General features: G+C 35.9%; 2 protein-coding genes and 1 pseudogene across 3 annotated transcripts; all 3 read left to right on the plus strand.

The window, feature by feature from the left end:
• Positions 1 to 20,566: 20,566 nt before the first annotated feature.
• LOC135154585 (uncharacterized) lies at positions 20,567 to 37,991 on the plus strand. The gene is made up of 3 exons (XM_064101321.1): positions 20,567 to 20,652; positions 28,738 to 29,262; positions 33,039 to 37,991. Exons 2-3 carry the CDS (start codon positions 28,743 to 28,745, stop codon positions 34,616 to 34,618), a joined length of 2,100 nt encoding a protein of 699 aa, XP_063957391.1. The 5' UTR covers positions 20,567 to 20,652; positions 28,738 to 28,742; the 3' UTR covers positions 34,619 to 37,991.
• An 8,656-nt stretch (positions 37,992 to 46,647) lies between these two features.
• LOC129263631 (peptide chain release factor 1-like, mitochondrial) lies at positions 46,648 to 67,656 on the plus strand. 2 transcript variants are annotated; one of them, XM_064101323.1, is made up of 7 exons: positions 46,648 to 47,264; positions 52,020 to 52,645; positions 53,208 to 53,343; positions 55,184 to 55,367; positions 56,228 to 56,391; positions 64,157 to 64,274; positions 66,851 to 67,656. In XM_064101323.1, exons 3-7 carry the CDS (start codon positions 53,320 to 53,322, stop codon positions 67,210 to 67,212), a joined length of 852 nt encoding a protein of 283 aa, XP_063957393.1. In that variant the 5' UTR covers positions 46,648 to 47,264; positions 52,020 to 52,645; positions 53,208 to 53,319; the 3' UTR covers positions 67,213 to 67,656. The 2 variants fall into 2 exon arrangements, with proteins under 2 accessions (XP_063957393.1, XP_063957392.1); XM_064101322.1 differs by lacking the exons at positions 46,648 to 47,264; positions 52,020 to 52,645 and having other exon boundaries at positions 53,234 to 53,343; positions 64,157 to 64,298.
• A 76-nt stretch (positions 67,657 to 67,732) lies between these two features.
• On the plus strand, positions 67,733 to 78,964 carry LOC135154586 (uncharacterized; annotated as a pseudogene).
• The last annotated feature ends 65,215 nt before the right edge of the window (positions 78,965 to 144,179 follow it).

The raw sequence follows: 144,179 nt of genomic DNA on the forward strand, positions 1-144,179 counted from the left end.
TGACAATGAAAGGAAAATTAGAATATTTCATATAATAAAATACAAAAAAAGTAGTAAGTTGATGACATCATCAGTTTCCTCATTTGCATACCGACCAGTATGTACGTATAACTGTTTTGTGAAATTAAGCAAAATTTTGAAATGCCATAACTTTCTTATTTTACATCCGATTTTCATGAAATCTTTAGTGTTATGCTTGTTGGATTTTTCTCATTTTATTCAAATCAGCTTTTTGTTGGGTTGGACTTGTCCTTTTAGTTATTAGATGAAACATATTCCTCTACTATCTGAAGACATGTTTGCATGATAAATATATTACACATTTAATCAGTAGTCAATTCATGTTTTCCGTTCTTGGTGGACGAAATTTGACGAAATATAATTTTCCATAAAATAAAATAAAAAAGAATAAGTGCGGATTAGACTGCAGACACAGACCCTAATTGGAACTTCGATCAACCAGTGTGCCTCCACGCAAAGACTAGCACATACAACACTTGCTGTTCCAGCCTTCAGTACACAAGGCATAAGTAGGCTGCACATTGAGACACTAATCTCGAGTGAAGGGTTTGCCCAGCAGACTAATTGCGGATAGACATCGTCAACTTGTTCATTGCATATTCATGAAGACATGCAGAGAACTTTCTCATTAGAACAATGCACGTGCCTAAAATATCACAAATCTATCATTTCTTATCCGGTTTTAATGACATTGTCAGTATTTTATTTGTCAAATTTTACCTTTTCTGTTCAAATCATATCATATCCAAGCCTGGAGTACCCCCTTTAAGCTTCCTTTCTAAATCACGTCAGCCCACATGAAACAATAATATTTGTTGGCAACGAAACTATGTGATTTTTATCATATCATCTCTGCCTTCCAGAAGGTGTATGTTGTTCATTGAATCCAATGGATCCTTTTTGATTTATACAGATTTTTCAATATCTATATAATACACTTAAATATGGACGAAGTATAATGCTTGATACTTAAATCTTAATGAATTAAGCTTGGTTATTCAAAATCACACTACAGAGATCATATAGTAAACAGTGTTGTAAAAAATGGAGCAGCATTTGAACTGAGTGAAATCAGTTTAATGATTCGACGATTAGTACCACTGACTCTCATTTTTTTACAAGATACCTAATAGATGTGATTTGATTATATTCGAAGATGAATTTCATTTTGTTTTTAAAGGGCAATATGATGCCATATATCGATTGCATAACAGAGAAATAACATTTACTCTAGCAGAGAATGTAAACAAAAGAAAAAAAGAAGGAAAATTAAATGGATAATATCAATCAGCAATATTGCCCCTTTCCTGGTCAAACGACGGTGTAATATTTAGAACTATCGCCCTCATGAACATTTTATATTTCCATATTATACCAACATGATGAGAATTACCGTGTAAAAACACACTCATGTACTGTAATGTTAAAATAATTTTGTAAATAATATTGTGTTATGTTTCCTGTTGCACCATCTTTGTGTTCCTATACACTGCAAAAACTGCGGTGTTAATTTAACACCAGTCCGGAATTTGTATATGACCACACCAAAGAAGAGTTGTAACAACTCCGTCGGGTTTTAGAATGTATACGATGCATGTTTTTGCAGTAGACATAGTGTTGTGCATATGGACGCACATCACTAATGGGATCCGGCAATTTCGGGAATCCCCTTTTGACCCCTACCGAAAACGACGTAATGGTTAGAAAAAAAATATTCATATAAAATCAACGGTGCGTATCTGAACAATTTTTTTCACATGGGCATAGAGATGGATTACTACTGGATCTGTTCAGTCCCATGGGAGAGCAGTAATTTGTCAATTCTGGATTTTATGGGAACAGGCTGTGGAATTCCCCGTGTTTTTCAATACACACTGCACGTCTAACTCATATCATAGAGCTATTACGGTTATACCAATGTATCATGTAGCGTTAGCATACCGTCACACGGTAAACTGATAGTGTAAGCTGAAAGAGAGTGTGCAAGCCTATAACTGGATTTATCGGTAAGTTTTGATAATTAGGAATGCCCTAAATCCGTATTTTGATTTTATTATTCAGCATTGATAAACTAGCTGGAGTACATGTAAGCTAATAATACTTGATAATCCTAGATCAGTTGGTTTACTGACGGTTGGTCTATCACTTGGTCTAATAATCAGATGGGCTAACAACGTTCGGGCTACATCCACTTAGTCCGATTCTCTTTTGGTCTAATGACAACTTGGTCTAATAGCCAATTACTCTAATGACAACTTGGTCTAATAGCCAATTACTCTAATGACAATTTGGTCTAATAGTCAATCACTCTAATGACAACTTGGTCTAATAGTCAATTACTCTAATGACAACTTGGTATAATAGTCAATTACTCTAATGACAACTTGGTCTAATAGTCAATTACTCTAATGACAACTTGGTCTAATAGTCAATTACTCTAATGACAACTTGGTCTAATAGTCAATTACTCTAATGACAAATTGGTATAATAGTCAATTACTCTAATGACAACTTGGTCTAATAGTCAATTACTCTAATGACAACTTGGTCTAATAGCCAATTACTCTAATGACAACTTGGTCTAACAGTCAATTACTCTAATGACAACTTGGTCTAATAGTCAATTACTCTAATGACAACTTGGTCTAATAGCCAATTACTCTAATGACAACTTGGTTTAATAGCCAATTACTCTAATGACAACTTGGTCTAATAGTCAATAACTCTAATGACAACTTGGTCTAATAGTCAATAACTCTAATGACAACTTGGTCTAATAGTCAATTACTCTAATGACAACTTGGTCTAATAACCAATTACTCTAATGACAACTTGGTCTAATAGTCAATTACTCTAATGACAACTTGGTCCAATAGCCAATTACTCTAATGACAACTTGGTCTAATAGCCAATTACTCTAATGACAACTTGGTCTAATAGTCAATTACTCTAATGACAACTTGGTCTAATAGTCAATTACTCTAATGACAACTTGGTATAATAGTCAATTACTCTAATGACAACTTGGTCTAATAGTCAATTACTCTAATGACAACTTGGTCTAATAACCAATTACTCTAATGACAACTTGGTCTAATAGTCAATTACTCTAATGACAACTTGGTCTAATAGCCAATTACTCTAATGACAACTTGGTCTAATAGCCAATTACTCTAATGACAACTTGGTATAATAGTCAATTACTCTAATGACAACTTGGTATAATAGTCAATTACTCTAATGACAACTTGGTCTAATAGCCAATTACTCTAATGACAACTTGGTATAATAGTCAATTACTCTAATGACAACTTGGTCTAATAACCAATTACTCTAATGACAACTTGGTCTAATAGTCAATTACTCTAATGACAACTTGGTCTAATAGTCAATTACTCTAATGACAACTTGGTCTAATAGCCAATTACTCTAATGACAACTTGGTATAATAGTCAATTACTCTAATGACAACTTGGTCTAATAGTCAATTACTCTAATGACAACTTGGTATAATAGTCAATTACTCTAATGACAACTTGGTCTAATAGTCAATTACTCTAATGACAACTTGGTCTAATAACCAATTACTCTAATGACAACTTGGTCTAATAGTCAATTACTCTAATGACAACTTGGTCCAATAGCCAATTACTCTAATGACAACTTGGTCTAATAGCCAATTACTCTAATGACAACTTGGTCTAATAGTCAATTACTCTAATGACAACTTGGTCTAATAACCAATTACTCTAATGACAACTTGGTCTAATAGTCAATTACTCTAATGACAACTTGGTCTAATAGTCAATAACTCTAATGACAACTTGGTCTAATAGTCAATTACTCTAATGACAACTTGGTCTAATAACCAATTACTCTAATGACAACTTGGTCTAATAGTCAATTACTCTAATGACAACTTGGTCTAATAACCAATTACTCTAACGACAACTTGGTCTAATAGTCAATTACTCTAATGACAACTTGGTCTAATAGTCAATTACTCTAATGACAACTTGGTCTAATAACCAATTACTCTAATGACAACTTGGTCTAATAGTCAATTACTCTAATGACAACTTGGTCTAATAATCAATTACTCTAATGACAACTTGGTCTAATAGTCAATTACTCTAATGACAACTTGGTCTAATAGTCAATTACTCTAATGACAACTTGGTCTAATAACCAATTACTCTAATGACAACTTGGTCTAATAGTCAATTACTCTAATGACAACTTGGTCTAATAGCCAATTACTCTAATAACAACTTGATTTAATAGCCAATTAATGACCACTTGAAATCGTCAAGTATTTCAATGAATGATTTGTAAAAAATATAGACGATATACGTTCCCCACAACATGACTACTTTCATACAAGAAGATTTTAATTTTGTGAATCACCCAGAGTATAAAAATGACTTACTTGTGACATAAACAAAGATCACTGATTACATTGTTTGTGCTGGATTCCCATGTGTTTCCAATCCAACCTTTGGGCTTATTTAATCGTGAGAAGAAAAAAAAAGAAGATTTTGTAATTAAGTGGGAACCTAATCTTGATGGATAATGTGAATGTTCAATAACAAGAATGAAAACCTCATCAATATTGATGTTTAATATAGAATCATGCCACATTGTCTACATGATCAGGATATCTCAAAAAGTCGATTGATTTGATAACATTCGGTAGAAATGATAACATTTGGTAGTAATGATAGCATTCGGTAGAACTGATAACATTCCGTAAAAAATGATTACATTCAGCAAATACGATAATATTCTGTAGAAATGATGACATTGTGTATAAATGTGTTAACATTCCGTAGAAATGACAGCATTCAGTAGAAAAGATATCATTCTGTAGAAATGATAACATTCGCTAGAAGTTATCATTCGGTAGATCATTGGCGCCCTCTACATTCATTTATGTTTACATACATCATTAGTGAGGTCAATTTGATTACATCATCAAATCATTTTCACTATCGGTCAATGGCATCTCAAGTTATGAACCTGCCTTGATGGATATTAAAACCCTTCATATTCAATAACATACACGATGTATATTAACATAATAAGACATGTTCATATTTTCATATTTAAGTCAGAATTCGACATGACAAATAATTTTGCATTTGTGATTCAATAAGAATGTTTTATCATAATATGTATTGTTAGCGATAGTGATGATATTAGTTAATACATTCTTGTTAATTGTGTGCATTCTAAACTCGTGTTTAAGCGAATGACACATGTTATGTTGTTGATAGTTATAATCCTTTTTTCTACAAGACTGATATCACATAGTATTCTATGAACTAGTTGATACTTGTTCCCCACCCCCTCTCATATTTTTATACCAACTCTCTCTTATTTTCATATTTCCCCTTTCTCTCTCTTCAACGTATATATTTTTTGCACGATCACCATATTTTTTCTCTATACGTTTTTTTATGTTGATCAAGTTTGGAGTTATATTTAAATTGCTGATAATGATAATCAAGTTCTCTAGATTCCAATCAGATTTATTGTAACAATCATCAATATCGTATAAATTTTAGCTGTATTTTAGTTCTATGAACTATTGCTCATTATATAGTGTACTCAAGAGCCTTTGCTGAAAATAGAAAACAGAATTGGGTATGTGTCGTATTTCTTCAGTATTTCATATACAGATAATCAAAATTTGCTTCATAAAAATGGACACTACACAAATCCAGTGAATGTATATTTTTAGGTGCGTTATAGCTATAACAATCATTTTATAGTTCATACAATGATGTATTTTAGAAGCGCTTTTAGATTTTTATATAAGTAGAAAAGGTATATACTTTAGTTCTAAAACTCTGTTTCGTTATCTCTTTTATAATCTCTGATTGTATAATATGTGATACAAAAAATGCACTTGCTTGCTAGTAAATATACATGTATATAACGGAGACCTTGTAGATAAAAAAAAAAGAGAGAGACAGTAAGAATGAAGACCGGAAAAGAGAGCGGGAGAAATGGAGAGACAAGGGGAATAAGAGAGAGAGAGAGAGAGAGGGAGGAGAATATTTAAAGAACTACCGAGAGACAAGGAATGGTGAAAAGAGATGGGGGAGGGGACGGGGTGAATTTGTAATTGAATTTGTGTTTGTATTTTCCTTTATCATGAAACAAAGTGATATTACATTACAAAGTTAAATATATAAAAAACCATGTCAATCATAGTAATTCATAACATAATTAAAAAAGGGTGAATTTGAACTACGTAGATAGAACTGGCTTCGTCGAAATTAAGTAAAAGGAAACAACGGAGGGGCTTGCCAAGAAAGATTGAATTTAAGAGATAGAAAAAGGAAGGGAGAGAAAAAAGAACGAGAGAGAGAGAGATAGGAAGAGAACAATCCCAACGCTTCTTATTTTTTGTATAACCAGGAAATAAAGTACGATTACATAATATTAAATTATATTAGTGGCCATTATGCTACTTCAATGTATTCAAAGAACGACACCACTGTCATGACTGTCATATTGAATTTATGTTTTGTTAGTTTATGTTACATGTACATATATAAATCAAACTGAAATGATAATCAAAAGAGGTCATGATGCACGGTTTATACGCAAATAAATGATAGAAATGAGGAGAGGGGTTGGAGGAGTTCCATCCCTCAGTTTTTCTCAAATTTTGATATGCAAGAATGTTTAACTGCATGTATGTTTTGTGCTCTAGACAAAAACATCAGATTATCATTAGCGAAACTTCATAAATTATCTTCTTTATTGTTATTTGATATTTTTATTTAGGAATTCACCCCGAATGAAAAATGAAATTTTAACACAATCCGCCGGTATATTATGTTAAAAATATTCAATTGCGTGTCAACAAACACTATTTTATTACGTTGATAATATTTACTGCATGTCAACAGAGACGGCACCATTATGTAGATAATAATGTCCCGACATCCACTGGAATGGTAACAAAAAAAGCGAAACAATAATACATGAGAAAAAAAAAATCGATTTGATGGGTGTTTTATAAAGCTGTTCGTAATAACGTACGAATGACTTGGATACACTTCGTAATTCCGAAGGTTCGTAATTCCGAAACATGCAAATTGCCTATACCTCGATGTTCGTTAATCCGAAAACGTAAAAGGGTTCTTTAATCCGAACATTTGTGTCGTTATTCCGAAGGTTCGATAATCCGAAAACGAAATAAGGTTCGATGTTCCGAAGGTTCGTTAATCCGAAAACGATATAAGGTTCGTTGTTCCGAAGGTTCGTTAATCCGAAAACGAAATAAGGTTCGTTGTTCCGAAGGTTCGTCAGTCCGAAAACGAAATGAGGTTAGTTAATCATTTAGTTTTCGGACTAACGAACATTCGGAATTTCGAACCTCATTTCTTTTTCGGATTAACGAACCTTCGGAATTACGAACCTCACTTCGTTTTCGGACTAACGAACCTTCGGAATTACGAACCTCATTTTGTTTTCGGACTAACGAACCTTCGGAATTACGAACCTTCGGAAATACGAACCTTCGGAACAACGAACCTTCGGAATAACCGAACCTTCGGAATAACGAAGCTTCGGAATTACGAATGTATGTGGAATGACTTTACGCAAGGCTGGTACATGAATTGAATTGAATTGAATTTATTTGAACTTCACTGGCAATTGCCAATATTTTGTTCAAAACAAAAAGTACACAATAATACAAAACAAATATACATTGCAAGGAATATAAGCAAATAAACAAAAACAAAATAGTATTTCGTAAAAAAAAATAAAAAAGGAGAATCAACTAATATATACAAATATACACAACAAACATAGGAATCATTTGGATAGATAATTGACAATGGATATAGAGAGTGATATCCAAGTGATTCCAAGAAAAGATAGAAACATAACGAAAGTGAGAGATGAAAGGAAAATAAAGAGGAAACAAGTTCGAAAATGGAGAGAGCGGGAAAGAGAGGAAGAATGAGAAGAATGGCATTACATGTAAGCTCATTGTGTAACAAATGTTCTCAGGTGATGAAGTCAGCTACATAGAAAGGTTCAACAGTCACGTTACGTCATTCGTCATAACTCACGGGCAGTTTTATGAAAAACCCAGCCGAGAGATTTTCACATTGACTGCTAACAAAGCATTGCCAAAACCTTTGACTTCCATTATTTAAAGCTATTCGGTTTAAAGTATGTACGTTTACATGTACGGTTTGCGGATGATAACATTCTAACCTCCGTATAGAAAATTATACCACGGCAATTATAGACGATAGTAGAAATAAATAAGTGACACTGATTATGCGCTTTGAGCACTCCACAAAGTGGATTTGGTGGGTTTTTAAACATTAATTTTATTAATGTTATCATCATATATTTATGTATATAATATACGTTGAGAAAATATTAATTTTCAAATGATTCTTAATCGTATGATTAACGTAAAATAGAGCAGAGAGGGTTTGTATGTGACTCATAATGGTAATTTATTCATTACAAAACTACACGACTAAGACCAGACTTTCTTTAAATCTTATTTAGCCGAGTCCGTTAGGTATTATTGATCATTTTCAAGCAAACCATTATTCTTGTATTTCTGCTATTAAATGGATTTTAATTTTTGGCTTGCATGGTCGTAGTAATCATTTTTTAAGAAAAGGCACTTCACTTTAAACAGCATTTGTATAGAAAGTGATAGGAATATAGGATTCTTGACTAAACTTGTAAAGTGTTTTAGTTACTTAAGAAAACTTATTTTATTTGACAGTTTTTATTTATATTTCTTGTGTACTGTAAAAGGCAACTATAAAAAATCTAGCCGCTATGTTCTATTAGGAATCGAATCTTTGACACAATAAACACCATCATGGAGCGACTAATAAAGATTTCAACAATTTTATACTCATTACTTGGAATCAAGAACTATTACTTTACATATATTTAGAAGCCTACAGTAATTTTCTACAGCCTCTTCTATTACATGTAAGTCAGGTTCCCAACGTTTGTTACACACTCTAGTGTACCCTATAACATGTAGTATAAATACCTAATTTGATCTTAGAATGCTATGTTTAAGAACATATTTCTGATATAACCATTGGCCATATCTTATTTATTGTAAAAGTGTAACAAATAAATTCTGATTCAATTCAATACAACCTGTAGTATTTCTTCCGTTCAGTTATTACTAAACCAACCATTACTGTATGTCATTACTATACTGTAAGCCACATTAAACTTGTAGTTGTATAAAATTGGATCGTACTGATATCTAACATTGGGTATTTTATTTGATTTGTGCACTGACCCAGAGAGTTGAAAATCCCCAATATGTTTTGATACACATTGCAGGTCCACTCAGTTGCACACTAAACTCGTATTCATTCACACAGTGTGCAGAGATTGTTTATAGCTGAAAGAGTATACTTGAACTTATCGGTGAGTATGTAGCTTTGGAAATATATTGTTTGTGAAAATAGTAAAGGACATGACTGATAACTTACATTAAATACAGTTGATCTACTTTACTATATCTTGGCTATTGTTTTGGACATGACTGTGCTTAAAAACAAATGTTATACCAAGTCTTTCTGATAAAATCCCTTTTAATGACGTCATCCCTACAACACATGTAGCTCGTCTAATTTCCTATTAGCACTGACAAGGACAAAGGTTGCAAAAAAAGCAAAGATCCCATGATTGGGGGATATTTTTTTTACTGATAATGAATGAAATCTCATATCACACTGTACTTTTTTTCCTTAACCCCGGGAAATCGGTGGGGCTAAGGGGGCGGGGGGGGGGGGGGAGGTCTTAGCCCCACCAATTTCCCGGAGTTAAGCTTAGCCCGCTTAGCCCGCTTCGTTTTCACACTACGTTTTAGCAAAGTTGGCTGGCACGGTAAATAATACGGTACTATCTGGCCCTGCCAAAAAATCAGGGTTAGCCGGTGCTAATTGCGATGCTAAGAGATGCAGTGTGAAACGAAAGTGGGCTAAGGAGGAAAAGTGGGGCTAAGCATTAACCAATCACCAAAATCGAAAATTGCACGTTAATCGCGTTCTTTATGATAAAATCATCAATATTCATGAGCTGTGTGATAGTTCGGGGTTAAAGGAAACCAAAACCCAAGAAGAGAAATAATCTTATTGGAAAGAGTAAAATAAGAGGATGGCTGATTTTGTGGACAACTCTCCATTTTTTTTGTACACAAGTTTTCAGATTTTCCACATTATCTTTCAAATTGCATCTTGCCTCCTTCTGAGCACAACATATGTCATGGGAAAATATAATCCACACCATATATGTCAAGGTCAGGAGGAGATAATGTGAAATGTAAAATAAAGGGGGAAATCTGAAAATATGTGTACAAAACAAATGGAGAGTTGTCCACAAAATCAGCCATTTTGAAGCACGTTTGCCAATTTGAGGATCCACATTGTAAGTACAACAAGACTTTTTAATCGTCCATAACTTGCTTATTTCATAACCGATTTTGATGAAACTTTTTTTTTTATTGTTCCTCTCATTTTACTCTTTCCAATAAGATTGCTTCTCTTCATGGGTTTTGGTTTCCTTTAAGGTGATAACACTGGCTAAGCAAATAGTATGGGGTTAAGAAAGACAGTGTGAATAATAAAAAAAAATATGGGGTTAAGGATAGTACGGGGTTAAAGGAAATGGTTACACTTCGTAATTCCGAAGGTTCGTAATTCCGAAACACGTAAATTGTTCGATGTTCGTTAATCCGAAAAATTAAAAGGGTTCGTTAATCCGAACATTTGTGGCGTTATTCCGAAGGTTCGTTATTCCGACGGTTCGATAATCCGAAAACGAAATAAGGTTCGATGTTATGAAGGTTCGTTAATCCGAAAACGAAATAAGGTTCGTTGTTCCGAAGGTTCGTTAATCCGAAAACGAAATAAGGTTCGTTGTTCCGAAGCTTCGTTAGTCCGAAAACGAAATAAGGTTCGTTAACCATTTCATTTTCGGACTGGAAAGCCAATAAAGTCAACCGTCAAATGACACCAAAAAGCTGGAAAACTATTCATGCTTGAGCGAGCACTACCCACTGAAACACCGGGGGGGGGGGGGCACTCGACCAAAAAAGTGGTGGGGGTGTGCCGCGGGCGAGACAAAAAAATGGGGGCCTTGGAGCGGGCTTATTGTAAAAAGGAGGGTCCTCGGAACGGGCTTCGGAACTACAAATGTTTGTGAAAACGGGGGTCCTTGGAACGGGTCGCCTGCGTGCGAGTGCGTATGCATCCCTTTGGAACGTGCATGCAGCTGGGCTGCGGCACGACTGCCGGGCGCGCTATCGCAGAGGCGATCATGGTCAGACAGCGAGCTGCGGCCGCTTTTCACCAAAATTGCGACCGGAACGGCGTAACGGAAAATATGCGAAGCCCTGGAGCGGATTTTTTCTTTCTTCTTTTTTCTCGAGAAGAAGAAAATGCTATGCTTTGGAGCGGCTTTCTTTGTTCTTTTTCTCAATAAGACAAAAATGCTATGCCTCGGAACGGAAATTTGAGTGTAAAAATGGGGTCCCCTCCGCGGCACATACCCACTATGCATTATATACTGAGTGCCCCCCCCCCCCCCCGGGCAAAGGGTATGAAAATTGTGTAAGATTTTCCCCCCAAAGTGCTACACTTCTTTTTTATTTGGCAGCCATTTCAAAAGTGAATAGTTTTTTTGGGACGCACTGTAGATCCCAACGCCCCTACGCTTTGTGCATAACCAGGGAATGCCAGCACGATTACAAGCTCGTTGGACGACATGAAATTATGTCATTTCTCTACAAAGGTCAATATTGGGGAAACCCCTTTATTATGCTTATCCATTCTACATCAAAAGATGGCGCTCTTCCAAACCTTGATTGAACTTTCATTGAATCACTTGATGAAGATGTGGTTCCGGACATTAAATCATTTGAAATCAGAAACAATGGGAAGTATACATTACCTTCATTTAATAACTTCAATAAGCTAAATACAGACTCCCTCTAAACAAAACACTAGAATCACATTATATTCGGATTCATGATATAATACTGAAATTGAGCATTCTTGCATAGAACAAACATGAATCCGGATGTTTCTTAGGCAAATTTCATGAGTTACTAAATTTCAGTATAATGCACGAGTGAACAGGAATTGTAATATTAGTGTAGCATATTCATCTTGTGGATCTCAGAAGTGTGTTCGTAAGAGTCAGAGTTATGTGATGGTACCTGTTACAAGCAAGAGGGCGAGATATTCTAAGACTTGGTTAAAAGTGCATTCCTCTTCTTTTTGTCCTTTTTACAAATTAAAATTCATAACCCTCCCCTCTCCACCTCCATTTCCCAGCCCCCCCTCTCTCTCTGTCTCACTTCATGGATTGTAGCCTATTCAAAACTTAACTGCCAAGTAACCGGTGGCTGATGCCTAATGGTCAGTTTTTTCATTGAATGATTACCAATAAATTGAATGATTATGATGATTGATGAAGTAATTTATTGAAAAGAAAACTGAATGTTTGATTGATCACATTGCACATTGAATGAGTTTATTTACTGATAAATTGTTGATTACATGATTGATAGGAAAAAAGTTGATGCCCCAATTCAGAATTAATCATTAAATCAACATTCTGCTATGGACTTCACGCGTTCATGACGATAGCCATCAGTCTCTCAACAGGAGGGGAGGGCGGGAAAAGGGAATAGTTTTTTTGGGGACGCACTGTAGATCCCAACGCCCCTATGCTTTGTGCATAACCAGGGAATGCCAGCACGATTACAAGCTCGTTGGACGACATGAAATTATGTAATTTCTTTACAAAGGTCAATACTGGGGAAACCCCTTTATTATGCTTATCCATTCTACATCAAAAGATGGCGCTCTTCCAATCATTGATTACACTCTCATTGAAGCACTTGATGAAGATGTGGTTCCGGACATTAAATCATTTGAAAATAGAAACCATGGGAAGTCTACATTACCTTTATTTGATAACTTCAGTAGGCTAACTACAGACTCCCTTTAAACAAAGCACTAAACTCACATTATATTCGGATTCATGATTAGTATGATATTAAAATTGTGCATCCTTGCATAAAAAAGACATATCTGCCATATGCATGCTACTAACTCTCACGTGCATAATGTGTCAAAACATTGTAAAAGAAGATCAAATGAAATATTTCCAAAAATAATTTCGTCTATCACTATTTTTCAATCGATCATGGCGATTGTGTCCCTGTGTAAATCATTATTTCATTATGGAAATTGGGAAGATATACATCATTTCTACTCTGCACTTTGAATGATGAAAGTATTTTAGTTAGCTATAGACTTTTTTTTTAAATATTTCTAAGCAGTATTTACCCTGTATCAATAAATCTACCGTAGATGGTTGTTATATGTTTTGTATAATGCGGTATATACGTATTGCAATGATGTTAAAACCTCTCTGTAGAAAGTTTAATGTGGTATATATATATATATATCGCCTGATTTGCTAGGATACCCTGTATTGATTTAGATAATCATTGATGTATGATTACTTAACAGCTCTAATGTACATCAATTTACATCTTTAATGTACATTATTTTACATATTTAATGTACATTATGTTACATTTTAATGTACATTATGTTACATATTTGATGTACATTATGTTACATCTTTAATGTACATAAATTTACATATTTAATGCACATTATGTTACATCTTTAATGTACATCAATTTACATTTTTAAAGTACATTAATTTACATATTTAATGTGCATCAATTTGCATGTTTAATGTACATCAATTTACAGAATTAATGTACATTATTTACATCTTCAATGTACATTAATTTACATCTTTAATATAAATCAATTAACATATTCGTGTGGAGGAGCCGTGGTGTAGTGGTTCTGACTCTCGCCTTGTAAACAGAGGGTCGAGTGTTCGAATCCCACCGCGGTCTAGCGTCCTTTGGCAAGGCGTTAATCCACACTTTGCCACTCTCGACCCAGGTGCTAAATGGGTACCCGGTAGGATGTGAAAGTCATTGTAGCTTGTCGAGTACTGTGTGCGCCTCACAGGCGACTGACTTGAATACTCCCCAGGGAGTGGAGGATGTGCATACATTGCGGGATTGACTGATTGAATCCGACGACCGGGGTAATAATATATCTGTAAAGCGCTTAGACACGTCGTTCCGATGGATTAAGCGCTATATAAAAAGCGGTTATTATTATTATTATATTCAATGCATATCAATATACACATCAGTTAAGATCTTTAATGCACATCAATTTACATATTTAATGTGCATCAATTTACATTTTTAATTTACATCAAATTACATCTTTAATGTACATCAATTTACATACTGGATGAACATTATTTTACATCTTTAATGTACATCATTTCAAACTAGATTGCCTACCTTATTTATTTCACCATCTCCTTTTATTTTCCATTAGTCATCACTAAACATCCCCAAACTAAAGTGTTTTAACCAGAATATTTGAATTTATGAGTCAATAATAAACTTCGTTCTATTGACCTGTAATATGTATGCCCCGGGGGGGGGGGGGGGGAGGCACTCGACCAAAAAAGTGGTAGGGGTGTGCCGCGGGCGAGACAAAAAAACGGGGGCCTTGGAGCGGGCTTATCGTAAAAAGGAGGGTCCTCGGAACGGGCTTCGGAACGACAAATGTTTGGAACGGGCATGCGTGCATGATGCAGCTAGCCCTGCGGCACGGCCGCCGAGTTCACTCGCGCAGAGATGATGGTCGGACAGCCTCTCGGCCGTTTTTCACCAAAATTGCAGCTTATTGTAGCAGATCAATGTGACCGGAATGGCGAAACGAAAAATATGCGAAGCTTTGGAGCGGATTTTTTTCTTTCTTTTTCCTCGATAAGAAGAAAATGCTATGCCTTGGAGCGGCTTTCTTTGTTCTTTTTCTCAATAAGACAAAAATGCTATGCCTTGGAACGGAAATTTGAGTGTAAAAATGAGGGTCCCCTCCGCGGCACATACCCACTATGCATTATATACTGAGTGCCCCCCCCCCCCCGGATGTATGCACTGGGTGAGCGTTTCTTTTATTTATTTATTTTTTATTTATTTATTTCATTTCCAGGCAAGAAAACATGACAGCAATAGAAACATTACAAAAGAAATGTAAAATTGAGCACCAGCCAATGCCTGGGGATCACCTAAAAGAATTGAATTCTGTCGAGAGGTTCTCCACATTGGCTGGTGTCTACATGGAATAACACAAAATAGCAATAAATTCAAACATGTAATTACAATACTTCTATAAATTAACCTTCATCGTAACATGAATACAAAAAAACAAGGTTATCAAATTAATACTTTAAGAAAAAATGCAGATTGGGTCAAATCAGGAATTAGTAATTTATCAAATTAGAGACAGAGATGGTAGGTCAATTGGTTGAATTTTGGGAGTCTGAAATGAATTGTTGTATATGACATTTGTCACGGTTATGTGCGGGTTTAAACCTCCCCCCCAAAAAAAAAAAACAACAAAACAAAACAAAACCCAGCAAAGTAAGTATATAACAAAAAAAAATCAAGATTCATACCGAAAGTATATTCAAGGAAACGACTTCTTAGATATCAAATCAATTTAAGCTGCCATGTAAAGAAAAAAAATAATAAATTTATGTGTAACAGAAAAAATTATAAAATATGAAGAATGGGAAAGTATGGCAAAGCATTAGAAAATCAAATAATCAATCATAAACGAAACACACATTCAAAGCATTGGTCTGATGTGACGTGAACTAAGCTGTGAGCTTTACACGAAAAGGGGAATGGTAATTAATTAATTATATGAAGGTGTAATAGAATTTCAGTTGATTGAAAAACACGTATGGCAAATTATTAGAAAACCAAATAATTAATCAAAGTACAAACAAGAGTGTGATATATTCTAAGACATGCTAGGAAGCCTTTAGAAGGGATCACAATTTTGATACTGCGTACGTGAGACTTTAAAAATTAAAAATGGTTCTAGCGTTATTAGGGTATGGGTGCATACAAATTAATATGCTTCTACGAGGGGAGGTAATTCAAAGAGGAAATTTTGTAACACAAGACATTCAGTTAATTTATCGGAACCATTTTCATTCATCTTTACTGCACAATGATAGCAAACGAACTTTATGTAAAGATCTCCAAACTCTGTCTTCTTTTTGTTGGAATAATCTGAGTATTACTTTAGTTTTCACTTTAAGACATCCAAACTTGCCTTTCACCCCCCCCCCCCCTTTACTCATCAATGCAAACCAAGAACAGTCACTAAACTTTATTTTAATAACCCTATTGGTAAGTAAAATTAGTTGTTGTTTGAGTTTCTCTTTTAAATTACATTATCTTTCCCTTCCATTTACCACATTTTTTAATTGTCCCTCTATTTTCTATTTCATCGGAGTTTTATTTAACCTTGACTACCTATTATTAAACTTTTACCCATTTTTTTTTTTAACAAGTATATTGTTATCAGCTTCTTCATTGTTTTGTAATCTTATGCCTCTTTATTCTTGTTTAACTACTTGTAATTTATTTAGTTATTTCAGTTGTTTTTCGTTATTTCACTGATTTAGTTCAATATAAATGCAACATGTTTTTCTTTTTAATGTCAGCTACTGATGGTCTGAAATATAAAGGTCGAAAATTTGAACCTCACGAATCATGATAATGTTTCGATAAATCTATAAAGAATTTACCCCTGTTGAATAGTAAAAATGCCATAATTCGCCTGTTATATTGAAAATATGTCATTGCGTGTCAAGCCACACTGTTCTATTATGTTGATAATATTTCATTGCGTGTCAACACAGACTGTTCTAATATGTTGATAATAATGTACCGGCACCCACTGGAACGGTAACTAATAAGGGGAAAAATAATAGTAAATAGGACAAACTTGATTTGGCAGTTTTTTCATAAAGTTGTCCCCAAGTTACGAATGGCTTTACTCAAGACTGGTACATGTTCTAATCTGATAAAGTCAGCTGCAAAGGGATCCGTTAACCAAAGAAAGGTTCACCAGTCTGTGTAAAGGCATTTGTCATAACTCACGAACAGCTTTATGATACACACAATAGATAGATTTTCACATTCACATTGACTGATAACAAAAGATTACCAAAACCTTTGACTTCCATTTTTGAAAGCAGCAGCTTGGTTTATAGTTCGTGTATGTATTGTTTGAAGGTATTACGGAATGATTGTTAACATGAAAAACGGAGATAATATTCTGACCTCCGTGGATGAGACCCGCTATATAGAAAATTGAGTATCTGAATATAAAAACGGTTAAGTCCAATTGAGTTAGATATGGGAAATTGTTCCTTTTACAATGACTCATCTTATGTATAAATTATAGATCTGAAATCATCTCAGAAATGCCTTAAATAAAGGAGGGGGGGGGGAAGGCTGGTATGAATGTAAGAAAAGCCCTAGTCTATAGGACTTGGACTTTTCTTACATTCACATCATAGCGACCTCTCTCATTACTTTCAAGTCTGTACATACACTAACTGCATTATATGAGTTTTTTATTTGACAGAGATGTGGTTCAAACGTTGTGGCTGGTTAAAAGTATTCACCCGAATCTTTAACTTTATTCAATATTAGATTATTATTATTAGTTTTTTTTTTTTACATGAGGAAAGAGGTATTTTCAATATTGATCACATGTAAAGTGGAATCTTGTATTTTTTTTGGGACCTGGTCTAAAATGTGAAAAAGAAAACAGTAATGAGTTGAAGATCACTTGCAGATGTCTGTGATTCTGTGTTATTTGGATATAATAATACCCTGTGTGTGTGGGAGGGTGTGTGGGGGGTTTTGGCTGGGTGTAAGTAAAAAAGAAAAGTAGCTCCTCAAAAAAGAAAAAAAAATAGGAATTCCTATGCAAATGTCCTTGTGTGGCTGTGGGGCATGCAGGGACGGATTAAGTATTGATGTTTTCTTACAAAACTTACTCACCACACAAACACAGTTTTATTTTTTGGAAAATCCCCCAACCCCTCCCCATTCAATGGCAAGCACTAGGATGGAAAATTCTGTCCATTTACAAAATAATTATACAATAAAATGTCTGGCAAGAATGAAATAAAGGTCCTTGCCAAGGAAAAGTTCTCACTACATTTACACCCCCAACCTGAACTTAAGTGAGGACGCCCTCTGTATTGTTTATTTTTCTATTTAATAAAAAAATAAAAGGGAAGGGCCATACCCACCTCCCCCCTTCATTATATAACTGTTGTTTGTGTGATTAATGGGGTGTTGCAAGAAACTTGCGATCAATCGCAAGTCTATTTTTGGTCCCTAAATCAATCGTATGTCTTGCAGTTAATTGCAAATTAGTGATTGATTGCTAAGAGCCGTGGGAGAGCCGTGGTATAGTGGTTCTGACTCTCGCCTTGTAAACAGAGGGTCGTGTGTTCGAATCCAACCGCGGCCTAGCATCCTTTGGCAAGGCGTTGATCCACACTTTGCCACTCTCGACTCAGGTGCTTAATGGGTGCCCGGTAGGATGCGAAAGATATCGTATGTTTGATTTTGCCAGCGCCATAATGAGGCTGCGATAAATGCAAGGAATGCTCCCAAGGGAGTGGAAATTGTGCACTTTTCGTGCGGGATTGAAATTAATCCAATGACAGGGGTGATAATATGCTGTAACGCGCTTTGAGCCTTTCTGGGAAAAGTGCTTTATAAAAACTGGCTATTATTATTATTATTATTATTAATCTGCTCCTTGAAACAAGAAGTTTGATCTGATTTGCTACAACTAACGCTGATCTATCAGTTGTAAAATTGCAACAAAATATTTGCAATTGATCGCAAATATTTTCTTGCAACACCCCCTAAGACTTCTTGGTGTCATGGATGGAGGAAGAAGGAACTGTAAAACATGAATGACACGTCATTTTTCAAACTCTTTAATTTTTTAAAAGTATTTTGCAACACATACACATGTCTTCACATTCAACACTCACACCCACACACCTAAACCCACTCACTCATTCCAAAACACATCGGCTATGAAAAAATACATTAATTGCCGAAAAAAAAAAATATCCAGTCTTGTTTGATTTTCTCGAAATGACCTCTTATGGACTTGTTTTTTTTTAATATTCATATACTGAATTATATCACGGCAATTACATGTATAAACCATAGTAGAAATGAAGATGAATGTTCAAATAATAGTGACATTGATTATGCCCCTTGACCATTTTACAGAGTGGACTTGGAGCTTCATAAGTCACATTAGATATTATTATCATTATCATTATTATTGTTATTATCATTATTATTGTTATTATCATTATTATTGTTATTATTATTATTATCATCTTCATGTAGATATACATGTACGTTGGGGGAAAATGTCAGTTTTCAAATATGTGTATGATAAAATACATCTTAAGATGTTTTTGATGTGAGAGATAATGGGAAGTTTATTTATTACAAAAACGTATTAAGACTAGATTTACTTTACATTTATTTAAGCGACTCAGTAAGGTATTATCAGTCATTTTCAAGCAAACCATTATTTATTCATAGTTGTTATTAAGGGGATTGGAATTCTCTGCTGCCATGGTCAAATTAATTATTTTTGGAAGAAAAGGCAATTCACTTTAAACAACAGTTGTAAAGAAAGAGACAGGGTGTTTGACGTCGGTTAATAATCAAATTTAGCCACGTGGACAGGTGTACTTCAAATAAATGTTAGATTCTTAACACAACTTGTGATGTGTTTCAGGTTACTAAAGAAAACTAATTTTATCTGCTCATTTTTATTTTTGAATGTATTTATGCATAATAAAGAGACTTAGTACTGAATTTTCTCTTGGAAAACAGAGTTAAATACCTTGACCGGACCCCGAAATGGAAACATATCATAACATTTCCTTAAAACATGACTTGATGAAATCTTCAGCTTTTGACTAGTTTTCTTTTTGCGATATCTAATTACGCCTATTTGGCGCAGCTTTCGAATGCTGCATTAAGATCATGTGTGTCAACTTCTCCTTACAAAACAATTTAGGTCCAATAAGAGACAAATACATGAAATAAGACATCACCAAATTTATCGTTTCACTATTAGTTCCTGTCTGGGTCTTTGAACTTAAATTTGAATATGAATAACGCCTCGAGCATGGGTGCTGATCAGTGTATATGTTTGATGAGTGTTGATAAGTGTTGATAAGGGTAAGTGTGTGTGTGTAAGAGATGGAAATGGTGTGTGGGGGGCGACGGAAAATTTAAAAGATGTCAGATATTTCGTTTTTCCGCAAGGGGACAGAGTTTCAGTTGCTAAGAGTTACTACGTTTTTACTTCGCAAACCATTGGCACATTTGCTGTACTGGAAGCCACATTAGACCTGTAGTTGTATAGTTGTAGAGAGATGTGAAATGTAATATATAATATCCAACATTGAGCATTTTATTTGATTTGTGCACTAATCCATGATGTTGAAAATCCCAAATGTTTCACAATACACACTGTATGTCTACTCAGTTGTACATTGTAAACATTCATTCACACAGTGTATATATATTGTAAGCTGATAGAGGGTGTGTACTTGAACTTATAGGTAAGTACGTAGCTTAAGAATTATATTTTATTTGTGGGAATAGGAAAAAACATGAACTTATTCTATGAATATATTTGAACCATAAACTTGGCTGTTGTTAAGAACATGAGCTTTGAAAATAATGCCCGAATGAATCTTTCTGATAAATTCCTTAACACTATCCCTACAACGCATGAAATATAGCTCGTCTCATTTTCTTGTTTTTGTCTCAAACATTTTTTTTAATACTTTATTAGTTTGCCTCTGCATTTTACCCCATCAAGTTGTGCGTTAACATTGTGTCTATGTTTTACACTAGCTGTTATCATTAAACTGTCAGCTGGTTATATGTCAGTTAGGCAAAATTAGGTTTCATGCATCCCATGATTTTAAAAAATAGTACCATTACACAAAAATATAGTCATTTCCTTTTTCAAATTAAGATGATATGTACATCATATACTTGATACGTAGTTCTCCAGACAATTAGTCAGACCTTACGACTTTTATTGATTTTGATTTGCTGAGAGGCGTTGTTACTATGTTAACTATTCGTCGAAACACCTGAAAATCCAAGCTTTGTTTGATTTGCTCAGTATTATTGCTCTTATACAGCTGATTATAATTCGCTTAATAAACTAGGAAAATTAATGTACATAATACACATCTATATCATGATATAATGTGATGATTTATAATGATCATGATATATTATTTCTAAATGTATATTGGCATATGAGTGAGGAGTATACGTTTAGTTTTTATTATAAAATATATTCATTATACTTTGTTGTGAATTACTGGCACTGTTGAATAGTTAAAAAGGCCAATGTTTTGGGATGTGTAGACTTTAATCAAGACGAAATTATTATCATCTACTTGAGAACTATAATAGTCGTGTAGAAATAAGAAAATAAATATATTTACTATGGGCTGCGGTATTTACATGTAGTACATTTCGAGAAAGGTTTGTTAATCCACAACCAGTTGTATACACATGACTGATCTCAACAACTATTATAAACCGTTCTGAATTTTTTAATCTACATAATTATGTAGGGCAAATAGTAATAGTTGGAAATGATATAGAATTATGTTGACAGAAGAAGGGGGAGGGGGTGGGGAAAGTAGTGGGGAGTGAGAGAGAGAGAGAGAGAGAGAGAGAGAGAGACAAGTAAAATAAAGACGGAGAAAGAGAGAGAGAGAGAAATAAAGAAAGATGAACATTGTATATGGATAAAGAGAGGGATAGAAAAGATGATAGAGAGAGAGAGGGGTGGGGGAAGAAGGGAGAGAAGGGGGTAGACAAACATGGGGAGACAATTCAAATAAATACTGGGAAAGAGAAGGAGAGAGAAAGAAGAGGAGTGAAAGAAATATCGATAGAAAAGGGCGATAAAAGACAATAAAGGTAGAGAGAGAGAGATGGAGTTGGGATTGAATTGTATTTGTATTGAAAGTTCAAGTCCTCCACAGGAAAATGATTCTCTGAATAAATAGAGAGAAATCACACTAACATAACGCTGAAAATTTCATCCAAATCGGATGTTAAATAAGTTTCGCTTATTTTTCAAAAAAAAAAAGAGTGATATGCACAACATTTTTAAACTGCAAATGAGACAGTCGATGATTGTCCCTCACTCACTATTTATTTTGATTTTTATTCATTGAATTATACAATATTTCATTATTTACCAATTTGACAATCTGGACCAACTTGACTGAACCATACAATGATAATGCTAAAACTGTATGTTCAGGGAGAAAGTATTGTAGTTTCAGTTAACGATGAGGGAAAAATTAGAATATTTCATATTTCACATAATGAAATTCAAAGGAAATAGTGAGTGGGTGATGTCGTCAGTCTCCTCATTTGCATAGCGACCAGGATGTTAATTGTAAAACCAAGCGAAACTTTAAAATGTCATAACTTTCTTATTTTACATCCGATTTTGAAAAAGTGGGAGAAGAGAGAAGGATAGTGAAGAGGAGGAAGCGAAAGCAATCAAGAGGGAGGGGGAGAGAGAGGAGGGAAGTAAATTGGCTTTAGGTGTTCCCAGGGATTGTTAACACTATGGCATGTTATATTTCTGATTGGTAAAAAAGATGTTAGGCATGGAATGACGCCTTTTCTCTTTACTAAAATGATGTGGTAAATATTTGGGAAAACCCTTTACGTTCAGTCATTCTACGTCGACAGATGGCACTCTCTAAATCCTCCCTTACACGCACATTGAAGCGCTTGATGAAGATGTGGCTTAGGATATTAATTCAATTAAAGTCAGATGCCATTGGCAGTCTTCATTGAACTAAAAGGAAAAGTTAACCTTATCCTTAATTTCAAATAATCTAAAAATTTACATACTTTTTTATCTTTATTATAATTCTATAGGAGAAAGCGAAGTGTTAGACACAATTTGATCATGAAAGCTGAAAAAAAGATTCATTAAGGTTAATGCCAATTACCAATCAAATGAATCTCTTTACGGTTATCCGATAACATTATGATGAATATTCTAAAAGATTGAAAAAAAACAAATCGGGAATTTCATTCAAACAAGCTTCAAGGATTAGCAGATGATTAGAGCATAATGATAAAAAAAGAAAACAAAATAACCGCCAAAATTATTTCATTTATACTCTCAATAGCCCACTTGCGCCCGCTCTCTCTTATTCCCACAAAGGAAGTGGGGGGGGGGGGGAGTGGCTGGGGAGTCAAATGTATGACTTGCGTGACAAAATTATTTTCAAACGCTCCCTAAAAGAGTTTTATCTGTGCGCAAAATAAAACCTCAAAAAGTTTTTTTTTCGCGGGCTTCATTTACACGCCCCTAAACAAGTTGTCGCCAGAAGAAGCCTCGGGGAAACGCTTGAGAAAAAAAAACGACTTAAATATATATACGTTTGACCCCGCAATTAACCACTGACCGTCTTTCAAAACTACCCTTTTTCTGAAATCGGCGTTTGGATACCCTAAATAAGTACAAACGCGGACCGCGTCCAAAACTGGAAAAACACCCCTTTTACCGCGTTTTTTTTTTTTTTTTTTTTTTTTTTTGGGGGGGGATGGTTACGCATGTGTACAGCAATATACATTAATCGACTCCCCTTGGGTTCATTCTCTTTCCCTTTTAGTATCGTATATCTAAAGGTTTATTTCTACAATTTCACTACCTGACCTGTTTAAAATCTTACTCCCCGCCACAAGCGCCCAATCTATCGCCAGGGGGGGGGGGCACTGCCCCCTCCCAAATAAAAATAACCAAACCAAAAAGGTAATTAATGGGGAAAAGAAAAAGAAGAAAGGAATATAAAATAAATGGGGAAAAGTGGGACATAATATTTCTCAGAATCATGTCAAAGATCTATCGCTGAATTAGAGTTCCATTTAATAAGCTATATATTTTCGCTAGTTCGTTTTGTTCGCACACGATATATTAAGGACTTCCCTATCCGTTGTGATATGCAAATCCGCTAATGATTTTTTTTTCTCACAACGCCACTGCTCACCATCTAAAATTAATTTTCTTTTAACATCTCCCTCTCTTTCGTTTGTTGTGGAAAGATGCACGTACATATTAAATCAATCTAAATAGATATTATATTTACTATCTTGTTGAATCTTCATAAATGAGTCCAACGTTTCACTATGAACAAACAAACCATGCACAACAGTCATTATGGTGATAAAACTGATCTTGTAAATATTAAGTTACTTTACCGTATACTCGCACGTAACAACATTTCCCAGTCACCCAGTCAATGTTCAGAAATAATAAAACACCACATAAATATATCCCTTGCTCAATGATGATCGTTTTAATTGTTCCTCGTTGGTGCGCGACTAGTCATGATAGTCTACTGCTGATACCTCTGGAGCAGACTTCTTCATTTTTATTAAATTAATACGAACAAGGGAACTAAGCAATGAACATAAGTAAAGCAGAAAATAATATGCCTAAAAAAGAACACAATTATAAAACAATAACAACAACAACAAAGTGCCGCTCTTGGAATTAACGCGAACTTGCAAATATTATTTTCTAAAGATAAGCAAATGATCATTCCTAGCACAACATGCACAATGTGCCATTTTATTCATCTTTCTATCCTCTTCTATTTTCTTTTTATTTCAATTTCTCATTCTCTCTTCGCAATCTACCTTATCCCAATCGCTCTATCTTTGTCTGCAATCCAATCGCGTCTCAGTGAGATTTAATTGTATATATTGTGTAATTTTGCATATTTGTTTGTATAAAGCTGAACAGGCTACTCTGCATAAAGATTTGAAATAAATAAAATCTCTTTCTATTATTTCATTTTTCTTTTTACTCTAGATTAACTTTCTCTACTCTCTCTGGAGTACCATCTTACAACATTGAAATCAACCTTTAAAACTACTTATCCAGTACAGCTTATCATATATTTGGATGATATCGTCGCCAATTGAATTCAAAGTGCCACTATTATCGAAATCGTCATAGAATAGATAACACTATAACGATATTGCATAGTCAATAATTTACCATGAATGATAATGCAAACATACATAATCATATTACCTTGTCAGTGCATATACCGTGATTGTATATACCCGTTTGAGTAGTTATACAAAATCACAGATCGTTCAGCTTCATTCGCCTTCAGAGAACAAGAATTTGCAAGTGAGTTCTTTTTCGGTTTATTGAATCTGCTAATGCATGAGACTGAGGGTGGGTGGGTGTCAAGTCAGGAGAGATGCCCCTTATACATGTATCTTTCGGCTCTTCTTTTAAGATCTAGGAACAATTGAAACATTACAATGCACATGATGCAGGCCTACATAGTTTGGATGGCAACCAGGGAGGGAACGGGTGAGCTCCGAGGAATGCCATTGGTTGCCTCTCTTATTACGGGTCTATAGGCCTATATTCAATTCAATAATTGAGCCAGAATGTCAACTATTTTACTCAATATATTACTGAAATGCAACTCTTAATCGTCTTTGCAACTCATTTTTTTTTGACAAATATGCAAAGTTGTCATGGCAGTATGCTAACATCTGGGCTACAGTAAATCCCTGTATACAGACCTTGCTTGGGCGCGTTTTTATAAACTGGTTTAGACTTAAATCATGACATCATAATTCAGGTGCGGATCAAGCTTTTGCTCATAGTGGGGCCCAATTTTTTTGTCAACAATATTTTAATGATCAGCTGCACAATATCGATAGTTGTTTGTTTCGTTGAAGGGGTAGTCCTAACAGTCACTACTGCTTGTTCATTTTAAAACAACATACATAATGACCCCATTTACATGATATAAGCCCTATCTATCTAATAGTGCGGGCGCGAAGCTCGAGCTGCATTTTTTTATTTCATGTAATTTGTCCTAAACATAGTGGGCAATGTTTTCTTATCTTAATTAAAATGCGTATGTAACTAAATAATTTTTGCGAGCGCGAAATCTGGGCAATTGGGTATCTTCCTACACATATAATGCAAGCACGAAGAAAATTTCTGATATTCTGATCTGAAACTTGATATTTTAAGCACGTTTTGAAGATCAAAAAAACAAGCTGCGTATCTCAGTATACATGCTTGCGCGTGCTCTAGCTTTAGACTTAGAATATTGGCATTTTATCTACATTTTCTATCATAAGTATGAATGCGAGCGCGAAGCGCAAGCTGAAAATATATGATATTCCGATCTGTCAGAGAACAAGAGTTGAAAGTGAGAAAGTGAGTTGAAAGTGAGTTGAAAGTGAGTTTTTCTTTAATGTGCTAATGTGTATGTAATAAGAATACTGGGGGAGGGGGGGGGGGGTGTCAACTAGATCTAGGACCTTAGAATATTGAAAAATTACAAAGTATCTTTTTGCTATTGGCAAACGGGGGGGGGGGGGGTGCCCCCTCTTATTTCGTTTCGACTCTAGACCGGCAATCAACTCACTACAGATACATGCTTTCATTTTTCTTTTACTCAGTACTCAGTGATGAAGTAAAATCAAAGGTTAAATCATATGGTGTTTTCTGGCCAAGAATGCATGCACAAATCTAAGTAAGGCAATACCTGGCTTGCTTGTAGTGTACAAGACGCATATAAACTAAAAACTTGATAGCGTGGATCGAAGAGACCGATTCTCTCGTGTAACCCTTCTGCATATTTTAGGGAGAGATTGAGGATTTCGGGCAAATTCTCCGACATTTTTAAATATTTTATTTTCAGTACCTGGGTCGTTAATTTCTTGCTGAAGAATTTATAGGGGGCATCAGGGGGTCGCGTACCCCCCCCCCCCCCCATCCCCCAAACTATACTTTGTAATGCTTGTAATGCTTCAACAATCTAAGCCATGTACGGCCATGCTTAACTCAGGTTGATCTCGCTTGGTTTTCACTGGTTAGTTTTGATTTTTTTTCTTCCCCATGTTTTCCAGATTGAGCTGAAGACATGGAGGATTTCGATGAACTCTAGATCAAAGTTGCTAAGAGTCATACACAGTTTGGGAAAAAAGCTTGGATGTTCAAAGTTACACATCAACTAAATCACAAAACACAAAACATTAATTGGTATGGAACACTTCAAATGCTCCGGGCTCGGCGTAAAATTTAAGAAATTGCTAATAATAATAATAATAATACAGGATATTTATATTGCGCACATATCCACCTTGTTAGGTGCTCAAGGTGTTCCTATATTACCCGGCTAAGCTAGGCGTTCATAGTGCACACAGCTTTTTAAGGAATTACTTCCTACCGGTACCCATTTACCTCACCTGGGTTGAGTGCAGCACATTGTGGATCAGTTTCTTGCTGAAGGAAATTATGCCATGGCTGGGATTCGAACCCACGACCCTCTGTTTCAAAGTCCGAAGACTAATCCACTGGGCCACAACGCTCCACATAGAGAGGAAATTTGAAGACTGCTCTGAAGAAAGCAGGTCAAGTTAATTTTGCTGATGAACTTTTTCCTTCAAGTAAGAAAATAAAGTGGAGAGTCTCATTTTAGTCTAGGGAAAAGCTTCAAAACGATTTTGTATCGCCTGCATAGCAGAGTGAGACTATAAGACGCCGCTTTTCCGGAGGCGGCTGGGGAGTCGCTAACATTTAAAATTTGAAATGTCATCATAATCGACCTACAGTAGTTCATGAAAATGGGACATAAGGGAAATCAAATATCCCTAATCATCCCCTGCGAGTTTCAGGCTACATGAGAGGGGTCCAAGGTCTTTTAGGGTCAATGAACTTTGACCATGTTTTTTTTTTTTTTTTGGGGGGGGGGTTAATTGTTTAATTGCCATCATAATTTTGAAAGTGTCTAGTTCCTGACATGTGGACAAATTGGTAATAATGACAATAATGATGATAATAATAATAATAATGATAATAACAATGGCGATAAATAGATATTCTAATGATGATTATTAAAAACGGGATAGTCTACATACGCAATTAATATAATTTAATTTCAAGCACATTTTGCAAGCATAAATATGACAGCAATATTTCTTACAACATACAACGTGAACGCAAAACGTGAGCTTAAATCTGTTTACCACTAACCTAATAAAATACAGCTTTTAAATTGTATAGTAAGAATGAACATAATATTTATTTATTCATTTCAAACTTCGATATATTGACAAGAAAGAGTTCCGGTATGCCAGGTTTTCTCTTTCCTTGTTTATTTCTTTTTTTCTTCTTTAATTTATTTTCTTTTCTTCGTTATCTTCTTCTTTATTTCAATATTTCTTTCTATTCATGTTGTTTTCTTCTTATTATTATTCTCCTCCCTCTCTTTTTTCTCCTCCTCCTCCTTATTCTTCTTCTCCTCCTCCTTTTTTCCTTTTTCTTCTTCTTCTTCCTCTTCTTATTTTTGCTGTCTTCTTTTTTTCATCCACTCTCTCTCTCCATTCCCTCTTTCACTGCTCAGCCCAAAATAGGTTCTCGTCCAAAGTCAAGTTTATTTTATACGTATTTGAATATACAGTTGATATTGATGTAATATATAGTGTTGGATGATTAGATATTAATAAAACTTTTATTGAAGACGAAAATATGATGATTACCTTATTATAGGCATATATGAAACTGCATGGCATAATTTTGACGTATTGTTGTACTTCAGACACCATGGACCATTCTGGAGTGAGCAGGAAAACGAGCGATGCTGACCCTTCAACGAACACCGCCCTCTCTCGACATGGATTCTACGACATTTATCTCTGGGCATCGTCTAAAAACACAGATCATTTTCGTAAAATGAAAGATTGTATTCATTCAAATGGATGGAAAATGACATCTTGTTTTGATCAGAAACTTGGTGAACTAGAAACACAAAGCATCGAAAATGATCTTTTAAAATGCTCCCACATGGTATGTTTGATCACGAAAGATGACTGTAAAACAAACAACATTAAACAGCTTATGACGATAGAGATGGCGATTCAGTCGCTTCCTAGTACGACAGGAAAAGGACTAGCAGGCCGGGTTATTCCTATTCGATGTGACGTTCCAGAATCTTCTCTTCCTTCTCAACTGAAAGCCTTGACAGGAGCGAGTATTGATGATCGTGATCTTGAAGAAAGACTACGGAAAAGTATTAATACCAACATCCGGAGGGAGAGAGAAGAAAAAGTTAAGAATGTCTCAGGTAATTTGATAGATTTATTTTCCCTATAAAAGGTATATTATGTGGCAGATTGTGGTAACATGAGGGGTGTTACTCTAAATAGTCTACATGTATGCACTGCACTTAACCATCCGTAGCAAAATATACAGCGATGTAAGATAATTCGACCCCGCCCTCCTCAAATCATCACCACCATGATGATAATAAATAAATAGGATTTAGGATATAGGAATTATAAAGTGCATGCCAGAAAAAAAAGAAACCGTTAACTCAGTAGTATATTATCATGATCATCAATTTACTTCATAAAATGTACATGAATGGAAAACATATACTTCATTTTGTTAATTTTGTTTTCATTTGAGACCCATCTCAATACTCATAATACTGAGTTAAAACAATGAAAAGTGGTGGTACCAAATTTTCATTAGCACGTGCAAATTGTGATTTTGGGTGAGTTGTTACTGCTATCTATTCGGAAGACAAATTTTATAACTTGAATATTCATTTTCTCCTTTCTTTCATAATTATGAGACCGTATGCGTAACATATAAATGACGCATAGTCAAGAAATAGTTGCGTTAAAACATGCTTGATTTCTTCCTATTCAATGGATTGTTGAAAAAACCAAGCACTTTCCTTTCCCCAAAGAAAGCAGCAGACACCGATTATCATTATTATTATTTTATTCGGCATTTCAACAAACACAGTTTACAATCAACCTGCAAGAGAATATACAATTACAAAGTGAAAAGGGATGTTTACAGAACAAGTCCAGGTTGCCTGGAAAAGGAAAAAGTTAAATAAATTACTGTATCCCGCAGACTTTCCTCCCCGACATTGACTTGTGTGTTAACACCCCAAGAATAAAAACATATATATAGATTATCATATTAATACAAACAATAATTCATACAGAAAAAGCATATTGAAATCGATATGTATAAGAACGATAAAATATAGTGTGATTAGAAACGTAATCGCAGGACAACTTAAAGAAGGTGTGGTAAATTGGTATTTAGATAAACATTTAAATTGGCCAGGTAAATATAAACTTTAAATGAAGTACATTATATGGAGAAAAGATGTATAAGCAGTAAAAAAAGGGAAACCTAATAAGATTTGGAATTAATAACAAATGAAAATATGAATGTGAGAATCCTATATTCTTGCCAGAAATCATAAAGTATACATGGGCGGGTGTAAAAAACAGGCAAAGTATTTTATTCTTTTTGCATTTTTTGGTATTCTATTTTTTTGACACAAAATTTTTGCTCTTCTCCTCGGAGCGAGGAGACTTTTCCGTCACTACCCGTGTCCCCAAATGCTATTTCTTCAATTTTCAGCAAGTAATTTTTGGCAAAGTATCTGCTCAAAGTGGGAGGCCGTGGTATATGCAAAAATATGTACGATGTTAAATTTTATTCTGTATCGATGTAAATCCATTTCCTGTCTTGTTTTGCGCCATTGATTTGAAATTTGGAATATCACAGAAGTTTTTTGATCAAACAAAAGGAAGCGCCGAATATGAGCAAAATTATACAATGCTTTTTCTTCCAGAATAATTCCATGCTTCATCGCTTTCAAATTTTGAACACGTTTTTTCTTAATCGAGTTTTATATAATCTAAGAAATATCAAAAATTCGAACAGATTAATGATTAATTTCTATAATTCAGAGCTTCAACACCATTCGCCATTGTGTTTTGCGAGTTAATTTGATGTAGATAAAGTTTTTACAATCAAAATTGAAGTGACCAAGGTAGGTATAATAATAACATCTCTCTTTTATAGTTTATGAAATGTTTTAAGCTTCCGCCCTTCGCGCGATGACAGGAATTATTCACATTCTTCAATCTTTTCCCATTTTGTTGTGCTCATAATTTCTCTTTCGAAAAGATTTTTTTTTACCACATTAGGTCAATTGAATTCGAGTTAATAAATGTTCTATAGACGCAAGAGACGCCTACTTATGATTTGAATTTGAACGTTGAAATAAGCTTCAAATAAAAAGGGGAAGTGTATCTTTTCAATGATGTTCATCGCAAGAAGAAAAAATACAATGATGATGGCAAAATTACATTGAATTCCGGCTTCCCTTTTTTCTAGGACGCACTGTATATTGCACATAATTATCCTCATTGTAAGGTGCTCAAGGAGCTTCTGTAGTCGGCTAATTAAAGAACAAGTGCACCCCAACAAAAAGTTGATTTGAATAAAAAGAGAAAAATCAAACAAGCATAATATCGAAAATTTAATCAGAATCGGACGTAAAATAAGAAAGTTATGACATTTGAAAATTTGGCTTAATTAAAAAAAAACAGTTATACAGTGCGTCCCACAAAAAACGAAACCGAGGTTTAGCGATGATTTATCATAACTTAATCATAAAAACAATAGACAAATGACCTACCAACGTAAAGCTTAGAATCTCCTCTTTCATCTGATACTACTTAGATTATTCCTCATTCATGCATGAGTGAGCAAAAACAATTTGAAGAAAGGATGTCAAAAACTCATTTGGCGGGGGGAATCTGAATTTTAAAAAAGAAAGTCACATGACTAAAAAGTTCAATATTTGCTCTTTGATTTGATACCTTAATCACAGAAAATGGTCAAGAAATAAAAAAGTTATGATCCCTCGAAACAATGCTTGTATTTCCATAATTTCATTAAATAAACGTGTTTTCACCGGTTTCCCACAGAAGCTATCGCACGGTAACAAAAGACTTATTGCATGGCTGGTCGTCAACAAAACGGAGTGTCGAGTGAGTTTAGACGCTAGCCTGAAAAACCTCTTCATTTCATGAAATTATTGAAAATCAAGCCTTGTTTCAAATAACCAGAACTTTCTTATTTCTTGACCATTTTCTTTAATTGAGGTATCAAATAAAACAGCAGATATTGAACTTTTTAGGAATGTGATTTTCTTTTTTAAATTCAGATAGGCCCCGCCAAATGACTTTTTTGTATCCCCTCTTCAAATTGTTTTTGCTCACTCATGCGTGACAGAAAAATAATCTAAGTAATTTTAGATGAAAGAGGAGATTCTAAGCTTTACAATGGTAGGTCATTTGTCTATTGTATTTGTGATTAAGTTATGACAAATCATCGATAAATCTCGGTTTCGTTTTTTCTGGGACGCACTGTATGCACATTCTGGTCGGTATGTCAATGAGGAGTCTGATGTCATCCACTCACTGTTTCTTTTGTATTTTATCATATGAAACATGAAATATTTTAATTTTCTCCTCATTGTCCAGTAAAACAACAATTAATTCCTCCATGAACAATTGGAATTAGTATTGTTTAATACTATATTGTTCAGTCAAATTGGTCCTTATCGTCAAATCTGTAAAAATGAAATATTTTATAATTCAAACAATAGAAAACAAAAGAAATAGTGAGGGATTATCGACTGACTCATTCGCTTATCACTGCGTGGTGCATATCACTGTTTTGTGAAAATTAAGCAAAACTTTAAACTGTCATAACTTTCTTATTTTACATATGATTTTGATGAAATTTTCAGCATTAGGCTTGTCTGATTTTCTCTATTTATTCAAATTCACATTTTCGGGGGTGGACTTCACCTTTAAGCTAGACTACCGATTTCGGTGCTCGCACCTTTTTGAAGAATCACTCCCTGCTGATACCCAATTACCTCACCTGGGTTGAGTGCAGCATAGTATGGGTAAAAGGGTCATCATTATTATTATTAACACACATAATACCAAACATCCTTAAGAGATTAAAGCAGTCACAGTTGAATATTTTAAACTATTATTTACGATATAGGTTGCTCAGTTTCTCAACCTGAAAGAGATGAAACAGGAGAGCGACGCAATGTCAAAATGTCTTCTGGTCGCCCGAGCACTATCAAAGACGACGAACAGAAACAGCGTGAGCTTGATGAGATGAGGAAGAAGCTGAAGGAGAAACGGGCCATGTTAGAGGAAACAAAACAAAGACACAAGACAGTTGGATCGAAACTAAATGGCGCTTCAAATTCATCAAATAAACATTTCCAAACGATCAAAGATGATATACAAGATACATTGGAAAATACAAGGCTAAAGTTAAAGGTTAGAGAACGGGAAACTGTTGAATCAATTAATAAGATACACAAGGAGGCAGATGAGAAAATAATAGCCATAAATGATATGCGTAAAGAAAATATAGAAGCTTATGAAGTCGAGATAGAACTCGAACGAAATATAACCAAAGATAAAGAAGCCAAACTGTCATCACGCTTATCAGACACAGATGAAATCAGCAAAATAGTTTTCGAGAAGATAATGGATCTTAATAGTAAGATTCAGAATGCAATAAAGGATATTGAATCAACCATCACACGTATCAAACAACATGATGAAACATTGGTGAATGAAGCTCCTCAAGTACTTAAATCTATTGATGAAAATGTAAGTTTGAATTTTCATCAAGATGTTAGCGACTGTCTTGATCGAATACAGAATGAAGTTGAGAGAGTGAAGTTTGTAGAGGGGGAAGTAGGTGGAGAATACTATGGTAGAATTGATGGGTATATCGGTAATTGGGAACTTGTCAAGTCAATCCACATTCCATCGGTTGTTAATTACCCGTGGGTGCGTGGTTTAGTCAGTGATGATGAGATATGTGTGCGAGACGTAGGTAACAGTGACATGTATATTACAAACATCAACACTCAACACACAGAGAAAGTCATTGATGAAGATGTGTGGATTACATCATGTGCGCCCATAGACAGTAACGTAATAGTATGTGGTAAGGAGAGAGATGATTGCACGGGTGACAGGTTGGATGGATGCATCACTCTCTATGACAGACAATGGAAGGTGATTAGAGACATCAGCATACCAGGGAATGGAGACGATAGTCGTGTGTATGTTGATGTTGACGGGGATGGGATGATCATCGCTGCTCAGTTAGATCAGTCTAATATCTACGTCATCAATCCTGCTGATGATAAGATAGTAAACACTATTACGATGCAGGGTAAGGTGGAGTGGGGTGAGATACAAGCCTTGTCATCAGGTGATATCGTTGTGAGTACAGATGATAATAAATACACTGTCATATCACGATCAGGAGAAGAGAAGGCTGTCATACACTGTGATGAGTGGAACTGGTGGACAGAGTGTCGCGTTGACAAACTGACAGACACACTCTACATCGCGTACTGGGATAGAGCGCGTAATACCATCGCAGTTGATCAGGTGTCACGTGATGGTATCATCCAGGCAAGGAAGATCGTGGAATACGTGAAATCAGATCGCTCTGACTGGGTCAGCCCTTGTCTTGTTACTCCTTCTGGTAACCTTGTAGGATGTGATGGGGACAAACTTCATCTTTACAAGAAGACATTCATTTTGTAAATCATCAAGTATTTCAATGAATGATTAAAAATTAATATAAACGATATACTTATTTTCAAATTTCACTTTCATTTTAATTCACGTCCCCCAACATGAATACATTCATAATGCGCGTGTTGACGGTGTGAATGTTGTATCAATATACAGGTGCAACGTATTGGAGTGTTGTAATAAACTTGCCATCGATTGCAGGTCAATTTTTGTTTTCAAAATTAATTGAAAGTCGTGCATTTCATTGAAAATTTGCAATTGATTGTTGGTCAGCTTATGTTATAAACAAATATGAAATGATTTGCTTTGGTTAAAATTGATCTATCAATTGCTAAATTTGCATATGAAATTTGCAATTGATCGCAAATATTTTCTTGTGTCTTACACAACGCAGTGATTAATATTTAGCCGTCTAGATTTATATTTTTATTGAAATGTATAATTGTACTCGTAATTACATTAAAAAAAAATAAATAAAGAAAAAATGGTTAACCAATTGCCTACTTTAATCCAGGTAGAAGGTCTATGGGAATGGCTGAACCCAGCACATGACGAGTTCATTACTAACTTGTGTTAGCTGAACCCGATCATTTACCAAACGCTATTTCGTACAATGTTATTCCTTTTTAATGCTAACAGTGATCATTTTACCCCGGGATTAAATTTGCTTTTAACTTCATTGGGTCTTTAAATCCAATCTATCCATCAGGTTGATTTCGTTTTATATTCTGTTGCAAAAAAGGTGAAGTAATATAAGATTGTATTAAAAGGAGAGGGGAAAAGTGCTGTGAAGTACAAGTAAGTGTTTGAACCGTGGTATAGTGTTTCTGACTATCACCTTGTAAACGGAGGGTCGTGTGATCGAATCCCAACGAGGCCTGGCGTCCTTTGGCAAGGTGTTAATCCACACTTTGCCACTCTCGACCCAGGTGCTATATGGGTACCCGGTAGGATGTGAAAGTCATTGCAGCTTGTCCAGTACTGTGTGCGCCTCACCGGCAACTGACTGGAATACTCCCCAGGGTGTGGATGATGTGCTCACATTGTGTGCGGGAATGACTGATTGAATGCGATGACCGGGGTAGTAGTATATCTGTAAATTGCTCAGACACACCTTTTCGATGAATTAAGCGTTATATAAAAGCGGATTGTTATCATTATTATAAGTATTAAATGAAATATTCAGTTATGAATCATATTTCAGCTGGCGCTGAGCATTCAGATTATCAGGGAATCGAGGATGCATGAATTTGTGAGCGGGAATGACTGATTAAATCCGGTGACCTGGCGACAGTTTCATGAAACTTGTCAGCATTGACAAGTTGTCTTTTTCGACAATTACCATAGCAACATTTAGAACATGAGCCTCTGAGCCAATCAAAACCAAGGATCTCACTGAAATTGTCAGTGCTTACAAATTAATCCGTGCTGAAAACTTTCATGAAACATCCACTGGGGTAATGATATATCTGCAAAGCGCTTTGACACGTCGTTCAGATGTATTAAGAGCTATATAAAAGCGGACTATTATTATCATCATTATAGTTTTTTAGTGTACATAATCCCTCTCATGAATGTTAACAGAAAATAAGAGAAAAACTCATTTTGTAATAGAATCCTTGCTCAGTCAACATACATATCACAATGGATATGATGAAGATAGACAGAAATGAATATGTTTCCCCCATAATTCTCTTTACACCAATTGAATATTCTCATTCTGTAGAAACAGGTGACGTCCATCTCAAAATGACTCAGCACACTCCATATTTAATATATTCATAAAAGTATTACATCATATCGCTTATTTCAATCAGTTCATTAACTTTCGTCTTTACACCTTCTACTTTATCCTCATATATCGGCTTTATATTTTCAACAAAGATTAATTTAGATTTCTTGTACCACATGTTTAATCTATTATATCATATTACACTTACTACCTGGCTATGGAATCTCAAGTAGCAAGCCTTTGGATTGTTGAAAAAAATTTTAGTTGTTTTTTTGTTAACGACTGTAATGATGTGTTGACGCCCGCTACGTTCAGTAACGTTTATCGACATCGTTAATTGATGTCAAATTAATTTCATCATAAAGATCCCATGGACATATAAACATCTGGTAGTCGAACGTGCCATGCTGTAAATAAATAAAAATAGGGATATGCATGTATTTGTTGTGTAACAGACAGAGTTAGATAATATGACAAATAACTGTACATATCATAGCTTATGTTCGTGGTTTTATATTAAGGAGGCTGTATTATATTAAATTCATTTATATTCTTTATTTTATTTTCATTTAATACTGCGTTAAGTTTGTTAACAGTTTGTACTGTATATGGCATATGTTGCTCCAATGCGTTGTATATAAATCGGTATTGTCTAAGGTGTGTTGTGTTAATGTAGAAATGTGTCATTTATACAAAAGATTCCTACCAAATTTATACAATAATCAACTTTGTACACTTGAGTTTAGGTATATAGGGTTTATGTTTTATCTAAAGTATCAATGCAATAGCTTGTTATTGTCTATATCATTGCTTATTTAAAAAATCGCTCCCAAAGAGAGAGCGGGACAGAGTTCTATAAATGAATTTCTCCTGAAAATTAGCCAGATCTTACGACTTTTATTGATTTTGATTGGCTGAGAAGCGTTGTTACTATGTTAACTATCCGTCGAAACACCTGAAAATCCCAGCTTTGATTGATTTGCTCAGTATTATTGCTCTTATACACCTGATTATAATTCGCTTTATAAAACTAGGAAAACTAATGCACATAATACGCATCTATATCATGATATAATGTGATGATATGTTATTTTCAAGTTTATATTGAAAGATGAGTAGGAAGTTCGTCAGTAGTTTTTAATAATATATATTCATTATACTTTGTTGTGAATTACTGGCACTGTTGAATAGTTTAAAAGGTTAATGTTTTGGGATGTGTAGACTTTAATCAAGACGAAATTATTTTTACCTACTTCCGAGATGAAAATAGTAATGTAGAAATAGAAAGAAAATATATTTACTATGGGTTACGGTATTTAGTGCAGTATATAGTATACAAATTACTGATCAAAACACCAATTACCAACCGATCTGAATATATATATATATCTTCACTATGGGTTATGATAATTTAGTACATTTCAAGAAAGGTTTACCAACCCACAACCAGTTATATGCACATTAATGATAAAAACCCAACTATCAAAAGATCATAATAAATGGTTAATATTTTAAATTGATCGAAATCTGTAAATAGTGTATGTATTTTGAAGTCATCATCATGGTGATGAGGCGGGTGATTTTAATGCACAAACAATCATGTAGTGTTACAATCAAATAATTTTGTCAGCATAAACGAAATTAAATGTTAAAAAAAAAAAACCCGACTCTATATGCAGTTCATATTTGTGATTTACAAATGATTTTATTGGACGTGTATGACTGATGGTACCAGACGAAGGGGGGGGGGGGATGAGAAGATAAAGGGAAAAGAGAGGGGGTGGCAAAGTGGAGGGGAGTGAGAGATTGACGAGGAAAGTAAAGATAGAGAAAAAATATATATATATGAAAATAAAAGGATAAAGAGACGGAAAGGAAAGGGATAGAAAAGATGAGAGAGAGAGAGGGGGGGGGGGGAGAAAGATAGAAGAAGGGGAGAGAAAAGAATGGAGAGACAGTGAGAATAAAGACTGAGAAAGAGCGAGAGAGAGAGAAGTGGAGGAGTGAGAAGGAGAAATGAAGAGACAAGGTGAATACAGATGGAATAAGAGAGAGAGAAAGAGAGAAGAAGAAGATGAACTACCGAGAGACAAGGAATGATAGAGAGAGATGGGGGAAGGGGACGGGGTGAATTTGTAATTAAGTTTGTATTTGTATTTTCTTTTCCTAGGAAACTAAGAAACATTACATTACAAAGTGAAATACATCACAAACCATGTCAATCATAAAAATTCATAATAAAACTGAAGAAAGGATGAATTTGAACTCCGTATAGAAGATAGATCTGGCTTCGTCGAAATTAAGTAAAAGGAAACATAACTGAGGGGCTTGCCAAGAACGAATGAATTTAAGAGATAGAAAAAAAGGTAGGAAGAGAATAAAAGAGAATGAGAGAGAGAGAGAGATAGGAAGAGAACAATCCCAATGCTTCTTACTTTTTGTATAACCAGGAAATAAAGTACGATTACATAATATTCAATTATATTAGTGACCATTATGCTACTTCAATGTATTCAAAGAACTACACCACTGTCATGACTGTCATATTGAATTTATGTTATGTTAATTTATGTTACATGTACATATATAAATCAAACTGAAATGATAATCAAAAGAGGTCATGATGCACGGTTTATAGGCAAATAAATTATAGAAATGAGGAGAGGGGTTGGAGGGGAAAGTTCCATCCCTCAGTTTTTCTCAAATTTTGATATGCAAGAATGTTTAACTGCATGTATGTTTTGTGCTCTAGACAAAAACATCAGATTATCATTAGCGAAACTTCATAAATTATCTTCTTTATTGTTATTTGATAATTTTTTTTAGGAATTCACCCCGAATGAAAAATGAAATTTTAACACAATCCGCCGGTATATTATGTTAATAATATTCCATTGCGTGTCAACAAACACTATTTTATTACGTTGATAATATTTACTGCGTGTCAACAGAGACGGTACCATTATGTCGATAATAATGTCCCGACATCTACTGGAACGGTAACGAAAAAAAGCGAAACAATAATACAAGAGAAAAAATTGATTTGATGGGTGTTTTATAAAGCTGTTCGTAATAAACGTACGAATGACTTTACGCAAGGCTGGTACATGAATTGAATTGAATTGAATTTATTTGAACTTCACTGGCAATTGTCAATATTTTGTTCGAAACAAGAAGTACAAAATGATACAAAACAAATATACATTCAGTGGCGTAACTACGGGGGGCATGGGGGGGCACGTGCCCCCCCAATCGGCTGGCAAAAAAAAAAAAAAAAAAAAAAAACGGGGAAAAAGAGGGAGAAAGGGAGAGATTGAAGCGTAATCGGAAAAGAGAAATCATTGTTCATTTTAATGTTATATTATATTATATTATATTATAATAATGTTATGTATTACATAAAAAACATTTGTTCAGAACTTTATGAAACATAATTTGTTTAGAGCCTATGTTTTCATTGTTCCTGGTGCTCGCATTGTCTGTTTAACGAGATATATAATCCTGTTGTACTAAAACCTCCGTTTTCAAGTCAATATACACCAAATGTATTTCCTCGCACTTCGAATTATTATTGTTTTATGTATATTGACGTATGCTTCTTTATCATGACTGTTTAAAGTGATTGCCCCATTTTAAGGTCTTAATATAAAACATTTCCTGACCGTGCTTACGTTCGCATTAGTGAATTGGTGAGATATGTCTGCTCTTCATGAATTCCTAAAATCAGTCCTTAAAATGTCCCTTTTCTGATCTGAATATCAAAAATTTTCAGCTCGTACTTCGCGCTCGAATCATTTGGTTAGTGAAATACGTATGGTCTTCATGGATTCCTACAAACAAGCCTTAGAATGTCCCTCTTCGGGTCTGAATTTCCTAAATTTTCAGCTCGCGCTTTGCGCTCGCAATATTTGATTAGTGAGATGCGTATGATAATCATTATTACAATGACTACAAACAGTGATTCATGTGTTTAGATATAATTCTGACAAAATCAGCATGCGCTTGGCATTCGCATTAGATGGCTATGGTGAGATATGTATACTCTTAATGGATTCCTTAAAAAATTTCCCTATTTTGGGTCAATATATACAAAAATTTTAGCTCGCGCTTCGCGCTCGCATCATTTGGTTGGTGAAATACGCATGTTAATCATGATTACAATGACTACAAGTGCTTCATGTGTTTAGATGTAATTCTAACAAAATCAGCTATCGCTTAGCACTCGCATAAGATGACTATGGTGAGATATGTGTACTCTTTATGGATTCCTAAAATATAGTCCTTAAAATATCCCTGTTTGGGGTCAATATATACAAAAATTTAAGCTCGCGCTTCGCGCTTGCATTGTTTGTTTAGCGAGAAAGGTACGTATTATGATTACAAAAAAATGCTTATAATGTTCCTTTTTAGGTCTGAATATCGAAAAATTTCAGCTCGCGCTTCGCGCTCGCATTATTTGATCAGTAAGATACATATTCGTTTAATGGCACTGTCCTTAAAATGTCTCTATTCGGTCAGTATACCTGGCAACTGAGTGCGCTTCGCGCGCTCACTAAGTGACTCAATTTTTTTTGCTTGTGCCCCCCCAATGCCATGACTCACGGTACGCCACTGTATACATTGCAATGAATATAAGCAAATAAACAAAAAACAAAATAGTATTTCGTAAAAAAAGAAAAAGGAGAATCAACTTATATATAAAAATATACACAACAAACATAAGAATCATTCGGATAGATAATTTGACAATGGATATAGAGACTGATATCCAAGAAAATATAGAAACATAAAGAAAGTGAGAGTGGAGAGGAAAATAAAGAGGAAAGAAGTTCGAAAATGGAGAAAGCGGGAAAGAGAGGAAGACTGAGAAGAATGGCATTACATGTAAACTCATTGTATAAAAACTGTTCTCAGGTGATGAAGTCAGCTACATAGGTATCCGTTAACCAAAGAAAGGTTCAACAGTCATGTTACGTCATTCGTCATAACTCACGGGCAGCTTTATGAAAAACACAGCCGAGAGATTTTCACATCGACTGCTAAAAAAATATTGGCCAAACATTTGATTTCCATTATTGAAATCAACTCCATTTAAAGTATGTACGTTTACATGTACGGTTTGAAGGTATGACGAAATGATTGTTTACGCGAAAAGAAGGAGATAATATTCTAAACTCTGTTAACGAGAGCCGCTGTAGAAAATCATACCACGGCAATTATAGACGTTAGTAGAAATAAACAAGTGATGACATTGATTATGCGCTTTGAGTTTTAAACATTAATTTTATTAATTTTATCATCATATATTTATGTATATGATATACGTTGAGAAAATATTAATTTTCAAATGTTTCTTAATCGTATGATTAACGTTAAATAGATCAGAGAGTGTTTGTATGTGACAGATAATGGTATTTTATTCATTACAAAACTACACGACTAAGACCAGACTTTCTTTAAATCTTTTTAGCCGAGTCCGTTAGGTATTATTAATCATTTTCAAGCAAACCATTACTCTTGTATTGGTGTTATTAAAGAGATTTGAATTTTTCGCTTGCATGATCGTGGTAATCATTTTGGAAGAAAAGACACTTCACTTTAAACAGCATTTGTATAATAAGTGATAGGAATATAGGATTCTTGACCAAACTTGTAAAGTGTTTTAGTTACTTAAAGTTGAATTAAGAAGGGGGTGAGTTTCCATAAATATAGGTTCTACATACAATATATAGTATATATAAGTTGTTCAAACACATAGCATGTCACAATAATCCTCTGCCTTCTCGATATTTTGCTTTGAAAGTCTATGAAATTAGCCACCTGTCAGAGCCCGAGAGACGAGTGTACAGAAAAGTCACTCGGAGTGTGACGTCACCGGGGGAATTTAGTATAAGAGGTGCCTGAATGTCATACAGAAATGCTATGCAGAGAGAGAAAGATATTTTACAATTTTTTTTCAAAGCAACTCAAATCAAACAAATAGGACTGATATGTACAAATCTTTACTTTCCCTGTATAAAAAACAGTATGAATAACCACCATGAACTCTTCAATCATGATGTAAGATAGCAAACAGTGAGTTATTGAATGATATTTTCACTATTTCTCATTTATTTTATCACGATGTTCAATCAAGTGAGTAGCTGGAAAGTAATTCCGGCGGATAGCTCAGCGCGCGCTGAACGCATAATACTAGTACACACAACACCCAGGCATTGAGTGTACTGTTATGGTCTGGTATGTCGACTTAGTTCATGGCCGTGCAGCGATCCCCTGCCAATCTAGCTCATTCCACAGAACAATCTTGAACCAAACGTATAGTATTCTTTCTCGGCCTTCTGAGTTGTTTTCTATATTTAATTACGCTAGGGGTCACCGTCACACACATGGGTGTCGATCGGTATTCTTGGTTGGGGGGGATGATTGACACAAATATTCTTGTGGATGGGGATCTTTCAATATAACCCCCACTAAAATCACAAAATTCAATTTGTGTTACAAGTAAGCCCAGTGGCGTACCGTGGGTCATGGCATAGGGGGGCACCAGCAAAAATTTTGAGTCAATTAGTTTATTAGGTCAGTATACCTGGCAACTGAGCGCGCTTCGCGCGCTCAGTTGCCAGGTATACTGACCTAATAGACACACTTTAAGGACAGTGCCATATATTAAACAGATATGTATCTCACTGATGAAATAATGTGAGCACGAAGCGCGAGCTTAAAATTTGTGATATTCGGACGTAAAAAGGGACATTAATCAACTTTTTGTAATCATGATACTTACCTGTCTCGCTTAACAATGCGAGCGCGAAGCGCGAGCTGAAATTTTTGTATATATTGACCCCAAAAAGGGAGATTTTAAGGACTATATTTAAGGAATCCACTACATATCTCACCACAGTCATCTATTGCGAGTGCTAAGCGCTTGCTGATTTTGTTAGAATTACACATGAAGCACTTGAAGTCATTGTAATCATGATTATTAACATACGCATCTCAATAATCAAATATTGCGAGCGCGAAGCGCGAGCTGAAAATTTAGAAATTCAGACCTGAAAAGGGGCATTCTAAATCTTGTTTGTAGGAATTCACTAAGACCATACGTATTTCATTAACCAAATGATGCGAGCGCGAAGCGCGATCTGAAAAGTTTTGATATTGAGATCAGAAAAAGGGACATTTTAAGGACTGATTCTAGGAATTCATGGAGAGCAGACATATCTCACTAATGCGAACATAAGCACGGACAAGAAATGTTTTATATTAAGACCTTAAACTGTGGCAATCACTTTAAGTAGTCATTAAAAGAAGCATACTATTGCACATAAAATAGTAATTCGAAGTGCGAGGAAGTATATTGAAAACAGGAGGTTTTAGTCCCACAGGATTATATATCTCGTTAAAGTTAAACAGACAATGTGAGCACCAGGAACAATGAAGACATGGGCCCTAATCAAATTATGATTCATAAAGTTATGAAAAATGCGTCTTATGTAGTATAACAGAATTATAGTATAATCTAACATCATAATGAACAATAATTTCTTCTTTCCCATTACATTCCTTTCCTCTCTCCCTCTTTTTCTCCTTTTCCTCATTTTTGGATGGGCATGTGCCCCTCATGCCCCCCCCCCCGTAGTTACCCCACTGAGTGAGCCTATTCTAAACTCATACGAAAGAAAAAATGACAAAAATTGTCTGGACCATGTACAAAGTGATCTGTTTATTGAGCATGATGTAAACAACATCTCTCTTAAATCTAACCCGACTGGCAATATCTTTTTTCTTCTTAATGCGTGATGATAAAATGCAGATTCGGACAAATTAAGACTAGCACAAATTACAAACTGTGTGGCTTCTCGTGCGCCATCGGGCTTACCGTCAGACGATTTTTACCCTGGATTTTAACACGTTTTAAATATTTTATAAGTGCATGAAACAAAACAAACATAAAAACAATCAAAACTCAACTGTCATGTTATGATATTTCTCCAACATCTTCTTGAATCATCAGTGTGTAATATCAGCTAATATATGTGTTAAAATGAAATTAACATACCGCATGAGTGTGCTCATATAGAATGCAAAACTGTCATCCCTTTCCAAACTCAAAAAAGATTTTTTTTTTGCCAAAATAAGAAAAAATCAACCAAGTTTAGTTATTCAAGTCCATAACAATTACAAGAATAACATGGGGAAAAAAACCCTCCGATGTTCATATCCGAAGATACGCTTTAGAGAGAAATGAATGATTATTCTTTCTGAAACCATTAATTGATTTCACTTATTAAAAAAATGTAAAAATATGATCATATTATATTGAGCTCACTGAACCTCAATATTTTCATGAGAGGTATCTGATGGGGTCACATGATTAAATGTTTAATATTCAAAAGGGTTGTAGATTAAATGGGACAAACATCATGCACTTGCATGTGGGGAGGGGTAAATCTGAGAAAAGTTGTTTTTGTTGTACTTTTTCAAGATCTACCCCTCTAGGATTTACGTCCATGGAGGTTTCCCTGTTTATCTTGCCACCCTTTTATTTTTCCACCCTTTTTAATCAATTGATTTCTTAAAATTAATTTATTCACCACTGGTGGGATGGAACACCCTATCAACAAAAGTTTTTTTTCGGCGGGGTCCTTTTATGTCATGTATTTAAAAAATATCATATACCGGTACATAAACTTTCATTCATAATTTCATTCTTTTTCATCTTGAACCTCCACCCATCTGTTTAAAAGCCCTGGAAAAGAATGTTTTTTTATTTAATAACAATATACACAAATTGCGGGGGAAACAAACTGATTGATGGCATACTATAATCATCACTATATAATCATCATTATCAAACTTTTCATTTTTTCATCATCATTATTACAATTATTGGGGGGGGGGGTGATAATACAGGCCATCCCCCCCACTTGAAATATTGGGGGGGATATATCCCCCCATCCCCCCGTGATCGACACCCATGGTCACACATACAAACGCAATTCGGAAGTGAGTTGAAGACAGAAAGATATATAGTAATTAGTATACATCTCTATGGTTGAAGACAACAAGAACGGTACGGTAGCTCGACAGCTAGCTGCGCCGGAGCGGGCGGCCGGTCGGCACGTAAAGCAATTCCGCAACCAACTGTGTTTTTTTGCAAGAGCCGCGTCACACGCGGATAAATATGTCATAATAACACGTCTGCTACGGTATCGACTGGTGAGAAGATCTCGATCAAATTTCATATTATTCACCTTGAAATTATTCCTTTAGGGTCTATGGTATCATTCTGAGGGAATTCACATATTTGGAATAATAGTACGGCCACAAATATTTTAATCATTTCCTCTTTGCAAGTTCTATGGCTCGCATATACAACTTCAACTGCAGTTATTCCATATGAAGGAGTACGTGCATAGTACACAAAACGGCACTGCCTTGATTACTACACCGGGACCGAATACCCCCCGGTGACGTCACACTCAAAGAACACCCGTCTCGGTAGGCATTGCAGGAGCGAACTCAGGGAAAATGGGTAGGGATAAATCGTTCAAATTCACTATTTTGAAAAAAAGGAAATGGGGGTCGAATCACCTGTTTGGGGGGTTGTAAGGTTGCTATTAATGTAAATATCTCAATATTTGGAATCGTCTTCTTAATTCAACTTTAAGAAAACTTATTTTATTTGACAGTTTTTATTTATATTTCTTGTGTACTGTAAAAGGCAACTTTAAAAAAATATAGCCGCTATGTTCTATTGGGATTCGAACCTTTGACACAATAAACACCATCACGGAGCGACTAATAAAGATTTCAACAATTTTGTACTCATTACTAGGAATCAAGAACTATTACTTTACATATATTTGAAAGCCTACAGTAATTGTCTACAGCCTCTGCTATTACATGTAAGTCAGGTTCCCAACGTTTGTTACACTCTAGTGTACCCTATAACATCAGCTAATTCAAACAACTACACCACTGTCATATTGAATTTATGTTCAATACTTCACCAAAATAATATATCAAAATATGATAACACAACACAAGAAATACATTTAATTATTAAATTATAAAGAATAAAGAAGATTATGACAATGACAATTAATGAAAGTGAAATGTGAAGGAACCTGCATAAAAAGCAGAGCTTTATAATGTCTGCTTGTTCCTAATATGTTATGGATGCTATTATTATGATGGTCAAGTTTATCTCACAAAAGATAATGTATGTACCGACATACACCTTTCTTCTTCTTTAGAACCCCCCCCCCCCATCCCCGTGATGGCTACCATAATGTGACTGTCACTGCAGCAGTATGCAGTGAAGGTTTATAATTTTATATTTACATGTTTTCGATTAATTCAGTTTTTCATTCTTTAAATAATATTAATTCAGTGGTTATCTATAATGATATCTTCTAACTTGCTTTCAGTCTACTGATTTTGATCATGTTTAGATATTGAATTTAGTCTTATTGGTATATATCTAGTAGGCATATATAATATTTTCTTGTACATAAAGCTTGTCATTTAGTATTCAATATGCTTGCATGTAGTAGATATATACTTGTACATATTTCAGTGTTATAAGATCGAGACACCCTGATTAAAGAGAACCATGTTCTCTGTGAAGGTTCTATTCATTCCCAGAGGAGCAATTGTCTGGACCTTCAGACCTTTAGTACACAAACTTGGCCACAGTAATTGTAGAACAATGACCCCCCATTCAGTTTGTGCAGCCCCCTTTTCTATAGTTTCAACTTGTACTGGTAGAGCTTGGCTTGGGTTTTAGCTTTTTGAGAAAGCCAAGTCATTACATTTCGGAAAGCCAGCGAGTTAACATCATATTTTAGACACCTCAAGTATTAAGTTCGATCTTTCGATACCTTCGATTCAGTTTCAACAGTTCAAAGCCTCCAATTGGTAAGAATAGTTTTATACTTCACTATTATAAATATCTCAATATTAATTTCTTTAAAGCAGTAGCAATATAGTAAATTTATATGCATTTTTAGAACTCAGTTTAGGATATTTCTTATTGCAAAGTTGTAGCTTTATTTCGGGATCATCTTTATGATTAATAACTACATTACCTATATTTATCTTCACTTTAAATGTTTTGATTTGCAAATTGTTAACAGTGAGTTTATTAATGTCTTCATTAATTTCTGTGTTGTTTTAACTAGTTTATGAGACATATTTGTTAGTAATACATTCTTGAATATTTTGTAGCATAAATTATATTATATTGAAATTCCATTTAGTTACATTAATTAGTCTGTACCTATGTAATTGATGAACTTATTATCAATTTCTCCTTTTAATGCTAGTTTGTCATATAAGCCAGTTGTTTTATATAGTTTGTTTACTTTATTCATATTTGTTTCACTTGTAGCTGTTAGAATAGTAATTTAGCATACCTTTTCTTGTATATAGTCATAGCATAAAGTCGCATTATTTGTTTCTTTCGTAATATCATTTGTGAATTTGAATACTAAATGTTCGTTCTATTTGTTCTCTTTTTCTCGCAGTATTCTATCTACTTACTACTTACTACATCTACTTAACTTGATGTTACACGAGAGTTTTGCAATTAAAATCGAATCGTCATCGTTAATTCTCTCTGTTCGGAATAAGTTTCTTTTGGAGTGCATTGTTCTTCGAACCCCCTTCGAACTCGACCGAAACTCCTTACTTAGCATCTCGTGTTAAGTGAGGCAGCCACAGTGACAGTGATCTGAAGTCGGTTATCATAATCGGGAACCCCCTCCCCCCCCGTCATGTTTATCCATTATACGTCAAAGGATATCTCTCAAGCCTACATTACACACTCATTGAAGCACTTGATGAACATGTGGTTTCTGACATTAATTAGATCAGTTAAAATCAGAAGTCCCAGCAGTATAACATGAAGCTGGAATGAAACAATTGGTTCCATAGTTTCAATAAGCTAAAGACGCACCCCCTCACTGAAATCACATTATATTTGGATTAAAGAATAGAAATACACGTAGTATGATTTTTGTTTCCTTGCATAGAACAAGCATGCAACTAATTAGCTCATGAAATAGATTAGATGCCACTTTGTTAATTTATTATTAAAAATATGTCATATTCATGTTCTTTTCAAGCGAAACAAGTTTATTTTGTAAGGGAATTTCCGGCATTCCCTTTCCCTTCAATTAACTTCAGGAGATCGAGGAATGCCCCCCCCCCCCCCATTGCCCAATTGACAAGAATACAGCACTGTGTTTTAGAAACATGCATGTCAGGTCAAAATATTTATGTGAAAAGAAGATCAAATGAAATATTTTTAAACTGATAATGTCGTCTTCCATTGCTTATTTTTCACAAAACATTGATATGCACAACTGAGTGACATGCAAATGAGACAGTCGATAATGTCCCTCACTCACTAAGGCTTTGTTTTTTTATTGTTTGAATTATACAATATTTCATTTTTTTTCAGATTTGACAATAAGGACCAACTTGACTGAACTATATAGTATTAAACAATGCTAATTCCACATGTTTAGGGAGAAATTAATTGTTTGTTCACTTGACAATGAAAGGAAAATGAGAATATTTCATATTTCATATAATAAAATACAAAAGAAGTAGTAAGTTGATGACATCATCAGTTTCCTCATTTGCATACCGACCAGTATGTACGTATAACTGTTTTGTGAAATTAAGCAAAATTTTGAAATGCCATAACTTTCTTATTTTACATCCGATTTTCATGAAATCTTTAGTGTTATGCTTGTTGGATTTTTCTCATTTTATTCAAATCAGCTTTTTGTTGGGTTGGACTTGTCCTTTTAGTTATTAGATGAAACATATTCCTCTACTATCTGAAGACATGTTTGCATGATAAATATATTACACATTAAATCAGTAGTCAATTCATGTTTTCCGTTCTTGGTGGACGAAATTTGACGAAATATAATTTTCCATAAAATAAAATAAAAAAGAATAAGTGCGGATTAGACTGCAGACACAGACCCTAATTTGAACTTCGATCAACCAGTGTGCCTCCACGCAAATGTGTATGATATGATTTTATTTACTGAATATATAGCTCAAAAGTAGATTCTCATGAAAAGGTGATTTTTTTCTAGCTCGCTCGCTTCGCTCGCTCGGGACTTATATAAAGCAGCTTTTAGAACATGTGCTATACTGCGCCCTTCGTTTTTTTTACTCTTCACGCTACTGCCGCAAATAATCCTGTTCACAGTGGCGTACAGACCACAAAAAAGGAATCTGAAGAGAGAAAAGTGAAATATATTGTTCTCTGGATATCATGTCAAAATCTATCACAAAATTTGATTTTTGTATTAACTCTTTGCCCGCTACGTACACTATCCACTCTGCGCCACATTAATTTTGGGGTGCCACATGGGGTTTGCGTGCACTGTCTTATTCAACTCGCAATAACTTTTTACTGGTTTGTCGTATTGAAAAAAAATGTGTAAAAAAGTTTTAGAGAAATGAATACTCTTGCCAATGGTATCATTTTTGCTATGTATAAAATCATAGATTTTGAGAATTTCAACTTTACAATCTGTTTCCAATTTTTCGTTTAGGAGGGTATTTTATACCTCTTATATTCAATACTTCCTAATGAAGGTTAAATTTCTAAGTTAGTCCATTGAAAAGATGTGTTCTTTAGCTTTCATTACATACCAAATCCATGTCTTTATGGTCATTATGAGCTAAGCAGTTTAGGATTGAAATGGGGCATTCAAAAAGAGTAAACTGACAATGAACTAAACTCTTATATTGAAATTGTCCCTGACTACTTCTCAATAGACTTCCCGTCCTGGGAGACTTCCCGTCTATTGATACTTTGATCCCGTTATTGTTATAGGGAGGTGGCAATTTGTATCATTCTTTTAATACAAGGAAAGCAGTGCAAGCTATTGAAAGCTCATCGAAATATATCCTAAAGCAGTTAAAAAAACTCAATTTTACTCGAAAAATCTCTATGTAAACAACGTCGGCGAAAGCTACATGTATAACACGAAAGCTAGATTCGTAAACAATGCAATACACGCGTCGCTATTGTATGTGTGTGCACACAATTACAATTAAATGCGTTCCGTATGCATTGTGTGCGAACTGTGACTTGAGTCGTCGTTGGCAGTTCGCTGTATGTGCCGCGAGTTGTCCGTGGCGGGCAAAGAGTTAAAAAGGTCAAAATTTTTGCTCGCTCGCAACTTCTTTTTAAAGATAAATTGTGCCCGATACACAATATCTGGCCTTCTCAAAATAGTCGCCTCATTACACCATTACGCCCGTTCATACCATGATATGACCGGGAATTTTTTTGCTCTTGCCCCCCCCCCCCCCCTGGCCACCGACCTCTGTTACGCCGATGATCTCTCAAGCCTACATTACACACTCATTGAAGCACTTGATGAACATGTGGTTTCTGACATTAATTAGATCAGTTAAAATCAGAAGTCCCAGCAGTATAACATGAAGCTGGAATGAAACGATTGGTTCCATAGTTTCAATAAGCTAAAGACGCACCCCTTCACTGAAATCACATTATATTTTGATTAAAGAATAGAAATACACGTAGTATGATTTTTGTTTCCTTGCATAGAACAAGCATGCAACTAATTAGCTCATGAAATAGATTAGATGCCACTTTGTTAATTTATTATTCAAAATATGTCATATTCATGTTCTTTTCAAGCGAAACAAGTTTATTTTGTGAGGGAATTTCCGACATTCCCTTTCCCTTCAATTAACTTCAGGAGATCTTCAACAGCACGCATTTCCCATTCAGTCGGCAGAAATGTTGGATGTTTTGGAGAGTGCCATATTAGAAAGGGTGTCAAATTTTCCACCGTGGGGAACTCCCGTGGTGGCCATTCCAGTTTTTCTTGCGATAGATTGAACAAGTGCGAGCGCGGCAGCGATATTTCTGGTGGAAATCACTTCCCCCTTATGAGATTGTCTGTCTTGAAAAGAATAAAGATTTACCATCATCTTCATTTTACAGTCACCTTGATCTCCAAAAGAGTGGAGGTATCACCTAAGAGAGAAAGAGAGAGTGATCTCATTGTCAAAAAATTTACAAGCAATTAAGTGTATCATTATCATGTTCGAGATAGATGACACAATATTATTTTAACTCTTTGCCCACCACGAACACCCTCCTGCGCCGCATTAATTTCAAGTGCAACCTTTAGAGGGGTTTAGCATGGACTCTGCTAATACAGCTCACTTAAGCTTTTGTTTGGTTTAGTGTAAAGAAAAACTTTGCGATGCACTCATCACTAATTTGTGTATGAACAATAGACTAATTGCACTTGGTTTGTATTGTAAATTTATTTATTTATTTATTTATTTATTCATTCATGCATGTTCACAATATACAATGTAAAAGAATACACAGATAATGTATAAATATATATATATATGAAAACACAAGTAAATAATGAACATACAAAGGTGTTACAACATAAGCTAAAAGCTTGATTGGTTGAAGCACCTTTAAACTGGTTTTGCATCCAAGAAAACAAAATAAAAATGTAAGAATAAGGAAGAGAGGAAATAGAATGTGGCTTGAATCTAACTTGGCTGTCTGCTCTCTGTGACTAGTTGAACAATGCAGGCAGAGTTAATAATCTTTTTGTTTAATTCTTTCTTCCCACCTTTCCTCAGAAGGATGTGTACCAAAGATTTACTCGAAGGAGTATTGTTTGCAGAAGATGAATAGCATGATTCAAAGAACAACAAGACTTGTTTCATCTTGTCGACTTCAACTACAGGTGTTTGCAGCATGTCACAGTCACTCGCATACAGCAAGGCATAGTGTGTTTCACTTTCCTGACAGTCTAAAAACACATGGAGGAGAGGCTAATGTTTCGTATACTGGCAGAGTTTTTAAACGGAATCTGTCAGCATTATCACAACATAGATCAGAGTCAGACATTTGTAAACTCCAAAGAGCTCTTTGTAGGAATTTTAAACAAAGCTCGTCATTGCTATGTCAGACGAACCAAGTTAATTGCATATGTGTCGGTCCAAGGAGATTCAAGGAAAGTAGACAGATGATGAATAGACCGGTGCACCATCATTTCTCAACAATAGCTTCATATTCTGTACTGAATGTTTGCCGCAAGAGAAGATATAACCAGTCTGCAGTGCAGAGTTGCAGAGTTCAAAGGTATGGATCCAGTGCTGTTGGAAATGAGACCGGTGATCCCCTCTCACCTAAGAGCCCACAGTTCAGATGCTACATGGATCATCTGAGAAATGAGCACCAGGCCATCTCAGATAGACTTCAGGTTAGTTTAAATACCATTCTCTTTCCTGCAGTAGTATTGAGAGGAATCTAACATTTTATTTACCTGTTCAGGGATCTGTTTCATTAAACTTGTTTTAAACAAATCTGCAAAGCTAATGAAATCCTTCAATGTGATTGGCTGGTAGTAAATTTGTTATTGAAATGTTCATTATAATAAGTCTTAATGAAATGGGACAGAGACCCGTTTCCACAAACAGTTGGAAACATTAATGCAACATGCGTACAAACCTTGATTGTGATTGGTTGCTGAGCCATGTTTAAATTCGAATTCAAATTTATTCAACACTCATCATAAAAACACATTACAAAATAATACAAGTATTACACAAAGGGAGATAAATATAAGAAATAGAATGACAAACAGAAGGTAGCACATAATGAGAGTGTCAGAGGTAGCAGAAAGGAGGAGATTCCTTTTATAATTGCTACCCCAACAAAATCCTAAAGTTGAAAGTTGTAGATGTACATGAAAAAATACTACACATGAGATATAAGATATAGCAGTCATATTTTCCCTTTTATTGTTTTGTATGTTTTAAAAGGGAGGGGAGCCGTTGTCAGACTCTAAACAGAAGGAGCTCAGGGGATCCATGATGGAGCTTGGTGAGATCCTTGAGAAATGGAACGAACTGATATCAATGAAAGAAGAGATCGATGAAATTCAGCATCTTATCCAAGGTAGGTAGTGGTCTTGATTTAAATGTGTTTTTAGAAAAATATGAAAAATAAGGATAAATTTGTGATATCAGCTGGCATTCTGATAGCTAAAACTAACAGTGATTTTAGTCAATGCTTCTGTGGAATGCAAGTGTTCATGTCCTCCTGCAGTACACGTATCCATGACAGCTTATTTCCAATCGTCAAATTGCAAACTCGTATACTATCATTTGGTCTACCATCAGTTAGTCCACTCACCAAATGGTCTACTTTCATTTTAATAGTCTAATGCCATTATGTCTAATAACCAGTTGGTCCAATAGCCATATACCATTTGGTCTAATTGGACTAAGTGTTAAATTGTGCAAAGTGAATGAAAGTAATATGGATACTTGACCAACTGGTTATGAGACAAAATGGCCATAGATGAAATGGTGATTAGGTGAAGTGATGATTGGACTATTTTTGTTTAATGGACCAAATGGTTGTTAGACTAAATGTTGATGGATGGAATGGCATTAGACTAAATTAAAGACCATGTGGTGAGTGGACGAGTTGGCAAATACCATAATAGTAACTTTTATGCAATGGGGCACTGCTGTTCTTTGCGACCATTTTCTCCTGACTGATTGGAAGTTTCAATAGGGCCGTCTGCACCAGCCCGAGTTTTCAAATTAGTGCGCGATTTCTGATCCGGTAAATTATCCCGATCTGAAAAATCTCGAAATTATTTGTAATGGAGACGCAATTTCGCTGGATTAATCTCGATATTGCTTTGTTTTGAAGTGAAATTATTGACATGAATGTATTTGGGATGGAAATAGTCCATTAAGATAATTTTTTAGCAATTCGTATGGTCAAATTTACATTTTGCTTCGATATATACAATATGAATTTATTCTGACCTGATTTGGCAGATGCTAATTATCATTTAATATTGTCATACAATTTGAATACTGTTTCAAGGGAGAGGGCCTTCAGTACACAAGGTATTGATAGGCTGCACATTCAGACCCTTATTTACTGGAGTGAAGTGTTTGCACCACAGATGTGGGGCCAGTTTCATAAAGAGTTACAACTGCTGTAACTTTGCCATTATGGCAACTACCATGGTTACCTTGACTTTGATTGGCTGCTGAGCCATGTTATCATGGTAGTTGCCATTATGGTAAAGTTACTGCAGTTGTAACTCTTTATGAAACAGGCCCTAGCATTTAATCTTGTCTGATCCATTAAAAGTGAAAAAAGTGCCCTAGATGCTGTAACGCAAATCTTTCAATTGAACTTGGACCGATTTTCATGCCTTATTGCATATATGTTGTGATCATTATAACAGCAATCAAGCCAGCAAATATATTGTATACTCTGCGCTATGCCATTTGCTATGATGAAAATTGCTCTGCTCTAAATTCCACATACTAATCGATGGACCATCTTCAACCCTGGGTTTAACACTATACCATATCCTAACATACATCCCATTGCAACCATAACCCTATATATGAGATAAAATTAAGCCCAGAGCAATTGTTGCAGGAGCGAATGCTGTGTCACTGCATAATCAAGCCATAAATATGCTCATGATAAATATGATCATGATCATTTGACCAGCGATCAAGCTAGCAAATCTGAGCTCCATTGCATCAAAGTTACCATCATGGTAACATTACTTTCCAATGGTAAATTGCATGTAATCCTTGATTCTGATTGATTGTTGGTCGTTGTTACCATGGTAGTTACCATTGGATGACAAAGAAACGATAATAGTAACTTTTATGCAACGGGGCCCCAGTGTCTGATCACACCATAAGGTTTGTGTGACAGTCAATTCCATCTCATTTCTTTTGTTTTTCCTCTATAGTTGGTTGACCTTCTAATGTCCTCCGAAGAGACTGATGATAATGATGTCATAATGGAGTTTTCAGCAGGAGTGGGAGGTCAAGAAGCTATGCTGTTTGCCTCTGATATGTTTGACATGTATCAACGATATGCAGATTACAGACGTTGGTCCTTTACAATCCTTGAGTACTTTACCTCAGATATAGGTTAGTAAAAGTCGTATTGTTTGGAACTGGAAAAATGTTGATGAAACGCTCCCCTGTGATAAAGGAGTCTTTGTTATGTGTGAGTAGCATGATCATCATGGTATGTTATTTTGTTGACTCTGAGACGATATTTTCCTCAGGTATCATATTGCAAAGCATGTTCAGATCTTTTAAAACCAATTGACTGATTGCAAACAAAATTGCTTAAAATGGACTGACTAATCAAGACCAATGTTACATTTGCATTTTGTTCAAAATACTAACCAGGAACCAATCAGAAGTGTTCTTTTATATTTACAGGTACTTCTTTAGCTTTGATCCCCTTTCTCTTTACATATCTCTTTTGATCCTGGCAATATGCAAATACATGCATGTTCAAATGTAGTTTTGGAAGTTTTAGTTTTACCTAAGATCACAGGGGCCACGGAATGGTTTTCATAGTGGGGGGCTGACCATGCAAAAAATCACAATCGTATGGTCATTTTTATGTTTTTGTACATGATTTTGGAAAAAATAACCCCCCCCCCGGCCCCCCCCCCACTTCCGCGGCCCCTGGATCAATGGTATACAGTATACAGGATATGTTTAAACAATGTACCGTAAAGTGTAATTAGTGAGATGTATACTTGTTTTTGTACCAGTAATTGTTTAATTGACATTCATTTCAGTTTGTTAACTGTGTGGAGAATTTAGATTAATACCATTTATCTACATGTAACTATGTATCTATTTATCTACATGTATCTATGCCTGAACTTTTCTAATCAGTTTTATCTGGATAAAGCAGTTTTTATGTACCGAAGAGACCACACTGCCTAAAATAAGATGAATAAATCAGTTACTTCAATTTTTTTTCCTAGGTGGATTAAGGCATGCTACCGTTAGTATCACCGGTGATCAAGCTTATCGTCTTCTAAGACAGGAGGCTGGCGTCCATCGTGTTCAGAGGGTACCAAAGACAGAGAGACAAGGGCGTATACATACAAGCACCATGTCAATAGCTGTACTACCACAACCTAAAGAGGTATAAACCAAGGGCGTATACATACTAGTACCATGTCAATAGCGGTACTACCACAACCCAAAGAGGTTAAAACCAAGGGCGTATACATACTAATACCATGTCAATAGCGGTAATACCACAACCCAAAGACGTTAAAACCAAGGGTGTATACATAATAATACCATGTCAATAGCGGTACTACCACAACCCAAAGAGGTATAAACCAAGGGCGTATATATACAAGTACCATGTCAATATCGGTACTACCACAACCCATAGAGGTATAAACCAAGGGTGTATACATAATAATACCATGTCGATAGCGGTACTACCACATCCCAAATAGGTATAAACCAAGGGCGTATACATACTAGTACCAAGTCTATAGCGGTACTACCACAACCCAAGGAGGTATAAACCAAGGGCGTATACATACTAGTACCAAGTCAATAGCGGTACTACCACAACCTAAAGAGGTATAAACCAAGGGCGTATACATACAAGCACCATGTCAATAGCGGTACTACCACATCCCAAATAGGTATAAACCAAGGGCGTACACATACTAGTACCAAGTCTATAGCGGTACTACCACAACCCAAGGAGGTATAAACCAAGGGCGTATACATACTAGTACCATGTCAATAGCGGTACTACCACAACCTAAAGAGGTATAAACCAAGGGCGTATACATACTAGTACCAAGTCTATAGCGGTACTACCACAACCCAAGGAGGTATAAACCAAGGGCGTATACATACTAGTACCAAGTCTATAGCGGTACTACCACAACCCAAAGAGGTATAAACCAAGGGCGTATACATACTAGTACCAAGTCTATAGCGGTACTACCACAACCCAAGGAGGTATAAACCAAGGGCGTATACATACTAGTACCAAGTCAATAGCGGTACTACCACAACCTAAAGAGGTATAAACCAAGGGCGTATACATACAAGCACCATGTCAATAGCGGTACTACCACAACCCAAGGAGGTATAAACCAAGGGCGTATACATACTAGTACCATGTCAATAGCGGTACTACCACAACCTAAAGAGGTATAAACCAAGGGCGTATACATACTAGTACCAAGTCTATAGCGGTACTACCACATCCCAAATAGGTATAAACCAAGGGCGTATACATACTAGTACCAAGTCAATAGCGGTACTACCACATCCCAAATAGGTATAAACCAAGGGCGTATACATACTAGTACCAAGTCTATAGCGGTACTACCACAACACAAGGAGGTATAAACCAAGGGCGTATACATACTAGTACCATGTCAATAGCGGTACTACCACAACCTAAAGAGGTATAAACCAAGGGCGTATACATACTAGTACCAAGTCTATAGCGGTACTACCACATCCCAAATAGGTATAAACCAAGGGCGTATACATACTAGTACCAAGTCTATAGCGGTACTACCACATCCCAAATAGGTATAAACCAAGGGCGTATACATACTAGTACCATGTCTATAGCGGTACTACCACAACCCAAAGAGGTATAAACCAAAGGCGTATACATACTAGTACCATGTCTATAGCGGTACTACCACAACCCATAGAGGTATAAACCAAGGGCGTATACATACAAGTACCATGTCAATATCGGTACTACCACAACCTAAAGAGGTATAAACCAAGGGCGTATACATACTAGTACCATGTCTGTAGCGGTACTACCACAACCTAAAGAGGTATAAACCAAGGGCGTATACATACTAGTACCAAGTCTATAGCGGTACTACCACAACCCAAGGAGGTATAAACCAAGGGCGTATACATACTAGTACCAAGTCTATAGCGGTACTACCACAACCCAAGGAGGTATAAACCAAGGGCGTATACATACTAGTACCAAGTCTATAGCGGTACTACCACATCCCAAATAGGTATAAACCAAGGGCGTATACATACTAGTACCAAGTCTATAGCGGTACTACCACAACCCAAGGAGGTATAAACCAAGGGCGTATACATACTAGTACCATGTCAATAGCGGTACTACCACAACCTAAAGAGGTATAAACCAAGGGCGTATACATACTAGTACCAAGTCTATAGCGGTACTACCACATCCCAAAAAGGTATAAACCAAGGGCGTATACATACTAGTACCAAGTCTATAGCGGTACTACCACATCCCAAATAGGTATAAACCAAGGGCGTATACATACTAGTACCATGTCTATAGCGGTACTACCACAACCCATAGAGGTATAAACCAAGGGCGTATACATACAAGTACCATGTCAATATCGGTACTACCACATCCCAAATAGGTATAAACCAAGGGCGTATACATACTAGTACCAAGTCTATAGCGGTACTACCACAACCCAAATAGGTATAAACCAAGGGCGTATACATACTAGTACCAAGTCTATAGCGGTACTACCACATCCCAAATAGGTATAAACCAAGGGCGTATACATACTAGTACCATGTCAATATCGGTACTACCACATCCCAAATAGGTATAAACCAAGGGCGTATACATACTAGTACCATGTCAATATCGGTACTACCACAACCCAAGGAGGTATAAACCAAGGGCGTATACATACTAGTACCATGTCAATATCGGTACTACCACATCCCAAATAGGTATAAACCAAGGGCGTATACATACTAGTACCAAGTCTATAGCGGTACTACCACAACCCAAATAGGTATAAACCAAGGGCGTATACATACTAGTACCAAGTCTATAGCGGTACTACCACATCCCAAATAGGTATAAACCAAGGGCGTATACATACTAGTACCAAGTCTATAGCGGTACTACCACAACCCAAGGAGGTATAAACCAAGGGCGTATACATACTAGTACCAAGTCTATAGCGGTACTACCACAACCCAAATAGGTATAAACCAAGGGCGTATACATACTAGTACCAAGTCTATAGCGGTACTACCACATCCCAAATAGGTATAAACCAAGGGCGTATACATACTAGTACCATGTCAATAGCGGTACTACCACAACCTAAAGAGGTATAAACCAAGGGCGTATACATACTAGTACCAAGTCTATAGCGGTACTACCACATCCCAAAAAGGTATAAACCAAGGGCGTATACATACTAGTACCAAGTCTATAGCGGTACTACCACATCCCAAATAGGTATAAACCAAGGGCGTATACATACTAGTACCATGTCTATAGCGGTACTACCACAACCCATAGAGGTATAAACCAAGGGCGTATACATACAAGTACCATGTCAATATCGGTACTACCACATCCCAAATAGGTATAAACCAAGGGCGTATACATACTAGTACCAAGTCTATAGCGGTACTACCACAACCCAAATAGGTATAAACCAAGGGCGTATACATACTAGTACCAAGTCTATAGCGGTACTACCACATCCCAAATAGGTATAAACCAAGGGCGTATACATACTAGTACCATGTCAATATCGGTACTACCACATCCCAAATAGGTATAAACCAAGGGCGTATACATACTAGTACCATGTCAATATCGGTACTACCACAACCCAAGGAGGTATAAACCAAGGGCGTATACATACTAGTACCATGTCAATATCGGTACTACCACATCCCAAATAGGTATAAACCAAGGGCGTATACATACTAGTACCAAGTCTATAGCGGTACTACCACAACCTAAAGAGGTATAAACCAAGGGCGTATACATACTAGTACCATGTCTGTAGCGGTACTACCACAACCTAAAGAGGTATAAACCAAGGGCGTATACATACTAGTACCAAGTCTATAGCGGTACTACCACAACCCAAGGAGGTATAAACCAAGGGCGTATACATACTAGTACCAAGTCTATAGCGGTACTACCACAACCCAAGGAGGTATAAACCAAGGGCGTATACATACTAGTACCAAGTCTATAGCGGTACTACCACATCCCAAATAGGTATAAACCAAGGGCGTATACATACTAGTACCAAGTCTATAGCGGTACTACCACAACCCAAGGAGGTATAAACCAAGGGCGTATACATACTAGTACCATGTCAATAGCGGTACTACCACAACCTAAAGAGGTATAAACCAAGGGCGTATACATACTAGTACCAAGTCTATAGCGGTACTACCACATCCCAAAAAGGTATAAACCAAGGGCGTATACATACTAGTACCAAGTCTATAGCGGTACTACCACATCCCAAATAGGTATAAACCAAGGGCGTATACATACTAGTACCATGTCTATAGCGGTACTACCACAACCCATAGAGGTATAAACCAAGGGCGTATACATACAAGTACCATGTCAATATCGGTACTACCACATCCCAAATAGGTATAAACCAAGGGCGTATACATACTAGTACCAAGTCTATAGCGGTACTACCACAACCCAAATAGGTATAAACCAAGGGCGTATACATACTAGTACCAAGTCTATAGCGGTACTACCACATCCCAAATAGGTATAAACCAAGGGCGTATACATACTAGTACCATGTCAATATCGGTACTACCACATCCCAAATAGGTATAAACCAAGGGCGTATACATACTAGTACCATGTCAATATCGGTACTACCACAACCCAAGGAGGTATAAACCAAGGGCGTATACATACTAGTACCATGTCAATATCGGTACTACCACATCCCAAATAGGTATAAACCAAGGGCGTATACATACTAGTACCAAGTCTATAGCGGTACTACCACAACCCAAATAGGTATAAACCAAGGGCGTATACATACTAGTACCAAGTCTATAGCGGTACTACCACATCCCAAATAGGTATAAACCAAGGGCGTATACATACTAGTACCAAGTCTATAGCGGTACTACCACAACCCAAGGAGGTATAAACCAAGGGCGTATACATACTAGTACCAAGTCTATAGCGGTACTACCACAACCCAAATAGGTATAAACCAAGGGCGTATACATACTAGTACCAAGTCTATAGCGGTACTACCACATCCCAAATAGGTATAAACCAAGGGCGTATACATACTAGTACCATGTCAATAGCGGTACTACCACAACCTAAAGAGGTATAAACCAAGGGCGTATACATACTAGTACCAAGTCTATAGCGGTACTACCACATCCCAAAAAGGTATAAACCAAGGGCGTATACATACTAGTACCAAGTCTATAGCGGTACTACCACATCCCAAATAGGTATAAACCAAGGGCGTATACATACTAGTACCATGTCTATAGCGGTACTACCACAACCCATAGAGGTATAAACCAAGGGCGTATACATACAAGTACCATGTCAATATCGGTACTACCACATCCCAAATAGGTATAAACCAAGGGCGTATACATACTAGTACCAAGTCTATAGCGGTACTACCACAACCCAAATAGGTATAAACCAAGGGCGTATACATACTAGTACCAAGTCTATAGCGGTACTACCACATCCCAAATAGGTATAAACCAAGGGCGTATACATACTAGTACCATGTCAATATCGGTACTACCACATCCCAAATAGGTATAAACCAAGGGCGTATACATACTAGTACCATGTCAATATCGGTACTACCACAACCCAAGGAGGTATAAACCAAGGGCGTATACATACTAGTACCATGTCAATATCGGTACTACCACATCCCAAATAGGTATAAACCAAGGGCGTATACATACTAGTACCAAGTCTATAGCGGTACTACCACAACCCAAATAGGTATAAACCAAGGGCGTATACATACTAGTACCAAGTCTATAGCGGTACTACCACATCCCAAATAGGTATAAACCAAGGGCGTATACATACTAGTACCAAGTCTATAGCGGTACTACCACAACCCAAGGAGGTATAAACCAAGGGCGTATACATACTAGTACCAAGTCTATAGCGGTACTACCACAACCCAAATAGGTATAAACCAAGGGCGTATACATACTAGTACCAAGTCTATAGCGGTACTACCACATCCCAAATAGGTATAAACCAAGGGCGTATACATACTAGTACCATGTCAATAGCGGTACTACCACAACCCAAGGAGGTATAAACCAAGGGCGTATACATACTAGTACCATGTCTGTAGCGGTACTACCACATCCCAAATAGGTATAAACCAAGGGCGTATACATACTAGTACCAAGTCTATAGCGGCACTACCACATCCCAAATAGATATAAACCAAGGGCGTATACATACTAGTACCATGTCAATAGCGGTACTACCACAACCTAAAGAGGTATAAACCAAGGGCGTATACATACTAGTACCATGTCAATAGCGGTACTACCACAACCCAAGGAGGTATAAACCAAGGGCGTATACATACTAGTACCAAGTCTATAGCGGTACTACCACAACCTAAAGAGGTATAAACCAAAGGTGTATACATACAAGTATTTTATCTATAACATTACTACCAAAATCTAAAGAGATGCAACCTACCATGTCTATAATGGTACTACCACAGCCTAAAGAGGTACAACTTTCCTCAAACAAAAAATAGCTTCAAAATGTTGTAAAGTTTTGAAAACTTTCTAGAACACTCTGGAATCATTTTGTGTTTGCTTAACCCTATCCAGGCCGATTCACGCGATATTTTCGCCACGCGAAATTCTTTGACCGCGCCGCTCGCTGACTTTTTACTTTCAAGTCTTGCGCAACTTTTGAGACCAATTTTGCATCTCCTGGGTACGCGGTTCTGAAATTACGCAACATAATGTAAGTGCATGTCAGACCAAAAATTGCTCAAAAACGTGATTTTGTGTACAAAGTCAATGCATATTGTGTTTTCAACCTCAAATCATAAATATATGATTATTTTTAGTTTTGCTGGTCAAAATTTATTTTTAATGCTGTTTATGATCTCAGAAGAGTCCCCAACAAACTTCAATGAATAAACAATGAAAAACAAAAGATCAAAAAAACAAAGAAATACATAAGAAATTGCAAAAAACAATATAATACATAAGAAATTGATCTGTTATTGCAATTTTTTTCATGTACACTTGCTGAGAACACCACAAAGAGTCTCCAAACCAAAAATTATAACATTTGGAGCTTTATGAAGGGAGCTAGAGGAAAAAGTATGATTTCGCATACTAATTAATGCATAAATTAGCATAATCTCTTAATAGCAATTTGCATGAAATAAATTACTATACAATTTTGTAGATCATGTCCCAGACAACCTGCGTGCCAATGTTCGGCGCGATCGCGCGGCCAACGGCCGTATGAACTCCCAAAATACCCCGGCCTAGATAGGGTTAATAACCACCTCACTATTGTTTGTCTTATTGGTCAAACATTTTAGTTATCTTGCATTTGAAGCTGTAGCATTCTCTAATAAAACAAATCTTCATGAAATTCTAGGAAGTATTGTGGCATCACTGTCATAGCATTAGTTTGCCTCTCCCCTGTTAGCTACAGTATATATCTGTGCAGCTTAGAATAGTTATTGGCTAATTCTATGAAGTAAAAAATACCAGCCATGACTTGAAAATAAAAATAAAACTCTAATACCTCGGTCACATTTGCTCTATGGCAGCCATACGGCAAGTAAAGAACAGCCTTTTTAACATTTTTTTGTACCAGCTACATAGGTGGTGTGAATAAAAATGAATAAAACGGCTGTTTTTGACTCGCCGTACGGCCGCCGTAGAGCAAATCTGACTGAGGTACTAGTATTAGTTTCATATTCCTGTTGCATGGCCCGAATATACATAAAATGGATGTTTGGATTACTATAAATAATAAATTGTTCTAATTTCTGTTTTGGGCATAAAATTTTGTATTCCTTTCATTCTGAATTTTTACTCTTTTAACTTAGATTGATCTGAAACTGGACCCTAAAGATTTGAGGATAGAAACAAAGAAAGCTAGTGGAGCAGGAGGTCAGCATGTGAATACAACGGACAGTGCTGTTAGAACCACTCATATACCAACAGGTATTATATATCTACTACAGACAGGTATTATACATATGGGGGTTTTCTGCCCTAAGACTACGGTGCGTCCCAACAAAAACTATACACTTTTGAAATAGCTGCCAAATAAAAAGTATATAACTTTTGGGGAAATACTTATATATATGGAAAGCCAATAAAGTCATCTTTCAAATGACATCAAAATGTTGGAAAACTATTCATGCTTGAGTGAGCACTAGCCACTTAAACAAAGGGTGGGCAGGAATTAGCCTCTCGGTTTCTTTCAGTTTTTGAGAGGCGAGTCCCTTGGAACTTGCAAACTTGAGGGTGTTGGGATGAATTAATGGTCATTCATTATCAATTTAAATTGTTAGAGCAAATTTCATGAATTATCAAATTGAAATTCCATGCATGAGTGAGCGTGAATTGCAAATCTTTAGTGCAGCATTTTAACTTTACAATGTGGGTCTCAGCAGTGTGTTTATTGGAGTCCGGAGAATGGGGGTAAGAAACGACTTCAATGGGTGAAGTAAGCTGATGCGAAAAGGGTCAACAGAACGTTTAGCCTCCCTCCTACAGGTCCATCCCACCCCTCCTGTTGAGATGGAAGCTGATTGCTATTACATGTACGCATTAAGTGCAGAGTGGACTGTAAATTTGATAATAAATTCTGAAAATTAGGTCATCAACTTTTACCTATCAATCATTGAATCAACAATCTGTTAGTAAATCAACTCAGTCAATGTGATCAATCAAATATTCATCTTTTTCAATTAATTATCAATCAAACATTTAGCTTTTTCAATAAATCTTTTCATAAATCATCATCATTAGTCAAGTTCTTAATAATCATTCAATGGAAAAGAAAGACCCATCAACCATAAGTCACTTGGCATTTAAGTTTTAAATACCATCCAGGAGAAAGAAAGGGGGTGGAGGGCGGGCGTGAGTACACGACATGTAATTTGTAAGAGAACACAAAGAAGAATGCCCCTTTAACCCAGTCTTACCCTATCTCATCCCCTTGCATGTAACAGGTACCATCACATTACTCTGACTCTCACAACCACACTTGCTAAGATCCACATAATAAACTAAAAATGCTACACTAAAATTACAATTCCTGTTTACTCATGCATTACATTTCAATTTAGTAACTCATTAAATTTGCTTAAGAAACCAAAACTGATCTCAATTCATCAGTAATTTAGCATAACACCCTTAACTTTGCAAGTTTCAAAGAACTCACCTCTAAAAAAAAGTGGAAGGCTAATTCCTGCTCACCCTAGCAAATGCTAGCCTCTTAGGAGGGGTGAAAGGGGTAGAGAGGGGGGGGGGGGTTAAGTGTTCTGTTGACCCATATCCCGTCAACCTACTTCCCCCACCTAAGACCCATCCCTATTCTGACTTCCATGAACACATTGCTGAGATCCACTTGAAAAAGTGAAAAATTGTATTTCATGTTCACTCATGCATTAAATTTCAATTTAATAATTCTTGAAATTTGCTCTAAAAAGTAAAAACCTAAACTGATAATGCTTGATCATTGATTTATCAAAACACCCTCAACACTGCAGCACGTTTGGTCACCCTATCCAAAAAACATGTTCATATCACACCCATTCTGAAGTCTCTACATTGGTTAAAGGTCAACGATCGCATCATCTTCAAAATCCTTCTCCTTGTATTCCATGCAATTAACAGCTCTGCTCCACAGTACAATATTAATCTAATCAACAAATACACTCCTGTCAGGTCCCTACATTCATCCAACTCTGGTTCCCTAGTTATTCCCAAATCCGTTAAGACATGGGGGTTCAAGCTTTTGCTCATGCTGGCCCTGTTCTCTGGAATGATCTTCCCCTGGTAATCCGAGAATGCACTTCTATCGACACATTTAAACGTTACCTTAAGACTCGTCTATTCAATGATTCTTACTCTTAATTGTTCCTGAATCTATTACTATTATATTTGTACTTTTTTTCTTTCTTTCACTGCGCCTTGTGCACTCTGCCGAGTGGATTCGGCGCATTACAAATCACATATATTATTATTATTATAAAAGAAAGGTCTGATGAAACACATGACCACCATCCCATGTTATCAATATTTTTTTATCGATACAGTCCTTTATATCAAACGTTAGAAGTTATCTTTATGAATCTTGAATATTTGGTGCATTATACATTATTTTGTCTGGGGTTTGTCAGGTTTGCTTTTATTTTGTTCAATGCTATGTTAATTAGTGTTTTGCATCTTATGTCTTGTTTTAATTTTCAATCTTACTTCTTTTTAAGTTATTTTTTTTTAGGATCAAATGGAAGGACAGGTATATTTTGTAAATATCACTGAAATGGGCTACCCTTCATTGAAAAAATTGTTTTGATTTTCACTTATTTTATTTGTGATTTTAATATGGAAAGTAAAAAAACCAAACAAACAATCAAAAACTAGGTGAGAGAAGTAGATGTGAACAATTGAGCATATAAGCAATCAAATTCAAGTTGCAGCATCTTCAACAAGTCTTTGACAAAAGATATATATTTTACTTCTTTCTTATGCCTATTTAGTTCAATTTTGTTTTGATCTTGAATAAGGTATCTCGGCTGAAAGTCAACAAGAGCGTTCCCAACACAAGAATCGTTCGATTGCCATGACGATGCTACAGACTCGAATCTACAACCGGATCCTTGAAGACCAGACCAACTCTGAAAGATCGATGCGTCGTTCACAGGTGGGCACAAGAGGGCGCTCTGAAAAGATTCGTACTTATAATTACCAGCAAGATAGGATCACGGACCATCGGATCAGTCGTAGTATCCATGGAGTAATGGAGTATCTACTAGGATCTGAACACTTAGATGAAATGATGGTTAGTTGTATGGAAGGCGAGGAGTGTCAGAATATACAAGAAAGAATCCTAGAAGTTTATGATATGAGCAAAGAGAACTCAAGATAGGATCACGGACCATCAGATCACTCATAGTATCAATGGAGTATCTACTAGGATCTGAATTCTTAGGTGAGATGATGGTTAGTTGTATGGAAGGCGAGGAGTTGGAAGGGGGAGGGGTCACTGTTACTAGCAGGTAGACCTAATGGTCGTATACAGACTTCCCCAGAATTTCTCTATTGATTTGCCCATCTTACAGTACCCTAAACAAATATATATTTATTCCCTAAACTAAATGATGTCTCAAATGTTGTATTGTAATGAAAATGTGAAGCTTATACCCTTTCCATGAAATTTTATACCCTTTTTACTGGATGTGCTGATATTGCCTGGCTGTTGAAAACAAGACATTTTACTTGTTATTTTAAATGTGCATTGTGGGCAACTTACTTTTTGTAGTTGTCCTATATTGAACAAATTTACTTGAAATTAAAGCATCTTCAAAATGAATATTCTCTGTAGTTTTTCTTTGATTCCTTGTTTTATACATTATTTTCATCTGTTTCGTCTCAAACATTATTATAATCACAAAATTATTAGATCGATTTTAGAATCAATTATTCTTTTTATTTGTACATGAAATTTCTAGGAATTTTCTTGCGGTACAAAAGAATTGGTCTCTTATGATTTGAAAGAAGGAATTAAAAAAAGAAACCAAACAGATTGTGCGCCAAATGAATCCAGTTGAAACCTGTTTATCATCATTAACCTTCTGTCAGGGAAAAAATTTAATAGATTTAATTCCTTTGATTAGACATATGTTCTGACTTAGCCCTAATAAGACTAGGGGGCCCTTCTTGACATTTTTGGGATAAATCTGCCGCACAAATTTTTTTGACCGCGTCGTTCGCTGAATTTTTTACTTTCAAGTCTCGCGCAACTTTTGACACCAAAATTGCAACCCCCGGGTACGTGGTTCCAAAATTAGGCAACATTTTGTAAGTGCATGCAGACACAAAATTTCTCGAAAACATGAATTTGTGTACAAATCCAATGGAAATAGTATTTTGAGCCAAAATTCATGAATGTATCATTATTTTTCCTTTTACTGCTTAAAATCAATTAATTTCATCTTGTCTATGGTAACAATAAAAAACTAAAAGTCGAAAAACAAAGAAATACATAAGAAATTTAGAATACAATAAAATATATACGAAATAAATGTGATGTTGATTTTTTTACAATAAATTTGATCAGATTCCTATAAAGAGTCTGTGAAACAATATTTAGCATTTTAGGGTCAGTATTTAGTTAATTAGAGCAAACAGTTGATTTTACGCATAAATTAGCCTAATTATTTAGCAATGAGATTTTTCTCAGAATTTGATCTCATAGTTTTATAGATTATGCCACGGGTAACGCGCGTGCCAATTTTCGTTGCGATAGCGTGATTGACGGCCGAGATCATAAGGGGGGCTGAATCAGCCCCCCCCCCCTCAGTCTTCTTAGTCGTCGAAATGGCCCAGTCTTTTTAGGGTTAGAGATAGTTCATGTGTTGGAAATATTTCGACCCCGGTTATGGTTTGTACATGTGTTAGGAATATTAATTAAATCCCAGTCAGGTGGATGCCATATTTTATACAAGTGTTGGAAATATCAGTCTTTAATGCACAAGAAGTTCTCTTTTGTAACAGGAATATTTTACTTCATATGCTTTATGCACTCATCTATTCTTAACATTTTTATGAGTGCTTTCCTAGTTATGATAGATATGGTATAATGGGCAGTTGATTTTAGTTTATCAGGGAGAACCACCTAAAGCTAATACAGACCATAGATCTCCGTTTAGGCAGTAAAGGTTATCTGAGGGAGTCCACGTCGGTGACGAGACTACGAGCCCAGCTGCCGCCCGGTTCTCCATCGACATGCTATTCATGTCAATATCCGGGGCTCGATCTCATCCGTAATCGTCGAAGTCCAATCTGAGGGGCATCGGCATCTGCAGAGCCCAGGGGACCGACTACCGGGGGCCAAGTGGAGCAACGTCAGACGGACAATGATTCTTCTTTATTCTGCCTAAGTTAAGTTATATTTATTTGTGATCATTTCCATATCCATATATATCATGAATGTTTATTTTCTGAAACAAACCGAAATCAGAGAAATGGTGGATGTATCATCATTAACCTTCAAACTATTAAACTTAAACAGTTAAAATGACTTATCTGTTTGGATGGTCTTGAAGACTGCCTAATAAAGGTGGGGGGGGGGGGGTTATGATGCATACACCCCCATGGTGGACGTAGCATACCCCCCCCTCCCCCTCGCTACATATCAGCATCAAAATTTGGCACACCTCTTAGTTCACATTTCTCACGTGAAGTAAAAGACTTTACATAGGCCTATATTGTAAATAAAAATAAACATCAAAAGTTTGTTTCATCCAAATTGAAATAATTGCACATATTTTTTGTTTGAATATCAGCAACTAATTCACTTGTTTGACTTGTTCAAATTAATAATTGTCTTCTTTTCAGTGTCACCAAGTCAACATTAATTCTTGATTGAATCGTGTTATGCAGGGGAGACCTGTCAGGGGGCGTTCCTCTTATTAATTATTTGTACAAAAATGTTTGCTTTTTCAGATCACAGCAGTTCATGCGATGGCAATTTGATTTATCTGTCAGTATTAGCTTTTGATCTTTTATATGATTCATAGCTAATGTAAACATGGTAAAACAGAGATAAGTCATTTTAAGAGGCCTTCACATAATGCAGAGGTTGGACATACATACACTATGGAATATCTCTTTCTTTCTTTCTTTGTTTCTTTGATTCTTTCTTTATTCCTTCCTCCTTCCTTCCTTCCTTCCTTCCTTCCTTCCTCCTCCTTCTTCTTCTTCTTTCTTTCTTTCTTTCTTTCTTTCTTTCTTTCTTTCTTTCTTTCTTTCTTTCTTTCTTTCTTTCTTTCTTTCTTTCTTTCTTTCTTTCTTTCTTTCTTTCTTTCCTTTCCTTCCTTCCTTCTCCTCCTCCTCCCTCTTCTTCTTCTTTTTCTTCTCCTCCTCCTCCTTCTTCTCATCCTCCTCCTTCTTCTGTATTCCATTTCCTTACTCCCCCTTTAATTAATTTATTTCTTTCCCTACCTGAAAATCATAAATATTGAAAAATTACAAGAATAAAATTATATGCAGTTAAATGATAAACCTCTTAGACTAACAGAGAGGAGGAGGAGACTTGCAAAACATGTCTCAAGAATTATTATGTTCTTAAAAATGCAATATCCTGGTAACCTACCGGTAATGGAAGAAGGAAAAGCTCGAGGCTGTCCCAAGCACCCCTGGCGACGGACTTTCTTCAAAGACTTAGAGTTGACCCATATCTTTATACCAATCTCTTGGAGGTTAAAGCGGTCACAGATAATGATAGCTTGTTACCTATAAATGCACTACACAGGAGGGACTAAGTGGTAAGTAAAAAAAATAGGAGTATTTCTGCATCTGATATCCCCTCCCTACCTCCTATTGGTGCCTAATGTGGTCCAAAGTATCACTATTCATATTTAGTAGTTTATTTGATATTCTGATATCATAAAAACAAATATTAAAATTGCTCTGAAACAGATCAGATAATGACAGTTATAATCGCTGTTAAAATTTTCAGATAGAGTCTGTTGACTACATGCATACATCCCCACTGTGGATGTATCATAATTAACCTTCAAACTATTAAATTTAAAACAACTTGGCTGTTTGGATGGTCATGAAGACTGCCCAATGGAAGGGGGGGGGGTTATGATACATACACCCCACGGGATACCCCCCCCCCTTTCACCAAAAAAATTGGCACACCTCTCAGTTCACATATCTTACGTGTAGTAAAAGACTGTACATAGGCCTATATTGTAAATAAAAAATAAAGATCAAAATTGAAATAATTGCACATATTTTTGTCACCAAGTCAACATTAATTCTTGATTGAATCGTGTAATGCAGGGGAGACCTGTCAGGGGGGCGTTCCTCTTGTTAATAATTTGTCAACTTGAGGTTGTTTGTTTTTTCATATCAGATCACATCAGTTCACGCGATGGCGCTTTCATTTATCTGTGAGCATTAGCTTTTGATCTTTAATATGATTCATAGCTTATGTAAACATGGTAAAACAGAGATAACTCATTTCAAGAGGCCTTCACAAAATGAAGAGGTTGGACATACATACACTATGGAATAGCTCTTTTGTTGATTCATCGCTATCATAAATTGAATCTACACCAGGGGGCCGTTTCATAAAGCTGTTTGTAAGTTAAGAGCGACGTTAAGTACAACTGGTGATCCTTTCTTACGCGCTAAACCATCTCCAATGAATATACCATTTACCACAATAAAGGATCACCAGTCGTAGCAAATAAGATATCTTGAGAGGGGTGGGGCAAAATGAGTGACAATTCTTTCTCTTTAAAGGGGAATGAAACCTTTGGAATAAGTAGGCTTGTGTCGAAACAGAAAAATAAGAGAATAAGAACAAAGAAAGTTTGAGAAAAATCGGACAAATAATGAGAAAGTTATGAGCATTTGAATATTGCAATCAATAATGCTATGGAGATCCTCCCATTGGCAATGCGACAAGGATGTGTGATGTCACATGTGAACAACTTTCCCTTTGATGGACTATAAAATACCCTCAAAATGTCTCTTTCTGCTTTTTCTTGTGATGATACAAACTCTTTATCCATGATGTATTCTTTAAAAATCTGTATTACATGCCCTCCTATATAAAAAGAACACATGATCTACTGATAGATGAGATAAAAGAGGCAATTTAAGTGAAATATATACTAAAGTATTGGGGAGAGTTGTTCACAAGTGACATCACACATCTTTGTCGCATTGCCAATTTGAGGATCTCCATAGCATTAGAGATCGCAATATTCAAATGCTCATAACTTTCTCATTATTTGTCCGATTTTTCTCAAACTTTCGTTGATCTGTTTCTTTGATTTGTCTGTTTTCACACAAGCTATCGTGTTCTAAAGATTTCATTCTCCTTTAATGAATAATATATCTATAGAGTCTAAACCTACCTTCTTGTCCGTTTCTTTTTTTCTTTCTTTCTTTCTCTCTCTCTTTATTTATTTCTTTTGTTCTTTCTTTCCTTCCTTCCTTCTCCTCCTCCTCCCTCTTCTTTTTCTTCTCCTCCTCCTTCTCCTTCTGTATTCCATTTCCTTACTCCCCCTTTAATTTCTTTATTTCTTTCCCTACCTGAAAATCATAAATATTGAAAAATTACAAGAATAAAATTATATGCAGTTAAATGATAAACCTCTTAGACTAACAGAGAAGAGGAGGAGACTTGCAAAACATGTCTCAAGAATTATTATGTTCTTAAAAATGCAATATCCTGGTAACCTAATGGAAGAAGGAAAAGCTCGAGGCTGTCCCAAGCATCCGTGGCAACAGACTTTCTTCAAAGACTTAGAGTTGACCCATATCTTTATACCAATCTCTTGGAGGTTAAAGCGGTCACAGATAATGATAGCTTGTTACCTATAAATGCACTACACAGGAGGGACTAAGTGGTAAGTAAAAAAAACAGGAGTAATTCTGCACCTGATATCCCCTCCCTACCTCCTATTGGCGCCTAATGCGGTCCAAAGTATCACTATTCATATTTAGTAGTTTATTTGATATTCTGATACGAATGCTATTTTCTCACCAGCATTATATCATAAAAACAAATATTAAAATTTCTCTGATCAGATAAGGAGAGCTATAAGTGTTGTTAAAATTGTCAGATAGAGTCATATTCTGTTGCTGATAAATTGTGATCTGAATCAAGTCTAGGTTTACACATTCAGATTTTAAATAATTGTGAACAGGTAATGTAACTTCTAAATTTTCAAATGATCCATCTTAAAATAGTAATTTGTAATTATAATGGGATGGGAGATGATTATGTTATGCTGAAACACAAGGTACATTAGCTGAAGTAGTTTTTTTTTCATTATCAAGTTTATCTTTTGCATTAATGTTGACATGTATGAGAAGGTGCATGGGTAAGGTACATAACTTATTTCTTGCCATTGAAGCTTATTTTAATTTCATTTCTTCTGAAGCTTTTAACCTCACATCTCTTACATTTGTCCTTTTTCCAGAGCTAAACAATCATCAGACATCACATCATGGCATCAAGATTTCCAGAAGGAAACCAAGTTCAACTCCGACCAAGAAAAGGTCATGACATGAAATGGTCATGTGACAAGCATGGTGAGCCAATCAAATTTTACTGTAAGAAACACAAAATTCCTATATGTCATCCATGCGCTACCAAAGATCACAGTCAGAAACCATGTGAGCTAGACGACATCGAGGATGTTATCTTCGAAAGGAGGAGACAGCTAGATGAAAAACGGCCAAAAATACAGGAACTTCAGAAACAAATGGAAGCCCTCAACACGAAAATAAAGACTGTGTCAACGTCTGGAAGTACTCATTTTCGGACAATTAACAACAACATTCAAGCTTCATATTACGACAAGATTGAATCTGTTGGAGAGAAGGAGAACAGGATGATTAGGGTTATTAACGAGGATGCAGATGAGGAAATAAGACTAGTAAATGAGAAGAGAGAAAAACGGATCAAAGATTGCAACATCGAGAGAGAAAATGAGCGGCAAATCATCAAAGACAAAGAAGCAAAACTTCTATCACATGCAAAGAAAATCAGCGAAATCGTTTCTAAGAAGATCAAAGATCTTACTATAAAAAAAATCAGCATTTGATAAACACTATTGAGAATATCAAATCAACCATCAAACGTATAAATCAACATGATGAAACATTGGTAAATGAAGCTCCGCAAGTACTTGCATCTATTGATGAAGATTTAAGTTTGAATGTTCATCAAGATGTTAGCGACTGCCTTGACCGAATACAGAGTGAAGTTGAGAGAATGAAGTTTGTAGAGAGGGAAGTAGGTGGAGAATACTATGGTAGAATTGATGGGTATATCGGTAATTGGGAACTTGTCAAGTCAATTCACATTCCATCGGTTGTTAATTACCCGTATGTGCGAGGTTTGGTCAGTGATGGTGAGGTATGTGTTCAGGACGTACACAACAATGACATGTATGTTACAAACATCAACACTCAACACACAGAGAAAGTCATTGATGGAGGTGTGTTGATTACATCATGTGCGCCCATAGACAGTAACGTAATAGTATGTGGTAAGATGAGAGGTGGTTGCACGGGTGACAGGTTGGATGGATGCATCACTCTCTATGACAGACAATGGAGCGTGATTAGAGACATCAGCATACCAAGGAATGGATACGATAGTAGTGTGTATGTTGATGTTGACGGGGATGGGATGATCATCGCTGCTCAGTTAGATCAGTCTAATATCTACGTCATCAATCCTGCTGATGATAAGATAGTAAACACTATTACGATGCAGGGTAAGGTGGTGTGGGGTGAGATACAAGCCTTGTCATCAGGTGATATCGTTGTGAGGACAGATGATAATAAATACACTGTCATCTCACGATCAGGAGAACGGAAGGCTGTCATACACTGTGATGAGTGGGGCTGGTCAGAGTGTCGCGTTGACAAACTGACAGACACACTCTACATCGCGTACTGGGATAGAGCGCGTAATACCATCGCAGTTGATCAGGTGTCACGTGATGGTATCATCCAGGCAAGGAAGATCGTGGAATACGTGAAATCAGATCGCTCTGACTGGGTCAGCCATTGTCTTGTTACTCCTTCTGGTAACCTTGTAGGATGTGATGGGGACAAACTTCATCTTTACAAGAAGACATTCATTTTGTAAATCATCAAGTATTTCAATGAATGATTAAAAATTAATATAAACGATATACTTATTTCAAATTTTACTTTCATTTTAATTCACGTCCCCCAACATGAATACATTCATAATGCGCGTGTTGACGGTGTGAATGTTGTATCAATATACATGTGCAACGTATTGGAGTGTTGTAATAAACTTGCCATCGATTGCAGGTCAATTTTTGTTTTCAAAATTAATTGAAAGTCGTGCATTTCATTGAAAATTTGCAATTGATTGTTGGTCAGCTTATGTTATAAACAAATATGAAATGATTTGCTTTGGTTAGAATTGATCTATCAATTGCTAAATTTGCATATGAAATTTGCAATTGATCGCAAATATTTTCTTGTGTCTTACAAAACGCAGTGATTAATATTTAGCCGTCTAGATTTATATTTTTATTGAAATGTATAATTGTACTCGTAATTAAATTTAAAAAAAAATAAATAAAGAAAAAATGGTTAACCAATTGCCTACTTTAATCCAGGTAGAAGGTCTATGGGAATGGCTGAACCCAGCACATGACGAGTTCATTACTAACTTGTGTTAGCTGAACCCGATCATTTACCAAACGCTATTTCGTTCAATGTTATTCCTTTTCAATGCTAACAGTGATCATTTTACCCCGGGATTAAATTTGCTTTTAACTTCATTGGGTCTTTAAATCCAAACTATCCATCAGGTTGATTTCGTTTTATATTCTGTTGCAAAAAAGGTGAAGTAATATAAGATTGTATTAAAAGGAGAGGGGAAAAGTGCTGTGAAGTACAAGTAAGTGTTTGAACCGTGGTATAGTGTTTCTGACTATCACCTTGTAAACAGAGGGTCGTGTGATCGAATCCCAACGAGGCCTGGCGTCCTTTGGCAAGGTGTTAATCCACACTTTGCCACTCTCGACCCAGGTGCTATATGGGTACCCGGTAGGATGTGAAAGTCATTGCAGCTTGTCCAGTACTGTGTGCGCCTCACCGGCAACTGACTGGAATACTCCCCAGGGTGTGGATGATGTGCTCACATTGTGTGCGGGAATGACTGATTGATGCGATGACCGGGGTAGTAGTATATCTGTAAATTGCTCAGACACACCTTTTCGATGAATTAAGCGTTATATAAAAGCGGATTGTTATCATTATTATAAGTATTAAATGAAATATTCAGTTATGAATCATATTTCAGCTGGCGCTGAGCATTCAGATTATTAGGGAATCGAGGATGCATGAATTTGTGAGCGGGAATGACTGATTAAATCCGGTGACCTGGCGACAGTTTCATGAAACTTGTCAGCATTGACAAGTTGTCTTTTTCGACAATTACCATAGCAACATTTAGAGCCTGAGCCTCTGAGCCAATCAAAACCAAGGATCTCACTGAAATTGTCAGTGCTTACAAATTAATCCGTGCTGAAAACTTTCATGAAACATCCACTGGGGTAATGATATATCTGCAAAGCGCTTTGACACGTCGTTCAGATGTATTAAGAGCTATATAAAAGCGGACTATTATTATTATCATTATAGTTTTTTAGTGTACATAATCCCTCTCATGAATGTTAACAGAAAATAAGAGAAAAACTCATTTTGTAATAGAATCCTTGCTCAGTCAACATACATATCACAATGGATATGATGAAGGTAGACAGAAATGAATATGTTTCCCCCATAATTCTCTTTACACCAATTGAATATTCTCATTCTGTAGAAACAGGTGACGTCCATCTCAAAATGACTCAGCACACTCCATATTTAATATATTCATAAAAGTATTACATCATATCGCTTATTTCAATCAGTTCATTAACTTTCGTCTGTACACCTTTTACTTTATCCTCATATCGGCTTTATATTTTCAACAAAGATTAATTTAGATTTCTTGTACCACATGTTTAATCTATTATATCATATTACACTTACTACCTGGCTATGGAATCTCAAGCAGCAAGCCTTTGGATTGTTGAAAAAAAATTTAGTTGTTTTTTTGTTAACGACTGTAATGATGTGTTGACGCCCGCTACGTTCAGTAACGTTTATCGACATCGTTAATTGATGTCAAATCAATTTCATCATAAAGATCCCATGGACATATAAACATCTGGTAGTCGAACGTGCCATGCTGTAAATAAATAAAAATAGGGATATGCATGTATTTGTTGTGTAACAGACAGAGTTAGATAATATGACAAATAACTGTACATATCATAGCTTATGTTCGTGGTTTTATATTAAGGAGGCTGTATTATATTAAATTAATTTATATTCTTTATTTCATTTTCATTTAATACTGCGTTAAGTTTGTAAACAGTTTGTACTGTATATGGCATATGTTGCTCCAATGCGTTGTATATAAATCGGTATTGTCTAAGGTGTGTTGTGTTAATGTAGAAATGTGTCATTTATACAAAAGAATCCTACCGAATTTATACAATAATCAACTTTGTACAGATTGAGTTTAGGTATATAGGGTTTATAATTTATCTAAAGAATCAATGCAATAGCTTGTTATTGTCTATATCATTGCTTATTAAAAATTCGCTCCCAAAGAGAGAGCGGGACAGAGTTCTATAAATAAATTTCTCCTAAAACCTAGTCAGATCTTACGCATTATGAAAAATACGAGACATTTGGCTTCCTCCTGCTCGTACGCACGGGCGTCCGTCGATATAACACATGGTATTTTTATGAAAATATGCACCCTTTTTCTTAAAAGTTGATGGAGAGGGGGAAAAATTAATCGTATCAAGTCGGGGCGTTCAGTAATGAGGACAGGATAAACTATATTTCACTGATTTTCATGATTCATCCCATTTGATTAACTCATCTATTCGTGTTTTGGGGCTAATCTTTCCCTTACGCATTGCTTTTTGGCAGAAGTTCTATGGAAAATGCACCCTTTTTCACACAAACGTTGATACACTCTGTATTCATTTTCCCCATTGCTCGAGAATGAATGGGCAGTTAACGACGGGGTGAAAGATTTATTGAAGAATGGAATGTATATTTCACCAAAATGAAAGCCATTTCCCCATTGGATGTTAGATCGATTCGTGTTTTTTAGATGAAGTTAGTTGTCGAATCGGCTCTTCTGGCATTTGAGGTCTCTATCGGTGACGTCACTCAGAATCGTCATGCCTGAACCATCGGCCGGGCAGGGGTCGCAATGGTAGTATGATTCACACATAATGCACTGGATATATACAATAATCTTGTCCTCTCGTTCAAATGAATGTGAAACTTATATAATTTTCATCGGAGCATTCAACATGAGTACTGTAGTTAACATTTCTTTGTTATAAGTGAATTCAAGTCCCTCCAGTGAGTTTGATCACCCCTATTGTAAAAATGAATTACTCCCCAAGTTGTAACGCAGTCAGCTGTTTGCACTCAGGGTCACTCCGTGACCTGTGTGTGCGTTGAAGAGATGGACACGATTTTCTGTCTCATTTAGGCAGAAATCTTTCATAATGACTTTTATTGATTTTGATTGGCTGAGAAGCGTTGTTACTGTGTTAACTATCCGTCGAAACACCTGAAAATCCCAGTTTTTATTGATTTGTTCATTAATTTGTTGTTTTCTCTTATACAGTTGATTACATTCGCTTCATAAAACTAGGAAAACTAATGCACATAATACGCATCTATATTATGATATAATGTGATGATATGTTATTTTCAAGTTTATATTGAAAGATGAGTAGGAAGTATTCGTTTAGTTTTTATTATAAAATATGTTCATTATACTTTGTTGTGAATTACTGGCACTGTTGAATAGTTTAAAAGGTTAATGTTTTGGGATGTGTAGACTAACTTATTCTCATCTACTTGAGAACTATAATAGTCGTGTAGAAATAAGAATTTACTATGGGCTGCGGTAAAATCCACAACCAGTTGTATACACATGACTGATCTCAACACCTATTATAAACCGTTCTGAATAAAATATTTTACATTGATTGGAATCTTTGCAGTGTGTATTTTGAGGTCATCATCATGGTGATGAGGAGTGTGTTTTAATGCACAAATAATCATGTAATTTTATAATCAAGTATTTTTGTCAGCGTTAATGAATGAAAACTAAATATAAAACAAAAAAGGCTTTATATGCAGTACATTTTTTTATCTACACAATTATGTAGGGCAAATAGTAATAGTTGGAAATGATATAGAATGATGTTGACAGAAGAAGGGGAGGGGTGTGGAAATTAGTGGGGGGAGGGAGAGAGAGAGAGAGAGAGAGAGAGAGAGAGAGAGAGAAGTAAAATAAAGACGGAGAAAGAGAGAAATAAAGAAAGATGAACATTGTATATGGGGGAGAGAGGGAAAGGAGAGGGATGGAAAAGATGATAGAGGGGGGGGGGGGAGAGAAGGGAGAGAAGGGGGTAGACAAACATGGGGAGACAATGCAAATAAAGAATGGGAAAGAGAAAGAGAGAGAAGCGGAGGAGTGAGAAAGAAATGAACGGAAGAAACGAAACAGAGAGGGGGAGAGAGAAGAGGAGTGAAAGAAATATCAATAGAAAAGGGCGATAAAGACAATAAAGGTAGAGAGAGATGGAGGATTGAATTGTATTTGTATTGAAAGGTCAAGTCCTCCACAGGAAAATGTTTCTCTGAATAAATAGAGAGAAATCACACTAACATAACGCTGAAAATTTCATCCAAATCGGATGTAAAATACGAAAGTTATGACACTTTAAAGTTTCGCTTATTTAAAAAAAAGAGTGATATGCACAATTCATTGACATGCAAATGAGACAGTCGATGATTGTCCCTCACTCACTATTTATTTTGTTTTTTTATTCATTGAATTATACAATATTTCATTATTTACAAATTTGACAATCTGGACCAACTTGACTGAACCATACAGTGATAATGATAAAAGCGTATGTTCAGGGAGAAATTATTGTAGTTTCAGTAAACAATGAGGGAAAATTAGAATATTTCATATTTCACATAATGAAATACAAAGGAAATAGTGAGTGGGTGATGTCGTCAGTCTCCTCATTTGCATATCGACCAGGATGTGCATATAACTGTAAATTGTGAAACCAAGCAAAACTTTTAAATGTCATAACGTTCTTATTTTTCATACGATTTTGAAAAGGAGGGAGAAGAGAGAAGGATAGTGAAGGGGAGGAAGCGAAAGCAATCAAGAGGGAGGGGGGGGGGGAGTAAATTGACTTTTGGTGTTCCCAGGGATTGTTAACACTATGACATGTTATATTTCTGATTGGTAAAAAAGATGTTAGGCATGGAATGACGCCTTTCTCTTTACTAAAATGATGTGGTAAATATTTGGGAAAACCCTTTACGTTCAGTCATTCTACGTCGACAGATGACACTCTCTAAATCCTCCATATCACGCACATTGCAGCACTTGAGGAGGATGTTGCTTAGGATATTAATTCAATTAAAGTCAGATGCCATTGGCAGTCTTCATTGAACTAAAAGGAAAAGTTAACCTTATCCTTAATTTCAAATAATCTAAAATTTTACATACTTTTTTATTTGTATTATAATTTTATAGGAGAAAGCAAAGTGTTCGACCCAAATTGATCATGAAAGCTGAAAAAAAAAGATTCATTAAGGTTAATGCCCATTACCAATCAAATGAATTTCTTTACGGTTATGAATATTTTAAAAGATTGAAAAAAAAACGAATCGGGAATTTCATTTAAACAAGCTTCAAGGATTAGCAGATGATTAATGATTAGAGCATAATGATAAAAAAAACAAAATAACCCCCAAAATTATTTCATTTATACTCTCAATATCCCCCTTGCGCCCGCTCTCTCTCATTCCCACAAAGGAAGGGGGGGGGAGTTGTTGGGCAGTCAAATGTATGGCTGTACACTTGCGTGACAAAATTATTTCCAAACGCTCCCTAAAAGAGTTTTATCTGTGCGCAAAATAACATCTCAAAAAGTTTTTTTTTTCGCGGGATTCATTTACACGCCCCTAAACAAGTTGTCGCCAGAAGAAGCCTCGGGGAAACGCTTGATTAAAAAAAAACAACTTAAATATATACGTTTGACCCCGCAATTAACCATTGACCGTCTTTCAAAACTACACTTTTTCTGAAATCGGCGTTTGGATACCTTAAATAAGTACAAACGCGGCCCGCGTCCAAAACTGGAAAAAACCACCCCTTTAACCGCGTTGTTGTTGTTGTTGTTTTTTTTTTGGATGGGGGGGGGGGGGTCACGCATGTGTACAGCAATATACATAAATCGACTCCCCTTGGGTTCATTCTCCCTCCCTCTTAGTATTATTTATCTAAAGGTTTATTTCTACCATTTCACTACCTGACCTGTTTAAAATCTTACTTCCCGCCACAAGCGCCCAGTCTATCGCCCTCCCAAATAAAGAGAACGAAATCAAAAAGGTAATTAATGGGGAAAAGAAAAGGAAGAAAGGAATATAAAATAAATGGGGAAAAGTGGGATATCATATTTTTCGGAATCATGTCAAAGATCTATCGCTGAATTAGAGTTCCATGTAATAAGCTATAGATTTTCGCTAGTTCGTTTAGTTCGCACACGACATATTAAGGACTTCCCCATCTGTTGTGATATGCAAATCCGCTAATGACTTTTTTTCTCACAACGCCACTGCTCACCATCTAAAATTATTTTTCTTTTAACATCTCCCTCTCTTTCGTTTGTTGTGGAAACATGCACGTACACATTAAATCAATCTAAATAAATATGATATCTACTTGTTGAATCTTCATAAATGAGTCCAATGTTTCACTATGAACAAACAAACCATGCACAGCAGTCATCATGGTGATAAAACTGATCTTGTAAATATTAAGTTACTATACCGTATAATCGCACGTAACAATATTCCCCAGTCACCCAGTCAATGTTCAGAAATAATAAAACACCACATAATTATATCCCTTGCTCAATGATGATCGTTTTAATTGTTCCTCGTTGGTGCGCGAATAATCATGATAGTCTACTGCTGATACCTCTGGACTCGTCTGGAGCAGACTTCTTTAGTTTTATTAAATTAATACGAACAAGGGAACTAAGCAATGAACATAAGTAAAGCAGAAAATGATATGCCTAAGAAAGAACACAATTATAAAACAATAACAACAACAACAACAAAGTACCGCTCTTGGAATTAACGCGAACTTATAAATATTATTTTCTAAAGATAAACAAATGATCATTCCTAGCACAACATGCACAATGTGCCATTTCATCCATCTTTCTATCCCTCTTCTATTTTTGTTTTTATTTCAATTTCTCATTCTCTCTTCGCAATCTACCCTATCCCAATCGCTCTATCTTTGTCTGCAATCCAATCGCGTCTCAGTGAGATTTAATTGTATATATTGTGTAATTTTGCATATTTGTTTGTATAAAACTGAACAGGCTACTCTGGACAAAGATTTGAAATAAATAAATAAATAAATAAAATCTCTTTCTATTATTTCATTTCTCTTTTTACTCTAAATTAATTTTCTCTACTCCCTCTGGAGTACCATCTTACAACATTGAAATCAACCTTTAAAACTACTTATCCAGTACAGCTTATCATATATTTGGATGATATCGTCGCCAATTGAATTCAAAGTGCCACTATTATCGAAATCGTCATAGAATAGATAACACTATAACGATATTGCATAGTCAATAATTTACCATGAATGATAATGCAAACATACATAATCATATTACCTTGTCAGTGCATATACCGTGATTGTCTATACCCGTTTGAGTAGTTATACAAAATCACAGATCGTTCAGCTTCATTCGCCTTCAGAGAACAAGAATTTGCAAGTGAGTTCTTTTTCGGTTTATTGAATCTGCTAATACATGAGACTGAGGGTGGATGGGTGTCAAGTCAGGAGAGATGCCACTTATACATGTATCTTTTGGCTCTTCTTTTAAGATCTAGGAACAATTGAAACATTACAATGCACATGATGCAGGCCTACATCGTTTGGATGGCAACCAGGGAGGGAACGGGTGAGCTCCGAGGAATGCCATTGGTTGCCTCTCTTATTACGGGTCTATAAGCCTATATTCAATTCAATAATTGAGCCAGAATGTCAGCTATTTTACTCAATATATTACTGAAATGCAACTCTTAATCGTCTTTGCAGCTCATTTTTTTGGACAAATATGCAAAGTTGTCATGGCAGTATGCTAAAATGTAGGCTACAGTAAATCCCTGTATACAGACCTTGCTTGGGCGCGTTTTTACAAACTGGTTTAGGTTTAAATCATGACATCATAATTCTGGTGCGGATTAAGCTTTTGCTCATAGTGGGGTCCGATTTTTTTTCAACAATATTGTAATGATCAGTCGCACAATATCGATATTTGTTTGTTTCTTTGAAGGGGTAGTCCTGACAGTCACTACTGCTTATTCATTTTTAAAACAACATACATAATGACCCCATTTACATGACATAAGCCTTATCTATATAGTGCGCGCACGAAGCTCGAGCTACATTTTTTATTTAATTTATTTTCTCCTGAACATAGTTTCCTATCTTAAGCAAAATGCGTATGTAAATTAATAATTTTTGCGAGCGCGAAATCTGGGCAATTGGGTATCTTCCTACACACATAATGCAAGCACGAAGAAAATTTCTGATATTCTGATCTGAAACTTGATATTTTAAGCACGTTTTGAAGATCAAAAAACAAGCTGCGTATCTCAGTATACATGCTTGCGCGTGCTCTAGCTTTAGATTATTGGTATTTTAAGTACATTTTCTATCATAAGTATGAATGCGAGCGCGAAGCGCAAGCTGAAAATATAGGATATTCCGATCTGTCAGAGAACAAGAGTTGAAAGTGAGTTAAAATGTTTCGATTTCTTTAATGTGCTAATATGTATGTAATAAGGATAATGGGGGGGGGGGGGGGGCAACTAGATCTAGGAACTTAGAATATTTAAATATTACAGAATATAGTTTTGCTTTTGACAAACGGGTATGCGTGTGGGTGGGGGGTCCACACAACCCTAGTGCCCCTATTATATCGTTTCGACATTAGACCGGCAATCAACTCACTACAGATATCATTATTTTTTTATTGTCAGTACCATTCACCTCACCTGTAGTCCAGGATAGGCCCCATAGAAAATTGATCAAACCTTGTTTTTTATATACATGTACATACCATATTTTTGATGGTTTCTTGTCAATTCGAGGGTGCTGATTACGAATCTGGATGATGCCACTCGTGAAACCTTGAGCATTTTCCGCAAATTGGCAGCCCAGGAGGTTTATTCAACCGAAAGCCGGACAAGCAAATGACCCCATAGCTGGATGGCATGGACCCTGAAGTTTACAAAAAATGCATTGCTGCCGGGTTCTATCCGTGGTCTTCCCTCCGAAATGACATAATTTATGACGTCACTACAAAATGGCCCTATTTCACCATTTTTTAGACATTCTACACAAAGCATGAAGTCAAGGGGCAATATCTCAGCCAAATCATGCTTGTTTGTATGAAACTTTTAAAATAGATTGTTCAAATAGTGCACAAGAGATATGCAAATTTTCACGAACAAAAATTTTTGTTTACATATGCAAATTACGTAATAAAATTTGCATATCATTAGTTTGGGAGATTTCTTGCATCAAAAATTATCGAAAATCGATTCAGAAATTTATTTTCCTTTTTAATGTACTTTATTTAATATATTTTCTCTCAAGCATAATATCATTCTCTTCATCTATATATCTACTTTTAGAAAATATATGCCAGTAATTGGAAATGACATTATAGACTGTGATTTCAGCCCCTTTTCAATATGATGCGCACATAGAAATCATACGTTTTTTGCCTATGTTTTCATATAGCTGAGGTGTGCGAACGATATGCCTGTTTTATTGATGTTTCCTGCATTTTGCATGATATTAAATCTTTCAAACGACATATTTTCATCTTTATTATGTCTCTGCTGATAAATAAATGACTTCAGCAAAGATTGATTGCCCACTGGGCAGTCTATAGGCTACGTTTTCAGCCTAGTTTTCAACAATGAACCTATACCATGTATGACTGCATCGTTGTAGTCGAGTCGGAAAAGGGGGTTCCTGTCTACCATCAAAATATTTTGTACTCAACGTTTTTGTATTTGCCTGAAGTGTCTAAATAATGTATCTTGATGTTCTTCTTGCAAAATCGTGTCCAACGGGGTTCAAAATTGATATCTTTTGCGGCCCTCCTGGACTTTTTTATGAAAATCAATTATTTGTCAGAGTCTGACAATGGGACAATCTTAAATGAATACGCATTTCACTATGATTCGGATAGTAGAAATCGATTGAATTCGTTTTCTGGACAGCTAATATATTTTGAAATAAAATTCATCCCGAAATTGCCATGATTTTGGTCAAAAATTTGCATGTGCATTCAAATCTATCTGTTCAATCATTAACATCAACAACTATTGCACAATATCAGCATTCGACACGAAAGAGTTGTTGAATCTTCATAAATGAGTCCAACGTTTCACTACAAACAAACAAACCAATACCGTCGTCATGGTCATAAAACTGATCTTGTAAATTTCATTTTCCATTTCATTTCATTTATTTGACCATTTAAAATCAACATAGTACATGAACATCATAAAATAAGTATCATACAAATCAATCATTGACAAACAAGATAACAATTCAAAAATGTCCAGGACCCAAAAGAAACAAAACTGCTTGTAAACTGGGCCCTACATTAAAATACCTTTTAAAATATTAGTCTGTACACATACACACACCCATACACTCACGTACATACCCATCCTAATACATGTACACACAGCAAACACATAGCTCGAGATCATAGAGAAAAATAGGAAAGGAAAGAGAGTGATACAAGCAAGTAATATATATATATATATATATATATATAAATAACAAAAAACTTTAGAAGATGAAATAGATAAGTATCCTACTCAGCCATGGAAAATATTTTACTAAATATAAGTTTCTTATACAGACACTTGAATCGATTTATCGTAGTACTGGATCTTATATCGAAATTTAGATTATTCCATTTACGTACCCCAACAGAAGATAAAGAATTATAGATTAATGTTGAATGGCAAAGAGGAATGTGTAAGTTTTTGCTTTGACGAGGTGGATAATTATGAAATGCAGAATTTGGTTGGAACATACCAATAAAAACAGGCGGTAAAAGGTTTCTGTGAAATTTGAACATGAACATGGATGTATTAAGCTTTATTAAGTAAGTTACAGGAAAAATTTTCATTTTTAAAAACAGTGGTAAACTTGAGGATAAATGATGACTATTTGTAATTAACCGAGCTATGCGTTTCTGTAACTTGTAAATTCTGTCTAGTTTTGTTTTGTATGTATTTCCCAAATAACATTGCAATAATTTAAATGTGGAAGGATTGTTGAATTATAAATTTTCATTAATATGTTCCTTGGGAGAATATTTTTTAATTTATACAAGACGCCAGTACTACGAGAAATTTTAGAACAGACATAATCAATATGACTATTTCCAATCAAGACACTCCTCGATGTAAATACCCAAGAAAAATATATTTTGCTTACGTTCAATAAAAACGTTGTCTATTTTAACAGATTCAATTGAATTAGGTATTTTTTTTCTTGTTATGAAAAATTACATATTTTGTCTTATCATTATTTAAAAACAGCTTATTACATTTAAACCAAACATTCAATTTATCTAATTCTTCATTTAAAAGGGAAACCAGTTGTAGTATGTTAGAATGTGAATGATACACGACAGTGTCATCTGCAAATAATGAAAAATTAAGTAATTTAGATGAATTGACAATATCATTGATATAAATGATAAAAAGAAGCGGTCCAAGTACTGATCCCTGTGGTACTCCAATGTCAACATTCATATCAGATTCAACACCATCGACCACCACATACTGTTTTCTATTAAGTAAATATTTATTTACTTTACCGTATAGTCGCACGTAAAAATATTTTCCAGTCAATGTTTTAAAACCAAAACCACACACAATAAACTTCATAAATAATAAAAAAAATCACAGAAATATATCCCCTGCTCAATGATTATCGCTTTAAAATTTTCTTCGATGGTGTGCGTATAATCTACTGCTTATACCATGTATACCTCTGCAGCAGACTTCCCCCGTTGTATTAAAGAAAAACGAAAAAAACAAACAAACAAAGAAATGAACAGAAGTAAAGCAGAAAATAATATGCCTAAGTGTTACGATACTGCAACAAATAACAATGAAATCTTTTTGAGTGTTGAAGTTGAATTTCCTTTTTTTATTATAGGAAATAATTACACATTAAGAATCATAAATAAAACAAAATATCTTACAACAATCTCTTGAAATCAGTTCTGGCGGTATTCCGAATTAATGATCCAAATGATAGTATCCCAGTTGGCTGACGAAAAATTCACAATGATGGCGATGATGAAACTGATGTTGAAGCACGATGAATAACAAGAGTCACTGTAACGAGTTGAAATGTCCGTGAAGACGATGTTGATGATGAATAACAGTCAATTTCAGCAATCCATGGGTTGAAAAGCGTTCATTGAACAGGTTGATGATGTTGATGATCTCGATGAGAACTGAGAATTCCTCTCTCAAAATAACTGCAAACAGTTCATTGATGGCGGGCAAATAATTCCACAGAAGATATATATTCCAGGTGGAAATAAACTCCGCTCTGACATAAAGTCTGACGTGAAACTCTGAGTTCTGATCTGATGTGACGAAGTGATCTGATCTGATCAAGTGATCTAATATGATGTGATGATGTCCTTGAAGTAACCGCCAGTTATATATACACATTTCATCTATAATTCTAGATTATTCTAGTATTCACTGTTCTAGATGTTTCTATATAGTATTGACTATTATTGAAGGTTCTAGTATTGTCTTGACAAAACATTGTACATTTCTAAAACATAAATCCCTCACCTCAGTGAAATCAACACATAGCTAATCCTATTATGTATTTCCACTACCAATACAAGACTATTATAGAGCAATCCATAATTATTGTTTAGCAGTCTGTATTGTCTCTCTTCCACTGCCTGAGGAATCTATTGCTAGCTTTTCTCTATTAAAAAATAAAACTCTTTGGCCTTTAAATAGGCATGAGGCCTGCAAACAAAAGCTTTTACAAACATGTTCTGGAATATTCTTTATCATTCCAAAATATCCTTAAAGAGGAAATAACTAAATAAATGAATGTAATTGCTTTTACAATTCTTCTTATATTTAACACTAAGAAACTACACAATTCTAAAACAGTAACAACAACAAAGTGCCGCTCATGGAATTAACGTGAACTTATAAATATTATTTTCTAAAGATAAGCAAATGATCGTTTTCACTTCACCCCTTTTTCTTTCCCTATTCTATTTTCATTTCTGTTCATTTTCTCATTCTCTCTTCGCAATCTACCCTATCCGAGTCACTCTCTCTTTTTTTTTCTGCAATCCAATCACGTCTTAGTGAAATCTTTCTATTGTTTTATTTTCTACTCTCGATTAACTTTCTCCACTCCCTTCTGGCGTAATATCTTAAAAAATAAAAAAATCAACCTTCACAACGACTTATCCAGTATAGCTTATTATATATTTGGATGGTATCGTCATTAATTGAATCCAAAGTGCGACTTTTGTCGAAATTTTCATAGAATAGATAACACAATAAAGATATTGCATAGTCAATAATTTACTATGAATCACAATGCAAACATATAATCGTGTTAAGGCCCGTTTACACCGCATCCGGCACGGCAATCCGGCACGGCAAAAAAAATCGATCACCACTGAATCCTATGAAACTGTTTCCACTTCAACGGTGCCGTGCCGTGTTGTACAACACGGCGAAATTTGCCGGATTTGCAGATCGATCAGCAAGCCATTTTCAGAGCACGGCACACGGTTTTTTCACTTTTGGCCAATCATAGTCCAGATAAATTACGTCATTGCCCACCTATTTTCTGATCAAGCGACAAATCGCCTGCGGTGAGAGTCTATGGGAATTTACGTGTTAAATGCAAAATCGCACATACACGTAGGTCTACGTGTATTACCTGCTGAAGAGAGGTGAAGGAGGACTTGATCTTGCCATTCTTGGTCTGGTAAACGTAAGCAACTAATTAAGAACAAGTGTAATTTCGCATACTGCAGAACTGAGCCCCAGAAAGTAGAGCACAAGATAAAAGGCAAATAATACAAGGCCGGAAATGATAATCTGGGATAGGGCCTAACGTTAGATCTAACTTAGGTTAGTTAGATCTAACGTTAGTCGGTACCGGTACGGTACGTCTGACGTTAGAAATGTTAAAACAAAGTCAGGCCTAACTTAAGAAAAGATCTAACTTAGATAGGCTAGATATTTATCCTATGAGGCTATGGGCTATCCCGGTGGGCTATAGCCTATGCCCTAAGTCACATCTAACTTAGGTCTAACGTTAGGCTTTATGAAGTTTATGTTAGACTCGATAAGGCATTAACTTACTTAACAGTGAGTTAGATTGGCCTAGGCTAATCTAACGTTAGAGAAAGTTAGACTTAACGTTAGATCTAACTTAGATTAGACTGGAATCTAACTAACATTAGGCTGAACTAGATCCCAACTTAGATCTAAAATTCCATCTAAGGTTAGACCTAACTTTAGGCCTATGGGCATGGCTATAGTATAACGTTAACAAAAGTTAGACCTGTACGTTGTTAGGCCTAGTCTAGTCTAGTCTCTAACGTTAGATCTAAAGTTAGGTCTAAGTTACGTTAGACCTAATTAAGTTAAGTAAGTTAGACCTCAGGCTCAGGCTCTGAACGAATAAGATGAATTTTAGTATATAGACTAGCCTAGGCTTTGAGAGAGGCACTGGGTCGTTTTGTCAGCAGCAAGAGTGGCATGGAGGGTGGCAAGGAATAAGAGGAGTGGTGAAAGTAAAATGAGCGCACTTTCCTTTCATTAAGGCTTTATCCAGGGGCAGCTCAATCGGGAGCAATGGGAAGGGGTTTGGGTTGGCACTGCACTGTAAAAAACGGAGTGCTATTTTAGCTCTTAAAGTGCTTGTATAGTGACTGCACTACGAGTTTAAATTTGAACTAAAAATCAGCACTAGTGCAGACACTATACAAGTACTTTAAGTGCTGAATTAGCACTTCATTTTTTACAGTGTGGCCTGCCCGAAAAAAAATCCCCCAGAACAAAAGTGACCCTTTTTCAATATGAAATATATTCTTTGTGTGCTGGCATAACTTATTAATCTGCACATTTCTGTCCCAAAATTTGATTGCTTTATTTGTGTAATATCATTTTTTTTTCATTGGTTTATCTTTTATTAAGTGTTATATATATATATTTTTTGGGGGGTGGGGCTGAAGTGATTGGGTATGTATACCATACAGAGAAGACATAATTTATTGACATTTTATTCAACAAACATTTTATGCCTAAAAAAACATTATATGGCTTAGCTTATTGGCCCTCATGGAGGCAAAAAATTGTGCTTCTATCTTTTTTCTTAGCATGACTCTATGTTTACATGTACTTTTCAAATGATAAAATGTATTATTTCATGCTCTTGAAGAAATTTCTAGACGATCACTTTTCTCTACAACAAAGTCATTTTGATTAGGAGAATTTTTTATTTGTGCATTAAAAAAATGGGTCCCTGATCAGCAAGCCTGCCAGTTACAATGTAAATGTAAGAAAATGCTGATTGGACACTGGCCATTCCCTAATCGCTTTTGCAATTCTTCCCTAAAACCTGCATTATTATTATTTGCTAATAAAAGTTATATGGAATGTGTTGCATGACAGATAACCGACATGGAGGAAGCCCTTATCCTAGAAGTGTAGGAAAATCCAATCCTGTATGCCAAAAGATTGGAGATGTTCTAGGATACAGAAGTAAAAAACGATGTATGACATGACATTGGGCGTCAGCTTGTAATATCAGGTTGGTATTGTATAACGTCATATGATTTTTTTTTCAAACTTCACAATTTTTTCACTATCAATTTGAAGAAAAATATTGAACAATGTACATCTTTAGAAAAGAGTTATATTTGTATGTAGATGTTTGAAAGCAAATCAAGTTTACAATCTAACAACTGTAGATACCTTTCGGTTGTTGTAATTCAATGAATATCAATATTAAGTTTTGGTCTTTATGGCCATTTTAAAAATTGTTTCCACATGTATAAGATCTATATTGTTTTAATTAAAAAAAAAACGGAAAGTAAATGAGACATAAGAGCAAGGGTTTGTAAATGCAGAAAGTGACCTTGTTTTGTGATGTGGACCAGAAACTTATACCAACCCCTCTCAAATACGTAATATAAATATCACGTCACTTTTACAAGCAAAAAAATGAAGGAGGCAAATTTTTTTACCTTCAAAAGCACGTTGTCCATTTTCCCATTAAATATTTCGGGGAGGGGGTGTGGCTTGAGATTAGTCATAAACATATTTTTTTTAAAGGTTGTAGGAATTAGATTTCGTGTTTTTTTTAATCATCTTTAGGTGACGTTGCGAGGTGAGGGACAACTTCCTAAGAAACGACAGAAAATGGAGAGGAAGAGTGGTGACGGAGCTCCCTCAAACACATCACGTAAATACAAGTACAGTGAGGCAATGGAATTCCTAGCTCCTCACATACATAATCGAGAGTAAGTTATTCAATATTTTGTTTTCTTGTCCCAGGGAAGAGAGAATATGTGTATATCAATTTGAATTCATGCGAAGAAATGTATTTTGTAAATATGAATTCTGATGTGAATGCTGCACTTGACCCAGGTTTAGTTTCTGGGTTCTGACAGGAATTTCTTGCACCAGAAAACGGTCGGGCAACAGCTATGGTATTAATTTGCACTTTGTGCACTCTGCAGGGTGGATATGAGAGCTCTCGTACAAACTATACAAATTAATTTAGATTATACATTGATGGTTGGCTCATTCTCTCATGTTTACATCAACCCGTTTTCTGTAATTATTATATACATACACATTTTTATTCAATATGATTGATCATATTTGTACCTGACTACCTGTGCAAAATAGTACAGGTTATTAAGTGTTGCATTTCCTTGAAGTGAAAGCCATTTGCCTTCTGAAAAGTAACACGCCCCTTAAAAAAATAATATAATAGAATAAAACTACAGACGTTAAGAATATTAATGAATTGAAGAACAGACAGACTGTATCGACTTGGTACATGAGAGTTGATTTTACAGTATTCAGTATTCTGAGTAAAACATATGAAATAAATTTGAACATATGATTTTTCTGTTAACAGAACAAGTTCAATCTTGGATCCTCTGCTTGATGTGGACACACCAGGAGAAGCCTGTACCAAGCGGGAAGAAACTGAGCAGGAGAATGGTGGGTGACATCTGTCCACAACGTGGGTCAGTCTTCCTCGTCATCATCCTCAGGCACGTCCGCAACATCAGTCCAATCTTCAAGCCCCAACTTCACTTCTAATCGAGGACACAATGTTGCAGTATTTTCAAAGCACCGATAGTCATTGTGACAACATAACTGTAGATCAAATTTTCTCCAGCTTGTCCCCCATTGTCCAACACTGTAAAAGTAACATCAATGGCAGCTCAATTGCTATGAGGTTAGATTTCGGTCTTCTGAACATTGAACATACTACTATAGGAATTAAAGGTTTCGTGTCATCTAAATCCAAGTCGATTCCTATTGATGTTATAAACATCTCACAATTTAAGAATCCAAATATGTTTCGTAGATTAAAAAAAAAGTTAACAGAAAATGTTCTAACTTGCTATGCTCCACCGCTAAAAAAGAGAGCTGATATCTTATTCCCTCTGACCATGGAGCTAATAGCTCTATGCTCTGACATCACTCAATATATTAGACCGGCCAAAAGTAAAAAAGTGCTCTAGATAAGGATTCGACGGCAAAATTTGTTAATGCTTGGCATCCCAGCTAAAAGTCTTGCAAAAATACCCAGGAATAGCGTACGGCCGGATGCCAAGCGCAATTTTGCATGAAAGTGTCATTTTAGCGTAAAAACTGAAAGAATGTCGAAAATCACGCATTTTGATATTTTGACGGATTATCATCATATTTTTAACTATCTTTGATATGAAATTAATTTTATTCAGAGTTACAAATTATAAGTCTCATAAATATGCATTTTGAATTTGAATATTACGCACACACATATAGCACAGGGAAACATAAAACCGCGATTTCCTCAAAATAAAAGTTTGTGAAAACTATCAATAGTTTGAAGTTTTTTTTTACGCAGCTTAAATTCTTTGATTTAACTGCGTTTATCCATCAAATGTATAGTAAATGTCCTAATGTCACAAATATTAAAAGAATTTTCAAGTAAGATGGAAGATATCTCACGTTATGTTATCCGAAAGGAGACAATGTGCATTTTACCAGGCGCGCATTTTGAAAGAAAAATTGAAAATACCGTACATTATGTACATAATTACATGTATAAGTACATACTAAAGCGAGTTTTTAATTACATGTATAAGTGCATTCTAAACCGAGTTTTTAATTGGATAGCACAATTTGTCAATTATTTGCATCCCAGCTAAAAGTCTTGCGAAGTCCTGAGGAATAACGTACGGGCGGATGCCAAGCGCAATTTTGCGTGAAACTGTAATTTTTTGCGTAAAATCTGAAAGAATGTAGAAAATCACGCATTTTGATATTTTGACGGATTATTTTAATATTTTTTATCATCTTTGATATGCAATTATTTTTATTCAGAGTTTCATATTGTAAGTCTCATAAATATGCATATCAAATTTGAATATTACACACACACATATGGCACAGGGAAACATAAAACCGCGATTTCCTCCAAATAAAAGTTTGTGAAAACTATCAATAGTTTAAAGTTTCTTACGCAACTTAAATTCTTCGATTTAAAAGCGTTTCTCAATCGAATGTTTAGTAAATGTCCTAATGCCACAAAAATTAAAAGAATTTTCAAGTAAGATGGAAAATATCTCATTTTATGTTATCCGAAAGGAGACAATGTGCATCTTACCAGGCGCGCATTTTGAAAGAAAAATTGAAAATACCGTACATTATGTACATAATTACATGTATAAGTACATACTAAAGCGAGTTTTTAATTACATGTATAAGTACATACTAAAGCGAGTTTTTAATTGAAAAGCACAATTTGTCAATTCTTTGCATCCCAGCTCAAATTCTTGAGGAAATACTGAGGAATAACGTACGGGCAGATGCCAAGTGCACTTTCGATTGAAAGTATAATTTTTAGCGTATAATCTTAAAGACTGTCGAAATCACGCATTTTGACCTTCTGACGGGATTTGTAAGAAATTGTGATTCCCTTTGATATGCGATCATTTACATTTGGACTTTCAAATTATAAGTCTACTAAATTTGCATTTCAATTTGGAATATTACACACACGTATATGGCAATATGACATTAAAAATAGTGATTTTACTAAAAATATAAGTTTGTGAAAACTATCAATAGTTCTAAGTTTTTTACAATTTAAATTCTTCGATTTAAATTGGTTCATCTATTGAATATCGATCGTTTCTAATGTCACAAAATTATATTGAATTTTCAAGTAAGATGGAAGATATATTTTCTGAAAGGGGACATGCAAAATTTATCGGGAATGGGGAGGGGGGCATTTTTAATGTAAAATTGAAGATACTGTAATTTATTAACATAATTACATGAATAAGTACATGCATACTTAAAACGAGTTACAAAATTTCTGGCCGCAACTGCCTCTTCCCCCCCCCCCCCCCCCCCCGCTGCCTAAGGTCATGTATAGTCTCCGAAAGGATTACATGGAGCAGCTGAAAGTGTCCCGTTTTCAAGATAATATACCACTAGCGTAAAGGGGGGGGGGGGCAGACTGCCCCCCGACGAGTCACAACTCATGCAGGGGATGTACCCCTGCCCCCTGGCTTATTTAGTCCTGCTCTGCTATGCATGCAGGCGAGACAAGAATAGGTATTGCCGTGACAACGGCCATATTTTTTTAGACTTTGATAATCCAATAATTGAAGTAAAATGTAGATTGACAGAGTAGTTTAAAAATGCTAATTCGATCGTTTTATTCATACATGTTTATTTTCTATGCACTAGCGTTCCTACGGGGGGGGGGGGGGCAGAGGGGGCAGTCTGCCCCCCTGACGAGTCCCAAGCCATGCAAAATACGTATCCATGCCCCCCCCCCCCCCCCCGACGAGCTTGAAGACCTTTTTGGCCCCCCAACCTGACGAGCTTGAAGACTTTTTTTGCTCGTCAAATTTTTTGGCCGACGGTTTTGCCCCCCCCCCTGTGGAAAATCCTATACGCTACTGTTTCTATGATTTTGGATTGATATTACCATGGTAACGGCAAATCAAATATCAGACCTATTTATGAATATCGCCACATGTAGATTTACGTTCAGCACCAATTAATTCGCGGAAATAGCAAGAAGATCGAACTCTACAAAAGTAAACATAATCCTATATACTATCATGACGAGTATCGCACTGATTAATATTAGTATGTGCAATATAGATAGTATTGTGCGCTGTTTGTATTTTATCAGAAATGCGCATCCGATAAATGTACATTGCTATCTTTCGCATATATAACATAAAATGATATATCTTGCATCTTATTTCAACATTCGTTTTCACTATATGTGCCATGACAACAATTATTATGTATTTATTCGGTTAGCGCTAAAATTGACGAAATTGAGATGCGGAACACAAACATTATACTATTGATAGTTTTCACAAACTATTATTTTTAGTAAATCACGATTTTATATTTCATATTGCCATATATGTGTGTGTAATATTCCAAATTGAAATGTATATTTACTAGACTTATAATTAAAAACTCTGAATAAAAATAATGCCATATCAAAGATAATCAAAAATATGATGATAATCCGTCAAAATATCAAAATGCGTGATTTTCGACATTCTTTCAGATTTCACGCAAAAAATGATACTTTCACGCAAAAGTGCACTTGGCATCCGCCCGTACTTTATTCCTCAGTATTTCCGCAAGAATTTGAGCTGGGATGCAAAGAATTGACAAATTGTGCTTTTCAATTAAAAACTCGCTTTAGTATGTACTTATACATGTAATTAAAAACTCGCTTTAGTATGTACTTATACATGTAATTATGTACATAATGTACGGTATTTTCAATTTTTCTTTCAAAATGCGCGCCTGGTAAAATGCACATTGTCTCCTTTCGGATAACATAAAATGAGATATATTCCATCTTACTTGAAAATTCTTTTAATTTTTGTGGCATAAGGACATTTACTATACATTCGATTGAGAAACGCTTTTAAATCGAAGAATTTAAGTTGCGTAAAAAACTTTAAACTATTGATAGTTTTCACAAACTTTTATTTGGAGGAAATCGCGGTTTTATGTTTCCCTGTGCCATATGTGTGTGTGTAATATTCAAATTTGAAATGCATATTTATGAGACTTATAATTTGAAACTTTGAATAAAAATAATTGCATATCAAAGATGATAAAAAATATTAAAATAATCCGTCAAAATATCAAAATGCGTGATTTTCTACATTCTTTCAGATTTTACGCAAAAAATGACAGTTTCACGCAAAATTGCGCTTGGCATCCGGCCGTACGCTATTCCTGGGTATTTTTGCAAGACTATTAGCTGGGATGCCAAGCATTAGCAAGCATTAACAAATTTTGCCGTCCAAAGTATAAAAAATCGTTTTGGCCGGTCTACTAATATATACTAATCCGATTGTTAGCTAACAAAGGGACAGTGGTTTGTAGTTTGCCAGAGCTAACAACCTGTTAACAGTCTCAACATAAAAGATGCAATGTCAGACATGCAGCATCATCAACAAATTAAAAGCAGTGTATATATGATTACATCTGAATGACTTATGATAAATCCATATGAAATAAATCATTTGCAGGAAATCTACAACTTTAATGACTGATATCGTATTATAAACAACTACACCATAAATGTTTATTATAATTTCCACTTGAATTTTTCAATTTGACATCTCCCATTGTTACAGTTGCAAGTCAGTCTCAATTTGCAGAAATTACGATTGTGAAGGATTATGATCTTCCTCTTTTGTAGATCTGGAAAATATCATCTGAGCATGTTCACCATTTATTAAAATATATTTATTTCTTAAATTATACTTGAATTTAAAATCAGGATTTGTTCACAGATAAGAGAAGTTGGACATTTTGCACGTCACAGACATTTGGTTCATGAAAATACATGTATTAACATGATCACTAGTAATGCACTATCAAATATCAATACATGAAACCAGTTACTGTGAAAAATAAAAATGATGGGTACTGGACGGAACGTTTCTGGACTAATGTTTTTTTTTTGGAAACATAGATCTAGGATTAATTGAAATATGACAAAATGTTAGAAACAAAATTTCATTTCTAAACAGAATGGCAATGACTCTCCTGGGGCCTGGTTCATAGAGAGGTATAACTATCATAACTTTGTCTTTCATATGGCGCAACATCCAATTATAATTGTGGTTTCCATGGTAGTTGCCATAATGTTGAAGTACTTTTGAAATGGGCCCCTGGACATGAAGAATACTGACAAAAGAAAATTGATGGTGAAATAAAAAGAATACATTCATCTTCAAGAAAAATTTTGACGCCCCATGCATTTTATTTCTTTATATATCTCGTATTATTTTTTTCCGTAATAAATTGATGAGCATCACTTTTTTTTCAACAACAAATATAATGTAGATTGCTGAAGAACCTACAATATATATGGAGCTGAACTAAACTCAAAATAAAGATGTCGACAAAATGAAGTCCAGTGTTGCTCTTATTTATGGGGCCAAACCTCACTTGGCATTGCTTTTAAAGAACAAATCCACCCCAACAAAAAGTTGATTTGAATAAAAGAGAAATATCCAACAAGCATAACGCTTAAAATATCATAAAAGTCGGATGTAAAATAAGAAAGTTAGGACATTTTAAAATTTCGCTTAATTTTCACAAAACAGTTATATACACATCCTGATCGGTATGCAAATGAGGAGACTAATAACGTCATTCGCTCACAATTTTTTTTAATTATTTATTATATGAAATATTAAATGTTTTTTTCTTCTCATTGTCAAGAGAAACAATAACTCCCTGAACATGTAGAATTAGCGTTGGTTTAGTCAAGTTGGTCAATATTGTCAAATAAATGAAATATTGTATTTTTCAAACAATAAAAAAAGAAATAGTAAGGGACATCACTGTCTCACTTGCATATTACTGAGATGTGCATATCACTCTTTTGTGAAAATATGCGAAACTTTAAAATGTCATAACTTTCTTATTTTACATCCGATTCTGCATGAATTATGCTAGTTTGATTTTTTCTATTTATTCAAATCAACAGTTTTCTTGGGTGGATCTTACCTTTAAACAAATAATATATATACCATATTCAAATATGTTCGAAAATAACTTTGTATAACCAATTAAACTAATAGAAACAGAGAGAATAGAAGAATCGAGAAAAGTGGAAGAACTAAGGGTGAAAGGTGAACCAATGAGCAAGAGATCATGAATGAAGAAAAATGTTCTGAATATGAATGAGAAGACAATAGAAACATGGAATGGCAATAGAATATGATGTATAAACTAAGGAATGAGATGAACAGGTGACAATGGCATATAAATGGGAAGTGAAGTATGGAAAGCAAAGTGTAAAATAAAAAGATTAATCATGACAAAATTCAATTACATTTAAATATAACGACCCATTCCCGTATAGATGAGTGAATAACAAAGAATATTTGTGTCTGTCCAATGAGCAGTCCGTCAGATTGTTGCTTCTTGGACTTGGTGGAATTCAAGACAAGATTAATTTATACATAGGACATAGATGCACGAAAACCCCAAAATTACTTCTTGCCACTCCTGAAGCAGGTTTCTTTGCCTTGGGTCTTCATGGGTACATTGGACGGTTTATGCCTGCTGGACGGGATCCGAGCACGGCTTTATTGCCGTGCCGTGGGGCAGTGGAAACTAGAAAACAGCATGGCGTGCCGTATGCCGTGCCGGAATGCCGTGCACGGTCGCCGTGCCGGATGCGGTGTAAACGGGCCTTTACCCTGTCAGTGCATATACCTTAACTGTCTATACCCGTTTGAGTAGTTTATACAGAATCACAGAACATTCAGTTTCACTCGTCTTCAGAGAACAAGAAATTAAAAGTGACTAGTTGATTTTTTTCTTCGGTTTATTAATTTGCTAATGTATGGGAGTGGAGATGGACGAGTGTCAACCCAGGAGGGATGCAACTTATTTAGATATATGTATCTTTTCACTCTTCTTTTGAGATCTATAGGAACACTTAAAGCATTACAGTGTAGGCCTACATCGTTTAGATGTCAGGCAACCGGGAAAGAAGGAGGGGGGGGGGCTCCGCGGAACACCATTGGTTGCCCCCGTATTAAGGGTCTAGGCCTGCATTCAATTCAGAAATTGAGCTAGAATTGCAACTATTTTACTCAATATATTGCTGAAATACAACTCTAACAACTCTTTGCTATTTAAATGTCTTTTTTGACAAATATGCAAAGTTGTATTGGTAGTATGCTAAAATCTAGGCTATAGGCAATCCCCTAATTAGCCTCTTGTCGAGGCCCTGGCGGTTGCTATGTTCCTGAGCGAAGCGAATTAGGCCTGGCGAGCGCAGCGAGCCGGGGCCTCTGGGAGCTGAATTATATCTTCATGAGGAACGTCTTCCTAATGAAAATACATGAGTCATGAATATTACCGGTTACCTAGTACAATGAAATGTCAAAGCTGTTTCGCCCGGGGTTCGGAATGATAGTTGTCCACTATTCCCAGGGACTATGCTGCAGGGGATTCATTTAATTGCTGGACACTAAAGGGGATATAATCAGCAAAATGCTACAAGTAGTGGTACTATACTAGTACTAGCCGTAACAGACGCATTACCGCCCCGAAACTTCCCGGGAGATCGGCCTGGTCAGACTCGAGTCAAGGGGAATCACTAACTGAACAACTCGACTCCAGCATTCCACGCGGAGATGGATAATTGACGCATAGTGGAATCCGGGGTGTACGGAAGCTTAGACGTGCCCCCAGAAGACAAGATGAGAAGACGAGAAAAAGAGCCAAGATGACAAGAAGACGAGGAAAGAAGACAAGAATACGAGATCCTCAATCTTGTCATGTCGATTTATTTAGGATGAGAAGGCGAGATGACAAGATCCATTATCTCGACATGTTGACTTATTTTGGATGAGAAGATGAGAAGACAAGATCATCAATCTCGTCAAGTCGACTTATTTAGGATGAGAAGGCGAGATGACAAGATCCATTATCTCGACATGTCGACTTATTTAGGATGAGAAGGCGAGATGACAAGATCCATTATCTCGACATGTCGACTTATTTAGGATGAGAAGGCGAGATGACAAGATTCATTATCTCGACATGTGGACTTATTTAGGATGAGAAGATGAGAAGACAAGATCATCAATCTCGTCAAGTCGACTTCGTCAGGACGAGAAGATAAGAAGACAAGATCCTCAATCTCGTCAAGTCGACTTATTTAGGATGAGAAGACAAGAAGACAAGATCCTCAATCTCGTCAAGTCGACATGTTTAGGACAAGAAGATAAGAAAACAAGATACAGAATCTCATCAAGTCGACTTATTTAGGATGTGAAGATGAGAAGTCAAGATCCTCAATCTCGTCAAGTCAGCTTATTAAGGATGCGAAGATGAGAAGACAAGATCATCGCGCTGGAGTTATCGACCAATAACGCCCGACCAATAAGGATTTTGAAGATAGCGGACTATAAATCATTATATTTTGCGTACAGTGTCTACAAAAGCACGAACTGAAATTGAAATTATATTAAAAGATATCAATTATCTATTGAAGTTAAAACTAAAAACTTATAAACATCTATTAACCATTAGTAATAATATAAGAATAATAAAACTCTCAGTGCAGATTGGTGGTTGCGGGAGCGAGCCAGATTAGGGGCGCGCATGGATGACAACGTAACAAAAAAGGTGATTTTCCTTTTTTTTAATCTTTATATGCCCACAATGCAAAAACAAGGATAAAAAACACATAGAACATGGCCCATCAGTTGGAGTAAATAGTGTGTGTGTTTGGATGGGGGATGTGACAGACACAAATTTTGTTCTCTTCAGTGAATGAGGATTTTTTTTTTTGGGGGGGCTAGTTGTTGTTTTTTTGCAGGCGTAACCGTCAGTAAAAAATAATTATGGGTCACGGAGGGGGGGGGGTGGCAAATATGGCATAAAAGACAAATTCTATTAATAAATGCAAGAGAGCAAAAAATTGAAACTACGGGAACATCAGCCTCATCACCCACTTTAGTTTGTTGCACAAGGGCGTAAATACGGGGGGATTAATGATCCGCCCATGCCGTTCTGTTTGTTTCTGTTTGTTTGGCATATAAATACCCCCCTCACTTTTTAAGACAGGAACGATATTTTTTAATCATAAACTGATTAATATAGGCTACTGCCGTTAATTCGTGGATTCGTCTGTTAATGCATTTGGAGTGCTTCGGTCGCTAGGCTCATTCGCTTAATCTATATAATATATCCCAATGTTAAATTCATGCACTGGCAGATCAAGGGGGGGGGGCACATCCCTATTGTGGAATATTCTTTTAAAAAAGATATTGCCCTTTTCCATGATAAATTTCACGTGCTGCAACACCGGGTCTAACTCTTATTGTTGCAATTAGAAAACTAAATCTAAGACCCCCTTAATCATGAAAAATAATTAGCGGAAATCTACGGCAAAATTCAATATTTTTCTTCAAAATAAAATATCGAGAGACATACCGCCATTTCGCCCAGTGAAGGTCCCATGCTGGAATCAGAGGTAAAAATGGCAGAGATAAAAATGGCAATTAATGGCCATTATTACCTCTGCCATTTTTACCTTTGCCATCATTACCTTTGCCCGTTTTTACCTCTGCCATTATTAGAAAAAGATTAACATTGTTAACACAAGGCGTAACGATCAATAACATTTTATGAACATTTATATTCTTTATCACCAGTTTTATTATGATCATCGTTTTGGATTATCATGATCATCATATTTATTTTTATTACCAGCAGAAGCTGACATCCCCTCCCAGTGGCGTACCGTGGGTCGCGACATTGGGGGGGGGGGCACCAGCAAAATTCTTGAGTCACTTAGTGAGCGCGCGAAGCGCGCTCAGTTGTCAGGTATACTGACCTAATAGAGACATTTTAAGGAAGCACTTGTTGTCATTGTAATCATGAATAATATTCGCATCTCAGCAATCAAATAATGCGAGCGCGAAGCGCGAGCTGAAAATATTTGATATTCAGACCTAAAAAGGAACTTTATAATCGAATTTTTGTGATCATGATACGTACCTGTTTCGCTAAACAATGCGAGCGCGATGCGCGAGCCGAAAATTTTTGTATACATTGATCCCAAACAGGGAGATCTTAAGGACTATATTTTAGGAATCTCTTAATAGTATACATATCTCACCAAAGTCATCTAATGCGAGTGCCAAGCGCTTGCTGATTTTGTTAGAATTACATTTAAACACATATGAAACACTTGTAGTCATTGTAATCATGAATAACATAGGCATCTCACTAATCAAATATTGCGAGCGCGAAGCGCGAGCTAAAAAATCAGGAATTTCAAACACGAAGAGAGGCAATTTAAGGATTGTTTGTAGGAATTCGCAAAACCATACGTATTTCAATAACAAAATGATGCGAGAGCGAAGCACGAGCTGAAATTTGTGTATATATTGACACAAACAGGATTTTTTTTTTAAAGGAGTATACATATCTCACTATAGTCATGTAATGCGAGTGCCAAGCGCTTGCTGATTTTGTTAAAATTACATCTGAACACATGAAGCACTTTTTGTAGTCAAAGTAATCATGATTATCATACGCGTCTCACTAATCAAATATTGCGAGCGCGAAGCGTGAACATTTAGATAATTCAGACCTGAAGCGGGGCAGTCTAAGGCTTGTTTGTAAGAATTCACTAAGACCATTCGTATTTCACTAACCAAATGATGCGAGCGCGAAGCGCTAGCTGAATTTTTTTGGATATTTAGATCAGAAAAAGGGACATTTCAAGGACTGATTTTAGGAATTCATGGAGAGCAGACATATCTCACCAATCCACTGAAGCGAACGTAATCACGGACAGGAAATGTTTTATATTAAGACCTTAACATGGGGCAATCACTTTAAGTAGTCATGAAAAAGAACCACATGTCACTATATAAAACAATAATATATTTGGTGTATATTGACTTGAAAACAGGAGGTTTTCGTACAACAGGTTTATATATCTCTTTAAACAGACAATGCGAGCACCAGGAACAATGAAGATATGGACCCTGAGCAAATTATGTTTCATAAAGTTATATGATAAAAATGTTTCCTATGTAAAATAACATAACATGACCATAATACAATATACAATTATAATGAATAATAATTTCTTCTTTCCCACTACGTTCCTCTTCTTTTCTCCCTCTTTTTCTCCTTTTCCCCGTTTTTTGGGGTCAGCCGATGGGGGGGGGGGGGGGGGGGCACGTGCCCCCCATGCCCCCCTGTAGTTACGCCGTCCTCTCCAATACAAATCCTATTTTATAGAGGTTACTCGCACGCGACCAACACACTTAATCCCCTGCATCTTTAAACCATTTGCTTGGGGTGCAATTGCTCAGATAAAATCGAAATTAAGCGTATGCTTGATCCGACCGCTTATTCTTAATGCAATACATGTTTGGAAACAAAACAAACATGTCTCATCGTTCGTTATTTTATTATTTCATAATATCGTGTTATCTTGTAAGGACATCACCTTTCTTTTTATCAAAATGAATTAATTTCATTTTCGGAAATACGCACCCTATTTAATTTTCGGATTAACGAACCTTATTTCGTTTTCAGACTAACACACCTTCGGATTAATGAACCTTATTTCGTTTTTCGACTAACGAACCAACGGAATAGCGAACCTCATTTCGATTTCGGATTAACGAACCTTAGGAATAACGAACCTACGGAATAACGGAGCTTCGGAATTACGAATGTATGCAAAATCTATGACCCAATCCTGGAAATAGGCGAAAATCGCAAAATCAAGCCAAAATTAATATTTTTCTTTGATCGAAATAAAACATACCGAATGACATATATTTGGAATAGTGATTGGCGTTTTCTAAAAGCGCAGATACTGTCCTTTCACTTAGTATAGGTCCCATGCTGGAACACTCAATCTAACTCTTATTGTTTACGATTGAATCTACGACACCTTCCAGGAAATAGGCGAAAATCGCAAAATCCCGCCAAAATTTATCTTTTTCTTTGATCGAAATAAAACATATCGAATGACATATATTGGGAATAGTGATTGACGTTTTCTGAAAGCCCAGCATGGAACCTACGACAGGTGAAAGGGGAAAATCTGGGCTTTCAGGAAACGCCAATCACTATTCCCAATATATGTCATTCGATATGTTTTATTTCGATCAAAGAAAAAGATTAATTTTGGCGGGATTTTGCGATTTTCGCCTATTTCCTGGAATGGGTCATAGAATCGTTTGTATACATTAAGAGTTAGTTCGAGTGTTCCAGCATGGGACCTACGGCAGGTGAAAGGGGAATATCTGGGCTTTTAGAAAACGCCAATCACTATTCCCAATATGTGTCATTCGATATGTTTTATTTCGATCAAAGAAAAATATTAATTTTGGCTTGATTTTGCGATTTTCGCCTATTTCCAGGATTGGGTCGTAGATTTTGCATACATTCGTAATTCCGAAGCTCCGTTATTCCGAAGGTTCGTTAATCCGAAATTGAAATGAGGTTCGCAATTCCGTAGGTTCGTTAGTCGAAAAACGAAATAAGGTTCATTAATCCGAAGGTGTGTTAGTCTGAAAACGAAATAAGGTTCGTTAATCCGAAAATTAAATAGGGTGCGTATTTCCGAAAATGAAATTAATTCATTTTGATAAAAAGAAAGGTGTTGTCCTTACAAGATAACATGATATTATGAAATAATAAAATAACGAACGGTGAGACATGTTTGTTTTGTTTCCAAACATGTATTGCATTAAGAATAAGCGGTCGGATCAAGCATACGCTTAATTTCGATTTTATCTGAGCAATTGCACCCCAAGCAAATGGTTTAAAGATGCAGGGGATTAAGTGTGTTGGTCGCGTGTGAGTAACCTCTATAAAATAGGATTTGTATTAGAGGGGACGGCGTAACTACAGGGGGGCATGGGGGGCACGTGTCCCCCCCCCCCCCCCCCCCATCGGCTGACCCAAAAAAAAAACGGGGAAAAGGAGAAAAAGAGGGAGAAAGGAAGAGGAACGTAGTGGGAAAGAAGAAATTATTATTCATTATAATTGTATATTGTATTATGATCATGTTATGTTATTTTACATAGGAAACATTTTTATCATAACGTTATGAAACATAATTTGCTCAGGGTCCATATCTTCATTGTTCCTGGTGCTCGCATTGTCTGTTTAAAGAGATATATAAACCTGTTGTACGAAAACCTCCTGTTTTCAAGTCAATATACACCAAATATATTATTGTTTTATGTAGTGACATATGGTTCTTTTTCATGACTACTTAAAGTGATTGCCCCATGTTAAGGTTTTAATATTAAACATTTCCTGTCCGTGATTACGTTCGCTTCAGTGGATTGGTGAGATATGTCTGCTCTCCATGAATTCCTAAAATCAGTCCTTGAAATGTCCCTTTTTCTGATCTAAATATCCAAAAAAAATCAGCTAGCGCTTCGCGCTCGCATCATTTGGTTAGTGAAATACGAATGGTCTTAGTGAATTCTTACAAACAAGCCTTAGACTGCCCCGCTTCAGGTCTGAATTATCTAAATTTTCACGCTTCGCGCTCGCAATATTTGATTAGTGAGATGCGTATGATAATCATGATTACATTGACTACAAAAAGTGCTTCATGTGTTCAGATGTAATTCTAACAAAATCAGCAAGCGCTTGGCACTCGCATTAGATGACTTTGGTGCGATATGTATACTATTAAGAGATTCCTAAAAGATAGTCCTTAAGATCTCCCTGTTTGGGATCAATGTATACAAAAAATTTCGGCTCGCGCATCGCGCTCGCATTGTTTAGCGAAACAGGTACGTATCATGATCACAAAAAATCGATTATAAAGTCCCTTTTTAGGTCTGAATATCAAAAATTTTCAGCTCGCGCTTCGCGCTCGCATTATTTGATTGCTGAGATGCAAATATTATTCATGATTACAATGACAACAAGTGCTTCCTTAAAATGTCTCTATTAGGTCAGTATACCTGACAACTGAGCGAGCTTCGCGCGCTCACTAAGTGACTCAAGAATTTTGCTGGTCCCCCCCCCCCAATGTCGTGACCCACGGTACGTCACTGGGAGGGGATGTCATTTTTAATAAGAGCTTCTGCTGGTAATAAAAATAAATATGATGATCATGATAATCCAAAACGATGATCATAATAAAACTGGTGATAAAGAATATAAATGTTCATAAAATGTTATTGATCGTTACGCCTTGTGTTAACAATGTTAATTTTTTTCTAATGCAGAGGTAAAAACGGGCAAAGGTAAAGATGGCAAAGGTAAAAATGGCAGAGGTAATAATGGCCATTAATTGCCATTTTTACCTCTGATTCCAGCATGGGACCTTCACTGGGCGAAATGGCGGTATGTCTCTCGATATTTTATTTTAAAGAAAAATATTGAATTTTGCCGTAGATTTCCGCTAATTAATTTTCATGATTAAGGGGGTCTTAGATTTAGTTTTCTAATTGCAACAATAAGAGTTAGACCCGGTGTTGCAGCACGTGAAATTTATCAGGGAAAAGGGCAATATCTATTTTTAAAAGAATATTCCAACTATAGGGATGTGCCCCCCTTGATCTGCCAGTGCATGAGCTTAACATTGGGATTTATCATCGCGAAATCCAATAAGAATATATTATATAGATTAAGCGAATGAGCCTAGCGACCGAAGCACCAAAATGCATTAACATACGAATCCACGAATTAACGGCAGTGGCCTATATTAATCAGTTTATGATTAAAAAATATCGTTCCTGTCTTAAAAAGTGAGGGGGGTATTTATATGCCAAACAAACAGAAACAAACAGAACGGCATGGGCGGATCATGAATCCCCCGTATTTACGCCCTTGTGCAACGAACTAAAGTGGGTGATGAGGCTGATGTTCCCGTAGTTTCAATTTTTTATTAATAGAATTTGTCTTTTATGCCATATTTGCCACCCCCCCCCCCCCTCCATGACCCATAATTATTTTTGACTAACGGTTACGCCTGCAAAAAAACAACAACTAGCCCCCCCAAAAAAAAAATCCTCATTCACCGAAGAGAACAAAATTTGTGTCTGTCACATCCCCCATCCAAACACACACACTATTTACTCCAACTGATGGGCCATGTTCTAGGTGTTTTTTATCCTTGTTTTTGCATTGTGGGCATATAAAGATTTAAAAAAAAGGAAAATCACATTTTTTGTTACGTTGTCATCCATGCGCGCCCCTAATCTGGCTCGCTCCCGCAACCACCAATCTGCACTGAGAGTTTTATTATTCTTATATTATTACTAATGGTTAATAGATGTTTATAAGTTTTTTAGTTTTAACTTCAATAGATAATTGATATCTTTTAATATAATTTCAATTTCAGTTCGTGCTTTTGTAGACACTGTACGCAAAATATAATGATTTATAGTCCGCTATCTTCAAAATCCTTATTGGTCGGGCGTTATTGGTCGATAACTCCAGCGCGATGATCTTGTCTTCTCATCTTCGCATCCTTAATAAGTTGACTTGACGAGATTGAGGATCTTGTCTTCTCATCTTCACATCCTAAATAAGTCGACTTGATGAGATTCTGTATCTTGTTTTCTTATCTTCTTGTCCTAAACATGTCGACTTGACGAGATTGAGGATCTTGTCTTCTTGTCTTCTCATCCTAAATAAGTCGACTTGACGAGATTGAGGATCTTGTCTTCTCATCTTCTCGTCCTAAATAAGTCCACATGTCGAGATAATGGATCTTGTCATCTCGCCTTCTCATCCTAAATAAGTCGACATGTCGAGATAATGGATCTTGTCATCTCGCCTTCTCATCCTAAATAAGTCCACATGTCGAGATAATGAATCTTGTCATCTCGCCTTCTCATCCTAAATAAGTCGACATGTCGAGATAATGGATCTTGTCATCTCGCCTTCTCATCCTAAATAAGTCGACATGTCGAGATAATGGATCTTGTCATCTCGCCTTCTCATCCTAAATAAGTCGACTTGACGAGATTGATGATCTTGTCTTCTCATCTTCTCATCCAAAATAAGTCAACATGTCGAGATAATGGATCTTGTCATCTCGCCTTCTCATCCTAAATAAATCGACATGACAAGATTGAGGATCTCGTATTCTTGTCTTCTTTCCTCGTCTTCTTGTCATCTTGGCTCTTTTTCTCGTCTTCTCATCTTGTCTTCTGGGGGCACGTCTAAGCTTCCGTAGGGGTGGAATCGCATGATATTTCGTCGTCTCTCTTCGCCAAGAATCCACGGGTCGCCATTCAAGATGAGCTCATGAATATTCAACAAGACGTCATAGAAGCCCGCGCTCTCATTGGATGATTTTCAACGACCAGTTTTTGGTCGGAATATTGGTACAAACAATAAAAAACAAACAAAACAAAGTCGATGAAGTTCGGCTCAGATGTCAAGAGGCCCTGTCTCGCTGGCTCTGCTTCGCTATATCCCTCGCTTCTCTCGGGAAGCAGCCGACGGGGGCTCGACAAGAGGCTATCCCCACTTGGCTTGGGCGCGTTTTTACAAACTGGTCTAGACATGCTAGACTTCATGACATCATAATTCAGGGGCTGATCCAGCTTTCGCCAATAAGGAGCCCGAATTATTTTCAACTATGTGTTTACGATCAGCCACACAGTATCCATTTTTGTTTATTTCTTTGAAGGGGTAGTCACTAATGCTTATTCATTTTGAAAACAACATACATAATAATTCCATTTAAGCCCTATCTAAATAGTGCAAGCGCGAAGCAAGGGCTATTTTGTGGAAATTTCATGCTTTTCGTCCTGAAAATTTAACATTGTTGACTGACAATTTTTCTGATCATGGACAAGATGCGTAAGTAACTAAATGATTCCTGCGAGCGCAAAACCTAGACAATCGTGTGTCTTCCTACATACATAATGCGAGCGCGAAGCACGAACAGAAAATTTTTATAGTCTGATCCGAAACTTTATAAGCACTTTTTGAAGAACAAAAACAAGCTACGTATCTCAAAAAACATGCTTGCGCGTGTTTTAGCTTTAGACCTATAGAATCTCGGAATTCTAAAAACATTTCTTATCCTGAATATGAATGCGAACGCGAAGAGCAGGCTGAAAATGTATGATATTTCGGGGACATCCCGATAGACCGCGGGTCCGATAGTCCGCGGGTCCGATAGTCCGCGGGTCCGTTAGTCCGCGGGTACGATAGACCGCGGGTCCGATAGTCCGCAGTGTGTGTAAAATTATGATCAGATATATCAAATGTCATCGAGAGGTCCAAAGGTTAAAGTTTTCCGTGGGGGAACTGCCTCACCTTCCCCCCACCCCCAGCTCAAAAAAGAGGGGGAAGAGGGTAAAAGGGAGAGACTAAAAAGAGAGAGAGAGGAAGATGGGAAAAGATGAGAATAGAAAAGAGAGTAAGATGCAGAAAGGAAAGAAGAGAAAATAAAGAGAGGAGGGAAAAGGAAAATAAATGAAAAAGGAAAAGGAGGAAAAAGAAGAAAAAAAGGGGAAAGAAGAGAAGAATATTCAAATAGAGAGGAAGATCGGAAGAAAGATAAGAAAAAAAGAGAGAGAGAGGAAGAGGGGAAACGAAGAGAAAAAAAAAGAGAGAGGGGGGAAGGAGAGGGAGAGAAGAAAAAAAGATTATAAGAGAAAAGGGGAAAGGAAAAAAAAGAAAAAGGGGAAAGAGAAAAAAGAGAAAGCGTGAAAAGAAAGGAGAAAGAAAAGGGGGAAAAGAAGAAAAAAAGAGGAAGGAAGAGAATATTTAAAAAGAGAGGAAGATGGGAAGAAAGATAAAAAAAAAAGAGAGGGGAATAGAGGAAAAGAGAAGAAAAAAGAGAGTAAGGGGAAGGAAAAGAAGAAAAGAGTGGGGAAAAGTAAGAAAGAAAAGACGGATAAAAAGAGAAGAAAAGGGAGAAAGAACAAATGGGGGAAAAAAAAGAAAAGGGGGAAGGAAGACAAGAGAAAAGAGAAGAAAAGGGGAAAATAAAGAAAATAAAAGAGAGAGAGAGGAGGAAGGAAAAGAAGAGAAGAAGAAAAGGATAAGAGGGGGAAAGAAAGAGAGAAAGAAAGAGAAAGGAAGGGAAATGAGGATAAGAGAAAGAAAAAAAGAAAGAAAAGGAGATGTTGACCCGGACGTCGATTTGATGTTCGAACTAGGCGGCGCCAAAATAATGTTCGAACTATGGGGCGCCGAACTGATGTTTGAATAGGGAGGGGGGCGCCAAATTGATCTTCGAACTATGGGAGCGCCGAATAAATGTTCGATCTAGCGGGGCACCAAATTGATGTTCGAACTAGGACATGTAGGAAGCGCTAATTTGAATTTTGACCATAATGCGACAAATACATGTTTCAGAGGGGGGGGGGGCAAAGTTATATTTCACATTGGGGGCGCCAAGTTTATGTTCAACCGAGGGCGCCAAATTGACCTTGAACTTAAGGGGCTTCATGCAAATTCATTTTCGACCGGGGGCGCAACATTGCTCGTATTGCCTGTTTATAGTGAAATATTGTAGCCGAACCGACTTTCTCTCCTGACGAGCTGGTTCGTTTCGGCTGCAATATACAACCAGTTGGTGTAAAGTCCGTCTTTTTCACTTCAGACTCTTTGCTCCTTCTCAGTAACTTAGATTATATAGTAACTTATCTTATATTATGTATTTCAATTCAACATATCCGTTTTCTCAGTTATTCCAGTATATCAATATCTCCGTAAATTCAGTATTTCGGTATCTCAGTAATTTCAGTACTTTCGGTATCCTCACTCTCCTCAGTATTAACAGAATCTCGGTAAAGTCGGTATTTTCCGTATTCCGGTAAAGTCAGTATTTTCCGTAATCACACTTCTTCTGGTCAGTATACGTACTTCAGCTCTTCCGACCATGTAGCTCCGTACATCAGAATAACGACAAGTAAGCAAGGCATTCAGTTTTTATAATTTTACTGAAGAAATCATGCTCATATCCTGTCGCAGCAGGTTCCATTGAAATTTGAAGAGAGTTTCGGCCAGAAACCTACAGTATTACTGCCAAGCGTAACGCATGGCTCATAAACGAGCATAGAGCTCGATTTTGCTCCCTCATTTAGGAGGGAGATTGCCATGCGGTAGAATTTAATCATCTTTTAAAACTAGTTAGAGTTATGAAATAAATCTATTCAACTACATAAAATGGTAATTGTCACTACTAATTATACCCGAACAGTGTTAAACAAATAAATATAAACATCTAACTTAATCAAACAGTTGTAAACATCGTTATTTCTCAGCAAATACTGCTTTCATATATTATTTTAGAGAAAATATCTACATAATCGATTAAAAACAATTACTGAATTTCCCTTTGCAACTATATACATGGATTAAGAATTATTCTACGCTCTTGACCGTTCCAAAACCATGATGTACTTTAAATAAACCTTTTATTTCGTTACAATATATTCAATTCAATTCAATTCAAATAAACATTTATTTTTTTCCATTTCAAACATTTTTCATATACATTAGTTCATACAAAAATCAATTTGTTATAAAGAATATAAATATGTACATGTTTGATATAAAGAAGAAGGCGTATATGCCCTAAAAGCCGAGGCTTGTGGCGGGATATGCCTATAGACAGAAATACAATTAAAAAAAACAATGCAAAAGAAAGGGCAGAGAAAAGAGAAGGAAAGGGAACTAGAGCTTAAATTGATGCGGGTGAATTAAAATACCCCGTTTTTACGATAATAGACAAAAACAATGTTTTCGAGTCTTAAGTCTGGTTAGCGAGATACATGTAGATATCCTGTTCAGGGTCACAAAAAGGGGTAATTATCAAATTCAGCTCGCGCTACGCGCTCGCAATATTTCATCAATGAGGTATGCATCTTCTTCATCAATCCCAAATGTAAGTGTTAGTGTTTTTCAAGTCAGCATACATAGGCCGATCCAAGGGGCAAAAAAGGGATAAGAAACAGAAAAAAGAAGAGAAAAGGACAATCAATTATAATAGGAATTATACCTTAGTCCTTCTTAAGTCAGTATATAAAAAGTTGAGCTTGCGCTTCGCGCTGGCATCAATAAATTGTTAATTTACATACGCATCCCGACCTCACAGTTTTTTTATGCGAACGAGAAGCACAAGCTGAAAATATTTGATATTCTAACCTGACAACTGAAAATGTATTTCTCGTTTCATCATTATAAAAGTTTTCAGCTAGCGCTTCGCGCTCGCATTCATTTCTTAATATAAATGCATCGTGTTCATCATAACAACTATACTAACCTAGGCGGATCCAGGGGCCCCGAGGCCCCCTCCCCCTATTGGCGGAGCAAATAAATTGGGAGAACGGGGAAAGAAAGAAAAAAAGAAGACGAAACATAAAAGGAGGAAGACGAGTATATAAGATTATTTAAATATATCTTTTCAGGTGTCTCAATTCTAAAAAAAAATAAAGGTCAATGCTAACACTGTGCTCTCGCATTTTGGTGAGTTATGTACACCTTATATATTAATTCTATAACAAACTACTTAAATCCCCACCCCCCCCCCCATTTCAAATTTTCGGATCGCGATTTGCTGTCGCGTTATTTGCTAAAAATATATCAACCAATGAATCATATTCATGATCACAAAAATACTTAAAATTTCCAGTTTCCAGGCGTCATACACTGTCAACAAATTTCACACATTCATTAGGCTTATTAGATTAATAAATATGAAATAAAATTGTTATGAATTCATAACTAAGTTGTCCCTTTTTCATAAATAAATATCGACACGTTTTAGGAAAATAATTGAAGATAGTCATCATTCTTTTATGATGACAAAATATCATCAGGCCTAAAACGTCTCGATCCGGGTTAAAATAATAATAAAATATCAGCTCACGCTTCGCGCTCGCATCATTCATTTAGTGCTATCCACATAGTTCTTAAATTGACTCATTTCATATCGGAATTTCAAATATTATTTTCAGCTCGCGCTTTGCACTCGCATTATTGATTTTCATGATGAAAAATGAAATGTATTCAGTATGCAGGTTCTGAGATACACAGCTTGATCTTATTCAAAACGTACTAAAATTATCAAGTTTCAGATCAGAATATCACAAATTTTCTGCTCGCGCTTTGCGCTCGCATTATGAAGATACCAAAATTACCCATCCTTTTTCATGATTTACAAAACATGATTCGAGTGTCCCGTTGGGGGTTTAAAATCTCATCTTTTTAGGTTGAAATATCAAATATGTTCAGCTCGCGCTTCGCGCTCGCATTATGTAATCGTTGAAATATGTATCGTCTAAATGGCTAACTGCAAAACGTCCTTAACAGGTCCCTTTTCGACTAGGCCAGGATGCATATTTAACACTTCTGGTCGCGCTTTGCGTTCATGGCAATTATCTAGTTACATAACGCGTTCTGTTCAGGTACACAAATATTGCCAAGAATTTTTCAATTTTCAGGACAAAATACATGAAATTTCCTTTTTTTAGCTTGCATAGGGCTTATAGATTATTACACATTTATGTTGTTTACATAGTAAAGCGAGGAAATGACTGTTAGGACATGGAGGTTTTGCCCCCCCCAAAAAAAAAAAAAAAAGAATCACGACCAAGAAAAAAAAGGGAGAAAGGTAAAGGGATTAGGATGAAATATATTATTTTCCAAATATTATGTCAAAATCTATCAAAACCTTGTATTTTTGTAATAAAAATGTCAGCAAATTTGTTTGCTCACTTCGCTCACTGGAAACTTCTTATTACTTTTATGCGATACGCCATATCGAGCCCCCTCAAAATTGTTGGCTCATTACGCCAATGGAACAACCCCTTCAAAGAAACCAAACAAAAAAGTCAACATTGAGCGGCCGATCGGGGAAAATATGGGTGAAAAAATCGCCCCCCCTCCTTATTTGCGGAAGCTGGGTCCGCCCCCGGAATTAGGTTTTCAGGATAAAATACATGAAAAATAAAAAAAATTAGATCGCGCTTCGCGTTCTCATTATTTATTTAGGCCTTGTGAAATACCTCAATGTATTTTTAAAAATAAAATCTCAGATATTCTTTAACTTCTACCGCCCCCCTCATTTTATTTATTTTTTAATCTTGGTGCCCTCTACAAAAGTTCAACAAGACCACCCCCACCTCCCGTGCACCCATGCTGAATAAATACGCCATAAATGAGGAGTATGATTCGATTGCTTCGAGATTGCATTATTCCCAAGAAGTTATCATGAATATTATTGAAGGCTATTCTAAAACAACTAGTAAAGAAATTACAGCTCCAGTTCACACAATATTCTAGTAGGGCCTACTCTGGTGAGAAGTTTAACCAAATTGAACCCCCCCCAAAAAAAATCGCTGACGCTTCGCGCTCCCACTGATATTTCATTATACATGTATATTCATGGATTTTTTTTTTCAAGAACACATGAAAAGAGTGGTCTTTAATTGCCTTTTTAATGTGATTATAAGATAATTCTGAATCCATTTAAGGTACTTAAGTTAGCCTGGCTGGGAGGGAATGGGCGCCATTTTTCGAAAAGTACACATGGGCGCCAAGAATCAGGTCAAATCTGCCCCCCCCCCCCTTCTCACGAAATCCTGGATCCGCGTCTTGGTTCTATAACAACCCAATTAGGGCAATCATCCCCTGACAACTACTTGAAGGAAAATACCACCCACGGAAATTTACCCTCCAGACAATTACCCCGGATTATTACCCTTAGTACGGAGCCTTTGAAATACCATCGAGGTGACGACATGGCGTGATACTTTATCTTGCCATGTATAATTAATAAGCTTATTATTTCGACATGGCGATATATTCTATCTTGTCAAGTCGATATATCGACATGGCGAGATATGAAGTGTACAAGTCCCGGCGAGAATCCCGATATATTGCCATGTTGACATATAACTTGTTACAAGTCGACTTGGCAAGATAAAATATCTCACCATGTTGACGTATAACTTTTTATATGTGGACTTGGCAGGATAACATATCTTGCCATGCGGAAATAATAAGCTTATTTAGTCGACATGGCAAGATAAAGTATCTCGCCATGTCGTCAAGTCAATGGCATTTGAAAGGCTCCGTACTAGGGGTAATTGGCGTCTAGAGGATAAATTTTCGGGGGGGGGGGGGGTAACAGTCCCCGATGTTAGAAATATGGGGATAATATTTTCCTTGAAGTCCATGTAGTTGTCAGGAGGCGATTGTCCTTTGGGTCATCGTTATAGAACCCCATGGACTCGTATCATTTACCTTTTGACCCGTCTTGATGACATTGGATCTCACTATATCCTGATCATAATTTTACACACACCGCGGACTATCGGACCCGCGGACAATCGGACCCGCGGTCTATCGGACCCGCGGTCTATCGGACCCGCGGACTATCGGACCCGCGGTCTATCGGGCTGTAACCGATATTTCGATCTGTCAGAGAACAAAAGTCGATTTCTTGATATGGTTTTTAATTGATTTCTTAATATAGTTTACTTCTGGCAAATGGAGATATGTGTGTGTGGGGGGTCCACAGAACCGTAGTGCCCCCTCTTATATCGTTTCGACCTTAGGCCGGCAATCAACTCACTACAGATACCAGGATTTCATTTATTTGTTTACTCAGTACTCTGCTGAAGTAAAATCAAATAATATAATGTCTTTTGTGGCCAAGCATGCAAAAATCTGATTCGGCCCTATGGCTGGTTTTTGTGCAGTTACAAGACGCATAAAAGCTCGAAACTTGATAGCCTGGAGCGAAGAGACCGATCGCTCGTGGGGCCCTCTTGTATTTTAGGGAGAGATTGAGGATTTAGGGCAAATTATTGGGCCTTTATTTAATTTTCAGCAGCATTCACCTCACCTGAGTTGATCGAGTTCAGCACAGTGCGGGTAAATTTCTTGCTGAAAAAACAAAGAGGGCATCAGGTTGTTCGTGGACCCACATCCCCGTTTGCCAACACCAAAAATGTACTTTGTAATGTTTGTATAATGCTACAACAATCTAAGCCATGTACGGCCATGCTTAACTATAGTTGGTCTGGATTGGTTTTGACTGAAGCAATATGTTTTGGTTTTGATTTGTTTCTTTCTACAAGTAACCCAGATTAACAGGAAGACATGGATGATTTTGATGAACTTTTGATCAAAGTTGCCAAACGAGTCCAACAAAACTCGGAAATCGAAAGATTAGGAAAAAAACTTGAATTCCCTCCAGAAGATGTTCAACGTTACATAGCAACTAATCACAAAACACATATCATTACTTGGGATGGAACTCTTCAGATGCTCCGGGATTGGCGTAAAGGTCAAGAAATTGCTAAAGAGAGAGATAATTTGAAGACTGCTCTGAAGAAAGCAGATCAAACTCGTCTTGCTGAGGAACTCTTTCCTTCAAGTAAGATAAAGAAAGAAATATTGAAACTGTTAAAAATCTCATTTATTAGGAAGAAGCATCAAGGTTTTTTTCTTCTGACAATGCATTACATGTTTCATACTATTACACCATGCTTATTATTTTGTTGTTTTTGATACTTTAGTAATTGTCTCTCTTTACTACTCAATAACGATAATGATGAAAATAATAATAACAGTCAAAGTACTAATAATAAAAAAATAATGATAATAATATAAATGATAATATCGAAAATAATAATAAAAGTACTGATGATAATAATAATAATAACAATACACAAAATAGTCATAACAATAATAATAATAAAAGTAATACAACTAAAAACCATATTTTTTAGATAGTGAAATACATTACGAATGCAGTTGTTTTTTTTAAAGCAGTTTCCCCACAATACTTTTTGAAGGGTGCTCAGGAGGAAAATAATCATATTTATATCAAAAGAATAAAATTACCGAGCATACGGTTGGAAATTACATTCGAGTCTGAGATCAAATAACGACATTATTGAATTTTGAAATTTAGCAATATTTTATTTGGGGGGGAACAGATTAATGCACGTGTAAATGAAGATTATCTTTTAAATTCAATAAGTTTTGTTAACCCAATTACTTTTAATTTTGGTGGATAATGGAGAAAAATATTATGGCTTATGAAAAAAAATAATAAGTGGGATATACGATTCCTGATTATGCACATGATTCATGAAGACATGCTGATATCACTGTTTCACTGAAATCATGTAGATTTTAAAAATATCATAACTTTGAGGATTTTTTTAAATGTAATTCTGCATATGTTTTATGCCTGGGACACCCTTCAGGAAAAAAAGCACCAATACTCCCAGGTAACGAGGACCATTTTTTAAACACATGTCGTTTAATAGTCCTTGTCAATTTGGTTCCCATTAAAAAGAAAATGTGAATATATCTTTCCTGAATCCGAGGGAATTTACATTGACAGGAATCCTGCAGTGAATGTTAATCATATGAAATTATTTAGAGTAAACATTTTGCAATCAAACACCATTAGTAATAGCGTATAGCGATAAAATAGAGGAAAGTCGTCCATCATTTCGTTGTCATTATCTCATACACGATGCAGGTTGCTCTTTGCCGGCTTCCCAACCTGAAAGAGATGACGAACTCGAGGTCAAAGGTGACAGCGTGAATTTATCATGTGATCAGGACAATGAGCCAATAGAATTCTTTTGCAATACACATCACATTCCCATTTGTCGTCAATGCAATGCCAAAGATCACCTGAAAGCGTGTCAGATTGAAAGCATCAATGATGTCATCCGTGAGAGAAGACACAAAGTTGATGAGAAAAGGCAGAAAATACAAGAACTTAAGAATCAATGGGAAACACTCGACGCGAAAAAGTTCGCCATAACGTCGGAAAATACAAAGTTTCAGACAATTTATGACAATATTAAAGCATCATATCGCAACAATATCAAATGTGTTGATGAAAAGGAGAACAGGATGATTAGGGTTATTAACGAGGAGGCAGATGAGGAAATAAGACTAGTAAATGAGATGAGAGAAAAACGGATTAAGGATTGCAACACCGACAGAGAAAATGAGCGAAAAATCATCAAAGACAAAGAAGCAGAACTTTTATCAGATGTAAATAAAATCAGCGAAGTCGTTTCTAGGAAGATCAAAGACATTACAAATAAGATTAATCAAGCAATGAACGCTATTAAGATTATCGAATCGACCATCGCGTGTATAAACCAAGATGATAAAAAATTGGTGAATGAATCTCCTAAAGTACTTGCATCTATTGATGAAAATTTAAGTTTGAATGTTCATCAAGATGTTAGCGACTGTCTTGACCGAATACAGAATGAAGTTGAGAGAATGAAGTTTGTAGAGGGGGAAGTAGGTGGAGAATACTATGGTAGAATTGAAGGGTATATCGGTAAATGGGAATTTGTCAAGACAATCCACATTCCATCGGTTGTTAATAACCCGTGTGTGCGTGGTTTAGTAAGTGATGATGAGATATGTGTTCAGGGCGCAGATAACAAAGACATGTATATTACAAACATCAACACTCTACACACAGAGAAAGTCATTGATGGAGGTGTGTGGATTACATCATGTGCGCCCATAGACAGTAACGTAATAGTATGTGGTAAGATGAGATTGGATTGCATTGGTGACATGCTTGGATGCATCACTCTCTATGACAGACAATGGAAGGTGATTAGAGACATCGGCATACCAAGGAATAGATACGATACTGATAGTGTGTATGTTGATGTTGACAGGGATGGGATGATCCTCGCTGCTCAGTACTATCAGTCTAATATCTACGTCATCAATCCTGCTGATGATAAGATAGTAAACACTATTACGATGCAGGGTAAGAAGGTGATGGATGAGATACAAGCCTTGTCATCAGGTGATATCGTTGTGAAGACAGATATTAATGAATTCACTGTTATCTCACGATCAGGAGAAGAGAAGGCTGTCATACACAGTGATGAGTGTTACAGGTCAGAGTGTCGCGTTGACAAACTGACAGACACACTCTACATCACGTACTGGGATGGAGCGCGTAAGACCTACGCAGTTGATCAGGTGTCACGTGATGGTATTATCCAGGCAAGGAAGATCGTGAAATACGTGAAGTCAGGTCGCTCTCTGTCCACGCGCCCTTGTCATGTTTCTCCTTCTGGTAACCTCGTAAGATGTGATGGAAACAAACTTCATCTTTACAAGAAGACATTCATCATGTAAATCATCAAGTATGATTCAAAAAAATATATATTGATGAGATACCTATTTTCAGCTTCAATCCCGGAGGGGCCACTTACATTGACGAGTGGATACCATGCGCGACCCAAAAAACACGTAAAAAGGATGTCTTTTTCACGATACGGCACGTTACGTACGTAACGTGATAAGGGTGTCAAAACCCCCAAAATAATGAAAAAAGGGTATCTATTTCGCTAGAAAAATAACGTGTTTAGGGTCAAATTTGCAAGTATGATAAAACAAAATTAAAATGTTTTATAAAGGATGTCTTTTTTGCCCCAACACTTCGTGTTTAGGGTCCGATTTGCCCGAGGTGTAGAAGGTGGGGTCGTACTATACCAAAAGCCGACGACCGAAGGACCCGTAAAAATAAAATATTCCTGTACTTGTTTAGGGTAACGTTCATTTCAGGGAATATTTGCCAAGAGTATAGTTTTGTTTCCAATACTTGTGAAGGGTAGGGTTTCACACGCCAATACTTGTTAAGGGGTGCATTTTCAGAATATGGAAATTACGTGTTTAGGGTGCTTTTCGAGACCCCATGGTCGCGCATGGTATCCACTCGTGAATGGAAGTGCCCCCCCCCCCCCCCGGGCTTCAATGTCATTTTAATTGACGTCCCCCAACATGATTACATTCATAATGCGCGTGTTGACGGTGTGAATGTTGTATCAATATACAGGTGCAATGTATTGCGGTGTTGCAAGAAACTTGCCATCGATTGCAGGTCAGTTTTAGGTTCCAAAACTGAAAATCGTGCATTTCATTGAAAATTTGCAACTGATTGATGGTCAGCTTATGTTATAAACAAATATACATGTAAATGATTTGGTTTAGTTAAAATTGATCTATCAATTGCTAAATTTGCAATTGATCGCAAATATTTTATTGTGTCTTACAAAATGCAGTGAATAATATTTAGCCGTCTAGATTAATATTTTTATTCAAATGTATCCCAGCCATGGCGTTATTTCCTTCAGCAAGAAACTGATCCACAATGTGCTGCACTCAACCCAGGTGAGGTAAATGGGTACCGGTAGGAACTAATTCCTTAAAAAAGCTGTGTGCGCTATGAACGCCTAGCTTAGTCGGGTAATATAGGAGCGCCTTGAGCACCTACCAAGGTGGATATAATGATAATAATAATAATGGCTATTTATCTGCGCTATACACAAAAGTATCACAACGCTTACAATCAGAAATAAAGTATAAATGTTAAGTAACAAAAAAATAAAAAAAGAGTGTAGAATTATATACATTAAATTGCATCAACTATCGGTGTTCTCAACTGTGCCAGATAAGGCCTGGTGGCCTCTTGCTTGCTGCTTCGTTCCCCAACAATTTAAGGGACAAGCCCGGTCAGCACATCATTCACAGAAGCTCTATAGTATAGCACTTGAGGCCACCAGGCCCCAGATGGGTTAGCCAAGTCAAACCAAATAGTGATAGCAAAAATCATCAAAACAAATATACATTAAATAAATGAAAATATAAAACTAGATATTTGGAAAAAGATATGACTTGAGTTGTCGTTTGAAAGATGATATGGTCGGTGTTGTTCGGATAGAAGAGGGGAGTGTATTCCAAAGTCTAGATCCAGCTACACTAAAACGTTTATCTGATATGTGCGCAATATAAATACCCTATATTATTATTATTATTATTATTATAGTGTACTCGTAATAATAAAATGGTTAACCAATTGCCTACTTTAATCCCTGTAGACGGTCTATGGGAATGGCTGAACCCAGCATATGACGAGTTAATTACCAACTTGTGTTAGCTGAACCCGATCATTTACCAAACGCTATTTCGTTCAATGTTATTCGTTGTTATGCTAACAGTGATCATTTTATACCGGGATTAAATTTGCTTTTAACTTCATTGGGTCTTTAAATCCAATTTATCCATCAGGTTGATTTTATTTTTCATTCTGTTGCAAAAAAGGTGAAGTAATATAAGATTGTATTAAAAGGAGAGGGGAAAAGTGATGTGAAGTACAAGTAAGTGTAGGAACCGTGGCATAGTGGTTCTGACTATCACCTTGTAAACAGAGGGTCGTGTGATCGAATCCCAACGAGGTCTGGCGTCATAAAGGCGTTAATCCACACTTTGCCACTCTCGACCCAGGTGACCCGGTAGGATGTGAAAGTCATTGCAGCTTGTCCACTACTGTGTGCGCCTCACCGGCAACTGACTGGAATACTCCCCAGGGAGTGGATGATGTGCTCACATTGTGTGCGGGAATGACTGATTGAATGCGATGACCGGGGTAGTATTATATCTGTAAATTGCTCAGACACACCGTTCTAATGAATTAAGCGTTATATAAAAGCGGATTATCATCATTATTAGTGGTATCAAATCAAATATTCAGTTATGAATCATATTTCAGCTGGCGCTGAGCATTCAGATTATTAGGGAATCGAGGATGCATGAATTTATGAGCGGGAATGACACGTCGTTCAAATGTATTAAGAGCTATATAAAAGCGGACTATTATTATGATCATTATAGTTTTTTAGTGTACGTAATTCCCTCTCATGAATGTTAACAGAAAATAAGAGAAAAACTCATTTTGTGTAATGGAATCCTTGCTCATTCAACATACATATCACAATGGATATGATGAAGATAGACAGAAATGAATATGTTTCCCCCATAATTCTCTTTACACCAATTGAATATTCTCATTTTGTAGAAACCGGTGACGCCAATCTCAAAATGATTCAGCACGCTCCATATTTATCATATTCATGAAAGTATTACATCATATCGCTTATTTCAATCAGTTAATTTACTTTCAATAGTCTGTACACCTTTTAATATTTTCAACAAAGATTAATTAAGATATATTTTTCCATGTGTTTAACCTATTATTTCATATTACACTTACTACCTGGCTATGGAATCTCAAGTAGGAAGTCTTTGGATTGTTGAAAGATTTTTTTAGTTGTTTTTTGTTAACGACTGTAATGATGTGTTGACCCCCGCTACGTTCAGTAACGTTTATCGACATCGTTAATTGATGTCAAATTACTTTCATCATAAAGATCCCATGGACATATAAACATCTGGTAGTCGAACGTGCCATGCTGTAAATAAATAAGAATAGGGATATACATGTATTTGTTGTGTAACAGACAGAGTTAGATAATATGACAAATAACTGTACATATCATAGCTTATGTTGGTGGTTTTATATTAAGGAGGCTGTATTATATTAAATTCATTTATATTCTTTATTTCATTTTCATTTAATACTGCGTTAAGTTTGTAAACAGTTTGTACTGTATAAAGTATATGTTGCTCCAATGCATTGTTTATAAATCGGTATTGTCTAAGGTGTGTTGTGTTAATGTAGAAATGTGTCATTTATACAAAAGAATCCGGCCACCGAATTTATACAATAATCAACTCTGTACAGATTGAGTTTAGCTATATAGGGTTTATGTTTTACTTAAAGTATCAATTCAATCGCTCGTTATTGTCTATAGCATTACTATATGATAACTAACCCTAAAGAGAGCGCGGGAGAAAGTTCCATATAAATTTATTTCGATTATTTGTCAGATCTTACAACTTTTCCTTGATTTTGATTGGCTGAGAAGCGCTGTTATCATGAAACGCTAGACAATCCTAGCTTTGTTTGATTTGCTCAATATGTGATAATTTATAATGATGTCACGATCTATCATTTCTAAGGGTATACTGCAAGATGAGTAGAAAGTATACGTTTTGTTTTTAATATAATATATTTTCATTATGCTTTGGTGTGGAGTATTTAAGAACACTGTTGAATAGAAAAAAAACATGTTTTTATTATAGACTTTAATCAAGGCGAAATAATTCTAACCTACTAGAGGGCAGAAAATAGTCATGTGAAAATCGAAAAGAAATATCTTTACCATTGTCAATCCTGTATTAGTTTTATACACATTACTGATCTAAACATCAATTGTCGAATGATCTGGAAAACAATTTGTTCATATTTTAAATTGATCGGAATCTTTTTAGGGTGTATTTTGAGGTCATTATTATGGTGATGGGGAGGGTGTTTTTAATGCATAATTATTCATGTCATTTTATAATCAAGTAATTGAAAGTAAAATGAAAAAAATGTCAAACAAAATACCGACTTTACGTGCAGTTCATATTTCTAATTTACAAATGAGTACATTAGACGTGTAGGAATGGTTGAAATAAAATATATTTATATATATATAACGTTGTTGACAGACGAAGGGTGATATAAAGAGGGAGAGGGTGGGAAAAAGTGGTGTAGAGTGAGAGAAAAATGAGAGATGATAAGGAGAGAGAGAAAAAAAATGAAAATAAAAGAATAAAAAGATGGGAAGGAGAAGGATAGAAAAGATGAGAGAGAGAGAGAGAGAGAAAGAGATAGATAGAAAGAGAGGAAAAGAAAGATAGAAGAAGGAGAGAAAATGTAGAGACAGTAAGAATAGAGACTGGGAAAGAGAGAGAGTGTGTGAGGAGTGAGAGAAATGGAGAGACAATGAGAATAAAGATGGAATAAGAGAGGGACAAGGAGGAGAAGAAGAACTACCGAGAGAGAAGGAATGGTAAAGAGAGATGGGTGTGAATTTGTAATTGAGTTTGTATTTGTATTTTCCATTTTCATGAAACAAAGTAACATTACATTACGAAAATAAATATATCACAAACCGTGTCAATCATAGTAATTCATAACGAAAGTGAAGAAAGGGTGAATTTGAACTACGTAGATAATACTGACTTCGTCGAAATTAAGTAAACGAAAACATAACGGAGGGAATTGCCAAGAAAGATTGAATTTAAGAGATAGAAAAAGGAAGGGAGAGAAAAAAAAGAACGAGAGAGAGAGAGAGAGAGATAGGAAGAGAACGATCCCAACGCTTCTTACATTTTGTATAACCAGGAGAAAAAAGTACGATTACATAATATTAAATTATATTAGGCTACTTTACTTCAATGTATTCAAAGAACTACACCACTGTCATGACTGTCATATTGAATTTATGTTCAATGCTTAAAAAAAATAATATATCAAAACATAATATCACTATACAACAAATACATTTTGATATACAGAATACAGAAGATTATGACAATGTCAAGAAATGAAAGTGAAATATGTAAAATAACCTGCATAAAAAGCTTAGCTTGTAACGTCTGAAGGTTCCTAAATATGGTATGGATGCTGTCTCTGTTTTCATGGTACTTCCTCAAGGGGGAAGGGGGCTTCAAATATATCTAACAAAAGATAATATATGCATAGACATACTGAGCAACTCATCTGGCGTATTAAATCACCCATTGAATGTGATTTTCTTCTTCATTAGAAGCCCCAGTATTTTTGGCCTCCATAAAGTGGTAAAGACCTGAAGTCGGCTATCATCTATTGGGGAAATTCCCCTCGTATGCTCTTCCAGTCTATCTAAAAAGATGGCGCTCTTTCAAGCCTACATTACACTCACATTGAATCACTTGATGAAGTTGTGGTTTTGGATATTAAATCAGTTAAAATCAGAAGCTATATGCAATCTACATTTGAAATGAAATTAAACGATTAATTTTAAAATAGAGCGGGAGGGTGAGAGCTGGCGATGTATTTTTTTGGAAAGGAAGTAAATGATCGATTAAGATATTAATTGATAATAGTTCAATTCAAATTCAATTCATATTTATTTATTTCACTTCCATCAAACAAAAACAAATTGTATGCCATATATAAACATAAATATTTGTATCCGTTGCAAACAAAATTAATGATACATATGTTGTGAAAAAAAACACTTAGACAATTTGGGTAACACGTTGTAGGTTTTTAATATGTATACTATTTTCAATAGAAATTAAATTAAGGTGGAAATAGAGGGACCCACTAAAAAGCAATGTTTGTACAATGTGGGCCCCTCAAAAAATAGATAACACAATAAATAACAATATAAGTATAAATACAGATAATCAAATGAGAAAAAAAATGAGAGGAAAATACTCACAAAATAAATACAAAGTTATCAAAAATATATAGTTTGATAAAGGACAATACAACCCGTCCTAAAAATATCCACCCCCCAGAAAAAGAGAAGAAAAAAGAAGAGAATGTCCTGAGAAGATGGATGGGTGCTGCTGTACGTAGATAGAACACATGCCGTCGTGGACTCAAGGAAACTGGATTCAATGATGTATATAAAAGAAGAAAAAATATATAAAATAACCTGGAAAGAATATAATGCACGAAAAATGTGATTGATGCCGTAAAAAAATAACCGGTGGGAAGGCGGATAAGCGGACAAGAGAGGAGAAAATAGAGGAGAGGATAGACACAATAATGAGCACATCTGAGAAGGACTTGTGTCAGATTTTTTTTTTAAATAAAAAAAGGATAATAATCATTTTATGTTTTAATTGTAGTCTTTAAAGTAATAATGACGACTTGACAGAGATGATGAATTAAACTTAATTTGGGAGTATATTATAAGGTTTTAATAGAGATAAATTGAATTTAGTCTTAAAAGTCTTAAAAGAATTCAAAGATTTTGCATTTGTTATATGATTATGAAGTGAGTTCCATAACTTCGGTCCATCATATATAAATGTGTTCTGAGCCCGCAAAGTTCTTAAAAGTGGTAAATGAAATTTACCCAATCGCCTTGTTGGATAGTTGTGAATGGATTGATTTTTTGGAAACATTGAATTAAATACATTTGGGAGGTTGTTGTTGTTATAGTTATACATAAACTGACCGAGATTAAACAAATATAAGTCCTTAATTTTCAATATTTTATGTTAAAAAAATAATGGGTCAGTATGAGACAAATATGCCGTGTGACATATAATACGTAGAGACTTCTTTTGTAATAGGAGTAATTTGTCTAAGAGTGTTTGTTGTGTATTACCCCATGCTAAAATTACATAATTTAAATAAAGCAATATAAGGGATGAATATAATGTAAGCAGGGACGATAATGGTAAACAAAATTTAAGCTTGTTAATTATACCAATGTTGCGTGAAATAGTTTTACATATGTTATCTATGTGAAATTTCCATGAGAACTTATTATCGACTGTTATTCCAAGAAACTAAATACTTACTTACTAAACTAGTAAGTAAATGCATGGGTGCATTACAAAGAAATCTGATTTCATTCAGTCAGCATTAATCACCTAAAATTGCATTTAAAAATTAAAACGATCATAATTAAAGTGAAAACCCGAGGGATTATAATACGCAAAACAGTCCTAGAATTATAATTAATATACATGTAAAACACGCTACATGTATAATATATTATCTGTCTTTCCCAAAACCATGCCAACACGGCTTATAATAATCGTGATGTGTATATCGTTTTCAATTTTGACAGAATGATTACTAAGATGTGTAAATAAAAATGCAAGCCACTGAGGCTGGAATTTTTCATTTTTACAACATTGTTTGCTGTAGGAACATTAACAGGTTACGAATAGTCGTTTAACAGTTCAAACACGTTTTTACAGTTTTGAACAACAAAGTTGGATTTTTAAAAATAAATTGAATATGCAATATAGGCGCATTGTGGTCTGGTGGTTCTGACTCTCGCCTTTCAAACAGAGGGTTGTGAGTTCGAATCCTAGCCATGGCATGTTTTCCTTCAACAAGAAATTTATCCACACAGTGACGCACTCGACCCAGGTGAGAAATGGTTACCCGGCATGGTTGATTCCTTAAATGCTTGAACGCTGAAAGGCACCTTAAACTAAAGCCTCGAAATAAATTGTTTCTAGATAGATGGCGCTTTATGACGGACTATTTTATCATTATTATTATTAATTTTATTGTTATTATCATTATCATTATTATTATTGTTATCATAATTTCAATAGTTTAAGAATGATGGTTGTTTAAAAGGTACTGTAAAGACAATTAGTAAATATCGTTGTATAAAAAATAAACAGCGCTTCATTATGGTTATAAAGTGTTTTTCTTGAACAAGAAATATTAATTAGATCTGGAACATTCCTTATGATTTAATACCGAACGAGAGTTACATAAATCAAACAGAAATGATTACCGAAAGAGTTCATGATGCACGGTTTATATGCAAATAAATTGTCTAAGAAAATATGAGGAGAGGGGTTGGAGGGAAAAGTTCCACCCCTCTCTTTGACAAGAATGCTTAACTGTATGTTTTGTGCTCTAGACAAAAACATAAGATCTTTATTAGCGAAACTTCATAAATTTTCTTCTTTATGATTTTTCGATAAATTTCTTAGGAATTCACCCCAAAAGAACAATAAAATCTTAACACAGTTCGCCTGTATATTATGTTTATAATATTCCATTGCGTGTCAACAAACACCGTTCTATTACGTTGATAATATGTTTCTGCGTGTCAACAGAGACGGTATGTGTTGATAATAATGTATCGGCATCCACTGGAACGGTAACAAAAAAGCGAAACAATAATAAAAGAGGGAAAATTCGATTTGGGTGTTTTATAAAGTTGTTCTAAGGTACGAATGATTTTACTCAAGACTGGTACATGTTCTCATGTGATAAAGTCAGCTACACATTGGCAACCAAAGAAAGGTTCACTAAAATTATTACGTCATTCGTCATAACTCATGGGCAGCTTTATGAAAAACCCAGCAGAGAGATTTTCACTAGACTTCTAACAAAGCATTGTCAAAACCTTTGAATTCCATTATTTAAAGCTATTCGGTTTAAAGTATGTACGTTTAACATGTACGGTTTGAGGGTGATAATATTCTAACCTCCGTTAATGAGAGCCGCAGAAAATTATATCAAGGCAATCATAGACGATAGTAGACATGAATATGCGCTTTGAACACTCCACAAGTGTATTTTGTGCTTTTTTAAACATTAATTTTACTAATATTATTATCATCATGTATTTATATACGTTGAGAAAATGTTAATTTTCCCATGTTTCTCAAATGTATGACGGACGTGAAATAGACGTGAAAATTTGCTTTTTCTCAAATTGCTTAATATAAATTATTTATTCAACTTCCTACAGGGGATCCATGCTCTTCAAGCAATGCTTTTTAGTGGATCCCCTCATTTCCATATACGCTTTTTTGCTATTTATACAAGCCTTTGTTATATAATTATGCTAAGTTAAAATGATTTTGTACTCATACTTTGATTTCTATCTGTATTTGATTTATATTTGTTATGGAAATGAAATAAACTTCTTGAATCTTGAAAAAAAAATAGAGCAGAGGGGGTTGGAGATGACGGTTACACTTCGTAATTCTGAAGGTTCTTTATTCAGAAGGTTCGTAATTCCGAAGGTTCTTTATTCAGAAGGTTCGTAAATTCGAAGGTTCGTAATTCTGAAGGTTCGTAATTCCGAAGGTTCGTAATTCTCAAGGTTCGTAATTCTGAAGGTTCGTAATTCCGAAGGTTCTTTATTCCGAATGTTCTTTATTCCGAAGGTTCGTAATTCCGAAGGTTCGTAATTCCGAAGGTTCTTTATTCCGAAGGTTCGTAATTCCTAAACACGTAAATTGCCTATACCTCGATGTTCGTTAATCCGAAAACGTAAAAGGGTTCGTTAATCCGAACATTTGTGGCGTTATTCCGAAGGTTCGTTTTTCCGAAGGTTCGACAATCTGAAAACAAAATAAGGTTCGATGTTCCGAAGGTTCGTTAATCCGAAAACGAAATAAGTTCGTTGTTCCGACGGTTCGTTAATCCGTAAACGAAATAAGGTTCATTGTTCCGGAGGTTCGTTAGTCCGAAAACGAAATGAGGTTAGTTGATCATTTAGTTTTCGGACTAACAAACCTTCGGAATTACGAACCTCATTTCGTTTTCGGACGAACGAACCTTCGGAATTACGAACCTTCGGAAATACGATCCTTCGGAATAACGAACCTTCGGAATATCCGAACCTTCGGAATAACGAAGCTTCGGAATTACGAATGTATGCGGGATATGACATATAATGGTAATTTATTCATTACAAAACTACAAGACTAAGACCAGACTTTCTTTAAATCTTTTTAGCCGAGTCCGTTAGGTATTATTGATCATTTTCAAGCAAACTATTACTCTTGTATTTGTGTTATTAAATGGATTTTAATTTTTGGCTTGCACATGGTCGTGGTAATCATTTTGGAAGAAAGGGCAGTTTACTTTAAACAGCATTTGTATAGAAAGTGACAGGAACTTAATGTAGGATTCTCGACCAAACTTGAAAAGTGTTTTAGTTACTTAATAAATCTTATTTTATATGGTAGTTTTTATTTGCATTTTTTGGTGTACTGTAAGCCTCTGCTATTTTGTCAGGTTCCCAATGTTTGTTATACACTCTAGTATACCCTACAATAAATACTTAATTTGATCTTAGAATGCTATGTTTAAGAACATATTTCAGATATTCCCATTGGCCATGTCTCATTTATTGTAAAAGTGTAACAAATAAATTCTGATTCAATTCAATACAACCTGTACTATTTCTTCCGTTTCAGTTATTACTAAACCAACCATTACTGTATGTCATTGCTATACTGTAAGCCACATTAAACTTGTAGTTGTATAAAATTGGATCGTAATGATATCTAACATTGGGTATTTTATTTGATTTGTGCACTGACACAGGGTGTGGAAAATCCCCAATATGTTTTAATACACATTGCAGGTCTACGCAGTTGCACATTAAACTCGTATTCATTCACACAGTGTGCAGAGATTGTTAGCTGAAAGAGTATACTTGAACTTATCGGTGAGTATGTAGCTTTGGAAATATATGAAAATAGTAAAGAACATGACTGATAACTTACATTAAATAAATTTGATCTACTTTACTATAACTTAGCTATTGTTTTGGACATGACTGTGCTTAAAAAAAATGTCATACCAAGTCTTTCTGATAAAATCCCTTTTAATGACGTCATCCCTACAATACATGTAGCTCGGCTAATTTCCTATTAGCACTGACAAGGACAAAGGTTGCAAAAAAGCAAAGATCCCATGCTTGGGGGATATTTTTTTTTTACTGATAATGAATGAAATATCATATCACATTGTACCTTTTTTCCTTAACCCCGGGCAGTGGCGTAACTACGGGGGGGGGGGGGCATGGGGGGCATGTGCCCCCCCCCCCAATCGGCTGGCCGAAAAAAAAAACAGAACGGGGAAAATGAGAAAAGGAGGGGAAAGAAAGAGAAACGTAGTGGGGAAAGAAGAAATTATTGTTCATTAAAATGTTATATTATATTGTGTTATGTTATATTTCATAATTTTATGAAACATTTTTTGCTCAGGGCCTATGTCTTCATTGTTCCTGGTGCTCGCATAGACTGTTTAACGGGATATATGATCCTGTTGTACTAAAACATCCCGTTTTCAAATCAATACACCACATATATTTCCTCGCAATTCGAGTTATTATTGTTTTATGTAGTTACATTTGCTTCTTTTTCATGACTACCTAAAGTGATTGCCCTATTTTAAGGTATGAATATAAAACATTTCCTGTCCGTGCTTACATGTATGTCCGCATGTCTGCTCCTCATGAATTCCTAAAATCTGTCCTTAAAATGTCATTTTTTCTGATCTGAATATAATTTTTTTTCAGCTCGCGCTTCGCGCTCGCATTATTTGGTTAGTGAAATACGTAAGGTCTTAGTGAATTCCTACAAAACAAGCTTTAGAATGCCCCTCTTCAGGTGTGAATTTAAAAAAATTTCAGTTCGCGCTTCGCGCTCGCAGTATTTAATTAGTGAGATGCGTATGATAATCATGATTACAAAGACTACAAAAAGTGTTTCATGTGTTAAAATGTAATTCTAACAAAATCAGCAAAGGATGGCACTAGCATTAGATGACTATGATGAGATATTTATACCCTAAATGGATTCCTAAAATACAGTCCTTAAAATGTCCCTGTTCGGGTCAATAAATACAAAAAATTCAGCTCGCACTCGCATTGTTTGTTTAGCGAGACAGATCATGATTACAAAAATTTGCTTATAATGCCCTTTTTTAGGTCTGAATATCAACAATTTTCAGCTCGCGCTTCGCGCTCGCATTATATAATCAGTGAGATACATATTTGTTTAATGGCACTACATGTCCTTAAAATGTCTCTATTAGGTCAGTATACATGGCAACTGAGCACGCTTCCAAAGTGACTCGAAATTTTTGCTGGTGCCCCCCACTGCCGTGACCCACGGTACGCCACTGACCCCGGGAAATTGGTGGGGCTAAGGGGGGGGGGGGGGGTCTTAGCCCCACCAATTTCCCGGAGTTAAGCTTAGCCCGCTTCGTTTTCACACTACGTTTTAGCAAAGTGGGCTGGCACGGCAAATAATGAGGTACTATCTGGCCCTGCCAAAATATCAGGGTTAGCCGGTGCTAATTGCGGTGCTAATAGTCGATTTGACAGTCCCATAGGCTCAATACACCAACCTAGAAATATTCTTTCCGATGAAGTTTTTTTCTTGATTCGTGTTCCTATGGGGTCCTAGAACAAATTCAGCTTGGTTGCCCAAAGTTGCCGTTTGGGCAATTTTGCTAATTTGCATAAATCCAAAATGGCCGCCAGATGCCATCTTGAAAACCTCACTTTTGAACCCCTTTCCACAAAATGATGAGTAATGACTCGTTTTAGGGGTTTAGATGTGTGTAGAACCGATTTCTGGAATCATTTTTGCAATATAAGATCATCTTCAGGTCAAATCCAAGATGGCGCCAGAAGCCATCTCAACAAATTGACTTTTGATCCCCTTGCCCCAGAATGACGAGTAATACCTCTGTTAAGGGTTTTGGGGTGTGTAGAATCCATTTCTACTTTCTATTTTGCAATATAATGTTATCTTCGGGTCAAATCCAAGATGGCCGCCATATGACGCCATCTTGAAATATCAACTTTTGAACCCTTTGCCCCAGAATCATGAATAATAACTCTATTCGTGAGTCATTTTGGTATGTTGATTCAATTCATACTGTAATTTTCCATAAAGGATAATCTTCAGATCAAATCCAATATGGCCGCCAACCGCCATCTTGAAAAATTACTTTCCGTGGCTTATACGTGTGAGAGCTATAATGCAAAGGGATTTCAGTATAAGAATACTCTTTTCTTTTATTAATTTTCACGTTTTTGTCCCAGAATCATGAATCATCCCTCTTTTTGCGAGTTCTTTGGTATGTTGATTCCATTTCTGTAAATAATTTTACAATATATGATCATCTCCAGGTCAAAATAATCGAACATGTCCGCTAAACGCCATATTAAGAAAAAATATATATTTCCCGAGACTATCGAACCTTGAAGAAGTACTCTCCCTAATAAGGTTGCTATTATGTAAGGGAGCTGATGTAAGGGGATTTCAGTGAGAATGATTCATGTCTTTTAATCACTCCATTTTTTAGTTTAACCGCGTACTTTAGAATGAAACTATTCAAGGTTTGGGCTATGATTTCGGAAGTTCTAATCCCTTTTTTTCTGTCCAACCATACTTTTCCAGTGAAAGGACTTTAAAGTATTATTTGAATTAAAAAGTGATTTCTCCGTATTTTTTTTCAAAAAATTAGTTAACTTATTAACTTTCTTTATAATTATCATTGAACTTTTCCTCCTGATAAGAGCCATTGATTTGATCAGCAGGAGTGCACTATTTAGCCTCCTGCAGAAGATATAGGCTCCCCCAAGACTGTTCCATGGTCATGATGGATCTCACTCAAGAAATGTTGTACGGAAACGATGTCGCCCCTGTGTCACGTGGGAATTGACTTTTTTTAATTATTTATCTACTGCTGCTTGACGCCAAATAAGGAATACGTAAAACTGATGTATACAGTTAGTAAAAGATTTAATCAAAGCTCTTAAATCATAGTGTGGTTTCCTTTGATATCTTTTACAATGATTTACATGGGAATATACATGGATATAACAATATAACTTAACTTAAACAATAGTTGAATAGAGCCCACATCATCTGTTCTGGCTTGACATGCCCCACTCGGCCCTGGTGGTCGGTCCAGTTCCTGGCCTCCGCAGCTTGCGATGTCTCTTCCACTCGGCCTCGGCCTCCGCAGACAGTTGCCCCCTGATGAGTAGCCCTCAGATCAGAGATGTGGCTTCAACGAATTATTGGACGAGATCGAGCCCCCATCGATGACATGCATTTTGATCAATCATGTCGGTGGAGAACCGGTGGCAGCTGGGGTCGTTATCTCGTCACCGATGTAGTCCCTCAGTTCTAACTTCGACTGCCTAGAGTAACATCTGTAGTCTGTTCTAGCTTAGGTGGTTCTCTCTGAATTACTGAAATTAACCTCCTAATATACCCTACCGTTACTAGGACTAACTGTAAGATTTCTATAAAGTAATTCAAAGAATTTCAATAACAGATGAGTGCATAAAGCAACACATTCCTATTATGTTATGTAATAAAAGCCATAAAAGACACTTCCTGTGTATCTATACATCTACACTCATCAATGCTAGATCACTTTTGGTTATTTACAACACCTGTATGAAAATGCTTCTCCTAAAGAAATATTTCGAACACCTGTATAAAATATGACATAAACCTGGTACACTTGTACTCTAAGGGGGGGGGGGGGGGTATCAAGCGTTCCCAATGCTTGCTTTCAAAGTATTCAAAACATATAGATACATGCTTGTCTACATGCCTACCCTAACCTGGACCAAATAACTCAACTGAAATACATCTGTAATTAAATTTCTATCCTGACAATATCCCCCACCTTAAGATAAAATTAAGGGAACCTGAATTATATCCAATAAAGAAATTTATAACAGAGTCTCCTTTAACAAGGTATTACTCAAATCTCTATCATAATGAAAAAGTTAACTATCCATACTATTACGAATAATTCATTATCTATATTCAGTGATACATATAAAGATATATAAACATCCAAATATACATTTCAAGAGCTTATTCCAAATAAGTCATCTGTATTAAAGTTTTAAAACATATCGTCTTTTAAAGATGACAGTCTAAATGTCAATGTGTTTTGCAAAAGCTGTTTTGAATTAATTTTTACAATCAAGTTAAAACTTGTTTAAGATAAAATAAAGAGAATTATCAAATTCAGTAAACTTTTTAACTTTTTTTTATAAAGTACAGTGCTTAAAAACTGCATGGTTTTAAACCAAAATCATTAAACTGTCTTAAAATTGTATTTTCTTAACAAAGTGAAATGATTTTTATATTGTGGTTTAAAATTCTACACAGAAATTTTTACATCTTTTACAACTTTTAGACATTGCTTTGCTAAATCAAAATCAGTCTTTTTCCAAAATAAGTAGATCACTTTTCTTTAACATTTGAAAATTCAAAATGACATTTCATATATAAAAACAAGATGTCTCATATCTGAGAGACAATATCTTTGACACAGGTATGTATATATGACATGCAAGATACGAGTTTTATTTTTCATTCAAGTACAATTTGTGTTTCAGAACACTTCTGAACCTGTCAAAATGCCGTATATAATTTCGCAAACTGTCAATTCAAATTTTAACTATACATTCAATATCATTTTAAAATTGACAATAATAAGCTGTTCTTCAAAATGGATTTTATTTTTTTTTAAGTGACTTACATATAGTCAAAACATTTCACAATTGAATAGTGTCATTAAAATGACTGAGTTTTTCATTTTAGAGCAATTAAAATGGCTTGTTATTTCAATTCTGTGAAATAACAAGATTTACGTTTTCTTATAACTACGTTTACAATCTTAAATCAACTTAACTAAAACCTATCGGCCCTAAACTAACCTATACTATGTATAACTAAGCCCTACCAAACACAGTTTCCTTAACCTAAAAGTTACAAAACAGCGAAGAGCCCGTTGAAATGTGAACGCTGTGTGCTGGTTCCAGGGTTCCTGAAAGAAATGAGAAAACCTTCATGAAGTATCTGTCATGTAATAATCATATACATGTATAAATGAAATAATTCATGTTTATATCATTTAAATGTAATTTGAAATGCTTTTTTAATCTTAACTACGTGTTTATTTAATTTATCAAATCCTATGATGTTTTCTAAGCGCCTTGAGCATGTGACCAAAAGTGTATAAGACGTTGTATAAATCCTAAATATTAATATTATTAAAGTATAGTTTTTGTTAAATTCGAACTATTGGATATGTACCAATAGAAGTTCTTTATTACATATATTTTTTTTTATTTAAAATTCGCACTCTCTCTCATTTTGTCACCTGACAGAGCCAGTGAGACAAAACTAAATAAATTCCATCTACTAAAGCCTATTTCCTCACCAAAAGTTATAAACCTATAACCTGCTTTAATGAATTATATAATGAGTAAACATTAAAATCTGACAAGATTTAAATATTCTCTTGGCTTTCAGTTTTCACATAAACCTGGCAACCAATGCCTGAACCCCTAGTGCCTTCCAGTAAGCACACTAGAACGTACCTCCCAATGAGCGTACAAAATTCAACCATGCGAAACACCTATCCACCATACGCAATATCTAAAGCCTATCAAATGCAATATCGCCTATCAAAAAAAGACAATTTCCTCTTAATCTGTTATTTTGAACTTCTGTGCAATAAAAATTGGCAAAATCCTTTCCACATGGCGTCCAACGCCCATGATCAAATACCCTAGACCATGTGGACGGTTTCTCGCGCTTAGCTGAGAGCCATATCCAAACATGCGAAACACCACCAATTCAATGCAATATAATTTAGTATCCATAAACCGCTTAATTATAAGCCTCCACATAAAACCTGACATCCAATGTCAAACCTAGAGCCTCCCATTGAGCACCCTAACGTGTATCTCCTAGCGAGCATACACAAACCATGTGAACAACTTCTCTAATCAAAGCACATGCGATACAAATATTCGATCAGAAATCCAAAGTTCCAAATATGAGATCAATAATCTGTATTATATTTCATCCAAGCAAATTTAAGTCTAAAAAGCAATAGACTACTGAAGACATTAGACCAAGGAAAGGGGGTTATTAAGGGGGTTTTTTTAGCGGAAGAAACAATTAACCATCAATATGTGTCCATCGATCTCCATTCTACATGCCTCCAACAAGGCCCATTTCCCTACCTAACGTGGAATTTTTTTTGTTCAATGCTAGCCTTAGCGGCTATTAACTATAGATTCCAACAAATTCAAATATCCTAACAGGCTTTAACCATCCGCATAAACAAAGCAAAAGCTTTAACACCTGGCAACACATGCCAAACCCTAGTGCTTTTTAGCAAGCACACTAGAATGTATCTCCCAATGAGCATACAATTAAACCATGCGGAACCACACCAATCCACTTCACACAAGAGGATTCAAAGCCTAGTCAAATTCAACACTGGAATCTATCCAAGCACGTAAACTTGTATCATTCAATACTTGCTACCATGCCAACGAGTTACCCATAAGAATAGACAGTAATGTGAAATAAGAACAAACAGTTCTTCCCGACATATCCTTTATCCTAACGACCAACAGCCAACTATATACCATAGCATCAAAACAGGGTCTGCTTTCCCTAAATGCTGTTTACCCGGCCGAAAAAAAGGTATCATATATTTTCCTACCGAAAATTTCTCACAATAATTCACTGTACTATCCAAATGTAAATTCAAGCATAGCAAGTATGATTAGTACCAAGGATTCAATGCACACCTTGGGGAGAAATACTTTTAAGAGCTATTACCAATAGACCCATCAATAAAGTATCCATTCGGAAAGATGACCACAGATTAATTTCTTTCCGAAATAATTTTGAATTATTTCAAGCAGCAGTGATCTCGGTGGGACCTCCAAATTGTCACGTGGGAATTGACTTTTTTTAATTATTTATCTACTGCTGCTTGACGCCAAATAAGGAATACGTAAAACTGATGTATACAGTTAGTAAAAGATTTAATCAAAGCTCTTAAATCATATTGTGGTTTCCTTTGATATCTTTTACAATGATTTACATGGGAATATACATGGATATAACAATATAACTTAACTTAAACAATAGTTGAATAGAGCCCACATCATCTGTTCTGGCTTGACATGCCCCACTCGGCCCTGGTGGTCGGTCCAGTTCCTGGCCTCCGCAGCTTGCGATGTCTCTTCCACTCGGCCTCGGCCTCCGCAGACAGTTGCCCCCTGATGAGTAGCCCTCAGATCAGAGATGTGGCTTCAACGAATTATTGGACGAGATCGAGCCCCCATCGATGACATGCATTTTGATCAATCATGTCGGTGGAGAACCGGTGGCAGCTGGGGTCGTTATCTCGTCACCGATGTAGTCCCTCAGTTCTAACTTCGACTGCCTAGAGTAACATCTGTAGTCTGTTCTAGCTTAGGTGGTTCTCTCTGAATTACTGAAATTAACCTCCTAATATACCCTACCGTTACTAGGACTAACTGTAAGATTTCTATAAAGTAATTCAAAGAATTTCGATAACAGATGAGTGCATAAAGCAACACATTCCTATTATGTTATGTAATAAAAGCCATAAAAGACACTTCCTGTGTATCTATACATCTACACTCATCAATGCTAGATCACTTTTGGTTATTTACAACACCTGTATGAAAATGCTTCTCCTAAAGAAATATTTCGAACACCTGTATAAAATATGACATAAACCTGGTACACTTGTACTCTAAGGGGGGGGGGGGGGGGTATCAAGCGTTCCCAATGCTTGCTTTCAAAGTATTCAAAACATATAGATACATGCTTGTCTACATGCCTACCCTAACCTGGACCAAATAACTCAACTGAAATACATCTGTAATTAAATTTCTATCCTGACACCCTGCCTCTCAAGAGGTGAGAGTACAAGACCTAGTCATACATAACAGCTGCCTGTCCTGTGCATGTAATGAGTTTGGATCACCCATTAGCCTGTGAGACAGAAATCCTGATCGACTCAAGACACTGACTGTCCTCCAGATATCTATATCAACAGCACGCACTCGTCTGTTTGTGGTGGACTCCTCACCTACCATGGATCGACTACATACATGTAGCTCCCTTTCACTGGACAAGTATATAAGCAACGGGATAGTAAAATCTGTCAGTCATTCCAAGCTCCTGAAAACGTACGCCGACCAAGAAAAGCGGCTAAACACCTTCCATGTCAGCTGCCTTGGACGTATTATGCACATTAAATGGCAGGACAAAGTTAAAAATACAGACGCCCTTCAGCGTAAGTGCTGGCATCCCCAGCTTATTCTCGCTCCTTAGTCAAAGGCACCTCAAGTGGTTGGGGCATGTTCGCCGCATGAAACCTTGGCGAATCCCTTCTTGGATTCGCCAAGGTACACTGTAAGGTGAGCTGTGTGATTGGTCTCACCCCCATCGGTAGATCACACCTCCGTTATAGAGACACCTGCAAATGTGACATAAAACTTGCCGGCATAGACAAGAACACTTGTGAAGATGTAGCTTATTCTCGCTCCTTAGTCAAAGGCACCTCAAGTGGTTGGGGCATGTATCACTATTCCAGAGTCAGTTAATGTCAGTACAAATACTACCCACCGAAACATTGCTTATATTCATGGTTTATACTACCAAGAATTACGTGGTAATGGCCTTAAGATCGCCCATTTAAATGTTAACAGCCTACTAAGACACATTGAAGAAGTGAGAACATTTGTTAAGACTAACAAGGTTCAGGTATTCGCAATTAATGAAACCAAAATAGATGAATCTATCTATGATAAAGAAATTATGATTGACGATTACAATTTGGTTCGTAAAGACAGAGTTCGACAGGAAGGTGGAGTAGCCATTTATCTCCACAAATCATTACATTTTGAAAAAAATATTCATGAATTCCTTGATGATTTAGAAGCACTTGTTATTAAGATTTATCTCAAGTTTTCAAAACCTCTCATCGTATCAACTTGGTATAGACCACCATCCTCAGATATTGGAATCTTTAATTTGTATGAAAGATTTCTAAGCGTTATTGACACAATGAATTGTGATATAGTTATAGCAGGTGACGTAAACTGTGATATCCTAGCTAAACCCTTATCAAGCATGACCAAGAAATATATTGATATAAATAATGTTTATTCTCTGGTCCAAGTTAATACCAAAGAAGCAACAAGAATCACTAATCTTTCTGCTACATTGATTGATCACCTATTAACAAACAACACCAAAAACGTAGTGAATCATGGTGTAATTCATAACGGAATGAGTGACCATTCGATTAGCTTCCTGACCTGGAACTCTAAGATTTGTGCTCAGCCAAAATTTATCACTTTCAGAAGTTGCAGCAAGCTCAATATTGATGACTTTAGAAATGATATTCGTAAACAGAATTGGGAAAGTATAGATCAATGTAATTCAGTTGATGATGCTGTCGATTTATGGCAAAATATGTTTTTACAAGTTGTTGACAAACACATGCCAAATCGTTCAAAAAGAATAAGTACAAAGGGTTCTCCTTGGATGAATGCAAATATTTGTAAACTCATGAAAAAACGTGACAAACTTAAAAGAAAAGCTTGCAAACTGAAAGATGATAAACTTATGTGCGAGTACAGAATATTACGAAATAAGGTAACAAATGAAGTAAGGAAATCAAAGAAACGGTATTACTCTGATAAATTTACAAATCTTAAGGTAAACCCAAAACAGACTTGGAAAACCTTAAAGTCCATTATTCCGAATAAAAAACGTGAAAATCTCACAGCTTCGTCTAATTCGGATTGTAATACTGAAACTGCTAACCTATTCAACACTTACTTTGCAAATGTAGGGAGACAATTAGCCAGTGAAATACCCGATATGAACCTCCATACAGAAGATGGTAATTATACATATGATACTTTTGCATTCACTCAGGTGAACGAACATGATGTTTTGAAAATCATAAGAAATCTTAAAAACACTAAGTCAGTCGGTATTGATAAGATATCTGTCTTTGTCTTGAAGGCATGCTCTATGGAGATATCAATGAGTATTGCTAAGTTGATTAATTTATCTTTGTCAAGCGGTATATTTCCGCAACAATGGAAACAAGCTAAGATTATCCCAATTCACAAAGGTGGCGATAAAAATTCTCCTTCGAATTATAGGCCCATCTCAATTTTGCCCTGCGTATCTAAAATACTGGAAAGGGTTGTCCAACGGCAAGTTTTAGATTTTTTTGCGAAATAATGATATTCTGACACCTGCCCAATCCGGTTTTCGGCCAAGGCACTCAACCATTACCACTCTCCTAAAGGTAACCAATGACTGGTTCCACTCAATCGATCTTAAACATTACATTGGGGCCGTCTTCGTCGATTTAAAAAAAGCATTCGACACCGTGAACTGTGATATTCTTTTGAAAAAAATGAATAACTTAGGTATTTCTGGCACACCATCCTTATGGTTTCGAAGTTACATGTCAAACCGGGTTTGTAGGACTCTTATCAATTCGGAACTCTCTTATGAATCAGTTATTAACTGCAGTGTGCCCCAGGGATCCCTCCTGGGGCCACTCTGCTCTTTATTTTATATGTCAATGATCTAGTGAAATGTATTAATACATGTCATATCCAATTGTATGCGGATGACACCGTTTTCTATTTTTCACACCCCTCCATAGATAGAATCAACGAGGCCCTAAACTCAGATTTAGAAAATATGTACCAATGGATGTGCCAGAATAAGTTAAGTGTTAACTGTCAAAAAACGGTCTGTATGCTCATCGGAAGCAAGAGTATGACTTCTAAACAAAATGTCCTTCATGTTTCCTTAAATAATACCCCATTAGAACAAGTTCATCATGTCAAATACCTAGGCATCATAGTTGATGATTATTTGAATTTTAACTTGCATATAGACAACATGTTGCAAAAAATAGGTCAATTAGTCGGCTTTCTGGGAAGATTGCGGCGATCCTTAAGTGAATCGATCCTGAAATTAATATATAGTTCATTGATCCTCCCCTACTTTGATTATGGTGACGTTGTTTACGATGCATCCTTTAGGAAATACACAGACCGCCTTCAAAAACTGCAAAACAGAGCAGGTCGTATTATACTCCAAATTAAACCCGAATCTCATATATCTATTTTGGAAATGCATGATACACTAAATTGGCAATTGTTGGACAAAAGAAGAAACGATCATTCCCTTATTCTCATGTATAAGATCATGAATAATCTATCTCCAAAATATTTAAGAAATGAATTTGAGTTAGTATCACATACGTATCCCTCCCGTTTCGGAACCAAATTTAAATTACCAAAACCAAGAACAAATTACCTCCAAAGATCCTTCAAGTATAAAAGCGCCATGGCTTATAATTCCCTTCCTCTTCACATCAAATCATCCCCTAGTATTCATATTTTCAAATCTAAGATTGTTGATCTGTAGCACATGGACTCCGGTACCCCCCCCCCCATTCCCTGTTAGGTTTGCGCCCCTTATTATTTTTTTTTTTATGTTTTATCTAAATATGTTTACTGTTGATATTTACATTTTCATTTATCTTCTGTACATCTGCTATTCAAATGTGGTTTATTTGTGTCTAAATTATACGTTAATGTTAAATGTTATGGACCCCACGGAAGACCAGCGCTACTGTGCCAGTCACGCTGAATGTGGGCTATACACCGTATTTTATTGTATATAATTGTGCTTTTAATACGGAAATAAATACTACTACTACTACATGATAGTCGCCATTCTATGGAGAGCTACTAAGTACAGGGGTCAAGACGTCAGAAAATAATCGGAATGCTAAATTGGCAGACCAAAGACCTAGGAGGAAGGCTAGGGCAGCATCTCTATATAAACCTGTCTCAGCGCCATCTTCCTTCATCTGTACAAATTTGCTATAGCTACTGCCACTCTAGAGCGGAGCTCTACAGTCACTCTCGAAATTGTAAGACCTAGCGCTACACAATCGTCTTTTAAGAGGAACTGATACCTTCCAATCATTGGACACATTGATTTAGAAAAAAATATTGAGAAAACTCTTTCAAATTCAAATAAGACTCTAAAGCTTCTTCAGTACAAAAGTATGGATGGACACTAAAAAAAATAAAAATGAACGCGAAATGGATCATAGCCCAAACCTAAAGAGGATTCGTTCTAAGGTGAGCAGTTAATGTCGAAAACTGACATCTCAGATGTGACTTCCCCTTATACTAAAAACTGAGAATTAATACAAGAAATGGGTATTCTTACTGAAATCCCTTTACATTAGCTCTTACACGCATAAGCCTCAGAAAGTAATTTTTTCAAGATCGCAGTTGGTGGCCATCTTGGATTTGATCTGAAGATTATCCTTTTAGGCAAAATTACAGCATAAATTGAATCAACATACCAAATGACTCATGAATAGAGTTATATTCAGGATTCTGGGGCAAAGGGTTAAACAATTAGTTTTTCAAGATGTCGTCATATGGCGGCCATCTTGGATTTGACATGAAGATGACATTATATAGCAAAAAAGACAGCATAAATGGATTCTACACACCCCAAAACCCCTAAACAAAGGTATTACTCATTATTCTGGGGCAAGGGGTTCAACTTTAATTTTTCAAGATGGCATCTGGCGGCCATCTTGGATTTGACCTGTAGATGACCTTATATTGCAAAAATGATTCCAGAAATCGGTTCTACACATCTCTAAACCCCTAAAACGACTCATTACTCATCATTTTGTGAAAAGGGGTTTAAAAGTTAGGTTTTCAAGATGGCATCTGGCGGCCATTTTGGATTTATGCAAATTAGCAAAATTGCCCAAACGGCAACTTTGGGCAACCAGGCTGAATTTGTTCTAGGACCCCAAAGGAACACGAATCAAGAAGAAAACTTCATCGGAAAGAACATGTCTAGGTTTGGAAAATGTCAAATCGACTATAAGAGATGCAGTGTGAAACGAAAGTGGGCTAAGGAGGAAAAGTGGGGCTAAGCATTAACCAATCACAAAAGTCGAAATTGCACGTTAATCGCGTTCTGTGTGATAAAATCATCAATATTCATGAGCTGTGTGATAGTTCGGGGTTAAAGGAAACCAAATCCCAAGAAGAGAAGTAATCTTATTGGAAAGAGTAAAATGGGAGGAACAATAAAAAAAAGTTTCATCAAAATCGGTTATGAAATAAGCAAGTTATGGGAGTTTGAAAACTCTTGTTTTACTTTCTATGGACATCCTCAAATTGGCAAACGTGCTTCAAAATGACTGATTTTGTGGACAACTCTCCATTTGTTTTGTACACAAATTTTCTGATTTTCCTAATTATCTTTCAAATTGCATCTTGCCTCCTTCTGAGCACAACATATGTCATGGGAAAATATGGGTCAGGAGGAGATAATGTGAAATATGTAAAATAATGGGGAAAATATGAAAATATGTGTACAAAACAAATGGAGAGAAATGGGAATTAGTTGTTGTTTGAGCTTCTCTTTTAAATTACATTATCTTTCCCTTCCATTTACCACATTTTTGAATTGTCTCTCTATTTTCTAATTCATCGGAGTTTTATTTACCCTTGATTACCTATTATTAAACTTTTACCCGTTTTTTTTTTTAGTATACTGTTATCAGCTTCTTCATTGTTTTGTCATCTTATG

The sequence above is a fragment of the Lytechinus pictus genome, chromosome 6, assembly GCF_037042905.1.
Source record: "Lytechinus pictus isolate F3 Inbred chromosome 6, Lp3.0, whole genome shotgun sequence".
NCBI classification, from domain to species: Eukaryota; Metazoa; Echinodermata; class Echinoidea; order Temnopleuroida; family Toxopneustidae; genus Lytechinus; species Lytechinus pictus.

Bases quoted from the DNA above. Each gene is read 5' to 3' on its own strand.
- LOC135154585 (XM_064101321.1), top strand. From the start codon at position 28,743: ATGGACCATTCTGGAGTGAGCAGGAAAACGAGCGATGCTGACCCTTCA. The intron at 29,263-33,038 runs GTAATTTGATAG...TTTACGATATAG, and splicing joins AAAAGTTAAGAATGTCTCAG to GTTGCTCAGTTTCTCAACCT.
- LOC129263631 (XM_064101322.1), top strand. From the start codon at position 53,320: ATGAAATTCAGCATCTTATCCAAG. The intron at 55,368-56,227 runs GTTAGTAAAAGT...TTTTTTTCCTAG, and splicing joins GTACTTTACCTCAGATATAG to GTGGATTAAGGCATGCTACC. The intron at 56,392-64,156 runs GTATAAACCAAG...CTTTTAACTTAG, and splicing joins TACTACCACAACCTAAAGAG to ATTGATCTGAAACTGGACCC.